Raw genomic sequence first — 144,179 nt, 5'->3', positions numbered from 1 at the left:
AGAGAGTGGGGTCAAAGAGCGGGGTCAGGGAGCGGGGTCACAGAGTGGGGCCAGAGAGTGGGATCAGGGAGCGGGGTCAGGGAGCGGGGTCAGGGAGCGGGGTCAGGGAGCGGGGCCAGGGTGCGGGGTCAGGGAGCGGGGTCAGGGAGCGGGTTCAGAGAACAGATTCAGGGAGTGGGGCCAGAGAGCGGGGGTCAGGGAGCGGGGTCAGGGAGCGGGGCCAGAGAACGGGGGTCAGGGAGCGGGGTCAGGGAGCGGGGCCAGGGTGCGGGGTCAGGGAGCGGGGTCAGGGAGCGGGTTCAGAGAACAGATTCAGGGAGTGGGGCCAGAGAGCGGGGTCAGGGAGCGGGGCCAGAGAACGGGGGTCAGGGAGCGGGGTCAGGGAGCGGGGCCAGAGAGCAGGTTCGGAGAGCGGGGTCAGGGAGCGGGGTCAGGGAGTGGGTTCAGAGAGCGGGGCCAGGGAGTGGGTTCAGGGAGCGGGGTCAGGGAGCGAGGTCGGAGAGCGGGGTCAGGGAGCGGGGTCGGAGAGCGGGGTCAGGGAGCAGGTTCAGAGAACAGATTCAGGGAGTGGGGCCAGAGAGCGGGGGTCAGGGAGCGGGGTCAGGGAGCGGAGCCAGAGAACGGGGGTCAGGGAGCGGGGTCAGGGAGCGGGGTCAGGGAGCGGGGCCAGGGTGCGGGGTCAGGGAGCGGGGTCAGGGAGCGGGTTCAGAGAACAGATTCAGGGAGTGGGGCCAGAGAGCGGGGTCAGGGAGCGGGGCCAGAGAACGGGGGTCAGGGAGCGGGGTCAGGGAGCGGGGCCAGAGAGCAGGTTCGGAGAGCGGGGTCAGGGAGCGGGGTCAGGGAGTGGGTTCAGAGAGCGGGGCCAGGGAGTGGGTTCAGGGAGCGGGGTCAGGGAGCGAGGTCGGAGAGCGGGGTCAGGGAGCGGGGTCGGAGAGCGGGGTCAGGGTGCGGGGTCAGGGAGCGGGGTCAGGGAGCGGGTTCAGAGAACAGATTCAGGGAGCGGGGCCAGAGAGTGGGGTCAGGGAGCGGGGTCAGAGAGCGGGGTCAGGGAGCGGGGTCAGGGAGCGGGGTCAGGGAGTGGGTTCAGAGAGCGGGGTCAGGGAGCGGGGTCAGGGAGCGGGGTCAGGGAGCGGGGTCAGAGAGCGGGGTCAGGGAGCAGGGTCAGGGAGCGGGGTCAGGGAGTGGGTTCAGAGAGCGGGGTCAGGGAGCGGGGTCAGGGAGCGGGGCCAGAGAACGGGGTTAGGGAGCAGGGTCAGGGAGCGGGCTCAGGGTTGGGGTCAGAGAGCAGAGTCGGGATGAGAGGACAGTGTGAGAGGGCGAGGTCAGGGGTCAGAGAGCAGGGTCAGGGAGAGGGGTCAGGTGTGAGAGAGAGAGGTGAGTGTGTGAGTGAGTGTGTGTCTGAGTTAGTGAGTGTGTGAGGGGTTCCAACTACTTTCTCCCCTCATCCCTCTTCCCTACCGTCCCCTCCAGATCTCGCCAGGAGTTGAGGGAGAAGGGTCCACCCAGAATACTGAAGGAACTGAAAGATGTGGTTCTGATTGAGGGCAGTGCAGCCCGGCTGGATTGCAGAGTCAGTGCCTTCCCAGACCCTCTCATTCGCTGGCTCAAAGATGGTCAGGAGCTGAAAGATGGGCCCAAGTATCGCTACACATTCGAGGATCCAGATATTGTCGCGCTGGTGGTTAGGGACGGGACACCTTCTGATCTGGGGAAATACACGGTGAAAATCAGCAATACCTTTGGAGAGGCTTTCGACTCGGCAAAGATCATCATTGAAGGTAAGGAAATTCCTCCATCTTCCTTCGCACTTTCCCAAAGGCTGCCATTACTCACCTCGTCTTTCCAAAGCTTTCCCCTCTTGCTCCTTCAGAGGTCCTGATTCCCCGTCCCACACAGACACTCGCAGACAATGCTCAATCGCTTAATCCTGGGTTTAAAAGTCCATCCCTGAGACTTGGGCCCCCAAACCAGGCTAACATTGCCGGCGCAGTGTTGCAGGAGGGCCGCACTGTCACAGGTGCTGGCTTCCTGATAACCCAAGGTACCTTCTCCCCTCTCTGATGGCCACAGGGGAGCAATCGAGAACCCCCTCCCCCACCCCGCCACGTGTCCTGGACATTAACCACTCATTGTCACATTACTGTTTGTGGGATCTTGCTGTGCACAAATTGGCTGCGACTGAGACTCAACTTCAAAAGCTAGAAAGCACCTTGGGAAGGTTCAAGGAAGCTATAGAAATGCATTTGTTTCCCTGCCTTTTATTTCTCTTACCGACCAGATTAAACCGTGGGACCCCCACCCCTTCTTCACTCACCCTCAAACCGTGGGACCCCTCCCCTCGCTCACTCCCCTCGAACTGTAGGAGCCCTCCCCCCGCTCACCCCCCTCGAACTGTGGGACCCCTTCCCCTGCTCACTCACCCTCCCCTCCCTGGCAGGTCTGTCATATGTGGAGAGACTAAGTCGGTGAGAATTATGTTCACTGGAGTTTGGAAGAGTGAGAGGGGATCTCATAGAAACTTATAAAATTCTAACAGGGTGAGACAGGGTAGATTCAGAAAGAATGTTCCCAATGAGGGGGGGTTATAGTTTGAGGATAAGGGGTAAACCTTTTACAACTGAGGTGAGGAGAAATGTCTTCACCCAGAGGGTGGTGAATGTGTGGAATTCACTCCCACAGAAAGTAGTTGAGGCCAAAACATCTGATTTCAAGAAGGAATTAGATATAGCTCTTGGGGCTGAAGGGATCGAGGGATATGGGATCAGGATATTGAATTCGATGATCAGCCATGATCGAAATGAATGGCGGAGCAGGGCTGGAAGGGCCGAATGGCCTCCTCCTGCTCCTAGTTTCTGAGTGTTGTTGGTGCTGCACCCATCCAGGCGAGTGGGGAGTATTCCATCACACTCCTGACTCGTGCCTTGTAGATGGTGGACAGGCTCTGGGGAGTCAGGAGGTGAGTTACTCGTCGCAGTATTCCCAGCCTCTGACCTATTTATATGACTGGTACAGTTATGTTTCTGGTCAATTGTCATAGAGTCATCGAGGTTTACAGCATGGAAACAGGCCCTTCGGCCCAACTTGCCCATGCCGCCCCTTTTTTAAAAACCACTAAGCTAATCCCAATTGCCTGCATTTTGCCCATATCCCTCTATGCCCATCGTACCCATGTAACTGTCTAAATGCTTTTTAAAAGCCAAAATTGTACCCGCCTCTACTACTACCTCTGGCAGCTTGTTCCAGACACTCACCACCCTCTGTGTGAAACAATTGCCCCTCTGGACACTTTTGTATCTCTCCCCTCTCACCTTAAACCTATGCCCTCTAGTTTTAGACTCCCCTACCTTTGGGAAAAGATATTGACTGTCTAGCTGATCTGTGCCCCTCATTATTTTGTAAACCTCTATAAGATCACCCCTCAGCCTCCTACGCTCCAGAGAAAAAAGTCCCAGTCTATCCAGCCTCTCCTTATAACTCAATCCATCAAGTCCCGGTAGAATCCGCGTAAATCTTTTCTGCGCTCTTCCTAGTTTAATAATATCCTTTCTATAATAGGGTGACCAGAACTGCACACAGTATTCCAAGTGTGGCTCTACCAATGTCTTGTACAATTTCAACAAGACGTCCCAACCCATGGTAACCCCCAGGATGTTGATGAGATTGATGGGTAACTCTTTTATGATGAGCTGAATGGTCATTGGTTCTATAGATCCAGTGATCCAGTAGATCCCCTGAGATTCCTGCATCCATCGTGTGCAAGGGTCTCTAGGTTTGACCTCCCAGCTCTCCAGCGACCTTGTGACCTTTGCACCCGTGGCTCTGACTCTGTTTGTTCTGTTCCAGTTCCGGGGAAGATTCAGAAAGGTCCGGACAGCGTGAAAGTCAAAGCGGGCCAGACGGTCAAACTGGTCGCTCACATCAGCGGGGAGCCCGAACCTGATGTGGGCTGGGCCAAGGACGGCGAGGATGTGGAGGAAGATGACAGGTAAGGTCACCAAAGGCTGGAGCTCAGGGACAGTGAGGGCCCCTGGCGGTGGGGGACAGTGAGGGCCCCTGGGGCTGGGGGACAGTGAGGGCCCCTGGGGTTCAGAGACAGTGAGGGCCCCTGGGTCTGTGGGACAGTGAGGGCCCCTGGGGCTGGGGGACAGTGAGGGCCCCTGGGTCTGGGGGACAGTGAGGGCCCCTGGGGTTCAGAGACAGTGAGGGCCCCTGGGTCTGGGGGACAGTGAGGCCCCCTGGGGCTGGGGGACAGTGAGGGCCCCTGGGGCTGGGGGACAGTGAGGGCCCCGGGGCTGGGGGACAGTGAGGGCCCCTGGGGTTCAGAGACAGTGAGGGGCCCTGGGGCTGGGGGACAGTGAGGGCCCCTGGGGCTGGGGGACAGTGAGGGCCCCTGGGTCTGGGGGACAGTGAGGGCCCCTGGCTCTGGGGGACAGTGAGGGCCCCTGGCACTGGGGGACAGTGCGGGCCCCTGGGGCTGGGGGACAGTGAGGGCCCCTGGGGCTGGGGGACAGTGAGGGCCCCTGGGGCTGGGGGACAGTGAGGGCCCCTGGGGCTGGGGGACAGTGAGGGCCCCTGGGGCTGGGGGACAGTGAGGGCCCCTGGGGCTTGGAGACAGTGAGGGCCCCTGGGGCTGGGGGACAGTGAGGGCCCCTGGGGCTGGGGGACAGTGAGGGCCCCTGGGGCTGGGGGACAGTGAGGGCCCCTGGGGCTGGGGGACAGTGAGGGCCCCTGGGGCTGGGGGACAGTGAGGGCCCCTGGGGCTCGGAGACAGTGAGGCCCCCTGGGGCTCGGAGACAGTGAGGCCCCCTGGGGCTGGGGGACAGTGAGGGCCCCTGGGGCTGGGGGACAGTGAGGGCCCCTGGGGTTCAGAGACAGTGAGGGCCCTTGGGGCTGGGGGACAGTGAGGGCCCCTGGGTTTGGGGGACAGTGAGGGCCCTTGGGGCTCGGAGACAGTGAGGGCCCTTGGGGCTAGGGGACAGTGAGGGCCCCTGGGGTTCAGAGACAGTGAGGGCCCCTGGGTTTGGGGGACAGTGAGGGCCCTTGGGGCTCGGAGACAGTGAGGGCCCCTGGCTCTGGGGGACAGTGAGGGCCCTTGGGGCTGGGGGACAGTGAGGGCCCCTGGGGCTGGGGGACAGTGAGTGCCCCTGGGGCTCGGAGACAGTGAGGCCCCCTGGCTCTGGGGGACAGTGAGGGCCCTTGGGGCTGGGGGACAGTTAGGCCCCCTGGCTCTGGGGGACAGTGAGGCCCCTGGGGCTGGGGGACAGTGAGGGCCCCTGGGGCTCGGAGACAGTGAGGGCCCCTGGGGCTGGGGGACAGTGAGGGCCCCTGGGGCTCGGAGACAGTGAGGGCCCCTGGGGCTGGGGGACAGTGAGGGCCCTTGGGGCTGGGGGACAGTGAGGGCCCCTGGGGCTGGGGGACAGTGAGGGCCCCTGGGGCTGGGGGACAGTGAGGGCCCCTGGGGCTGGGGGACAGTGAGGGCCCCTGGGGCTGGGGGACAGTGAGGGCCCCTGGGGCTGGGGGACAGTGAGGGCCCCTGGGGCTGGGGGACAGTGAGGGCCCCTGGGGCTGGGGGACAGTGAGGGCCCCTGGGTCTGGGGGACAGTGAGGGCCGCTGGGGCTTGGAGAAAGTGAGGCCCCCGGGGGTTCAGAGACAGTGAGGGCCCCTGGGTCTGGGGGACAGTGAGGGCCCCTGGGGTTCAGAGACAGTGAGGGCCCCTGGGTCTGGGGGACAGTGAGGGCCCCTGGGGCTGGGGGACAGTGCGGGCCCCTGGGGCTGGGGGACAGTGAGGGCCCCTGGGGCTCGGAGACAGTGAGGGCCCTTGGGGCTCGGAGACAGTGAGGGCCCCTGGGGCTGGGGGACAGTGAGGGCCCCTGGGGCTAGGGGACAGTGAGGGCCCCTGGGGCTGGGGGACAGTGAGGGCCCCTGGGGCTGGGGGACAGTGAGGGCCCCTGACTCTGTGGGACAGTGAGGGCCCCTGGGTCTGGGGGACAGTGAGGGCCCCTGGGGTTCAGAGACAGTGAGGGCCCCTGGGTCTGGGGGACAGTGAGGCCCCCTGGGGCTGGGGGACAGTGAGGGCCCCTGGGGCTCGGAGACAGTGAGGGCCCCTGGGGCTGGGGGACAGTGAGGGCCCCGGGGGCTAGGGGACAGTGAGGGCCCCTGGGGCTGGGGGACAGTGAGGGCCCCTGGGGCTGGGGGACAGTGAGGGCCCCTGGGGCTCGGAGACAGTGAGGCCCCCTGGCTCTGGGGGACAGTGAGGGCCCTTGGGGCTGGGGGACAGTGAGGCCCCTGGGGCTGGGGGACAGTGAGGGCCCCTGGGGCTGGGGGACAGTGAGGCCCCCTGGGGCTGGGGGACAGTGAGGGCCCCTGGGGCTGGGGGACAGTGAGGCCCCTGGGGCGCGGAGACAGTGAGGCCCCTGGGGCTGGGGGACAGTGAGGGCCTTGGGGCTCGGAGACAGTGAGGCCCCTGGGGCTGGGGGACAGTGAGGGCCTTGGGGCTCGGAGACAGTGAGGGCCCCTGGGGCTGGGGGACAGTGAGGGCCCCTGGGGCTGGGGGACAGTGAGGGCCCCTGGGGCTCGGAGACAGTGAGGGCCCTTGGGGCTCGGAGACAGTGAGGCCCCCTGGCTCTGGGGGACAGTGAGGGCCCTTGGGGCTCGGAGACAGTGAGGGCCCCTGGGGCTGGGGGACAGTGAGGGCCCCTGGGGCTGGGGGACAGTGAGGGCCCTTGGGGCTCGGAGACAGTGAGGCCCCCTGGGGCTGGGGGACAGTGAGGGCCCCTGGGGCTAGGGGACAGTGAGGGCCCCTGGGGCTGGGGGACAGTGAGGGCCCCTGGGGCTGGGGGACAGTGAGGCCCCCTGGGGCTCGGAGACAGTGAGGCCCCCTGGCTCTGGGGGACAGTGAGGGCCCTTGGGGCTGGGGGACAGTGAGGGCCCCTGGGGTTCAGAGACAGTGAGGGCCCTTGGGTCTGGGGGACAGTGAGGCCCCCTGGGGCTGGGGGACAGTGAGGCCCCTGGGGCTGGGGGACAGTGAGGGCCCCTGGGGCTGGGGGACAGTGAGGGCCCCTGGGGCTGGGGGACAGTGAGGCCCCCTGGGGCTGGGGGACAGTGAGGGCCCCTGGGTCTGGGGGACAGTGAGGGCCCCTGGGGCTCGGAGACAGTGAGGCCCCTGGGGCTGGGGGACAGTGAGGGCCCCTGGGGCTGGGGGACAGTGAGGGCCCCTGGGGCTGGGGGACAGTGAGGCCCCCTGGGGCTGGGGGACAGTGAGGGCCCCTGGGGCTGGGGGACAGTGAGGGCCCCTGGGGCTGGGGGACAGTGAGGGCCCCTGGGGCTGGGGGACAGTGAGGCCCCTGGGGCTGGGGGACAGTGAGGGCCCCTGGGGCTGGGGGACAGTGAGGCCCCTGGGGCTGGGGGACAGTGAGGGCCCCTGGGGCTGGGGGACAGTGAGGGCCCCTGGGGCGCGGAGACAGTGAGGGCCCCTGGGGCTGGGGGACAGTGAGGGCCCTTGGGTCTGGGGGACAGTGAGGGCCCCTGGGGCTGGGGGACAGTGAGGGCCCCTGGGTCTGGGGGACAGTGAGGGCCCCTGGGGTTCAGAGACAGTGAGGGCCCCTGGGGCTGGGGGACAGTGAGGGCCCCTGGGGTTCAGAGACAGTGAGGGCCCCTGGGTCTGGGGGACAGTGAGGGCCCCTGGGGCTGGGGGACAGTGCGGGCCCCTGGGGCTGGGGGACAGTGAGGGCCCCTGGGGCTCGGAGACAGTGAGGGCCCCTGGGGCTCGGAGACAGTGAGGCCCCTGGGGCTCGGAGACAGTGAGGCCCCTGGGGCTGGGGGACAGTGAGGGCCCCTGGGGCTGGGGGACAGTGAGGCCCCCTGGGGCTGGGGGACAGTGAGGCCCCTGGGGCGCGGAGACAGTGAGGCCCCTGGGGCTGGGGGACAGTGAGGGCCTTGGGGCTCGGAGACAGTGAGGCCCCTGGGGCTGGGGGACAGTGAGGGCCTTGGGGCTCGGAGACAGTGAGGCCCCTGGGCCTGGGGGACAGTGAGGGCCTTGGGGCTCGGAGACAGTGAGGGCCCCTGGGGCTGGGGGACAGTGAGGCCCCCTGGGGCTGGGGGACAGTGAGGGCCCCTGGGGCTGGGGGACAGTGAGGGCCCCTGGGGCTGGGGGACAGTGAGGGCCCCTGGGGCTGGGGGACAGTGAGGGCCCCTGGGGCTGGGGGACAGTGAGGCCGCCTGGGGCTGGGGGACAGTGAGGGCCCCTGGGGCTGGGGGACAGTGAGGGCCCCTGGGTCTGGGGGACAGTGAGGGCCGCTGGGGCTTGGAGAAAGTGAGGCCCCCGGGGGTTCAGAGACAGTGAGGGCCCCTGGGTCTGGGGGACAGTGAGGGCCCCTGGGGTTCAGAGACAGTGAGCGCCCCTGGGTCTGGGGGACAGTGAGGGCCCCTGGGGCTGGGGGACAGTGCGGGCCCCTGGGGCTGGGGGACAGTGAGGGCCCCTGGGGCTCGGAGACAGTGAGGGCCCTTGGGGCTCGGAGACAGTGAGGGCCCCTGGGGCTGGGGGACAGTGAGGGCCCCTGGGGCTAGGGGACAGTGAGGGCCCCTGGGGCTGGGGGACAGTGAGGGCCCCTGACTCTGTGGGACAGTGAGGGCCCCTGGGTCTGGGGGACAGTGAGGGCCCCTGGGGTTCAGAGACAGTGAGGGCCCCTGGGTCTGGGGGACAGTGAGGCCCCCTGGGGCTGGGGGACAGTGAGGGCCCCTGGGGCTCGGAGACAGTGAGGGCCCCTGGGGCTGGGGGACAGTGAGGGCCCCGGGGGCTAGGGGACAGTGAGGGCCCCTGGGGCTGGGGGACAGTGAGGGCCCCTGGGGCTGGGGGACAGTGAGGGCCCCTGGGGCTCGGAGACAGTGAGGCCCCCTGGCTCTGGGGGACAGTGAGGGCCCTTGGGGCTGGGGGACAGTGAGGCCCCTGGGGCTGGGGGACAGTGAGGGCCCCTGGGGCTGGGGGACAGTGAGGCCCCCTGGGGCTGGGGGACAGTGAGGGCCCCTGGGGCTGGGGGACAGTGAGGCCCCTGGGGCGCGGAGACAGTGAGGCCCCTGGGGCTGGGGGACAGTGAGGGCCTTGGGGCTCGGAGACAGTGAGGCCCCTGGGGCTGGGGGACAGTGAGGGCCTTGGGGCTCGGAGACAGTGAGGGCCCCTGGGGCTGGGGGACAGTGAGGGCCCCTGGGGCTGGGGGACAGTGAGGGCCCCTGGGGCTCGGAGACAGTGAGGGCCCTTGGGGCTCGGAGACAGTGAGGGCCCTTGGGGCTGGGGGACAGTGAGGGCCCCTGGGGCTAGGGGACAGTGAGGGCCCCTGGGGCTGGGGGACAGTGAGGGCCCCTGGGGCTGGGGGACAGTGAGGCCCCCTGGGGCTCGGAGACAGTGAGGCCCCCTGGCTCTGGGGGACAGTGAGGGCCCTTGGGGCTGGGGGACAGTGAGGGCCCCTGGGGTTCAGAGACAGTGAGGGCCCCTGGGTCTGGGGGACAGTGAGGCCCCCTGGGGCTGGGGGACAGTGAGGCCCCTGGGGCTGGGGGACCGTGAGGGCCCCTGGGGCTGGGGGACAGTGAGGGCCCCTGGGGCTGGGGGACAGTGAGGCCCCCTGGGGCTGGGGGACAGTGAGGGCCCCTGGGTCTGGGGGACAGTGAGGGCCCCTGGGGCTCGGAGACAGTGAGGCCCCTGGGGCTGGGGGACAGTGAGGGCCCCTGGGGCTGGGGGACAGTGAGGGCCCCTGGGGCTGGGGGACAGTGAGGCCCCCTGGGGCTGGGGGACAGTGAGGGCCCCTGGGGCTGGGGGACAGTGAGGGCCCCTGGGGCTGGGGGACAGTGAGGGCCCCTGGGGCTGGGGGACAGTGAGGCCCCTGGGGCTGGGGGACAGTGAGGGCCCCTGGGGCTGGGGGACAGTGAGGCCCCTGGGGCTGGGGGACAGTGAGGGCCCCTGGGGCTGGGGGACAGTGAGGGCCCCTGGGGCGCGGAGACAGTGAGGGCCCCTGGGGCTGGGGGACAGTGAGGGCCCTTGGGTCTGGGGGACAGTGAGGGCCCCTGGGGCTGGGGGACAGTGAGGGCCCCTGGGTCTGGGGGACAGTGAGGGCCCCTGGGGTTCAGAGACAGTGAGGGCCCCTGGGGCTGGGGGACAGTGAGGGCCCCTGGGGTTCAGAGACAGTGAGGGCCCCTGGGTCTGGGGGACAGTGAGGGCCCCTGGGGCTGGGGGACAGTGCGGGCCCCTGGGGCTGGGGGACAGTGAGGGCCCCTGGGGCTCGGAGACAGTGAGGGCCCCTGGGGCTCGGAGACAGTGAGGCCCCTGGGGCTCGGAGACAGTGAGGCCCCTGGGGCTGGGGGACAGTGAGGGCCTTGGGGCTCGGAGACAGTGAGGGCCCCTGGGGCTGGGGGACAGTGAGGCCCCCTGGGGCTGGGGGACAGTGAGGGCCCCTGGGGCTGGGGGACAGTGAGGGCCCCTGGGGCTGGGGGACAGTGAGGGCCCCTGGGGCTGGGGGACAGTGAGGGCCCCTGGGGCTGGGGGACAGTGAGGCCGCCTGGGGCTGGGGGACAGTGAGGGCCCCTGGGGCTGGGGGACAGTGAGGGCCCCTGGGGCTGGGGGACAGTGAGGGCCCCTGGCTCTGGGGGACAGTGAGGGCCCCTGGCACTGGGGGACAGTGCGGGCCCCTGGGGCTGGGGGACAGTGAGGGCCCCTGGCTCTGGGGGACAGTGAGGGCCCCTGGGTCTGGGGGACAGTGAGGGCCCCTGGCTCTGGGGGACAGTGAGGGCCCCTGGGTCTGGGGGACAGTGAGGGCCCCTGGCTCTGGGGGACAGTGAGGGCCCCTGGCACTGGGGGACAGTGCGGGCCCCTGGGGCTGGGGGACAGTGAGGGCCCTTGGGGCTGGGGCACAGTGAGGGCCCTTGGGGCTGGGGGACAGTGAGGGCCCTTGGGGCTGGGGGACAGTGAGGGCCCTTGGGGCTGGGGGACAGTGAGGGCCCCTGGGGCTGGGGGACAGTGAGGGCCCCTGGGGCTCGGAGACAGTGAGGGCCCCTGGGATAGGACAGCCTGGTTTCCATAGAAACTCAGACTCACCAATTCAAAAGGGCTGAATTCGATCTTTGATTTCATTCTGGGAAATGGGGCCATCCTTGGCAATCCATCCCTCGCTGATCCTGCGAGGTTGTTTGATTCTGTTATGAAATGTGAGCATCACTCACATCAATTTATTACCCATCCCTAAATGCCCCTTGAACCGAGAGTCTCGCTCGGCCATTTCTGTGGGTATTTTAAGAGCCAACCACATTGCTGTGGCTCTGGAGTCACATGTAGGCCAGGCCAGGTAAGGACGGCAGATTTCCTTCCCTAAAGGACATTAGTGAACCAGATGGGTTTTACAACAATCGGCAATGGTTTCATGGTCACCATTTCTGGATTATTTCATTTATCGTTAAGATTTATTTAATTGAATTCTAATTCCACCAGTTGCCGTGGTGGGATTTGAACCCGTGTCCCCAGAGCGTTAGCTTGGATAGTTTGCTCACTGACATCATCATTATGTCACCATCTTCCCATCATCTCCCAATGGAATCAAGAGATAGGAATTGTGCAGAGAGGAAGTCTTTGCGGAGTCTGCATGTTCTCCCCGTGTCTGCGTGGGTTTCCTCCGGGTGCTCCGGTTTCCTCCCACAGTCCAAAGATGTGCGGGTTAGGGTGCATTGGCTGTGCTAAATTCTCAGTGTACCCGAACCGGCGCCGGAGTGTGGCGACTCGGGGATTTTCACTGTGACTTCATTACAGCGTTAATGTAAGCCTACTTGTGACACTAATAAATATACTTTGGGTGGCACGGTGGCACAGTGGTTGGCACTGCTGCCTCACAGCGCCAGGGACGCGGGGCCAATTCCAGCCTCGGGTCACTGTCTGTGTGGAGTCTGCATGTTCTCCCCGTGTCTGCGTGGGTTTCCTCCGGGTGCTCCGGTTTCCCCCCACACTCCACAGATGTGCAGATTAGGTTGATTGGCTTTGGTAAAATTGACCCTAGTGTCAGGGGAGTTAGCAGGGTAAATATGTGGGGTTACAGGGATAGGGCCTGGGTGGGTTGGTGGTCGGTGCAGACTCGATGGGCCGAATGGCCTCCTTCTGCACTGTAGGGATTCTATGATTCTAGACAGGGTGGGCTGAATGGCCTCTTCCTGTGCTACAAGATTTTGGGATGCGCAGGAGGTCTGTGACAGGGACTGGGAGGAAGAGTGTGAGCTGGATATATTCTGTGCATCTGGAGAAAGTGAGCTTCAGACAGAAACTCAATCCCTCTCTCTCCCGCTCTCTGTTTCAGGTTGTTTTATGATATTGATTCAGCCACCACAACTTTGACAATCAAAAACGTGACAGCCACTGACGCAGGGAAGTACGAAGTCTTCGTGGAGAACAGTCTAGGGATGGATCAGTCATTTGCCAGAGTCGATGTAATCTGATCTCACTCATTCACCATCTCTCTCTCTCTCTCTCTCTCCGTATCTTGCTCTCTCACACTCTCTCTATCCCTCACACACTGTTCCTGTGTTCAGAACCAAAACAGATGCTGAACTGACCCCAATCATTGCCAATCCTAGCAGTCACTGCTCTGTGACCCCGAACAAGACAAACTCCGACAGGTCACTGACCCATTTCAGAGGCTATAGGTGGCGGGTGCTGATAGGATCTTCATTCCTCTCTCTCCGACAGACTTACCTGTGTCAAACCTTTCACTTTGTTTAAAATAAATATTTTAAAACTGTTTCACTGACTTGTTCCTGTGTAATTGTGTGTGTGAGTGTGAGTGTGTGTGTGTGTGTGTGAGTGTGAGTGTGAGTGTGTGTGTGTGAGTGAGTGTGTGAGTGTGTGTGTGTGTTAGTGTGTGAGTGTGTGTGTGTGTGTGTGTGTGTGTGTAAGTGTGTTCATATGAGTGTGTCTGTGTGTTAGTGTGTGTGTGTGTTAGAGTGTGTGTGAGTGTGTGTTAGTGTGTGGGTGTGTGCGCGTGCGAGGGTGTGCGTGGATGTGTGTGGGTGTGTGTGTGTGTGTGTGAGTGAGTGTGTGTGTGTGTGTGGGTGTGTGTGAGTTTGAGTGTGTGTGTGAGTGTGTGTGTGAGGGTGTGTGTGTGTGTGTGAGTGAGTGTGTGTGAGTGTGTGTGAGTGTGTGTGTGTGTGGGTGAGCATGAGTGTATGTGTGTGTGGATGTGAGTGTGTGTGTGTGTATGTGAGTGTGCGTGTGAGTGTATGTGAGTGTTTATGTGTGTGAGTGTGTGTGGGTGTGTGTGTTTGAGTGAGTGTGTGAATGTGTGTGTGTGTGAGTGTGTGTGTGAGAGTGTGTGTGAGTGTGTGTGTGTGTGAGTGTGTGTGTGTGTGAGTGTGTGTGTGTGTGGGAGTGTGTGTGTGTGAGTGTGTGTGTGAGTGTGTGTGTGTGAGTGAGTGTGTGTGTGTGAGTGTGTGTGGGTGTGAGTGTGTGTGTGGGAGTGTGTGTGTGTGAGTGTGTGTGAGTGTGCGTGTGTGTGTGAGTGTGTGTGGGAGTGTGTGTGTGTGAGTGTGTGTGTGAGTGTGCGTGTGAGTGTGTGCGTGTGTGGGAGTGTGTGTGTGAGTGTGTGTGAGTGTGAGTGTGAGCAGCATCTCTTTCTTATATTGGAGATTGGATGAAGTGTAGTGAAGGTTTATGGGATTGGGGACTGTCCTATGAGGAGGGATTGGGCAAACTGGACCGTATTCATAAAACATTCTTTCACAGGATGTGGGTGTGGTTGGCTGGGCCCAGCATTTATTGCCCATCCCTAACTGCCCCTCGCGATGTTGGTGGTGAACTACCTTCCTGAACCGCTGCGGTCCATGTGGTGTAGGTACACCCACAGTGCAGTTAGAGAGGGAGTTCCAGGATTTTGACCCAGCGACAGTGAAGGTACGGCCGATATATTTCCAAGTCAGGATGGTGAGGTGCTTTTTTAAAGTTTATTTATTATTGTCACAAGTAGGCTTACATTAACACTGCAATGAAGTTACTGTGAAAATCGCCCAGTCGCCACACTCCGGTGCCTGTTCGGGTTACACTGAGGGAGAATTTAGCACGGCCAATGCACCCTAACCAGCACGTCTTTCAGACTGTGGGAGGAAACCGGAGCACCCGGAGGAAACCCACGCAGACACGGGGAGAACGTGCAGACTCTTCCCGAACCCGGGTCCCTGGGAGGCAGCAGTGCTACCCACTGTGGCGCCATGCCTTGTTTCTTGAACGTTGCTCGAAGCAGAGACATAGGGGTGATTTTCACTGTTGCGCCCGCTGTGGGAATCGGAGCGGGCGAAGGGCAGACCATGGAAAGGTGTGTTGACCTCGGGCGGGATTTTCTGGTTTTGGGATGAGTGGGGTCGGAAAGCTCCGCTCATCTTGTTTAAACTGTTCATCTAACGTCATCAGGGACAAACACAAGAATACCAAACTTCCAACAACTGCTACTATTTACACTACAAGAGAAAACAGTGCTGATTGGTTAGTGTGTCAGTTCTGATTGGCTGAGATGTTTCAATGGAGACAGCAATGGGGACTCTCAGCCGCCGACACTTTGCTTCAGAGAGGTTGAAACTCACTAACACAAGGAAACAGTGAAATCGAATCAATGCTTCCAGGAGGAAACTAGTTGAGTAACAGAGGGAAAGGGCAATGGAAAGACTTGTTGAAAGGCTGGGACGCAAGAGATAGAATCAGCACATACTCAATGGGCTGAGTGGCCTAGTTTGGCACTGTATATGCCAAATCAGACGTGGGAATCTGACTCAGAAACTCAATTCCTGCTGCCTCTGTGTCATTGGAAACAGAGTGGACACAACATCTGCCTCACTCCCTTCCCGTTTGCAGAATGTTCTGCCCCCTCTCCATGGTTCCCTTTACCCCGGCAGCAGGAGGTTACACACCGTGCGGGGCTCACAGTGACGGTGACAGAAATGCTGCTCTGTCTGCCTGACTATGGAATCTCCTGCGGCAACTGCATTTCTACACTTTGCTGTTGTGTCTTGTGCAGCCCCTTCCCCAGTCACGCTGTGCTCCAGATTACACTCCTCCTCTGCTGCCTCACAGCACCAGGGAGCCGGGTTCAATTCTGGCCTTGGGTCACTGTCTGTGTGGAGTTTGCACATTCTCACAGTGTCTGTGTGGGTTTCCTCCGGCTGCTCCGGTTCCGTTCCACAGTCCAAAGGTGTGCAGGTTGGGCGGCTTAGTAATGCTGAATTGCCCCTTAGTGTTCCAGGATGTATACGTTCGGGGGAATTTCAGAGTAAATACCTGGGGTTACGGGGATAGGGAATGGGTGGGATGCTCTGTCGGAGTGTCGGTGCTGACTCGATGGGCCGAATGGCCTCCTTCTGCACTGCAGGGATTCGAAGGTGACATCACTGCCAGCATTCTCCAATACTGAGTATCAGTTTGAGGGAGGCTCACTCTCTGAACACTCCTGTCCCAACACACCTCCACCCCTCGCTCTCTCCACCTTTCAGACTCTTCTTCAAACCCACCTCATTGGGGAAACTTTCGGCCGAGTCTCCAAATATCGAATTAATTCTCTCAGTGCCATATTTAGTTTAATAATGACCCTTCACCTCTGATCCCCGGGATGCTGAACCCAGTGTGGACCCAGAAATGTGCGGGGAACACATCCCAACCTGAGATATCCATGCGGGATTGCAAGGGAATTTCCCGGGAAGCATAAACCTACATTGGGCAACTCCCGGCCCTGTGAACCATCCGAGACTCCACTTAGATTCCCAATCTCTGGATTATTTCCATTAAATTCCAGGAATAGATACCCCGGAAAAGTTAGAATTAAAGCCACTTCTAACGCCTCAGTAACTGTGGGACTGACACAGTCCAACCCCCCCACTCACCCTCCCAACCAACTGGTGAAACCCAACCCCCTGTGACAATTGCCCCAACTCTACCCCCCTGATCCGCCCTCTGACCCAACACAGAGCCCCGCAACCACCCTGCAAACTCTCACAGAACACCCTCAATACCCACCAAAACCACACAGGACCCCCATAATGCCCTCCCCTCCCCTCCCCCCTTACTGACCCCCACCGTCCAGGTAGACCCCATCCCAGGAATATGGTGAATGCAGGGTCACTACAGAGTTTTAAAAGGGCATCTTGATCAATCTCTGAGGGAACATTGCTGGTTACAGGGATTTTTGGGGTCGGAAAGAGAGAGGACATGTCCCATTTTCTTGGTGCTCTGCCACTTTGGCTAACGGCCAACCCTTGTTGCTCCCTGTGATGCCTTGCCCATGCGGCTTGTTGCCACCTTGTCTCATGGGCCTTTTTCTTATACATCATTCGTGTTAGTGAGTGGTCAGGATGCAGCTGGAGCCTCAGGGAATGGGGAGGACAATCACTCGGAATATTCTCCTCAATTGGACACCTTTCATTCTGTTCCAAGAGGGAGTGTAACTTGAAGATGGGATGTGTGTGTGTGAGCTCTCACTGTCTACTGGACAGGCTGAGCTTGATGGTGCTGAGAGTCTTTCTGTGTGTTTGTCTGTACAGACTGGGGAGTGAGTGTGGGAGCCGCCTGCAATGTGACTCAGAGCTCACTCAGTCAGTAGCTGAGCCTGTGGACAATGTGTTAGCATCGTGTCAATGTGACTGGGTTAGTAATCCAGAGACTGGAATAATGACAGACACACGAGTTAACCACACACTGCACTGGAAGGAGAAATTAAACTCAATTAATGAAATTTAAACTGAAAAGACTAACGTCAGTAATGGTGACCATAAAACCAGAGGTGATTGTTCTAAAAACATCTGGTTCACCAATGTCCTTTAGGGAAGGAAATCTGCCGTCCTCACTTGGTCTGGTCTACAGCGCGCCAATCAGGTAAAGCCAAGTTGGTGACTCACCGCGATCTTCTGATGGGCAATTAGGGATGGGCAATAAATACTGGCCTTGCTCCCGACACCCACACCCCATGATTCAATAAAAATACTCCCCAGTCTGTGTGTGAAAATGAAGAGAACTCTTCTCTTCCCATTGCTGTTTTTGTCTGTGATCCGTGCAGAAATCAGAAAACACACAAAGTTTGTCCAATTTGAAGCCACATTTATTTCCAGATTTAAGGTTTCAGTCATTGAAATAACGACGTTTGAAAGATAATTGTTGGATAGACAGCTCCCCCTCTGCTCCATCCAGCTTCCCCCACAACTGCGATGCCTTGTTCATCACAACACACTGACTCATCCCCACCCCCCCATCCAGACCATGTGATCTCCAGGGAGAGGCGAAAACCCAGAGTGAAAACCCCAGGGCCAATATGGGGAAAAAAAATCTGGGAAATTCCTCTCCGACCCCCTGTGGCAATCGAAACGAGTCCAGGAGATCACATTGGCCCCTGATCAGACAATGCTTCCCAAGACAATTGCTATTCCATTTCTGTTTTACAAAAACCATCTGAACCCTCTGTCTCAGAGACTGGTTCCCAACTATCCGCAGTCTCGCTCTGTACCGGCACCAACAAGACCAACATTCACTGAAGATTGAAACTAGCTGACGGACTGTTCCCATTTCTGTGTTATTCCAACTTGAACAGAAACTCTCCTCAATCCTTTCTCTGAATTGTTAATTTACCACCCTATTTTTCTTGGAGCTATCTGTAATCTCCTTACATATTTGCTCCTCAATTTCCCACCGACTATTTGGGGGCCTATAGTACAACCCTATCAAAGTGATTTCCCCCTTCTTATTTCTCAGTTCTACCCACATAGACTCAGTGGCCGAACCCTCGGATATATCCCCTCTCAGTACGGCCATAATGCTTTCCCTAATCAAAAGTGCAACTCCCCCTCCTCTCTTGTTCTATCTTTCCTGTCGCATCTGTACCCTGGGACATTGAGCTGCCAGTCCTGTCCCTCCCTTAGCCATGTTTCAGTAACTGCTATAATATCCCAGTCCCACGTACCCATCCATGCCCCGAGTTCAGCTGCCTTGCCCATCAGGCCTCTTGCATTGAAATAAAGGCAGTTTAATCTGGACTTCCCTTGCTCTCTGTCTTGCTTTTGCCTGATCTGTCTGGTACTAGGATTACTGACACTGCCTTTTGTACTTAATGTGCTCTCTTTAATTTCTGTGCTGTCCTCAAACTTCTCTTCTGTCTCCCGACTGCATTGGATCCCACCCCCCTGCCAAACTGGTTTAAACCCTCCCGAGTAGCTCTAGCAAACCTCCCCGCCAGGATATTACCTCCCTCCAGTTCAGGTGTAACCCATCCCTCTTGAACAGGTCACTCCTTCCCCAGAAAAGACTCTTTACCTTATCCTGGGAGATATGGTACAAGCTGGTGCTGAGGTTTCACCCAGTGGTGTGGAGTGGATTGGAAACGATGGGTTGGTGAGTGGCTTTAAGCAGCCAATCCCACTCCTCACCATTGGAAAATAAACCAACCGGAGTCTTTCCCCCTCGAGACTTTTCTCTTCAGTCACACGGTGGAACCCTGGCTGAGATTGCTCAGAGCACACAGCATGGACACATTGCTGCTCTCATCCTTGTAAACCTTCTCTGCAGCCTCTCCCGTCCCTCAATATCCTTTTTATAACATCCTGAATAAAGCTGCCTGCAGGATTCTAAGTGTGGGGTCGAACCAAAGATCACTGCTGGTTTGGTGTAACTCCCCTATTTAAATTCCCTGTTGAAATGAAGCTGAGTGATTGGTTCACTTTTTCCCAGGCCGTGCCAAGCTGGGCCACAAATTTTATTGATCGATTGGGGTTTGAAAACATTTATCACATCCTGGGAGACAGAGGGAGTCAATGATTGGTGCATTCCCGAGCATCAACTTATTGCAACCCAAGCAAAGTGCAAGGGTTTTTGCAACCTCCTGTTTGATCAAGGATGGCTCCTTGGATGGGTCACACGGGGACATCACAGAGCAAGTCTGCCCCTCACCCTGTACATCACAGTGAGATCAGACATGGCAATCGGAGAGTGAATTGGGGGCAGGAGGCTGCACAGACTGAGGGAAAGGGAGCTGCACTGACTGACAAACTGGCTGATCTGTCTCAGAGTGAATGTAGTCGGGGAGAAGATCCAAACAGCTTTACTCTGTGATGGGAGTGTGAAGAATCGCATCCCAGATTCCTTTGTTCCTCCCGCCCTGTCCACCCTCCCCAATCCTGCACCTTCCATGTAATAAGTGACCTCCGTGTCCTTCCCAACATCATGTATTTTGTTCAACTTAATTTTACAATTATTGAGGCAAAAAATAAAGAACAAAGAAAATTACAGCACAGGAACAGGCCCTTCGGCCCTCCAATCCTGCACCGACCATGCTGCTCTACTTAACTAAAAGGCCCTAACCTTCCGGGGACCATATCCCTCTGTTCCCATCCTATTCATGTATTTGTCAAGACACACCTTAAAAGTCACTATCGTATCCGCTTCCACTCCCTCCCCCGGCAGTGAGTTCCAGGCACTCACCACCCTCTGTGTAAAAAGCTTGCCTTGTACACCTCCTTTAAACCTTGCCTCTCGCACCTTAAACCGATGCCCCCGAGTAATTGACTCTTCCACCCAGGGAAAAAGCTTCTGACTATCCACTCTGTCCATGCCTCTCATAATCTTGTAGACTTCTATCAGGTCGCCCCTCAACCTCCGTCGTTCCAGTGAGAACAAACCAAGTTTCTCCAACCTCTCCTCATAGCTAATGCCCTTCATACCAGGCAACATCCTGGTAAATCTTACCTGTACCCTCCCCAAAGCCTCCACATCCTTCTGGTAGTGTGGCGACCAGAATTGAACACTATATTCCGACATGACTTGCCAATTTTTAAACTCAATACCCTGGCCGATGAAGGCAAGCATGCCGTATGCCTTCCTGACTATCTTCTCCACCTGCATTGCCACTTTCAGTGACCTGTGTACCTGTGCACCCAGATCCCTTTGCCTATCAATACTCTTAAGGGTTCTGCCATTTACTGTATATTACCCATCTGTATTAGACCTTCCAAAATGCATTACCTCACATTTGTCCAGATTAAACTCCATCTGCCATCTCTCCACCCAAGTGTCCAACCAATCTATATCCTGCTGTATCCTCTGATGGTCCTCATTGCTATCCGCAATTCCACCAATCTCTGTGTCGTCCGCAAACTTACTAATCAAACCAGTTACACTTTCCTCCAAATCATTTATATATATTACAAACAGCAAAGGTCCCAGCACTGATCCCTGAGGAATGCCACTAGTCACAGCCCTCCATTCAGAAATGTACCCTTCCACTACTAATCTCTGTCTTCTTTGACCGAGCCAGTTTTGTATCCACCTTGCCAGCTCACCTCTGATCCCATGCGACTTCACCTTCTGCACCAGTCTGCCATGAGGGACCTTGTCAAAGACCTTACTGAAGTCCTTGTAGTCAACATCCACTGCCCTACCCTCATCAATCATCTTCGTCACTTCCTTGAAAAACTCGATCAAGTTCATGAGACACGACCTCCCCTTCACAAAACCATGTTTCCTCTCACCAAAACTCCACTTATTTCCAAGAGGGACTAAATCCTGTCTCGAAGAATCCTCTCCAGTAATTTCCCTCTCACTGACGTAAGGCTCACCAGCCTGTAATTCCTTGGATTATCCTTGCTACCCTTCTTAAACAAAGAAATAACATTGGCTATTCTCCAATACTCTGGGACCTCCTCTCAGACTCACTGTGGAATACTCTCTGGAATCGGTTGCATTCTTGGACACATGCATCTCCATCAAGGACGGTCACCTCAGCACCTCACTATACCGCAAGCCCACGGATAACCTCACGATGCTCCACTTCTCCAGCTTCCATCCAAAACACGTTAAAGAAGCCATCCCCTATGGAGAAGCCCTCTGTAAACACAGGATCTGCTCAGATGAGGAGGATTGTAACAGACACTTCCAGACGCTGAAAGATGCCCTTATAAGAACAGGATATGGTGCTCGACTCATCAATCGACAGTTCCGACGCGCCACAGTGAAAAACCACACCGACCTCCTCAGAAGACAAACACGGGACACGGTGGACAGAGTACCCTTCGTCGTCCAGTACTTCCCCGGAGCGGAGAAGCTACGACATCTTCTCTGGAGCCTTCAACATGTCATCGATGAAGACAAACATCTCGCCAAGGCCATCCGCACACCCCCACTTCTTGCCTTAAAACAACCGCTCAACCTCAAACAGACCATTGTCCGCAGCAAACTACCCAGCCTTCAGGAGAACAGTGACTACGACACCACACAACCCTGCCACAGCAACCTCTGCAAGACGTGCCGGATCATCGACATGGATGCCATCATCTCACATGAGAACACCATCCACCAGGTACACGGTACATACTTTTGCAACTCGGCCAACGTTGTCTACCTGATACGCTGCAGGAAAGGATGTCCCGAGGCATGGTACATTGGGGAAACCATGCAGACGCTACGACAACGGATGAATGAAAACCGCTCGACAATCACCAGGCAAGACTGTTCTCTTCCTGTTGGGGAACAAAACAGCAGTCATGGGCATTCAGCCTGTGATCTTCGGGTAAGCGTTCTCCAAGGCGGTCTTCACGACACACAACAGCGCAGAACCGCTGAGCAAAAACTGATAGCCAAGTTCCGCACACATGAGGACGGCCTCAACCAGGATCTTGGGTTCATGTCACACTATCTGTAACCCCCACGACTTGCCTGGGCTTACAAAATCTCACTAACTGTCCTGGCTGGAGACAATACACATCTCTTTAACCTGTGCTTAACCCTCTCTCCACTCACATTGTCTGTACCTTTAAGACTTGATTATATGTAAAGACTTGCATTCCAACCATTATCTTGTAAATTGAGTTTGTGTCTATATATGCCCTGTTTGTGAACACAACTCCCACTCACCTGATGAAGGAGCAGTGCTCCGAAAGCTTGTGGCTTGTGCTACCAAATAAACCTGTTGGACTTTAACCTGGTGTTGTGAGACTTCTTACTGTGCTTACCCCAGTCCAACGCCGGCATCTCCACATCATGGCTACCATCGACCCCGCAAACTGCCGGCTCCAAGTGGAGAGGATCTCCAAAACGATCGCGCATATCGACACAGACATCAAGTTTCTACAAAGATGCAAGAAAGTAGACAAGATACCGAAAGGGCTACAGATCACGAACCCACTCAGGTCAACCTGTAACACAGACTACACTGAGAGACTTTGCCGTCGCACCTCTCTCACGCTCCTCAACCACCTCATACACCAGTTCTACAGCAAACGCCGCAGCCTGGAAACCAAGATAGAGTCCATATTCTCAACTTGCGCTCGGGACGCAGACCAGCTGCGAAACACTGCCAAGCCGACGAGACAAAGGAACTACGCCATCTACATGCACACCAAGAACAGGAAACTTGAGAAACTCGGCATCACCACCAGCAGCAACCAAGCCTTCCCCGGTCCCACAGTAGAAAACAGTACCACTGCAGGGAAGTCCATTGTCAACTTGTCGGACTACACACTTCAACCAGATGAAATCGAAGTTCTCAGCCGAGGCCTCAATTTCTGCCCCACCACCAAAATAGACCCCATCAGTCTCGCAGCGGACGCAGAGGAATTCACCAGGCGAATGAGGCTGCGGCAGTTCTTCCACAAACCCCAAGAGGCCAACAGTGAACACAATGAGACAGCCAATAAACCGGAACAGTCGACAGAGAGATCCGCAGTGCAGCAACCAAAGAGGAAAGAGTCGAATTGGACTCCTCCGGAAGGCCTCTGCCCTCGACTCGACATGTATGCCCAAGCCATCAGGAGGTGTGTCAATGCCAGATTCATCAGCCGCACTCAGAAGACAGCCCCGAACGTCACCCAAGCACAACGCAACGCCAACCGCGCTCTCAAGACCAACCGCAATATTGCCACCAACCAGCAGACAAAGCAGGGGCCAGCGTCATACTGAACAGAACGGATTATTGCAAAAAAGTGTACCGACAACTGAACAACGAGGAACACGACAGACAGTTACCCGCAGATCCGACCAAAGAACACAATCGTCAACTCAACACTCTGATCAAGACCTTTGATCCGGACCTTCAGCGCACCCTCCATGCTTTCATCCCACGTACTCTTCGCATTAGAGTTCTCCACTGCCTCCCAAAGAAACACAAGGCCAACACACCCGGCCATCCCATCGTATCGGGCAATGGGACCCTGTGTGAGAATCTCTCCGGCTACGTCGAGGGCATCCTGAAATCCATTGTACAAAGAACCCCCAGCTTTTGTCGCAACACTACGGACTTCCTACAGAAACTCAACACACATGAAGCAGTTGAACCAGGAGCACTCCTCGTCACAATGGATGTCTCGGCACTCTCCACCAGCATCCCCCACAACGATGGCATTGCTGCAACAGCCTCAGTGCTCAGCGCCGACAACTGCCAATCTCCAGATGCAATTTTATAATCATCCGCTTCATCCTGGACCACAATGTCTTCACCTTCAACAACCAGTTCTTCATCCAGACACAAGGAACAGCCATGGGACCAACTTCGCACCTCAATATGCCAACATCTTTAAGCACAGGTTCGAACAAGACCTCTTCACCGCACAGGACCTTCAACCGATGCTATACACTAGATACATCAATGATATTTTCTTCCTTTGGACTCATGGTGAGCAATCACTGAAACAACTATATGGTGATATCAACAAGTTCCATCCCACCATCAGATTCACCATGGACAACTCGCCGGAATCGGTTGCATTCTTGGACACACGCATCTCCATTAAGGATGGTCACCTCAGCACCTCACTGTACCGCAAGCCCACGGATAACCTCACGATGCTCCACTTCTCCAGCTTCCACCCTAAACACGTTAAAGAAGCCATCCCCTACGGACAAGCCCTCCGTATACACAGGATCTGCTCAGATGAGGAGGATCATAACAGACACCTCCAGACGCTGAAAGATGCCCTCATAAGAACAGGATATGGCGCTCGACTCATCGATTGACAGTTCCAACGCGCCACATCGAAAAACTGCACCGACCTCCTCAGAAGACAAACACGGGACACGACGGACAGAGTACCCTTCGTCGTCCAGTACTTCCCCAGAAAGGATAAGCTACGATATCTTCTCTGGAGCCTTCAACGTGTCATCGATGAAGACGAACATCTCGCCAAGGCCATTCCCACACCCCCACTTCTTGCCTTCACGCAACTGCACAACCTCAAACAGACCATTGTCCGCAGCAAACTACCCAGCCTTCAGGAGAACAGTGACCACGACACCACACAACCCTGCCACAGCAACCTCTGCAAGACGTGCCGGATCATCGACACGGATGCCATCATCTCACGTGAGAACACCATCCACCAGGTACACGGTACATACTCTTGAAACTCACCCAAGGTTGTCTACCTGATACACTGCAGGAAAGGATGCAGACGTTATGACAACGGATGAATGAACACCACTCGACAATCACTAGGCAGGAGTCTTCTCTTCCTGTTGGGGAAAACTTCAGCGGACACGGGCATTCAGCCTCTGATCTTCGGGTAAGCGTTCTCCAAGGCAGCCTTCATGACACATGACAACGCAGAGTCGTGAGCAAAAAGTGATAGCCAAGTTCCACACACATGAGGACAGCCTCATCCAGGATCTTGGGTTCATGTCACACTATCTGTAACCTCCACGACTTACCTGGGCTTGCAAAATCTCACTAACTGTCCTGGCTGGAGACAATACACATCTCTTTAACCTGTGCTTAACTTTCTCTCCACTCACATTGGCTGTACCTTTCAGACTTGATTACCTGTAAAGACTCACATTTCAACCATTATCTTGTAAATTGAGTTTGTGTCTTTATATGCCCTGTTTGTGAACAGAACTCCCACTCACCTGATGAAGGAGCAGTGCTCCAAAAGCTTGGGGCTTGTGCTACCAAATAAACCTGTTGGACGTTAACCTGGTGTTGTGAGACTTCTTACTCTGCTTACCCCAGTCCAACACCGGCATCTCCACATCATGGCTACCATCGACACCCCCAAACTGCCGGCTCCAAGTGGAGAGGATCTCCAAGAAGATCACGCATATCGACACAGACATCAAGTTTCTACAAAGATGCATAAAGTAGACAAGATACCGAAAGGCCTACGGATCACGAACCCACTCAGGTCAACCTGTAACACAGATTACGCTGAGAGACTTTGCTGTCGCACCTCTCTCACACTCCTCAACCACCTCATACACCAACTCTACAGCAAACGCCGCATCCTGGAAACCAAGATTGAGTCCATATTCTCAACTTGCGCTCAGGACGCAGACCAGCTGTGAAACACTGCCAAGCCGACGAGACAAAGGAACTACGCCATCTACATGCACACCAAGAACAGGAAACTTGAGAAACTCGGCATCACCACCAGCAGCAACCAAGCCTTCCCCGGTCCCACAGTAGAAAACAGTACCACTGCAGGGAAGTCCATTGTCAACTTGTCGGACTACACACTTCAACCAGATGAAATCGAAGTTCTCAGCCGAGGCCTCAATTTCTGCCCCACCACCAAAATAGACCCCATCAGTCTCGCAGCGGACGCAGAGGAATTCACCAGGCGAATGAGGCTGCGGCAGTTCTTCCACAAACCCCAAGAGGCCAACAGTGAACACAATGAGACAGCCAATAAACCGGAACAGTCGACAGAGAGATCCGCAGTGCAGCAACCAAAGAGGAAAGAGTCGAATTGGACTCCTCCGGAAGGCCTCTGCCCTCGACTCGACATGTATGCCCAAGCCATCAGGAGGTGTGTCAATGCCAGATTCATCAGCCGCACTCAGAAGACAGCCCCGAACGTCACCCAAGCACAACGCAACGCCAACCGCGCTCTCAAGACCAACCGCAATATTGCCACCAACCAGCAGACAAAGCAGGGGCCAGCGTCATACTGAACAGAACGGATTATTGCAAAAAAGTGTACCGACAACTGAACAACGAGGAACACGACAGACAGTTACCCGCAGATCCGACCAAAGAACACAATCGTCAACTCAACACTCTGATCAAGACCTTTGATCCGGACCTTCAGCGCACCCTCCATGCTTTCATCCCACGTACTCTTCGCATTAGAGTTCTCCACTGCCTCCCAAAGAAACACAAGGCCAACACACCCGGCCATCCCATCGTATCGGGCAATGGGACCCTGTGTGAGAATCTCTCCGGCTACGTCGAGGGCATCCTGAAATCCATTGTACAAAGAACCCCCAGCTTTTGTCGCAACACTACGGACTTCCTACAGAAACTCAACACACATGAAGCAGTTGAACCAGGAGCACTCCTCGTCACAATGGATGTCTCGGCACTCTCCACCAGCATCCCCCACAACGATGGCATTGCTGCAACAGCCTCAGTGCTCAGCGCCGACAACTGCCAATCTCCAGATGCAATTTTATAATCATCCGCTTCATCCTGGACCACAATGTCTTCACCTTCAACAACCAGTTCTTCATCCAGACACAAGGAACAGCCATGGGACCAACTTCGCACCTCAATATGCCAACATCTTTAAGCACAGGTTCGAACAAGACCTCTTCACCGCACAGGACCTTCAACCGATGCTATACACTAGATACATCAATGATATTTTCTTCCTTTGGACTCATGGTGAGCAATCACTGAAACAACTATATGGTGATATCAACAAGTTCCATCCCACCATCAGATTCACCATGGACAACTCGCCGGAATCGGTTGCATTCTTGGACACACGCATCTCCATTAAGGATGGTCACCTCAGCACCTCACTGTACCGCAAGCCCACGGATAACCTCACGATGCTCCACTTCTCCAGCTTCCACCCTAAACACGTTAAAGAAGCCATCCCCTACGGACAAGCCCTCCGTATACACAGGATCTGCTCAGATGAGGAGGATCATAACAGACACCTCCAGACGCTGAAAGATGCCCTCATAAGAACAGGATATGGCGCTCGACTCATCGATTGACAGTTCCAACGCGCCACATCGAAAAACTGCACCGACCTCCTCAGAAGACAAACACGGGACACGACGGACAGAGTACCCTTCGTCGTCCAGTACTTCCCCAGAAAGGATAAGCTACGATATCTTCTCTGGAGCCTTCAACGTGTCATCGATGAAGACGAACATCTCGCCAAGGCCATTCCCACACCCCCACTTCTTGCCTTCACGCAACTGCACAACCTCAAACAGACCATTGTCCGCAGCAAACTACCCAGCCTTCAGGAGAACAGTGACCACGACACCACACAACCCTGCCACAGCAACCTCTGCAAGACGTGCCGGATCATCGACACGGATGCCATCATCTCACGTGAGAACACCATCCACCAGGTACACGGTACATACTCTTGAAACTCACCCAAGGTTGTCTACCTGATACACTGCAGGAAAGGATGCAGACGTTATGACAACGGATGAATGAACACCACTCGACAATCACTAGGCAGGAGTCTTCTCTTCCTGTTGGGGAAAACTTCAGCGGACACGGGCATTCAGCCTCTGATCTTCGGGTAAGCGTTCTCCAAGGCAGCCTTCATGACACATGACAACGCAGAGTCGTGAGCAAAAAGTGATAGCCAAGTTCCACACACATGAGGACAGCCTCATCCAGGATCTTGGGTTCATGTCACACTATCTGTAACCTCCACGACTTACCTGGGCTTGCAAAATCTCACTAACTGTCCTGGCTGGAGACAATACACATCTCTTTAACCTGTGCTTAACTTTCTCTCCACTCACATTGGCTGTACCTTTCAGACTTGATTACCTGTAAAGACTCACATTTCAACCATTATCTTGTAAATTGAGTTTGTGTCTTTATATGCCCTGTTTGTGAACAGAACTCCCACTCACCTGATGAAGGAGCAGTGCTCCAAAAGCTTGGGGCTTGTGCTACCAAATAAACCTGTTGGACGTTAACCTGGTGTTGTGAGACTTCTTACTCTGCTTACCCCAGTCCAACGCCGGCATCTCCACATCATGGCTACCATCGACACCCCCAAACTGCCGGCTCCAAGTGGAGAGGATCTCCAAGAAGATCACGCATATCGACACAGACATCAAGTTTCTACAAAGATGCATAAAGTAGACAAGATACCGAAAGGCCTACGGATCACGAACCCACTCAGGTCAACCTGTAACACAGATTACGCTGAGAGACTTTGCTGTCGCACCTCTCTCACACTCCTCAACCACCTCATACACCAACTCTACAGCAAACGCCGCATCCTGGAAACCAAGATTGAGTCCATATTCTCAACTTGCGCTCAGGACGCAGACCAGCTGTGAAACACTGCCAAGCCGACGAGACAAAGGAACTACGCCATCTACATGCACACCAAGAACAGGAAACTTGAGAAACTCGGCATCACCACCAGCAGCAACCAAGCCTCCCCCGGTACCACAGTAGAAAACAGTACCACTGCAGGGAAGTCCATTGTCAACTTGTCCGACTACACACTTCAACCAGATGAAATCGAACTTCTCAGCCGAGGGCTCAATTTCTGCCCCACCAGCAAAATAGACCCCATCAGTCTCGCAGCGGACACAGAGGAATTCATCAGGCGAATGAGGCTGCGGGAGTTCTTCCACAAACCCCAAGAGGCCAACAGTGAACACAATGAGACAGCCAATGAACCGGAACAGCCGACAGAGAGATCCGCAGTGCAGCAACCAAAGAGGAAAGAGTCGAATTGGACTCCTCCAGAAGGCCGCTGCCCTCGACTTGACATGTATGCCCAAGCCGTCAGGAGGTGCGTCAATGCCAGATTCATCAGCCGCACTCACCAGACAGCCCCGAACGTCACCCAAGCACAACGCAACGCCATCCGCGCTCTCAAGACCAACCGCAACATTGTCATCAAACCAGCAGACAAAGGAGGGGCCACTGTCATACTGAACAGAACGGATTACTGCAAAGAAGTGTACCGACAACTGAACAACGAGGAACACTACAGACAGTTACCCGCAGATCCGACCAAAGAACACACCCGTCAACTCAACACTCTGATCAAGACTTTTGATCCCGACCTTCAGAGCACCCTCCGTTCTCTCATCCCATGTACTCCGCACGCTGGAGATCTCTGCTGCTTCCTGAAGATACACAAGGCCAACACACCCGGCCGTCCCATCGTATCGGGCAATGGGACCCTGTGTGAGAATCTCTCCGGCTACGTCGAGGGCATCCTGAAATCCATTGTACAAAGAACCCCCAGCTTTTGTCGCAACACTACGGACTTCCTACAGAAACTCAACGCACATGAAGCAGTTGAACCAGGAGCACTCCTCGTCACAATGGATGTCTCGGCACTCTACGCCAGCATCCCCCACGATGATGGGGTTGCTGAAACTGCCTCAGTACTCAACGCCGACAACTGCCAATCTCCAGATGCAATTTTACAACTCACCCGCTTCATCCTGGACCACAATGTCTTCACCTTCAACAACCAGTTCTTCATCCAGACACACGGAACAGCCATGGGACCAACTTTGCACCTCAATATGCCAACATCGTTAAGCACAGGTTTGAACAAGACCTCTTCACCGCACAGGACCTTCAACCGATGCTATACACTAGATACATCGATGATATTTTCTTCCTTTGGACTCATGGTGAGCAATCACTGAAACAACTATATGGTGATATCAACAAGTTCCATCCCACCATCAGACTCACCATGGACTACTCTCCGGAATTGGTTGCATTCTTGGACACACGCATCTCCATCAAGGACGGTCACCTCAGCACCTCACTGTACCGCAAGCCCACGGATAACCTCACGATGCTCCACTTCTCCAGCTTCCATCCTAAACACGTTAAAGAAGCCATCCCCTACGGACAAGCCCTCCGTATACACAGGATCTGCTCGGATGTGGAGGATCGCAACAGACACCTCCAGACGCTGAAAGATGCCCTCATAAGAACAGGATATGGCGCTCGACTCATCGATTGACAGTTCCGACGCGCCACATCGAAAAACTGCACCGATCTCCTCAGAAGACAAACACGGGACACGACGGACAGAGTACCCTTCGTCGTCCAGTACTTCCCCAGAAAGGATAAGCTACGATATCTCCTCCGGAGCCTTCAACATGTCATCGATGAAGACGAACATCTCGCCAAGGCCATCCCCACACCCCCACTTCTTGCCTTCAAGCAACTGCACAACCTCAAACAGACCATTGTCCGCAGCAAACTACCCAGCCTTCAGGAGAACAGTGACCACGACACCACACAACCCTGCCACAGCAACCTCTGCAAGACGTGCCGGATCATCGACACGGATGCCATCATCTCACGTGAGAACACCATCCACCAGGTACACGGTACATACTCTTGCAACTCGGCCAACATTGTCTACCTGATACACTGCGGAAAGGATGCAGACGTTATGACAACGGATGAATGAACACCACTCGACAATCACTAGGCAGGAGTCTTCTCTTCCTGTTGGGGAAAACTTCAGCGGACACGGGCATTCAGCCTCTGATCTTCGGGTAAGCGTTCTCCAAGGCAGCCTTCATGCCACATGACAACGCAGAGTCGCTGAGCAAAAACTGATAGCCAAGTTCCACACACATGAGGACAGCCTCATCCAGGATCTTGGGTTCATGTCACACTATCTGTTACCTCCACGACTTACCTGGGCTTGCAAAATCTCACTAACTGTCCTGGCTGGAGACAATACACATCTCTTTAACCTGTTAACCTGTGCTTAACTTTCTCTCCACTCACATTGGCTGTACCTTTCAGACTTGATTACCTGTAAAGACTCACATTTCAACCATTATCTTGTAAATTGAGTTTGTGTCTTTATATGCCCTGTTTGTGAACAGAACTCCCACTCACCTGATGAAGGAGCAGTGATCCGAAAGCTTGTGGCTTGTGCTACCAAATAAACCTTTTGGACTTTAATCTGGTGTTGTGAGACTTCTTACTGTGCTTACCCCAGTCCAACGCCGGCATCTCCACATCATGGCTACCATCGACACCGCAAACTGCCGGCTCCAAGTGGAGAGGATCTCCAAGAAGGTCGCGCATATCGACACAGATATCAAGTTTCTACAAAGATGCATAAAGTAGACAAGATACTGAAAGGACTACAGATCACGAACCCACTCAGGTCAACCTGTAACACAGACTACGCTGAGAGACTTTGCCGTCGCACCTCTCTCACACTCCTCAACCACCTCATACACCAGCTCTACAGCAAACGCCGCAGCCTGGAAACCAAGATAGAATCCATATTCTCAACTTGCGCTCAGGACGCAGACCAGCTGCGAAACACTGCCAAGCCGACGAGACAAAGGAACTACGCCATCTACATGCACACCAAGAACTGGAAACTTGAGAAACTCGGCATCACCACCAGCAGCAACCAAGCCTCCCCCGGTCCCACAGTAGAAAACAGTACCACTGCAGGGAGGTCCATTGTCAACTTGTCGGACTGCACACTTCAACCAGATGAAATCGAAGCTCTCAGCCGAGGGCTCAATTTCTGCCCCACCACCAAAATAGACCCCATCAGTCTCGCAGCAGACACAGAGGAATTCATCAGGCGACTGAGGCTGCGGGAGTTCTTCCACAAACCCCAAGAGGCCAACAGTGAACACAATGAGACAGCCAATGAACCGGAACAGCCGATAGAGAGATCCGCAGTGCAGCAACCGAAGAGGAAAGAGTTGAATTGGACTCCTCCGGAAGGCCACTGCCCTCGACTTGACATGTATGCCCAAGCCATCAGGAGGTGCGTCAATGCCAGATTCATCAGCCGCACTCACCAGACAGCCCCGAACATCACCCAAGCGCAACGCAACGCCATCCGCGCTCTCAAGACCAACCGCAACATTGTCATCAAACCAGCAGACAAAGTGGGGGCCACCGTCATGCTGAACAGAATGGATTACTGCAAAGAAGTGGACCAACAACTGAACAACGAGGAACACTACAGACAGTTACCTGCAGATCCGACCAAAGAACACACCCGTCAACTCAACACTCTGATCAAGACCTTTGATCCAGACCTTCAGAACACCCTCCGTGCTCTCATCCCACGTACTCCCCGCGTTGGAGATCTCTACTGCCTCCCAAAGATACACAAGGCAAACACACCCGGCCGTCCCATCGTATCGGGCAATGGGACTCTGTGCGAGAACCTCTCCGGCTATGTCGAGGGCATCCTGAAACCCATTGTACAAAGAACCCTCAGCTTTTGTCGCGACACGACGGACTTCCTACAGAAACTCAGCACACATGGAGCAGTTGAACCAGGAGCACTCCTCGTCACAATGGATGTCTCGGCACTCTACACCAGCATCCCCCACGATAATGGTGTTGCTGAAACTGCCTCAGTACTCAACGCCGACAACTGCCAATCTCCAAATGCAATTTTACAACTCATCCGCTTCATCCTGGACCACAATGTCTTCACCTTCAACAACCAGTTCTTCATGCAGACACAAGGAACAGCCATGGGACCAAATTCGCACCTCCATATGCCAACATCTTTAAGCACAGATTCGAACAAGACCTCTTCACTGCACAGGACCTTCAACCGATGCTATACACTAGATACATCGATGACATTTTCTTCCTTTGGACTCATGGTGAGCAATCACTGAAACAACTATATGATGACATCAACAAGTTCCATCCCACCATCTGATTCACCATGGACTACTCTCCGGAATCGGTTGCATTCTTGGACACACGCATCTCCATCAAGGACGGTCACCTCAGCACCTCACTGTACCGCAAGCCCACGGATAACCTCACGATGCTCCACTTCTCCAGCTTCCACCCTAAACACGTTAAAGAAGCCATCCCCTACGGACAAGCCCTCCGTACACACAGGATCTGCTCGGATGTGGAGGATCATAACAGACACCTCCAGACGCTGAAAGATGCCCTCATAAGAACAGGATATGGTGCTCGACTCATCGATTGACAGTTCCAACGCGCCACATCGAAAAATTGCACCGATCTCCTCAGAAGACAAACACGGGACACGACGGACAGAGTACCCTTCGATAAGCTACAATATCTTCTCTGGAGCCTTCAACATGTCATCGATGAAGACGAACATCTCGCCAAGGCCATCCCCACACCCCCACTTCTTGCCTTCAAGCAACTGCACAACCTCAAACAGACCATTGTCCGCAGCAAACTACCCAGCCTTCGGGAGAACAGTGACCACGACACCACACAACCCTGCCACAGCAACCTCTGCAAGACGTGCCGGATCATCGACACGGATGCCATCATCTCACGTGAGAACACCATCCACCAGGTACACGGTACATACTCTTGCAACTCGCCCAAGGTTGTCTACCTGATACACTGCAGGAAAGGATGCAGACGTTATGACAACGGATGAATGAACACCACTCGACAATCACTAGGCAGGAGTCTTCTCTTCCTGTTGGGGAAAACTTCAGCGGACACGGGCATTCAGCCCCTGATCTTCGGGTAAGCGTTCTCCAAGGCAGCCTTCATGCCACATGACAACGCAGAGTCGCTGAGCAAAAACTGATAGCCAAGTTCCACACACATGAGGACAGCCTCATCCAGGATCTTGGGTTCATGTCACACTATCTGTAACCTCCACGACTTACCTGGGCTTGCAAAATCTCACTAACTGTCCTGGCTGGAGACAATACACATCTCTTTAACCTGTTAACCTGTGCTTAATTTTCTCTCCACTCACATTGGCTGTACCTTTCAGACTTGATTACCTGTAAAGACTCACATTTCAACCATTATCTTGTAAATTGAGTTTGTGTCTTTATATGCCTTGTTTGTGAACAGAACTCCCACTCACCTGATGAAGGAGCAGTGATCCGAAAGCTTGTGGCTTGTGCTACCAAATAAACCTTTTGGACTTTAATCTGGTGTTGTGAGACTTCTTACTGTGCTTACCCCAGTCCAACGCCGGCATCTCCACATCATGGCTACCATCGACACCGCAAACTGCCGGCTCCAAGTGGAGAGGATCTCCAAGAAGGTCGCGCATATCGACACAGATATCAAGTTTCTACAAAGATGCATAAAGTAGACAAGATACTGAAAGGACTACAGATCACGAACCCAATCAGGTCAACCTGTAACACAGACTACACTGAGAGACTTTGCCGTCGCACCTCTCTCACACTCCTCAACCACCTCATACACCAACTCTACAGCAAACGCCGCATCCTGGAAACCAAGATAGAATCCACATTCCCAACTTGCGCTCAGGACGCAGACCAGCTGCGAAACTCTGCCAAGCCGACGAGACAAAGGAACTACGCCATCTACATGCACACCAAGAACTGGAAACTTGAGAAACTCGGCATCACCACCAGCAGCAACCAAGCCTTCCCCGGTCCCACAGTAGAAAACAGTACCACTGCAGGGAGGTCCATTGTCAACTTGTCGGACTACACACTTCAACCAGATGAAATCGAAGTTCTCAGCCGAGGGCTCAATTTCTGCCCCACCACCAAAATAGACCCCATCAGTCTCGCAGCCGACACAGAGGAATTCATCAGGCGACTGACGCTGCGGGAGTTCTTCCACAAACCCCAAGAGGCCAACAGTGAACACAATGAGACAGCCAACGAACCCGAACAGCCGACAGAGAGATCCGCAGTGCAGCAACCGAAGAGGAAAGAGTCAAATTGGACTCCTCCGGAAGGCCGCTGCCCTCAACTCGACATGTATGCCCAAGCCGTCAGGAGGTGCGTCAATGCCAGATTCATCAGCCACACTCACAAGACAGCCCCGAACGTCACCCAAGCACAACGCAACGCCATCCGCGCTCTCAAGACCAACCGCAACATTGTCATCAAACCAGCAGACAGAGGGGCCACCGTCATACTGAACAGAACGGATTACTGCAAAGAAGTGTACCGACAACTGAACAATGAGGAACACTACAGAAAGTTACCCGCAGATCCGACCAAAGAACACACCCGTCAACTCAACAGACTGATCAAGACCTTTGATCCGGACCTTCAGAGCACCCTCCATGCTCTCATCCCACGTACTCCCCGCGTTGGAGATCTCTGCTGCCTCCCGAAGATACACAAGGCCAACACACCCGGCCATCCCATCGTATCGGGCAATGGGACTCTGTGTGAGAATCTCTCCGGCTACGTCGAGGGCATCCTGAAACCCATTGTACAAAGAACCCCCAGCTTTTGTCGCAACACTACGGACTTCCTGCAGAAACTCGGCACACATGGAGCAGTTGAACCAGGAGCACTCCTCGTCACAATGGATGTCTCGGCACTCTACACCAGCATCCCCCATGATGATGGCATTGCTGCAACGGCCTCAGTACTCAACGCTGACAACTGCCAGTCTCCAGATGCAATTTTACAACTCATCCACTTCATCCTGGACCACAATGTCTTCACCTCCAACAACCAGTTCTTCATCCAGACACACGGAACAGCCATGGGGACCAAATTTGCACCTCAATATGCCAACATCTTTATGCACAGGTTTGAATAAGACCTCTTCACCGCACAGGAGCTTCAACCGATGCTATACACTAGATACATCGATGACATTTTCTTCCTTTGGACTCATGGTGAACAATCACTGAAACAACTATATGATGACATCAGACTCACCATGGACTACTCTCCGGAATCGGTTGCATTCTTGGACACACGCATCTCCATCAAGGACAGTCACCTCAGCACCTCACTGTACCGCAAGCCCACGGATAACCTCACGATGCTCCACTTCTCCAGCTTCCACCCTAAACACGTTAAAGAAGCCATCCCCTACGGACAAGCCCTCCGTATATACAGGATCTGCTCAGATGAGGAGGATCATAACAGACACCTCCAGACGCTGAAAGATGCCCTCATAAGAACAGGATATGGCGCTCGACTCATCGATCGACAGTTCCGACGCGCCACAGCGAAAAACCGCACCGACCTCCTCAGAAGACAAACACGGGACACGGTGGACAGAGTACCCTTCGTCGTCCAGTACTTCCCTGGAGCAGAGACTCTATGACATCTTCTCCGGTGCTTACAACATGTCATTGATGAAGACGAACATCTCGCCAAGGCCATCCCCACACCCCCACTTCTTGCCTTCAAACAGTCACACAACCTCAAACAGACCATTGTTCACAGCAAACTACCCAGCCTTCAGGAGAACAGTGACCACGACACCACACAACCCTGCCACAGCAACCTCTGCGAGACGTGCCGGATCATCGACATGGATGCCATCTCACGTGAGAACTCCATCCACCAGGTACACGGTACATATTCTTGGCGGCACGGTAGCACAGTGGTTAGCACTGCTGCTTCACAGCTCCAGGGACCTGGGTTCGATCCCCGGCTTGGGTCACTGTCTGTGTGGAGTTTGCGCATTCTCCCCGTGTCTGCGTGGGTTTCCTCCGGGTGCTCCAGTTTCCTCCCACAGTCCAAAGATGTGTGGGTTAGGTTGATTGGCCATGCTAAAATTGCCCCTTCGTGTCCTGAGATGTGTAGGTTAGAGGGATTAGCGGGTAAATATGTAGGGGTAGGGCCTGGGTGGGATTGTGGTCGGTGCAGGCTCGAAGGGCCGAATGGCCTCCTTCTGCACTGTAGGGTTTCTATGATTTCTATGATTTCTTGCAACTCGGCCAACATTGTCCACCTGATACGCTGCAGGAAAGGATGTCCCGAGGCATGGTACATTGGGGAAACCATGCAGACGCTACGACAACGGATGAATGAACCCCGCTCGACAATCACCAGGCAGGAGTGTTCCCTTCCTGTGGGGGAGCACTTCAGCAGTCATGGGCATTCAGCCTCTGATCTTCGGGTAAGCGTTCTCCAAGGCCGCCTTCACGACACACGACAGCGCAGAGTCGCTGAGCAGAGACTGATAGCCAGGTACCGCACACATGAGGACGGCCTCAACCGGGATCTTGGGTTCATGTCACACTATCTGTAACCCCCACGACTTGCCTGGGCTTGTAAAATCTCACTAACTGTCCTGGCTGGAGACAATACACATCTCTTTAACCTGTGCTTAACGCTCTCTCCACTCACATTGTCTGTACCTTTAAGACTTGATTACCTTTGAAGACTTGCATTCCAACCATTATTTTGTAAATTGAGTTTGTGTCTTTATATGCCCTGTTTGTGAACAGAACTCCCACTCACCTGATGAAGGAGCAGCGCTCCGAAAGCTAGTGGCTTGTGCTGCCAAATAAACCTGTTGGACTTTAACCTAGTGTTGTGAGACTTCTTACTGTGTTTACCCCAGTCCAACGCCGCCATCTCCACATCATACCACCCCTGCCCCAGCAATTTCCTCCCTTGCCTCTCTCAGTATTCTGGGATATATCCCATCAGGCCCTGGGAACTTATCGACCTTAGTGTTTCTCAAGACCTCCAAAACCTCCTCTCTTTTTTTACACAGAGAGTGGTGGGTGCCGGGAACCCGTTGCCGGGGGAGGTAGTGGAAGCGGATACGATAGTGACTTTTAAGGGGCATCTTGACAAATACATGAATAGGATGGGAATAGAGGGATATGGTCCCCGGAAGGGTAGGGGGTTTTAGTTAAGTCGGGCAGCATGGTCGGTGCAGGCTCTGAGGGCCGAAGGGCCTGTTCCTGTGCTGTAATTTTCTTTGTTCTTTTTGATCTTAACGTGACCCAAACTATCTACACGTGCTTGCCTAGACTCATCATCCACCAAATGCTTCTCTGTGGTGAATACTGATGCAAAGTACTCATTTAATACCTCGCCCATTTCCTCTGGCTCCACGCATAGATTCCCTCCCCCGTCCTTGAGTAGACCAACCCTCTCCCTGGCTACCCTCTTGCTCTTTATATCTGTATAAAAAGCCTTGGGATTTTCCTTAATCCTGCTGGCCAAGACTTTTCCTGACCCCTTTATCCTTCCTGAGTCCTTGCTTAAGTTTCTTTCTACTTTCCTTGTGTTCCACACTTGCTTTGTGTGTTCCCAGCCTCTGAACCTTGACAAATGCTTCCTTTTTCTCTTTGACTCGGTTCACAATATCGCTCAAGAACAAAGAACAATACAGCACAGGAACAGGCCCTTCGGCCCTCCAAGCCCGCGCCGCTCCCCGGTCCAGGATTGAATCCTGAATCCAGGATCCCCGCCCAATTTTCCAGCCTATCTACATCCTAATATCCTATCCACCGAGCTGTCCCTCACAGCTACGATGCTTTGTTCATTACAACCTATTAACTCTCCCCCACCCCCCCATTCCAGACCATGTGATCTCCAGGGAGAGGCGAAAACCCAGAGTGAAAACCCCAGGGCCAATATGGGGAAAAAAAATCTGGGAAATTCCTCTCCGACCCCCTGAGGCGATCGAAACAAGTCCAGGAGATCACACTGGCCCAGATCGGAAAATGCTTCCCAACCCTATTCATTTCCACTTCCACGAACACCATATGAATTCCCTGCCCCCGAGACAGGTTCCCAACTATCCGCAGTAAATTCTGGGAAACTAAATTTTGGGAAACTCGTTATCCAAGTTTCCCAAAACCTGCCATTCTTATCCTTCATCCTTACAGGAATGTGCCGGTCCTGAATTCCTATCACCTTACACTTGAAAGCCTCCCACATGCCAGATGTTGACTTGCACTCAAACATCTGCCCCCAATCTACATTCTTCAGTTACTGGACCTGGCCGGGCTCATTCCCCAATAAGAGGTCCAGTACGGCCCCTTCCCTAGTTATACTATCTACAGACTCAAGATTCAAGATTGCAATCTGTAAATGGATTAATTTGAGCTTTCCCACACACCATCCCGGGCTCCAGGAGCAGCTGATTGGAAGATGCAGCTTGTACTGAGCTGCCCTCAGTTTTCAGGATTGAACATTGAGATCTGGACTGTTACTCCAGGAGTCCCTCACTCTGACTCTCACACACACCCATACAAACTGCAACAAACAATCTTTCCACAGCAACACTTTTCCCACCGTCAGCTGCTTGAGGATGTCTCCATTCTTCACTCTCCCATCACCATGGAAAACTCTTCAGATCTTCTCCTCCAGCTCCTTTACTCCGAGACAGATCAGCCAGCCGATTCCAGTCTGTCCATCTCACTCGCCTTCACTCTGTCTGTTCGTGCAGCCTCCTGACTCAAATTTATCCAGTTTACAAACCTATTGTGATGTCTGATCTCACTGTGAGGTACAGGGTGGGGCTCACACTGGCTCTGTGATGTCACCGTGTGAGGCGTCCAGTTAAAGGGGCCTCTCCCTGATCAAACAGGAGGTTGCAAAAACCCTCTGACTTTTCATGGGTTGGAATAAGTTGATGTTGTGGAAAACACTCACCGCTTTCCACACTCTGTCACCCACTGGTTTGACACATCTCTGTCTCTACATCACATTCCCACACTGATTTGTGCCTGTAGTTAGTTTCACCCAGTTTATTGCCCACACTCTGTGTGTTTACAGACATGCTTTGTAATCTCATTGTTTTCCTGATCGAGCTTCCTCGTCCACTCCTATCTGATATGGATTCATTATTTCCCTCGTACTGCCGAGCTCTCTCACTTCATGCTCCTTATTCCATTATTCTATTCCTTATTCTGGTGCCAGCCCCTCTTCCAATTTAGTTGAAACCTTCCCCAGGTTCACTGGCTCACTCCCCGTGTGGACATTGGTTCCAGTCCTGTTGAGGTGTAAGCCGTCCCTTTAGAATAGACACTTCCTGCCCCAGAATGCCCCAAGGTACTGAACCCCTCCCTCCTGCCCCACGCTTCCAGCCACACACTCACCCTCTCAATCCTCCTATTTCTACTCTGGGGAGTGTGTGGAACTGGGAGGAATCCCGAGATTCGAATCTTCAAGCTTCGACTTTTTAACTTCATGCCTAGCCCGTGGGAACCTGACTCGGAAACTCAATTCCTGCTGCCTCTGTGTCATTGGAAACAGAGTGGACACAACATCTGCCTCACTCCCTTCCCGTTTGCAGAATGTTCTGCCCCCTCTCCATGGTGCCCTTTACCCCGGCAGCAGGAGGTTACACACCGTGCGGGGCTCACAGTGACGGTGACAGAAATGCTGCTCTGTCTGCCTGACTATGGAATCTCCTGCGGCAACTGCATTTCTACACTTTGCTGTTGTGTCTTGTGCAGCCGCTTCCCCAGTCACGCCGTGCTCCAGATTACACTCCTGTACTCAACAGAGAAAACGCTGGAAAATCTCAGCGGGTCTGGCAGCATCTGTAAGGAGAGAAAAGAGCTGACGTTTCGAGCCCGGATGACCCTTTGTCAAAGCTAAAAGGCAGAGAAAGTGGGAGATATTTATACTGTAGGGTGAGGGAATGAAAGATGAATCATAGCCACAGAAACCAGGGGAAAGGCTGCTAATGGCAGCCCATAGAGAGAATAGAAGGTGTGAATGGCCAATGAGGGAGAAAAGGTAAGGAAAGGGGGGATAAAATAGGGGGACATGTGGGATGGGAGCGGGATCGTGTGTTAAAATGGCAGCAACGGGAAGGTCAGGGTCCTGATTGCGCACAGACCGAAGGTGCTCAGCAAAGCGATCACCCAGTCTACGCTTGGTCTCTTCAGTAAGGCCTTTGACAAGGTCCCTCATGGCAGACTGGTGCAGAAGGCGAAGTCGCACGGGATCAGAGGTGAACTGGCAAAATGGATACAGAACTGGGTCGGTCATAGAAGACAGAGGGTAGCAGTGGAAGGATGCGTTTCTGAATGGAGGGCAGTGACTAGTGGTGTTCCTCAGGGATCAGTTTTAGAACATTGGTTGTTTATGTTATATGTAAATGATTTGGAAGAAAATGTAACTGGTTTGATTCGTAAGTTTGCGAATGACAAAAGGTGGGTGGAATTGCGGATAGCGATGAGCACTGCCGAAGGATATAGATGGGTTGGAGACTGGGCGGAGAGATGGCAGATGGAGTTTACTGTGGACTGAAGTCGGGAATGGGTTAATGAACTTTGTCACACTTAAGCATTAAGACCCGAACTCTGTGATTTTGTTGAGAACACTGCAGAGTTCATGTTTTTGTCAGAGTTCGGTTTCATGTCTGTACCAGATAAGAGGAACAGCGACTCTTGTTATTCAGAAATGCGATTAACCCAGCTCAAAATAAGCTAAACAGTCTCCATTTTCATGTACCTTTGTTTAACACGATGGAGTTGACATGTGTGCCTTCTGTCTTTGTATAGATTCATAGAACCATAGATTTATATATATATATTCATCATACGTTATTCATCTTATCCTGATATAAAGTATTGTACAAACCTGTATGTAGATTAGTTAACTTGTTTGTGCAAATCCTGTGATGTTGTTTCAAGGATATAAATGACAAACAATCGTGGCCTTGGAGATCGAACAAACTACGCAGAGGAAGATACTGCTGAAACAACAAGAATCTCACCATGAACAATGACAGACATCTTAGAGAATTGCAATGTAATGAGGGCGGAGCCCGGGACATATATAAACTCTGTTCTCACTTGTGTTCAATGAGAAGGCTGGGGGTTCACTGTTAGGAACCTCACTTCTCCCACAATTGTGAAAATAAACCTGCATTTTGATCTACTAATAGTGTCAGAGGTTTTTTACCTACAACATGGACAAATGTGAGGTAATGCATTTTGGAAGGTCTAATACAGATGGGAAATATATAGTAAATGGCAGAACTCTTAAGTGTATTGATAGGCAGAGGGATCTGGGTGTACAGGTACACAGGTCACTGAAAGTGGCAATGCAGGTGGAGAAGGTAGTCAAGAAGGCATACGGCATGCTTGCCTTCATCGGCATTGAGTTTAAAAATTGGCAAGTCATGTTGCAGCTTTATAGAACTTTAGTTAGGCCGCACTTGGAATATAGTGTTCAATTCTGGTCGCCACACTACCAGAAAGATGTGGAGGCTTTGGAAAAGATTTACCAGGATGTTGCCTGGTATGGAGGGTATTAGCTGTGAGGAGAGGTTGGAGAAACTTGGTTTGTTCTCACTGGAGCGATGGAGGTTGAGTTGCAACCTAATAGAAGTCTACAAGATTATGAGGGGCATGGACAGAGTGGATAGTCAGAAGCTTTTTCCCAGGGTGGAAGAGTCAATTACTAGGGGGCACAGGTTTAAGGTGCAAGGGGCAAGGTTTAAAGGAGATGTACGAGACAAGTTTTTTACACAGAGAGTAGTGGGTGCCTGGAACTCGTTGCCAGGGGAGGTAGTGGAAGCGGATACGATAGTGACTTTTAAGGGGCATTTGGACAAATAAGATGGGAATAGAGGGAAATGGTCCCTGGAAGGGTAGGGGGTTTTAGTTCAGTTGGGCAGCATGGTCGGTGCAGGCTTGGAGGGCCGAAGGGCCTGTTCCTGTGCTGTAATTTTCTTTGTTCTTTGTTCATTGTTTAATTGTACATATGAGGAACGGTTGAGGACTCTGGGTCTGTACTCATTGGAGTTTAGAAGGATGACGGGGGGATCTTATTGAAACTTACAGGATACTGCGAGGTCTGGATAGAGTGGACGTGGAGAGGATGTTTCCACTAGTAGGAAAAACTAGAACCAGAGGGTACAACCTCAGGCTAAAGGGACGATCCTTTAAAACAGAGATGAGGAGGAATTTCTTCAGCCAGAGAGTGGTGAATCTGTGGAACTCTTTGCCGCAGAAAGCTGTGGAGGCCGGGTCATTGAGTGTCTTTAAGACAGAGATAAATAGGTTCTTGATTAATAAGGGGATCAGGGGTTATGGGGGAAAAGCAGGAGAATGGGGACGAGAAAAATATCAGCCCTGATTGAATGGCAGAGCAGACTTGATGGGCCGAGTGGCCTAATTCTGCTCCTATGTCTTATGGCCTAGATAATAATGGGAGACTTGAGTTAACACACACTGGGTTAACTTAATCAGCAATAATGCTGTGGAGGAATTATTCCTGGAATGTGTACAAAATGGGCTTCTGAAGCGATATATTAAAGGACTATCTCGGAATAGGATTATTTTAGATTTTGTATTATGATAATGAGACAGTGCTAATTAGTAACATTGCTGTAAAGGAGCCTTTCGGGAATTGTTAGTTTTATGATTGAATTTTACAGTAAGTTTGAAAGGGAAATAATTCACTCTGAAACTCGGGAGTTAATTCTGAGGACAGGAGACTCTGAAGGTCTGAAAGGCAACTTGGATTGGGAAAATACACCAAACAGTATTTGACAGCAGAGAGGCAATGGCGAGTCGTTAAAGAAGCACTACAAAAATATATACATTTCTCGAAGACACAAAAACCTAACTGTGGCTAACAACCAAAGTTAAAGATGAAAGATTGCATCAGTTCACTGGAAGTGGCTTATAATTTGCCAGAAGTGGCAAAGCCAAGGATTTGGAGAGATTTTAAATCCAGCAGAAGACCAAGAAAGTGTTGAATGGAAAGAAGATTATGAACGCAATCTAGCAAGAAACATAAAGGTGGACATGCTTAGGTACGTGAAAAGATTAGTAAATGTGGACTCAGTTCAGGGGGAGACAAGATTGGCACAGTGGTTAACACTGCTGCCTCACAGCGCCAGGGACCCGGGTTCAATTCCCAGCTTGGGTCACTGTCTGTGTGGAGTTTCCACGTTCTCCCCATGTCTGCGTGGGTTTCCTCCGGGTGCTCCGGTTTCCGCTGTAAGGGGAAAATACAAGGGGGGCACACTTTAAAATGGCAGCACAAGAAAGCACACTCTGAAATGGCTGCCTGGCACACACAGGGTTAACTGGGAAAGAAGCCAGAAAAACAGCCACAGGCTCCCGCTGTTCAGAAATAACGTCAAGCCAGAATCCTGACAGACAAACCACTTACAAAGTACAGACAGTGACTCATAGCAAACAAACACCTCAGGAAGCCAAAGTCAAGGGTCGAAACATCTTTAAGATAAGGAAACCCCTAAACAAAGAGCTTAGATTAATGTTAGAGGAAGGCGGGAAATATGAATGCGAGGGAACCGATTAGCACCCGCACAAGACGAAACTAGCCATTGATAGACCCATTCATAAAATGTTAAATGTCTATACCTGTTTGTATTCTTGTAAACATGGGGAAATGTACCCATTCATGAAATGTTAAATACTTGTACTCACTTAAACAATGTGATAATCTTCGAATCACCGGTCTCCCCATTGTGTAAAGGGTATAAAATTGAACCGCTCCCGGCATACAATTGAGAGAAGGTTTGCTACAGACCAAGTACTTTGTCTCCATGGAGCTCCATTTAATAAATCGTATTTTCTGAATCTCGAAGTCTGACTACTGGTGGATTTTTCCCACAACACCGCCCACAGTCCAAACATATGCGGGTTAGGTGTATTGGCCATGCTAAATTGCCCCTTAGTGTCCCGGGATGCATAGGTTAGAGCGACGCTACGACAACGGATGAATGAACACCGCTCGACAACCACCTGTTCTCTTCCTGTTGGGGAACACTTCAGCGGTCACGGGCATTCAACCTCTGATCTCGGGTCAGCGTTCTCCAAGGCTGCCTTCATGACACACGACAGCGCAGAGTCGCTGAGCAGAGACTGATAGCCAAGTTCTGCACACATGAGGACGGCCTCAACCGGGATATTGGGTTCATGTCACACTATCTGTAACCCCCACAACTTGCCTGGATGTGCAAAATCTCACTAGCTGTCCTGTCTAGAGACAATACACATCTCTTTAACCTGTGCTTAACGCTCCCTCCACTCACATTGTCTGTACCTTTAAGACTTGATTAGCTGTAAAGTCTCACATTCCAATCATTATTCATGTAAATTGAGTTTGTGTCTTTGTGTCTTGTTTGTGATCAGAACTCCCACCCACCTGACAAAGGAACAGCCTGTTCCGAAAGCTTGTGTGGCTTTTGCTACCAAATAAACCTGTTGGACTTTAACCTGGTGTTGTTAGACTTCTTACTGTGGAAAATCTAGAACATGGGTTTGCAAGCTCAGAATAAAGTGTTGGCCATTTTGGACTGAGATGAGGAGCGATTTCTTCATTGAGTTGCAAATCTTTGGAATTCTCTACCCCACACAGCGTGGAGTCTGTCATTGAGTACACTGGTCAGAGGTTGATTTTTGAGATTTAAGAAATTGAAGGGCATGGGGTGGACTTGAGATAGATCAGCCACGTATCATCTGCAGATTTGGAGATAATACATTCAGTTCCCTCTTCCAAATCATTAATATATAATGTGAACAATTGGGGTTCTAGCACAGATCCCTGTGGAACCCCACTAGTCACTGACTGCCAATCAGTAAAAGACCCATTTATTTGATTTGATTTGATTTATTATTGTCACATGTATTAACATACAGTTTCTCGCGCACTATACAGACAGAGCATACTGTTCATACAGAAAGAAATGAGAGAGAGCAGAAAGTAATATTACAGTCACAGCTAGGGTGGAGAGAAAGATCAGCTTAGTGCAAGGTAGGTCTATTCAAAAGTCTGACAGCTGCAGGGAAGAAGCTGTTTATGTATGCCAACTCTTTGCTTCCTATCTGCTAACCAGTTTTCTATCCATCTCAAGACATTACCTGTAATCCCACACACTTTAACATGCGGTGTCGGCCGCATTTGGAATACTGCGCCCAGTTCTGGTCGCCACACTACCAGAAGGACGTGGAGGCTTTAGAGAGAGTGCAGAGGAGGTTTACCAGGATGTTGCCTGGTATGGAGGGGCTTAGTTATGAGGAGAGATTGGGTAAACTGGGGTTGTTCTCACTGGAAAGACGGAGGATGAGGGGTGACCTAATAGAGGTGTATAAAATTATGAAAGGCATAGATAGGGTGAACGGTGGGAAGCTTTTTCCCAGATCGGTGGTGACGTTCACGAGGGGTCATAGGTTCAAGGTGAGGGGGGCGGGGGAGGTTTAACACGGATAGCAGAAAGATGTATTTTACACAGAGGGTGGTGGGAGCCTGGAATGCGCTGCCGGGCAAGGTGGTGGAGGCGGACACACTGGGAACATTTAAGACTTATCTAGATAGCCACATGAATGGAGTGGGAATGGAGGGATACAAAAGAATGGTCTAGTTTGGACCAGGGAGTGGCGTGGGCTTGGAGGGCCGAAGGGCCTGTTTCCTGTGCTGTATTGTTCTTAGTTCTTTGTTTGTATTACATATTCGGTCTCACACAGCAGACTACTGTGTAAAGTTTAAAGCGCATGGGATTGCATGTAATGTCCTTCTGTATAAGGCTCCCATTTGAGACCTTGTCAAAGGCTTTGCTGAAATCCATATTAACGACATCAACTGCACTGCTCTCACCTACACACCTGGTCACCTCCTCAAAAAATGCAATCAAATTTGTTAGCCATGCCCTCCCTCTGACAAAGGAACCCTGGAACCATTTCTGTAGAGCCCTTCTGCACTCTCTCCAATGTGTTCACATTCTTCCTGTAGTGTGGCACCCAGAAAGGTACACAATATTCCAGCTGAGGTCTTGTATATGTTCAGCATACTCTTGTACTCTAAGCCCCTATTATTAAAGCCCAGCATGCTGTCGACTTTATTAACTGCTCTCTCCACATGTCCTGCCACCTTTACTGATCTTTACACATATACACGCGTGTCCCTCAGCCCCTGTAGCCCTGTAAGAATGTTACACCTTATTTTATATTGTCTCTCCATGTTCTTCTTATCAAGGTGCATCACCTCGCATTTCTCCACATTGAGCTTCATCTATCGGCCCACTCCACTATCTTGCCTCTGTCCTTTTGAAGTTCTACACTGTCCTCCTCATAGTTTACAATGCTTCCAAGTTTTGTGCCATCACAAACTTTAAATTGTCCCCCGTACAGCAAGATATTGATCATTAATATAGCTGGAGGAGCAAGAGTCCCAATACCCCCTGAGGAACACCAGTGTGATATTGCCAGATAAATGATCTTTGATGTTTTCAGGTCTCTCCTGCTGTCACTGAGAGAGACCAGCCATTGACTGATTGAAGTATATTATGTTTTATGGAGAGAGATTTGAACCATGTTGAACCATGTGGAGTTGTAGACAGTGCGGAGGGAAGTGGCAGGTTACAGAGGGACATAGATAAGCTGCAGAGCTGGGCTGAGAGGTGGCAAATGGAGTTTAATGCGGAAAAGTGTGAGGTGATTCACTTTGGAAGGAGTAACAGGAATACAGAGTACTGGGCTAATGGTAAGATACTTGGTAGTGTGGATGAACAGAGGGATCTGGGTGTCCATGTGCATAGATCCCTGAAAGTTGGCACCCAGGTTGATAGGGTTGTTAAGAAGACGTACGGTGTGTTAGCTTTTATTGGTAGAGGGATTGAGTTTCGGAGCCAGGAGGTCATGTTGCAGCTATACAAAACTCTGGTGCGGCCGCATTTGGAGTATTGCGTGCAGTTCTGGTCGCCGTATTATAGGAAGGATGTGGAAGTGTTGGAAAGGGTGCAAAGGAGATTTACCAGGATGTTGCCTGGTATGGTGGGAAAATCGTATGAGGAAAGGCTGAGGGGCTTGAGGTTGTTTTCGTTAGAGAGAATAAGGTTAAGAGGTGACTTAATAGAGGCATACAAGATAATCAGAGGATTAGATAGGGTGGATAGTGAGAGCCTTTTTCCTCGGATGGTGATGGCGAGCACGAGGGGACATAGCTTTAAATTGAGGGGTGATAGATATAGGACAGATGTTCGAGGTAGGTTTTTTACTCAGAGAGTAGTAAGGGCGTGGAATGCCCTGCCTGCAGCAGTAGTGGACTCGTCACCATTAAGGGCATTCAAATGGTTATTGGATAAACATATGGGGCGGCACGGTAGCACAGTGGTTAGCACTGCTGCTTCACAGCTCCAGGGACCTGGGTTCGATTCCCGGTTGGGTCACTGTCTGTGTGGAGTTTGCACATTCTCCCCGTGTCTGCGTGGGTTTCCTCCGGGTGCTCCGGTTTCCTCCCACAGTCCAAAGATGTGCGGGTTAGGTTGATTGGCCATTCTAAATTGCCCCTTAGAGTCCTGAGATGCGTAGGTTAGAGGGATTAGTGGGTAAATATGTAGGGATATGGGGGTAGGGCCTGGGTGGGATTGTGGTCGGTGCAGACGCGATGGGCCGAATGGCCTCTTTCTGTACTGTAGGGAATCTATGATATGAATGATTTGGAATAGTGTAGATTAGAGGGGCTTTAGATTGGTTTCACTGGTCGGTGCAACATCGAGGGCCGAAGGGCCTGTACTGCGCTGTAATGTTCTATGTTTTGTTTATATATATAAGTAAATGCCGTGGTTCCCCGTGGACGGCAAGAAGAATTCATCAATCAGAATAGAGAGTCTGAGTCTTGATCTTCCAGGCAGCAAGGCTTTATTAGCTAGTACATTTCAATAAAGCCGGGATTCCCAGGCAAATCCAAAAAACCAGTGCTCTCACAGTCCTTTTTATCCACATTTAGCTTCATTCTTATCTTACAGTCAAGGTTTTTTTGTTGCAGACCCCAAGGCCACTTTTCGTTAGCCACCATGATTTACTAGACCTACGTTATCTGCCTTCTTTCTGTTTTTTCACTAATGAATGTGCTATGATATCACTGTGGTTACATCCTGCCTTCTTATCTGAAGTTTATTGTCTAATCAGCCAAGTCTTTTTTCCCGTTGTCTGACTTTCTCACGTTTATTTAAGAAATTACTTTCAGCTTCTATGTTCATTTATGCGAGTATCCATATGTATGCTTAATAAGATATGTGATATATATGAGAACTTCTTAAGTAGTGATTATCTCTTCTATGTTAATTATTATCTCCTACTTGTCCTAATAATTATTCCTTCCAATATATGGTGTCTTAATGATTATTCCTTACATATCCCCTCTTTGAGACATCATTGTCTCACTAAACTATTTCTTGATATATTTTCCCAATATATGTCTTAGTTATGTTTGGTTTCACGAAATGTGGAGGAGCTTAAGTGTAGGATCAATATCCCTTTTTGTTTATTAATAGCCTAATTGCGAACTGCTCCTCCAGATTTCCTTTACCTGATAGTTCATTAAAATACATTTTTGCATTAATACATTTCATACACTTTGTACTAACACATCTCTCCCTCCTTGATTTTGCTTGATCATTTAAGTATTCCCCTCTATGCGTATGGTATCTCGGGTCATATTATCTCCTCTTATTTTCAAACTATTGATAATGGTACATGCTGTCCATTGCCCTGTTAATTACACATCGACATAAGCATCCTGCTAACGCTATCCCTACTATTATAAGCAGCAGTAACATAAATGATTTAAAAATCCAATCAAACATCCCATTTCCTACCCATCCTAACCATCCAGGTGGGTTATAATCATGGAATTCGTGACCTATCTTTTGGAGTTGGTCTGCTTGTGCCTCGATATGCTTTGCAAGGTTAGTTATATTCTCAGATTTATCTGGTATGTAAGTACAGCATTCTTGTTAAATTATGGCACATGTTCCTCCCTGCGAGGCCAATAGATAGTCCAAAGCCAGTCTATTTTGCAGGGCTACTGTGCCGACTGCCATCAGTTCTGCTGATACTTCTGTCAAGGCTTGCCCTGTTTATCGAGCTTCAGCTGCAGTGATATTAGCCAGTTGTTCCAGGGCTGTGGCCATCAGAATTAACTCGTTTGCTGTTCTTCCTGTCCCATGTAATGGAAAGGCCATCATAAAGAACCAGTCAGTCTTACTGATTGTTCGTTTTGCTCGCGAAGGGTAGCTTCGTAGGGAAGGCATGTGGTGCATATAGGGCACTACATATCCCAGATAACAGGAGCCTGTCCAGTTCGCAGGAAGCCAGGGATATGTCTTTGTACCGCATATAAAGTAAGTTCTATTGTAGGCCGTAAAGTTATCAGCCAACGTCATCCAAGGTTGTACAGCTTTTCCTTCCCACACGTTGCTTGATGTGATGTTGCATATTTCAGTCCAGTCTATTTTGAACATACCAGCTGTACTTAAATCTTTCACAGGTGGTTGCCATTCTACAGTTTGCTGACATTTACTTTCTCCAACTCTTGCTCCATCCACATTTTTCTTTAAACAGAAGGATCCTGGTCCATTTGATTTTAGGACCGTCGGTACAGGTGGGAACTGGGAATGGTCGTAGGTTGGTTGGTACCATGTAGCAAACCTGGTCATTCTATACCCAGCTGACTCCCACATTGTCATGTTTCCTCCTTCCCCTGTCTTATTTTGTCTCAATATCCATTCTATAGTTTCTGAAATCTGAAAGGGAGAGACTGGAGTGGTAGGCCTTCTTGGGAATGGCTTGGGACATGAGTGCAGACCCAACATTTGCTTATGTTCAATCTTTCTGCATACATATATGACATATATAGGTAAGTATTTATATGCGATCTGTCTTCTTCCTGTTCATTTTTACTCTTGCCACCCCCCATACTAAGTACTAGTATTATCCCCATCTATCCTACCCCTACTTTTCCCATGCTATCACAAGGAGGGAGAGTACAATTTATCACAGTTTACACAATTCTTTTCCCGCGCTTAGTCGCCGCTACTACTATTTAGTTTATACAGTCTTTCAGCTTCAATTTCAGTGATTTCTCTTGTTTTGTCAGTTCAGTTGATAGCTCAGTTTCCTGGGTCGAATTCGATGAACCATGAACTTGAGCGGTAGAGTTTGTGTCAACAGTCCTTGTTCCTGAGGAAGGAAAATACTGATCACTGGTATACAAATCAAATTTCCATCTTCTTTTAACGCATTGAAACAGATCTTCCCCTCTTTTGCAGTCTTTAGTGCTACATTGCAAAACAAGGAGCGTCAGTCTCAATCAAAGTTATCATGAGTCTATTCGGTGGGGGTAATTCAACTTGACCCCATTCCTGGACTTCTTGTTCGGGGATTTGTTCATTCTCCATTCGCACTACCATTTGTCGCATCATTAGTCTGGTAATAAAAGATCTCAAAGCAGGCAGTAAACAACAAAAGATTAGTCCAATTATGATTATTACAACTACCATTATAACCCCTGCCTTTGCAAACCATGCTCCCCATTGTCCGAATACATTATCAAGCCAATTCCAAATATTATGGCCAATTCTTTTGGGCCCATCATAGCTTGTATTAAGGCTTTTATTTGACTTTCATGCTGTATTGATCCCCCACTACTTTTCATAAAGCCTCTCTGTTTCCAGATTGATCCAAACAGATGACACACTCCATGTGCATAAGCCGAATCTGTATACACTTCTACTGCCTCCCCTTTTGCTAATTCACATGCTCTGGTTAGTGCCTTAAGTTCTGCTAGTTGGGCCGAACAGGGCTGTTCACATTTTTCTGCTTCTACAACTTCAAGTCCTCCTGGTCTTTGTTCAACTATGGCATAGCCTGCGTGGTTTCCTAAGTGATCCCTGTAACATGAGCCATCTACATACAGTGTCCTCTTCTCTTCTGTCACTAGTCCCTCTGCTCTTAAGTCTTCTCTCAGTTTCATAAATGTTTTTGCTTCTCTTAAGCATTCATGTTCTTCTCCTTCATGAGGTAATGGCATGTAATCAGCTGGATTTACTCTGTTGCACTTTATTATCGTGATATCTGGAAATGTGGTTAGCATTCGATAATGATGGATCCTAGCAGGTGTCAGCACAAATTTTCCTTGCTCAATCAATTCAGCTACTTTGTGGTGTACATGTGTGTTTATTAAATATCCCATTGTGATGGTAGCTGCTTTTTCGTAAGCCCACCAAGCAGCTGCCAAACCCTGATAACATGGAGGGTACCCCAGGGCCACATCATCTAACTTGGTGCTATAATAAGCTATTGCTTGTTTCTTTCTTCCTTTACAGCTGTCCTGCATTAACACAGCAGTTGCGAATCCTGTTTCCCTGTTGCTAACAAAAAGGTCAAAGGGTTTATCATACGAAGGCAGCATCAGTGCTGGTGCTTGCACCATCTCTTGTTTCACGTTATCAAATGCTTCTGAGGCCTCCCTGTCCCATATCAAGATCGCTTTTAACTCCTCACATCCGGCCTCTTTCATTATTTTCCTTAACGCTTGTGTTTTTTCTGCATAGTTTTCTATCCATTCTGAACTAAATCCTGTCATTCCTAAGAATGTCATCATCTGTCTCACTGTCTGTGGTTTTGGGATTTTCAATACTGCTTCTATCTGCTGGTGAGCTATTCTTTTTTGTCCAACAGTTATTTCCCTTCCAAGATATTCTACTTTTCTTTGACAGAACTGTAATTTCTTTCTTGACACTTTATGTCCTCCTTTCGCCAGCTTTCCCAGCAGTTTTAAACTCTCTTCCCTACACTGTTCCTTTGTTTCTGTACACAACAAGTCATCCACATATTGTATCAGTGTTCCTTCTAGTTGTATCCCTGCCAAATCTGCTCTCAACACTTGGTTGAATACATGTGGGGAGTGTTTGAATCCTTGTGGCATTCTATTGTATGTGTACTGCTTTCCCTCGTACTTGAAAGCAAATAAGTACTGACTCGCTTGTGCCAAGGGCACACTGAAAAATGCTGAGCATAAGTCTATTACTGTAAACCATCTGCTTTCAGACGGTATGTTAGTCAATAAGGTGTAGGGGTTAGGGACTTCTACTGGCATATTTTCAACTACTTCATTAACTGCTCTCAGGTCGTGTACTAACCTCCACTTTTCCCCATCTGCCTTTTTAACTGGTAATAAGGGTGTGTTACATTTACTTCGGGTTTCTCTTAATATTTCTGCGTCTACTAATCCTTTGATTGTTTCTCTTATGCCTTTTACTGCTTCTGCCTTGATTGGATATTGTGGTTTATAAGGTCCTTGACATCCTGGCTTCAATTTTACTTCGACTGGGGTAGCTGTTTTAACTTTGCCTACATCTGTGTCGTTCTTTGACCACAATTCCTCAGGGAGAGAATCTAAATCTTTTTCTAACTTTGCTCTCCATTCTTGCTCTACTTCTTTATCTTTTAACTCTATTTTTACCTCTTTTGGTCTTCCAGTCATCCTTGCATTAACAGATATTTTCATCATTTGTCCGTCAGTCGACATCCAAATATTCTCATTGTTTGCTTTAATAAATTCCAGTTCCTGTGCCCTAAACGTCATAAGTCCCAAATCCTTTGGTCTGTAATCAGGATTCACCTTTAGCGTAACATGTGGTTCTGTCTCAGGCACTGAGAACCATTTTCTGACCCATTCATTCTTTCTAATTGTGAGGGCTGCTCCCTCTGGTCCGATTAAAATGCTGTCTGAATTTATTTCCTGTTCTTGCCCTGCCTCTTTATTCCACTTCTCCTGTATCTCTGACTGTTGTATTTTATCAAAAATCATTGTGCTATGTAGTTCAGTTTTTGGCCATTCGGCGTCTGGAACCTGTGCCTCTACAAATGTCCCCCAAATTTCCCATACCTGCTTTTTAATTTGTTCTTCTATGTCCCCTAGCCAATATACATTGGCCCACTCTTCTCCCCTTACCCTAATTACATACATGCCCGTCAGATTAATTCCTTGAGTTGTACACTCTAATTTTAACCCTAACCCTAAGATTGCATCCCGGCCTAACAAATTCAGTGGTGTTTTATTGCATACTAACACAGGCACATGAGTGGTTTTGTTTCCACCGGTGATAGGCACCGGCATCGTCATTTGAGTCAATACTGCTTTCCCCGAGAACCCCATAGTTTTTACAAACTGACCTGACAATGGTAGGTGTCCTGCATATTTTTCTTGTATGCACGTACAAGTAGCTCCTGTATCTATCATCATGGGGATCTCAACCCCCCCTATTCTAACATTGATTATAGGTTCTTGATTTGCTGTGTCCGTTATTTGTACATACTGGCCTACCATTTCGGGGTTCTCTGGGCCTCCCTATAGGAAACTCTGGTGATTTACTGGCCCCTGACTCATTGGGCAATCACTGGTTGGCACTTGCATCATTTGCTGACTCATTTGTTGTTGACCTCCTTGTCTATAGCTGTTTTGGGGACAATTCCTTTTTATGTGTCCTTTTTCCCCACATCCCCAGCATACCCCTGGAGGGCCAGGTGGTCCTCCCTGCCTGGGGCCTTGATTATATCCTTGGTTTTGTCCCCTCTGGTTCTGATAGGGTGCTTTTCCCTGTCCCTGTCTTTTTCCGTTCCAATTATTCTGATTTTGAGGTAGATATGTGGTCTGATAATTTGGATTGTATCCCCCTTGGTTCATGGGCATCGGGAAACCAGAGATGTTATAGGTTATAATAGGCTGACATCCCTCTCCCCCCCTCTCTGGTGTTGGGTTGGGGGTTTCTTCAGTAATCACTTCAGTTATTATGGGTGCCATTTTCTTGGGGGTGGGGTCCTCTTTTGACTTTTGTTTAGCTTTTATTTCTTCTAATTGCGCCTGCAGGAGCTTACGCTGTACTTCTTTTAATTGTTTATCTGCATTCTTCTCCTCTTTACGGTGTCTCTCTACTGCGTGGATAACATAGTCCAGAAATTCCCTGTAAGTTTTTGATTCCAGGCCTACTACTTCATCCAATCTGGACTTAGCTGAAGCCGGTAGGCCTTCCAAGATGGCTGCTCGGAACATGGCATTAGTTAGGGGGTCTGTCAGGATGTCTCTTTCTGTGTCCCTTCTCCACCTTTTTAACTGATTTTCAACATATGTTGCAGCATTTTCCTCCTCTCCCAGTGGGTCTCCTTTTAGTGATTTCAGATCTACACGGTTGGGGTACAATCCCCTTAGTGCTCGCCAAATTAGTGGGCGGTATTCATCTATGAGCACTCCATCCACACTTGGATCGAGTGCTGCAGTAGGAATTCCAGCAAGTCTCATGACTTCAGCCATTTGATTCATTCCCAGTACTTTTGTTAGGAGAGCTTTGATATCTCCTAGGGCCATTCTTTTTCCTACCATTCCTGCCTCCAGCTGTCCAATCCACCTCCCAGCCCCATCCATGATATTTGGTAATTCACTAATTAAATTGGGTAGGTCCTGTCCTGCCCACGGAATGTATTGTGTCCTATTTCCTTTTACAACTACGGGGAATGCTTTTGGGTCTTCCCATTCTATTTCTCCAAACTTGGTAGGTGGTCTCCTTCTTCGATTTGACTTTCTTAACTTTCTTAACTTTCTTACCTTTTCTTCGTCCTCCTCACTCAAACTGGTGGAGTCTTTCTCGTCCAATTCTTCACATATAAGTTTCATCGGGGGTACCCATTGTATCCCTGTCTTGCTTCCTTTTCTTCCCTTGCTATATTTACATTTTTCATCCCATTCTTCCTTACCCTCCTCCTCTTCACACCTTGCCTCACTGTCCACTGCCTCCTCACCTTTTTTACTCTGTTCTTCCTCCATTTTTCTATTTGCCCATTTTAACACCCTTACCCGAACCAACTCTTCCTCTAACTCTTGCCTCATACGGTGTATGTTATCCAGTTCTCCTTCCACTTTAGCACCTTCTTCTTCCCTTTTTACCTTTCTTTCCACCTCCTGCTTTGCCCATTGTTCGCGGGTCATGTCCCTTTCTTCATATTCCCCCTCAAAATTCACTGTCCCCTTTATTACTGGATACAGCCCAGCAAAATCTTGGTTTTCCTTATAAGGGGGCGGGGCTATATGTGGGTCTTTCAATTTTTCCTTTTCCTGAATCTGAACTGGCATTTGCATTTTCCATATGCGCTTTTTCTCTTTTCCTTCCTTTTCAAATAATGTTAGTATCTCCAATTCTTTTCTTCTTTTCTGATTTCTCTTTTGTGATTTATCCCTTAGTTTATAGTTCTTTACCAGTCCTTTCTGATCCTCACATCTTTCTGTACACCAGGTGCCTCCCTCTGGCCACTGTGTGTTTAATTTACTTGTTCTTTTGGTCCATTTTTGGGAGATATGGGCTATGTTTCCTTTCAGGGCTGGGTACTTTTCTCCCAGAATTTCCACCGGTGTCTTAATTTGATATGGCATGTTCTGTTTCTTTGCACTGCCTTGCGGCTTAATATTTTCTGATATGTTGGTATTTGGCACTATTGTTATTTTTATGCGATATACTGTTTTCCCTTTTTCTGTCCTTGGACTATCTTCCCACTGCACTTCCCTGACTGACACCTGTATTTCCAACCGAGGTCTCAGTATTTGCTTCCCTGTTCTTCCCTCTCCTGGTGATAATCCTTTTTCTTCTGCTAGTGGATAATATGCCTCCACTTGCTCACTGATTTCTAACAGAGCCTTACTTGGTCTGATTTCTTCTATTAATTCTGTCAATGTTTCTTCTACTGCTTCACTCGTCTAATTTTTGTATATTATTTCGTCCCAATTTACGTATGGCCACTCCTTATTCACTTCCTCCAAATTAACTACTTCAGTTATTCTCCTTAGCAGGGCATTTCTCTCACCCTCATACCACTCCCTAAAACCTCCTCCAACTATTTTTACTAGATCTTCTCTAAAAAAAATGTGTTAACACCACTACTTAAGAAATCTATTACTGCAATATTCCTACGTGATTCATCACTGTCGTGATCCTGCTTTGCACTCCACATTTACCAACAGCTGCTTACACCGCTATTCCAGATCAACCTTTTCAGGCTTCTCCTTGTAGCCCCTTTACTTTATTTCACTACCTATCCCCTCTCTTCTTCCGGCGATCAACGTAGGTCCTTAATTACTATATCAGGTAGGAGACCAATCTCTCCTAGATCTCTCCTTCCTCTCGGCTGACGTCACTCTCTCCGAGGTCCTGGGTAGGTTTGGACTGGCAGGCTTGCCTACACTTACTCTCCTTGGGCAAGTCGTAACCTGGAAGCCCGCTCCAAACCGCTCGACTAACCTAATTGCATCAATTAGCGTTCGGTTTTTGTAGCGTCTCACTTTTTACCCATTCGTGGACAATACAGTACATAAAACTAAAGCGTGCTTTTTACATGCAAAATTTGCCCTTCCGATCAGACTCAGTCTCTCAATATTTTACACAATTTTAACTTTACCAATGCAGGTTATCTTTTGGGCAGGTGAGATCCAGGACCAGTGGAGAACCGGGTGCGCCAGGCCTCGAAAACCCCTTTCTGACAACAAGGATTTACATGCATGCAAGTCTGCTTACCTTGTTGACAGAAGGCCGGCTGGGGACTTCTCGGTTCCGGTCGGACCACCGTCTCCCTCGATCCCTCCGGGGTTGAGTCACCGGACGACCTCAACTCTGCCCTGCTCGCAAGCGCCAAATTTTGCCGTGGTTCCCCGTGGACGGCAAGAAGAATTCATCAATCAGAATAGAGAGTCTGAGTCTTGATCTTCCAGGCAGCAAGGCTTTATTAGCTAGTACATTTCAATAAAGCCGGGATTCCCAGGCAAATCCAAAAAACCAGTGCTCTCACAGTCCTTTTTATCCACATTTAGCTTCATTCTTATCTTACAGTCAAGGTTTTTTTGTTGCAGACCCCAAGGCCACTTTTCGTTAGCCACCATGGTTTACTAGACCTACGTTATCTGCCTTCTTTCTGATTGGTCACTAATGAATGTGCTATGATATCACTGTGGTTACATCCTGCCTTCTTATCTGAAGTTTATTGTCTAATCAGCCAAGTCTTTTTTCCCGTTGTCTGACTTTCTCACGTTTATTTAAGAAATTACTTTCAGCTTCTATGTTCATTTATGCGAGTATCCATATGTATGCTTAATAAGATATGTGATATATATGAGAACTTCTTAAGTAGTGATTATCTCTTCTATGTTAATTATTATCTCCTACTTGTCCTAATAATTATTCCTTCCAATATATGGTGTCTTAGTGATTATTCCTTACATAAACACAGGGAGAGAGATTTGAACCATCTTCTGTTTTAACAAGTTCCATGTGGCTGAGCTGGGCATTGTGCGCATGCGAACCGGCATCGGAAACCCGTGTTCACCCGTGTGGGGGTAGGGCCTGGGTGGGATTGTGGTCGGTGCAGACTCGATGGGCCGAATGGCCTCCTTCTGCACTGTAGGGTTTCTATGTTTCTGTGTTTCACAATGCCGGTTCTGGGCATGCGCAGTAGATCGTGCCGGCCTGACGCAAGCTCAGTCGGTCGTGCCAGCCGGGCGCATACTTCGTCAGTCGTACCGGCCTAGCGCATGCTCAGTGGGTCGTGCCGGTGTGGCGCATGCTCAATGGGTCGTGCCGGTGTAGCGCATGCTCACTGGTCGTACTGGTGTGGCGCATGTTCAGTAGGTCGTGCCGGCGTGGCGCATGTTCAGTCGCTCGTGCCGGTGGGGCGCATGCTCAGTCAGTCCGGGACCATGGGCAAGAAGGAGCGAGGTGAGGCCGGGGTCTCGGTTTGGGAGCGCGGCCCCGTCACCAACCCCCTCAACCGGGGAGACCCGGCGGTAGCTAGCGGCCGGCGGAGCATCCGCCTGATATAACCCCCCTCCCCCGGGCCGGGCCCGGGCCCCCGGGCTGCAGGGGGACATTCCTGTTCAGAGCGGCCAGGTGGCTGAGCCCCCAGGGCAGAGGGATCTGGGTGTCCGAGTGGATGAATCATCCTGTGCCCTGAGGTATGAAGCTGTTCAGAGAGGCTTCACTCCCTGGGGCTTTCACAGTGGGTTAGAGCTGCTGCCTCACAGCGCCAGGGACCCGGGTTCCATTCCCGGCCTCGGGTCACTGTCTGTGCAGAGTCTGCACGTTCTCCCCGTGTCTGCGTGGGTTTCCTCCGGTTTCCTCCCACAGTCTGAAAGCTGTGCTGGTTAAGGTGCATTGGCCGTGCTGAATTCTCCCTCAGTGTCCCTGAACAGGGGCCAGAGTGTGGGGACTCGGAGACGAAACCTACTTGTGACTAATAAACTTTTTAGAAGAATGAGAGGTGATTATATTGAAACATATAAGATCCTGACACGGTGGATATGGGATCGGCATTTCCTCTTGTGGAACTAGGGGACAAAGTGGCGTCAAGAGCGTAACCAGATCATAGAAACCCTACAGTGCAGAAGGAGGCTATTCAGCCCATCGAGCCTGCACCGACAACAATCCCACCCAGGCCCTATCCCCATAACCCCCCATATTTACCCTGCTAATCCCCCCAACATACCCCCTAACACTAAGGAGCAATTTAGCACGGCCAATCAACCTAACCCACACATGTTTGGAGTGTGGGAGGAAACTGGAGCACCCGGAGGAAACCCACGCAGACACGGGGAGAATGTGCAAACTCCACACAGACAGTGACCCGAGGCCGGAATTGAACTCGGGTCGAAGGCGCTGTGAGGCAGCAGTGCGAACCACTGTGCCATCGTGCCGCCCCAATCAAATCAACCATAATCTTATCAAAAGGTGGAGCAGGCGCAAAGGGCCGAATAGCCTATTGCTGCTCCTAACTCCTATGTTCCTTTGTACCTATTTGAACTGCTTTGGGTTCTTGTCTGTTCTTGGGCAGTTCAGAGAGCAATTCAGAGACACGCAGCTCGCTGTGGTAGTGGAGTCATGTACAAACCAGAAGGGGTAGGATTAACAAGTTTCCTTCCCTAAAGGGCATTAGTGAGTTGGATGTTTCCAATATTGACTTTTTACCTTGAACTGAACTCAAATTCTCAAATTGCCATTGTGTAATTTGAATTTCTATTATTTGTGTTAATAGTCCTGGATTACTGGCCCGGGAATTTACATTCTGTGATTGGTCTACAAGGACACCCAGATCCCTCTGGACTTCATACTTCCTCCATTCAAATAATATTCTGTTTTTCCCGCCGGAATGGACAGCCTCACAGTTTCCTTCGTCATTCTGCATCTTTCAGACCACTCACTTCACCATTTTATATCTCTTTACAGACCCTTTATGTCTCCTTCACCTCTTGATTTCTGGCTTATCTTTGTATGTGCAAACCTGGCTGTGACCCTTTCACCCAAGGCACTTATATAGATTGTAAACAGTATGTGCTTTTTATAAAATGCTTTAATCTCTTCAACGTTTTTCTCCTCAGATAAAAAGAAATTCAAGAAGCGTCGTTATGACGATGATGAAGAGGATGAGGATGAGCTTTCTGTGGATGCAGAGTCTCAGGAAGCCGTTCCGTCTGCCGCTGGCAAACAGGTGGAGCAGTCTGTGGTTAAGGAAGATGAGTACGGAGCCAAGGATTACAGGACGCTGATGAATCTGAAGGAGGATCACTCCTCCAGGCCGCTGTGGGTGGTAGGTTAGCAGCAACTACTTGTATTTGGACTGGCTAAATAACAGGGGGACAGAGAGTTGGGATAAATGGGGCATTTTCTGGGTGGCAAACCTTGTAACTCGTGGAGTGCCGCAAGGATCCATGCTGGGGCCTCAACTATTTGCGATCTGCATTAATGAGTTTTGTCGTGTAGCTAAATTTGCTGACGATACAAAGATAGGTTGGAAAGCAAGTTGTGAGCAGGATACAAAGAGTCTGTAAAGGGATATAAACAGGTTAAGTGAGTAGCAAAAACAAATGGCAGTTGGATTATAATGTGGGAAAATATGAGGTTCGCCTTGGCAGCAAGAAAGATAGAAAAGCAGAATATTATTCAAATTCAGATGCAGAATGATGTGGTACAGAGGGACCTTGTCACTGTAGCTGAATCACAAAAAGTCAGCAGGTATAAGTAATTAGAAAGGCAACTAGAATGTTCTCCTTTATTGCAAGGAGGATGGAGTATAGAAATAGGGAAGTCTTGTTACAACTGTACAGGGCATTGGTGAGTTCACACCTCCAGAACTGTGTGCAGTTTTAGTTTCCTTACTTAAGGAGGAACATGCTTATTTTCCAACCTCATAGAATCCCTACAGTGCAGAAGGAGGCCATTTGGCCCATCGAGTCTGTACGGACCACAATCCCACCCAGGGCCTAGTCCCATAACCCCACGCATTTACCCTGCTAATCTCCCTGACACTATGGGACAATTTAACACGGCCAGTCGCACATCTTTGGAGTGTGGGAGGAAACTGGAGCACACCGGGGAGACCCACGTAGACACGGGGAGAACGTGCAAACTCCACACAGTCACCCAAGGCTGGAATTGAACCTGAGTCCCAGGCGCTGTGAGGCAGCAGTGCTAATCATTGTACCACCGTGCCATACTTGCATTGGAGGCAATTCCAAGAAAGTTTGCTGGGCTGATTCCTGAGATAAAAGGGTTTGTCTTCCGAAAATAGTTTGATTAGATTGAGTCTGTATCTGTTGGAGTTGAGAAGAATGAGAGGTGATCTTATTGAAACGTATCAGATTCTGAGTTGGGGGTGGGGGGGATGTGGTGACAGAGTGGATGCTGGGAGGATATTTCCCCTCATGAAGAACAGTGGAGGCTGAATATATTCAAGGCTGAGTTGCATAGATTTTTGATCAATAGGATTATGGGGAACAGACAGGAAAGTGGAATTGAGGTCATGATGAGGTCAGCTATGGTCTTACTGATGGTGGAGCAGGCTCGAGGGCTGAATGGCCTATTGCTGCTAATTCATGTGTTCATTTATATAGCGTTGATTTTAGCACATGATGACTGGATGTGTACCTGTGTTATGTATTTAAAGTAGTTGTATCTCTGCTGGTAGGATGTGACATGACCTGTAGTGACGCAAGTAGAGGGGTTTGTGGTCTTATGGGCCTCTTCCACCTGTAGCGGGCTCCCTCTTTTTAACTCCACTCGTGGGCTTATCTCAGGTTTGGTTCTCCGTTACTCAAACCCCACCAATGCCCGAGTGATTCTCTCTCTCGCCGATGGAACAATGGCCACCTTGCGTCTACTTCACTAGAGTAGCGCTCCCAAGAGAGAGAAAAGGAAACTGCTGCCTATCCACTACCTGGCAGCCTTTCCTGAGTGGGCGGGTTCAAATCGCCCAGAGTACCCTCGGTTCTAGACTCCGGAATTATGGTGCGGGATATTAAAATGTGACCTGACCAGAGATCGCTGATGAGAAAATGAAAGAGCAAGATGGGCTCCAATCGAGTTCAAATCATATATCTTTTATTAAACACCAAAATTAAACCTCATCAACACCAGAAAACAACATATAGGTATCTTATACTCTATAACTATGAGAACCAAAACTAAACGGGCACAACGTCAATTCTAACTTTAAACAGTGTTAGCAATATCTTATACTATGAAAAGGTTCATGCACCCACCATTCCCACAAAAGCCTCCACTGCTATGTTACCCTCCGGAACTTCACGAATTACTAGGAAATACTCAGTTGAGCCGACCTTGACCTTCTGGGCTGGCTGTGTGCTGGAAAACTGCTGTCTGCAACGCGGTTCAGGAGGGTGAGAGAGTCGCCATGCGGGTCCGAAGAGAAAAGAGCAAGAATGGCTGCAAAACCACACTCTTTAAAGTTCAGATTTCAAAAGTCCCGTGAGCTCTGCTCCCATCGGCAATTGCAAGAACAATGGTCCCAGATCGCTCTCAGCTCCAGTGATAGCACAGCCTATTGAAATCACAAATGGCTGAGACTGCCTTGTATGAATGGCCATGATGTGGAGATGCCGGCGTTGGACTGGGGTAAACACAGTAAGAAGTTTAACAACACCAGGTTAAAGTCCAACAGGTTTATTTGGTAGCAAAAGCCACACAAGCTTTCGAGGCTCTGAGCCCCTTCTTCAGGTGAGTGGGAATTCTGTTCACAAACAGAACTTATAAGACACAGACTCAATTTACATGAATAATGGTTGGAATGCGAATACTTACAACTAATCCAGTCTTTAAGAAACAAAACAATGGGAGTGGAGAGAGCATCAAGACAGCGCAGAGTCGCGGAGCAGAAACTGATAGCCAGGTTCCGCACACACAAGGACGGCCTCAACCGGGATATTGGGTTTATGTCACACTATTTCACATAAATATTTCTGCTTTTTTCCTCCTGAGTCTTTATCATGCGATCCTAGAATCAGAATTTATGTCACACTATTTGTAACTCCCACAGTTGCGTGGACCTGCAGAGTTTCACTGGCTGTCTTGTCTGGAGACAATACACATCTTTTTAGCCTGTCTTGATGCTCTCTCCACTCCCATTGTTTTGTTTCTTAAAGACTGGATTAGTTGTAAGTATTCGCATTCCAACCATTATTCATGTAAATTGAGTCTGTGTCTTATAAGTTCTGTTTGTGAACAGAATTCCCACTCACCTGAAGAAGGGGCTCAGAGCCTCGAAAGCTTGTGTGGCTTTTGCTACCAAATAAACCTGTTGGACTTTAACCTGGTGTTGTTAAACTTCTTATTGTATGAATGGCCCATCGATGTTCCTAATCACTTTACAGATTGCTTTCCCATCATGGAGATGGGTTTCTCCTTACTGCTGGATAGCCCCATTATCATATCTATTGTATCTTATCCAGGTACATTGTGGCTGGTATTGATCTTCCAATCTCGATGCAAGTCTGGTCTGGTGATGTCATCTGCTCCCTTTGTGGTTCAGTTAATCTAAGCAGCAGCCCGTCTGGGCTGTGACTGTGAATTCGACTGGAGGCAGGCAGGGCTGAGCCTGCTGGGAGAAAACAGCCAGTTTCTGCCGCCAAACGTGGCCACTTCTATCATTTAAATGGTCAATGTGCGTTTTACAGTCCTTATCTGTGTTGGTGTTGCCCAAAAAACTTACATACCTTGGATGAGCAACATTCCCGAAATGAACGCAAATTATTGCGGATGCTGGAAATCAAAAGAGAAAATGCTGGAAAATCTCAACAGGTCCGCTTTGACAAAGGATCATCGGACTTGGAATGTTTCAGCTCTTTTCTCTCCTCAGACCTGCTGAGATTTTCCAGCAGTTTCTCTTTTGATTCTCGGAATGAAACCTGAATTGTGTTTGACTTTAACCCGAGTGTGGCATCTCGTTACTTTTCCTTTCTGCTGAAATTCCAGTCGATGTTTAACAAAGGAAATTGGCAACGAGAATGGGATATGATCGGATTCGGAAAAAAAATCCACAAGCTGGACACTCAGCGGGGGAATGCTGGAGGAGGCAAAACAGACCATATTGCCAAAGCCTGCTGGACATGGCAAAGTTCCCCTACACCAAAGACTTGTAAGAAACAGAACACACTAAAGTCTGCAAGAAAAATCTATAAGATGGCAGGCGAAGATGAAGACTCCTTGGAAGATAATGTACCAAGACAAGTTAGGAGCTGAAACTCGGCATCTGACAGGACAGGGCGATTCACAATGTTTATGGGTATTCCCAAAACTCAATGGTTAACTAGTCAAAGTAGAATTTGATACTGGGGCTGCAGCATCATTGATATCTGAGACCATCTATAATCAGAAGCTAAAGCATCTGCTGTCGAAACCATCAAATCTTATTCCAGAAGAGGTTGTATCACTAAAAGGATACAACATCAAAAAGGCACAGATTGCTGGGTGAGAACAGAATCTACAAACAGAGCATTTACTCGGGGAGAATGAGTAATTCCCATTTGTTTGCCGACATCAGACTGACGAGATACAAAGTGAAATCACGGAAACTTCACAAGAATTACTTGCATCAGAAATGCAAAGCAGTGATACCTCTGAACAGAGACTAACCACAGAGGCAAATTCAGATCGTGTTTCTGAAGGATCTTCAACACCCGTTGAAACTGACAATGCAATAGTTTCACAGGAAGAATTACCAACCAAAGAAAAACCACACCTCACGTGACAATTCTGCCAGGAGCTATACTACTGTAAATACATAACATCCAAAGAACAAAGAAAATTACAGCACAGGAACAGGCCCTTCGGCCCTCCAAGCCTGCACCGACCACGCTGCCCATCTGAACTAAAACCCCCTACCCTTCCGGGGACCATATCCCTCTATTCCCATCCTATTCATGTATTTGTCAAGACGCCCCTTAAATGTTGCTACCGTATCCGCTTCCACTACCTCCCCCAGCTGGGAGTTCCAGGCACCCACCACCCTCTGTGTAAAACAAAATCTGCCTCGTACATCTCCTTTAAACCTTGCCCCTCGCACCTTAAACCTGTGCCCCCTAGTAATTGACTCTGCCACCCTGGAAAAAAGCTTCTGACTATCCACTCTGTCCATGCCTCTCATAATCTTAGAGACTTCTATCAGGTCACCCTTCAACCTCTGTCATTCCAGTGAGAACAAACCAAGTTTCTCCAACCTCTCCTCACAGCTAATGCCCTCCATACCAGGCAACATTCTGGTAAATTTTTTCTGTACCCTCTCCAAAGCCTCCACATCCTTCTGGTAGTGTGGCGACCAGAATTGAACACTATATTCCAAGTGCGGCCTAACTAAGGTTCTATAAGGCTGCAACATGACTTGCCAATTTTTAAACTCAATGCCCCGGCCGATGAAGGCAAGCATGCCGTATGCCTTCTTGACTACCTTCTCCACCTGCATTGCCACTTTCAATGACCTGTGTACCTGTACACCCAGATCCCTCTGCCTATCAATACTCCGAAGGGTTCTGCCATTTACTGTATATTTCCTATCTGTATTAGACTTTCCAAAATGCATTACCTCACATTCCTCCCCCTTTACTTTTTTACTACCAAACAACAACTTTCCTTAACTTTTGTTAACGACCCCAACCAAACAAAAAGCGGACACTTCAAACTTTATCGGAGAGACAGCGCTCCCTCAGTACTGACCCTCTGACAATGCAGCACTCCCTCAGTACTGACCCTCTGACAGTGCAGCACTCCCTCAGTACTGACCCTCTGACAGTGCAGCACTCCCTCAGTACTGACCCTCTGACAGTGCGGCACTCTCCCAGTACTGACCCTCTGACAGTGCAGCACTCCCTCAGTACTGACCCTCTGACCGTGCGGCACTCCCTCAGTACTGACCTTCTGACAGTGCAGCATTCCCTCAGTACTGACCCTCTGACAGTGCAGCACTCCCTCAGTACTGACCTTCTGACAGTGCAGCACTCCCTCAGTACTGATCCTCTGACAGTGCGGCACTCCCTCAGTACTGACCCTTTGACAGTGCGGCACTCCCTCAGTACTGACCCTATGACAGTGCGGCACTCCCTCAGTACTGACCCTCTGACAGTGCGGCACTCCCTCAGTACTGACCCTCTGACAGTGCGGCACTCCTTCAGAACTGACTCTCTGACAGTGCAGCACTCCCTCAGTACTGACCCTCTGACAGTGCAGCACTCCCTCAGTACTGACCCTCTGACAGTGCGGCACTCCCTCAATACTGACCCTCTGACAGTGCAGCACTCCCTCAATACTGACTCTCTGACAGTGCGGCACTCCCTCAGTACTGATCCTCTGACAGTGCGGCACTCCCTCAGTACTGATCCTCTGACAGTGCGGCACTCCCTCAGTACTGACCCTATGACAGTGCGGCACTCCCTCAGTACTGACCCTCTGACAGTGCGGCACTCCTTCAGAACTGACTCTCTGACAGTGCAGCACTCCCTCAGTCCTGACCCTCTGACAGTGCGGCACTCCCTCAGTACTGACCCTCTGACAGTGCGGCACTCCCTCAGTACTGACCCTCTGACAGTGCGGCACTCTCTCAGTACTGACCCTCTGACAGTGCAGCACTCCCTCAGTACTGACCCTCTGAGAGTGCAGCACTCCCTCAGTACTGACCCTCTGACAGTGCGGCACTCCCTCAATACTGACCCTCTGACAGTGCAGCACTCCCTCAATACTGACCCTCTGACAGTGCGGCACTCCCTCAGTACTGATCCTCTGACAGTGCGGCACTCTCTCAGTACTGACCCTCTGACAGTGCGGCACTACCTCAGTACTGGTCCTCTGACAGTGCGGCACTCTCTCAGTACTGACCCTCTGACAGTGCGGCACTCCCTCAGTACTGACCCTCTGACAGTGCAGCACTCCCTCAGTACTGACCCTCTGGCAGTGCGGCACTCCCTCAATACTGACTCTCTGACAGTGCGGCACTCCCTCAGTACTGACCCTCTGACAGTGCAGCACTCCCTCAATACTGACTCTCTGACAGTGCGGCACTCCCTCAGTACTGACCCTCTGACAGTGCGGCACTCCCTCCGTACTGACCTGACAGTGCAGCACTCCCTCAGTACTGACCCTCTGGCAGTGCAGCACTCCCTCAGTACTGACCCTCTGACAGTGCAGCACTCCCTCAATACTGACCCTCTGACAGTGTGGCACTCCCTCAGTACTGCTCCTCTGACAGTGCAGCACTCCCTCAGTACTGACCCTCTGACAGTGCAGCACTCCCTCAGTACTGACCCTCTGACAGTGCAGCACTCCCTCAGTACTGACCTTCTGACAGTGCGGCACTCCTTCAGAACTGACTCTCTGACAGTGCAGCACTCCCTCAGTACTGACCCTCTGACAGTGCAGCACTCCCTCAGTACTGACCTTCTGACAGTGCGGCACTCCTTCAGAACTGACTCTCTGACAGTGCAGCACTCCCTCAGTACTGACCTTCTGACAGTGCGGCACTCCTTCAGAACTGACTCTCTGACAGTGCAGCACTCCCTCAGTACTGACCCTCTGACAGTGCGGCACTCTCTCAGTACTGACCCTCTGACAGTGCAGCACTCCCTCAGTACTGACCCTCTGACAGTGCAGCACTCCCTCAGTACTGACCCTCTGACAGTGCAGCACTCCCTCAATACTGACTCTCTGACAGTGCGGCACTCCCTCAGTACTGACCCTCTGACAGTGCAGCACTCCCTCAATACTGACCCTCTGACAGTGCGGCACTCCCTCAGTACTGACCCTATGACAGTGCAGCACTCCCTCAGTACTGACCCTCTGACAGTGCAGCACTCCCTCAGTACTGACCCTCTGACAGTGCGGCACTCCCTCAGTACTGACCCTCTGACAGTGCAGCACTCCCTCAGTACTGACCCTCTGACAGCGCAGCACTCCCTCAGTACTGACCCTCTGACAGTGCAGCACTCCCTCAGTACTGACCCTCTAACAGTGCGGCACTCCCTCAGTACTGACGCTCTGACAGTGCGGCACTCCCTCAGTACTGACCCTCTAACAGTGCGGCACTCCCTCAGCACTGCGCTGACTGACAGCTTGGAGTGTGTGCGCAAAATTGGACTTGAACCCACAAAATGTACTAACCATTGAGTCAAGGCTGAGACCTGCGGCCCACCTCCCCACCCTGATTTTCACCCATCCTCCCAGTGTCCGAGCTTGGGTCCAGTCTTTACGTTCCCCTTTATCCCTCCAGAATGTCAGTGATCTGAGCTTGTCCCAGAACCGAGATGTGGCCTGTCCTGAACGGTCAATATTTCCTCAGTTGTTTCAGTGTCATTTGTGGGTCTTTGTGTCGCTAATTCTTCTCTCGAGCATCAAATCTGTGTGTATCAAATTTCTAACGATGAGGAACTTGAGTTAATGTGGAGAGGGTGGAGAGGCTGGGGTAGATCTCCTTATGGCAGAGAGTGAGGAGGAGGTTTCAGTGAGGCTCTCCCAATCCCAATGGGTTTTGATGGAGTAAACAAGGAGGGAAGTCTTTTCCAGTGGCGGGAGTGTCGGGGATAACCAGGGGGACACGGATTGAAGACAATCGGTCAAGGACAGGAGGAGAGATGAGGAACATATTTACGCGGCGAGTTGTTGTGATCTGGAGGGCGCTGCCTGACAGGCAGGTGGAAGCAGATTCAATTTCAAATAGCAATTGGATAAATACTTGAAGGGAAAGTTTAGCTCTGGGGAACGAGCTGGGTTGTGGGGCGGAAGATTGGAGTGGGACTAATTGGATAGCTCCTTCAAAGAGCCAGCAGAGACGCGATGGGCCAAATAGCCTCTTCCTGTGCTTCACTCGCCACAGCTTCAGTCAGTTAGACATTTATTGGCTGTTTTTAATTGTTGGGTTTTTATTTCATGTCTGCAGGCTCCTGATGGACACATTTTCCTTGAAGCCTTTTCCCCGGTTTATAAGTACGCACAGGACTTCCTGGTGGCTGTCGCTGAGCCTGTCTGCAGGCCCACACACACGCACGAGTATAAACTGACCGCGTACTCGCTGTACGCAGCTGTCAGCGTTGGCCTGCAAACTAGCGACATTATCGAGTATCTGCAGAAACTCAGCAAGACTTCAATTCCTGATGGGATTGTACAGTTCATCAAGGTGACTGTCTTTTAATACTCGTTATCGGGTTGTCCACAACACCAGCTAGGCCCGGCACTCACCACTCACTGAGTTGCTCTGAGGGCGTTGAGCCCAGTGTGAATCAGCAGGCAGGTGTGGGCGAGACGGGATAAAGACTGGGAGAAATACATGGAGCATTATGGGTATTTAGGACGGTTTCATAGGAGCAGGGTAGGCCATTCAGCCCTCGAGCCTGCCCTGCCTCTAGATCATGGGCGATGGTCTATCTCATTGACATTTTCCCCGACTATCTCTGCGACGTTTAAAGTTAAAGTTTATTTATTAGTCACAAGTAAGGCTTACATTAACACTGCAATGAAGTTACTGTGAAACTCTCCTAGTCGCCACACTCCGGCACCTGTTCGGGTCAATGCACCCCTAACCAGCACGTCTTTCGGACTGTGGAAGGAAACCAGAGCACCCGGAGGAAACCCATGCAGACACGGGGAGAACGTGCAAACTCCACACAGACAGTGACCCAAGCCGGGAATCGAACCCGGGTCCCTGGTGTTAGAATGTAACCAGTGACAACTTTGTATTGAATGTAATGTGACCGATGGGAACAAGATTAAGGGTCAGCTGACTCAGTAAACCATGGAACCAATTACAGAGTGATGTGATAGTCAGCTGACCAGCTGATTCACTATAAATAAGAAACTATGTAGAATGGTGGGGAGCTTGGAGTGGCCCAGGGTGAGGCCCCAAGTTTGGAGTAATGATGTTTCTTTATTAAACCCTTCCTTTGATTGGAGTAAGTTTTATTGTATTTTCATTCGCTGCATTTTGAAGAGTTCCTTCTGAAGAAACAGCTGGCGCTGTGAGGCAGCAACGTTAACCACTGTGCCGCCCAGGTGGTGGGGTTTGAACTCTCATCTCTGGATTGACAGCCAAGCACTGGATTCACGCGGCTGCGTTATCCTCCCCTTACGGCAGTGTAAACTCTACACATGTGGGAGCTAACACTGGGAACCCTGTAACAATCAGATCCTCAGTCTGGGATTTGTTTCCACCTTATGTTTATATATTCTCTTTAGCAGAGACAAACAGCCCAAAGGCAGGGGCAATTCCCCGGGAACCATCAGCAAACAAGATTGGACAGCAAACTACAGAAACTATCAGGGCAGGTGACCAAAGCCTTGGTCAAAGAGGTCGTGAATAGTGAGAGGTTTAGGGAGAGGATTCCAGGGAGCTGGAGTTACAGCCACTGATGTGGAGTCATCAGAAGCAGATAGTGTATCCGAGGGCCCCTCACTGTGTGTGTGTTCCATGTATGACGGGTACCCAGTGGACGATAGATACTTCGACAGGGAGGGAGTTGTGCAGGAGGCCCTCTCACTGTCTCCGGATCATGTTAGTTTCACCTCCTGGGAGATGGGGAATATAATAAAACTGATGAGCTGAGTGTTAATGCTGTCTTTCTTCCCACAGCTCTGCACTGTTAGTTATGGAAAGGTGAAATTGGTCCTTAAACACAACAGGTAAGGAAACTGATATCTGCATATCATGTCTACAGGGTCAGCGCTGAGGGAGTGCTGCACTGTCAGAGGGTCAGTATTGAGGGAGTGCTGCACTGTCAGAGGGTCAGTACTGAGGGAGTGCCGCACTGTCAGAGGGTCAGTACTGAGGGAGTGCCGCACTGTCAGAGGGTCAGTACTGAGGGAGTGCCGCACTGTCAGAGGGTCAGTACTGAGGGAGTGCCGCACTGTCAGAGGGTCAGTACTGAGGGAGTGCCGCACTGTCAGAGGGTCAGTACTGAGGGAGTGCCGCACTGTCAGAGGGTCAGTACTGAGGGAGTGCCGCACTGTCAGAGGGTCAGTACTGAGGGAGTGCCGCACTGTCAGAGGGTCAGTACTGAGGGAGTGCCGCACTGTCAGAGGGTCAGTGCTGAGGGAGTGCCGCACTGTCAGAGGGTCAGTGCTGAGGGAGTGCCGCACTGTCAGAGGGTCAGTACTGAGGGAGTGCCGCACTGTCAGGGTCAGTACTGAGGGAGTGCCGCACTGTCAGAGGGTCAGTGCTGAGGGAGTGCCGCGCTGTCAGAGGGTCAGTACTGAGGGAGTGCCGCACTGTCAGAGGGTCAGTGTTGAGGGAGTGCTGCACTGTCAGTGGGTCAGTACTGAGGGAGCGCCGCACTGTCAGAGGGTCAGTACTGAGGGAGTGCTGCACTGTCAGAGGGTCAGTACTGAGGGAGTGCCGCACTGTCAGAGGGTCAGTGTTGAGGGAGTGCTGCACTGTCAGTGGGTCAGTACTGAGGGAACACTGATGCTGTATGCAATAATCCAGTTTGAGGATGTTGGCAGCAGGAGATTGGCTTTTACTCTTTGTCTTGGACAGTCTGTGGGTTGAGTGCGAATCTCTTTTGCGGACAGGTACTTTGTGGAGAGCACGCACCCCGATGTGATCCAGAAGCTGCTGCAGGACAAGATCATAAAGGACTGTCGGCTGAGAACAGCAGAAGGTGACGAAACTGAACTCATCATGGGAACCGTGTCCAGTAAATCTGCCATGTTGGTGAGTCATCGTGGACGGATTCCAGATTCTTCATCACTTCATCTAAACACAGAAACAGGAACCAATCACATGGCCCAATCAATCCAGCAGCAAACCTGCTCAGTGCATCTCGCAAACCCACCCAGACCTGGTTAGAGTAAAGCTCCCTCTACACTGCCCCGCCACAAAAGGGCGGCATGGTAGCACAGTGGTTAGCACTGCTGCTTCACAGCTCCAGGGACCTGGGTTCGATTCCCGGCTTGGGTCACTGTCTGTGTGGAGTTTGCACATTCTCCTCGTGTCTGCGTGGGTTTCCTCCGGGTGCTCCGGTTTCCTCCCACAGTCCAACGATGTGCGGGTTAGGTTGATTGGCCAGGTTAAAAATTGCCCCTTAGAGTCCTGAGATGCGTAGGTTAGAGGGATTAGTGGGTAAAATATGTAGGGATATGGGGGTAAGGCCTGGGTGGGATTGTGGTCGGTGCAGACTCGATGGGCCGAATGGCCTCTTTCTGTACTGTAGGGATTCTATGACTTCCAGGACAGGTACAGCACGGGGTTAGATACAGAGTAAAGCTCCCTCTACACTGTCCCCATCAAACACTCCCAGGACAGGTACAGCACGGGGTGAGATACAGAGTAAAGCTCCCTCTACACTGTCCCCATCAAACACTCCCAGGACAGGTACAGCACGGGGTTAGATACAGAGTAAAGCTCCCTCTACACTGTCTCCATCAAACACTCCCAGGACAGGTACAGCACGGGGTTAGATACAGAGTAAAGCTCCCTCTACACTGTCCCCATCAAACACTCCCAGGACAGGTACAGCACGGGGTTAGATACAGAGTAAAGCTCCCTCTACACTGTCCCCATCAAACACTCCCAGGACAGGGACAGCACGGGGTTAGATACAGAGTAAAGCTCTCTCTGCACTGTCCCCATCAAACACTCCCAGGACAGGTACAGCACAGGGTTAGATACAGAGTAAAGCTCCCTTACACTGTCCCCATCAAACACTCCCAGGACAGGTACAGCACGGGGTTAGATACAGAGTAAAGCTCCCTCTACACTCTCCCCATCAAACACTCCCAGGACAGGTACAGCACGGGGTTAGATACAGAGTAAAGCTCCCTCTACACTGTCCCCATCAAACACTCCCAGGACAGGTACAGCACGGGGTTAGATACAGAGTAAAGCTCCCTCTACACTGTCCCCATCAAACACTCCCAGGACAGGGACAGCACGGGGTTAGATACAGAGTAAAGCTCCCTCTACACTGTCCCCATCAAACACTCCCAGGACAGGTACAGCACGGGGTTAGATACAGAGTAAAGCTCCCTCTACCCCAGAATAGTTGCTGATCTTCAAGTCAGGAGTGCTGCCTGGTGGTGTTGGGGAGGGGGGGGGTGGGTCGGGGAGAGGGGTCGGTGGGAGGGGGGGGTGGGTCGGTGGGGGGGGGGAGGGGGGGGTGGGTCGGGGAGAGGGGTCGGTGGGGGAGGGGGGGAGGTCGGGGAGAGGGGTTGGTGGGGGGGGGGGTGGGTCGGGGAGAGGGGTCGGTGGGGGGGGAGAGGGGGGGGGGGGTCGGGGAGAGGGGTCGGGGGGGGGGAGAGGGGTGGCGGGGGGGGGTGTTGAATATCACATTAACTGGAGTGTGCCCTATTGGAGGTTGAGTTGGCAGCTGTCGGTGTTTCTGTGGGTTCTGCGGACAGTTTGGGATTTGGTCACAGCACCGTCAGAATCAATGTTCCTCGTTGCAGATGGCTAAGCCCGTGCAGAACAACGGAGCCGCTTCGACATCACAGAGTGTGGAGCCCACTCCCACCCCCAGTAAAGCAGACGTTCCAGCCGACCTGTTTGATTTTTACGAGCAGATGGACAAGGAGGAGGAGGAGGAGGAGGAGCAGCAAACCGTGTCCTTCGAAGTCAGACAGGTGACGCATAATCTGCAACTTCTTTCAGTGAATCAATCCAATTGGGACTGAGGAGAGCCTTCCTTACACAGGGAGGGAAGAGTGTGTGCAGCTTGCTGCCCTGTCACAGAGGAACAGTATCAGTGCTGTCCAGGAGAAGCTTGATCAACACAAGGAACAAAGGAGTGGAAGCTTATACTGGGATGGAGTAAATTATTTGATTTAATTTATTGTTGTCACATGTATTAATATACAGTGAAAAGTATTGTTTCTTGTGCACTATATAGACAAAGCATACCGTTCATAGTGAAGGAAAATCTCCCTGTGTCTGCGTGGGTTTCCTCCGGGTGCTCCGGTTTCCTCCCACAGTCCAAAGATGTGCGGGCTAGGTTGATTCGCCATTCTAAATTGCTCCTTAGTGTCCCGGGATGCATAGGTTAGAGGGATTAGTGGGTAAATATGTAGGGATATGGGGGTAGGGCCTGGGTGGGATTGTGGTCGGTGCAGACTCGATGGGCCGAATGGCCTCTTTCTGCACTGGAGAATTCTATGAAACGAGAGGGTGCAGAATGTAGTGTTACAGTCATAGCTAGGGTGTAGAGAAAGATCAACTTAATGCAAGGTATGTCCATTCAAAAGTCTGACAGCAGCAGGGAAGAAGCTGTTCTTGAATCGGTTGGTACGTGACCTCAGACTTTTGTATCTTTTTCTCGCAGGAAGAAGGTGGAACAGAGAATGTCCGGGGTGTGTGGGGTCCTTAATTATGCCGGCTGCTTTTCCCAAGGCAGCGGGAAGTGTAGACAGAGTTGATGGATGGGAGGCTGGTTTATGTGATGGACTGGGCTACATTCACGACCTTTTGTAGTTCCTTGCGGTCTTGGACAGAGCAGGAGCCAGACCAAGCTGTGATACAACCAGAAAGAATGCTTTCTATGGTGCATCTGTAAAAGTTGGTGAGAGTTGTAGCGGACGTGCCAAATTTCCTTAGTCTTCTGACAAAGTAGAGGCGTTGGAAGCTTGTATAGGGAATAAACTCCAGAACAGACTGGTTGGGCTGAATGGTCTCTTTCTATACTATAATATTCTATGTAACTGATAACTAATGAAGTGCAGAGACAGGCAGTCAGGCTATATTTGTGCTGAGTTGCTGCTCTGTAACAGTGCGGCACTTGGGCTGATGCAGTGGTTACGACAAGAGAGACTTTCAGTGTCTGGATTTGACACTTCCTGCCTGCGATCACCAGGATAGATTCCTGTGTCGTATTTATCAAACTCCCCGTCTATCTGAAAGTGTCAGTCTGCAGTGACATCCTCCCGTTTCTCCGTCCACCTGCAGACTGTAGATCGGAAACGTGTGGGAAAAGCTGCAGTTTCTGTGTATCTGGAGGAATCCGTTTCTAAACTCTGATTCCCGCAGGAAATGATTGAGGAGCTGCAGAAACGCTGCATTCACCTCGAGTACCCACTGCTGGCAGAGTACGATTTCCGGAATGATACCGTCAACCCGGACGTTAACATCGACCTGAAGCCCACAGCCGTCCTCCGACCCTATCAGGAAAAGAGCCTGCGGAAGATGTTTGGGAATGGCCGTGCCAGATCCGGAGTTATTGTGCTTCCCTGCGGTAAATATTTTACTCTGCTCAGACTCCCACATCCTGCTTGTCTCAGACTGGGAAGATTACATCCGTGTGTTTTACCCAGCAGCCCTGCTCCAGAATCCGGGAAGCCTGGTTTTCCCCGCGATGGATCTGTGGGATTTCATCTTTTCAGAATATAAATTCATTCACCTCCCAAACATAGATTAGAACTGACACACACAGCTTCAATAAAATAACCCGAAAGACAGCACTTGCAACAGTGCGGCACTCCCTCAGCACTGACCCTCTGACAGTGCGGCACTCCCTCAGCACTGACCCTCTGACAGTGCGGCACTCCCTCAGCACTGACCCTCTGACAGTGCAGCACTCCCTCAGTACTGACCCTCTGACAGTGCGGCACTCCCTCAGTACTGACCCTCTGACAGTGCGGCACTCCCTCAGTACTGACCCTCTGACAGTGCGGCACTCCCCCAGTACTGACCCTCTGACAGTGCGGCACTCCCTCAGTACTGACCCTCTGACAGTGCGCCACTCCCTCAGTACTGACCCTCTGACAGTGCGCCACTCCCTCAGTACTGACCCTCTGACAGTGCGGCACTCCCTCAGTACTGACCCTCTGACAGTGCGGCACTCCCTCAGCACTGACCCTCTGACAGTGTGGCACTCCCTCAGCACTGACCCTCTGACAGTGCGGCACTCCCTCAGTACTGACCCTCTGACAGTGCGGCACTCCCTCAGTACTGACCCTCTGACAGTGCGGCACTCCCTCAGTAACCGCATTGTGGTCAGACTGGATTATCCCCCGAAGCCCTAGCAATGAGCACCGTTAGTGAGGAGACGTTTCTTCACCCAAAGAGTGGCGAGTCTGTGGAATTCATTACCACAGGAAGTAGTTGATGGCAAAACATTGAATGTATTCAAGAGGCGGCTGGATATAGCACTTGGGGCGAATGGGATCAACGGTTATGGGGAGAAAGCAGGATTAGGCTACTGAGTTGGATGATCAGCCATGATGGTGATGAATGGGGGAGCAGGCTCGAAGGGCCGAATGGCCTCCTCCTGCTCCTATCTTCTATGTTTCTATGTTAAGGTGTTTTGCCTGGGGTCCTGGCCAGTGTTTAACCCTCAACTGACATCACCTCAAGTAGATTGCATTTGTGTGTCAGGTGCTGTGTGTGAGGCTGAAGTGAAGCATCGATCCCTGGGTGGGATGTTTGGACTGATTTGACCCTTTCCTGTGTCGAGGACACTTGCTGAGTATTTCGTTGTCTGTAAGGGGCTCTGAGCTGTCGCACAGTGACGGACGGTGCTGCATAAAGCTGCTGTTTCTCTTTTTGATCTTTATTAACCATTCCATTGGATGTAAAGATGTGGCTGGTACCCCTTGTCCTCCCCAGGTGCCGGGAAGTCCCTGGTGGGTGTAACGGCAGCTTGCACAGTGCGGAAGCGATGCCTGGTCCTCTGTACCTCGGCCGTGTCTGTGGAGCAGTGGAAGTCACAGTTCAAAATGTGGTCGACCATTGATGACAGTCAGATCTGCCGCTTCACCTCAGACGCCAAGGACAAGCCGATTGGCTGCTCGATCGCCATTAGCACGTATTCAATGTTGGGGCACACGACGAAGCGATCGTGGGAGGCGGAGCGGGTGATGGAGTGGATGAAGAGTCAGGAGTGGGGCTTGATGCTGCTCGATGAGGTGCACACTATTCCAGGTACCGAGTGCAGCCCGGCACAGGTGTGTGTGTGTGTGTGTGTGTGTGTGTGTGTGTGTGTGTGTGAGTGTGTGCGCTCAGTCAGAATTACACAGTAACCCAGATCATCAGGTTTCAAACCTTTCAGTATAGAGGGAGCTTTACTCTGTATCTAACCCCGTGCTGTACCTGTCCTGGGAGTGTTTGATGGGGACAGTGTAGAGGGAGCTTTACTCTGTATCTAACCCCGTGCTGTACCTGTCCTGGGAGTGTTTGATGGGGACAGTGTAGAGGGAGCTGCACTCTGTATCTAACCCCGTGCTGTACCTGTCCTGGGAGTGTTTGATGGGGACAGTGTAGCGGGAGCTTTACTCTGTATCTAACCCCGTGCTGTACCTGTCCTGGGAGTGTTTGATGCGGACAGTATAGAGGGAGCTTTACTCTGTATCTAACCCCGTGCTGTACCTGTCCTGGGAGTGTTTGATGGGGACAGTGTAGAGGGAGCTTCACTCTGTATCTAACACCGTGCTGTACCTGTCCTGGGAGTGTTTGATGGGGGACAGTGTAGAGGGAGCTTTACTCTGTATCTAACCCCGTGCTGTACCTGTCCTGGGAGTGTTTGATGGGGGACAGTGTAGAGGGAGCTTTACTCTGTATCTAACCCCGTGCTGTACCTGTCCTGGGAGTGTTTGATGGGGACAGTGTAGAGGGAGCTTTACTCTGTATTTAACCCCGTGCTGTACCTGTCCTGGGGAGTGTTTGATGGGGACAGTGTAGAGGGAGTTTTACTCTGTATCTAACCCCGTGCTGTACCTGTCCTGGGGGTGTTTGATGGGGGGCAGTGTAGAGGGAGCTTTACTCTGTATCTAACCCCGTGCTGTACCTGTCCTGGGGAGTGTTTGATGGGGACAGTGTAGAGGGAGCTTTACTCTGTATCTAACCCCGTGCTGTACCTGTCCTGGGGGTGTTTGATGGGGGGCAGTGTAGAGGGAGCTTTACTCTGTATCTAACCCCGTGCTGTACCTGTCCTGGGGAGTGTTTGATGGGGACAGTGTAGAGGGAGCTTTACTCTGTATCTAACCCCGTGCTGTACCTGTCCTGGGAGTGTTTGATGGGGACAGTGTAGAGGGAGCTTTACTCTGTATCTAACCCCATGCTGTACCTGTCCTGGGAGTGTTTGATGGGGACAGTATAGAGGGAGCTTTACTCTGTATCTAACCCCGTGCTGTACCTGTCCTGGGAGTGTTTGATGGGGACGGTGTAGAGGGAGCTTTACTCTGTATCTAACCCCGTGCTGTACCTGTCCTGGGAGTGTTTGATGGGGGACAGTGTAGAGGGAGCTTTACTCTGTATCTAACCCCGTGCTGTACCTATCCTGGGAGTGTTTGATGGGGGACAGTGTAGAGGGAGCTTTACTCTGTATCTAACCTCGTGCTGTACCTGTCCTGGGAGTGTTTGATGGGGACAGTGTAGAGGGAGCTTTACTCTGTATCTAACCCCGTGCTGTACCTGTCCTGGGGAGTGTTTGATGGGGACAGTGTAGAGGGAGCTTTACTCTGTATCTAACCCCGTGCTGTACCTGTCCTGGGAGTGTTTGATGGGGACAGTATAGAGGGAGCTTTACTCTGTATCTAACCCCGTGCTGTACCTATCCTGGGAGTGTTTGATGGGGGACAGTGTAGAGGGAGCTTTACTCTGTATCTAACCTCGTGCTGTACCTGTCCTGGGAGTGTTTGATGGGGACAGTGTAGAGGGAGCTTTACTCTGTATCTAACCCCGTGCTGTACCTGTCCTGGGAGTGTTTGATGGGGACAGTGTAGAGGGAGCTTTACTCTGTATCTAACCTGTGCTGTACCTGTCCTGGGAGTGTTTGATGGGGACAGTGTCGAGGGAGCTTTCTGTCGGTATGTAACCCGTACAGTGCTCAATTTGCACAATGTTGGTTTTGAACAGTGGGTGCCTGGAACTATTGAATGGCATCAAGGTTGGTAAGTCGCCGGGACCGGATGGGATGTACCCCAGGTTACTGTGGGAGGCGAGGGAGGAGATTGCGGAGCCTTTGGCGATGATCTTTGCATCGTCGATGGAGACGGGAGAGGTTCCGGAGGATTGGAGGATTGCAGATGTGGTCCCTATATTCAAGAAAGGGAACAGGGACAGCCCGGGAAATTACCGACCGGTGAGTCTAACCTCAGTGGTTGGTAAGTTGATGGAGAGGATCCTGAGAGACAGGATTTATGATCATCTAGAGAAGTTTAGTATGATCAAAAGTAATCAGCACGGCTTTGTCAAGGGCAGGTCGTGCCTTACGAGCCTGGTTGAGTTCTTTGAAAATGTGACCAAACACATTGACGAAGGAAGAGCGGTGGATGTGGTCTATATGGACTTCAGCAAGGCGTTCGATAAGGTCCCCCATGCAAGACTTCTTGAGAAACTGAGAGGGCATGGGATCCAAGGGGCTGTTGCCTTGTGGATCCAGAACTGGCTTGCCTGCAGAAGGCAGAGAGTGGCTGTGGAGGGGTCTTTCTCTGCATGGAGGTCAGTGACCAGTGGAGTGCCCCAGGGATCTGTTCTGGGACCCTTGCTGTTTGTCATTTTCATAAATGACCTGGATGAGGAAGTGGAGGGATGGGTTGGTAAGTTTGCTGACGACACCAAGGTAGGTGGTGTTGTGGATAGTTTGGAGGGATGTCAGAAGTTGCAGCGAGACATAGATAGAATGCAAGACTGGGCGGAGAAGTGGCAGATGGACTTCAACCCGGATAAGTGTGTGGTGATCCATTTTGGCAGATCCAATGGGATGAAGCAGCAGTATAATATGAAGGGTACCATTCTTAGCAGTGTAGAGGATCAGAAGGACCTTGGGGTCCGGGTCCATAGGACTCTTAAATCGGCCTCGCAGGTGGAGGATGCGGTCAAGAAGGCGTACGGCGTACTGGCCTTCATTAATCGAGGGATTGAGTTTAGGAGTCGGGAGATAATGCTGCAGCTTTTTAGGACCCTGGTTAGACCCCACTTGGAGTACTGCGCGCAGTTCTGGTCACCTCATTACAGGAAAGATGTTGAAGCCATTGAAAGGGTGCAGAGGAGATTTACAAGGATGTTGCCTGGATTGGGGGGCATGCCTTATGAGGATAGGTTGAGGGAGCTTGGTCTCTTCTCCCTGGAGAGACGAAGGATGAGAGGTGACCTGATAGAGGTTTACAAGATGTTGAGAGGTCTGGATAGGGTAGACTCTCAGAGGCTATTTCCAAGGGCTGAAATGGTTGCTACGAGAAGACACAGGTTTAAGGTGCTGGGGGGTAGGTACAGAGGAGATGTCAGGGGTAAGTTTTTCACTCAGAGGGTGGTGGGTGAGTGGAATCGGCTGACGTCGGTGGTGGTGGAGGCAAACTCGTTGGGGTCTTTTAAGAGACTTCTGGATGAGTACATGGGATTTAATGGGATTGAGGGCTATAGATAGGACTAGAGGCGGGGATGTGATCGGCGCAACTTGTGGGCCGAAGGGCCTGTTTGTGCTGTGGCTTTCTATGTTCTATGTTCTATGAAGCTTTAATCACAGGCTGAGTGTATGTGTAGTCATTTGCTGCGTTAATGCTGATGATCTTCATTCTCCTTGCCTTTCAGCAAGAATGTTCCGGCGTGTTCTGACCATTGTCCAGGCTCACTGTAAGCTGGGGCTAACGGCCACCCTGGTCCGAGAAGATGACAAAATTGTCGACCTGAATTTCCTCATTGGGCCAAAGCTCTTTGAAGCCAATTGGATGGAGCTTCAGAACTGCGGCTACATTGCCAAGGTGCAGTGTGCTGAGGTGAGTCAGTCACACACACAGCAAACAGGAATCCCTGCTGCTACATTGCAGCTGGTCCTACACAGTGACCGCTCGCTATCTGGGCACTTACCAGGAGATATTGTCGGTAATTGTCCAGCAAGCTGTGAACAGGCTTGTTTGGGTGTTCCTTCAGCCGAGAACAGGTTTGTTATTGGGAGGATAATGCTTCTGGACTGAACCCAGGGAGCAGGATTTATATTAACAGTGAGTTACTCAGCTGCTGTGTTTTCATTCATCCTCAGGATGTGGGCACCACTGGCAAGGCTGGCATTTATTACCCACCCTCGGGTTGCCCTGAGAACCCGGTGCTGCCCAGTATCCTCTCTGCACTGCTGCAGAAGTTGGTTTGATATTGGAGTGTCGTGTGGAGGACACCTGATGGCAGTTCGGAGTCAGCCTGTTGGTGAGGGACTGGAGTCACACACAGGCCTAGCAGGGCAGGCTGAGGCTGGCAGCTTTCCTCCCTCCCTGTGTGTTCACCCTCTCGGTTCAGTACACAAGTGACTGGTTGGTCAGTGCGATGTGAGACACTGTGAACTTGTGCCTCGGCCAGAGTCAGGACCTTCAGAGTGTGGGGCTGAGGGAAGCGTTACAGAGAGTCAGTGGGAAATAAATGGCAGCAGTGCCCGAGGCACCATCCGTTGATTGAGACGTTGAACGTCTCAACAGGGGTGGGTAGAGGACTCTGAGATCTTGGCAGTAATAATGAGAAGCAAGTTCTCCCGGGTTCCTGGGCCAACGTTTCCCCTCAAACAAAATGCGATGGACACCAGCCAGGGTCTTTGTGCCATTGGCTAAACGACAGATTGTTGATTCTGAAGCCAGCTGGCGATGTGTTGAGTTTGCCAGCAATGGTTCAGTGAATGCCACACTCGCCTCAGCTCCGAGTTCAATTCCCACTCCAGGGAGTTGAGCATAAAATCCAGGCTGATGTTCCAGTGTCGCGCTGAGGGAGTGCTGCACTGCCTTTCAGGTGTGACGTTAAACCCATGCCCTGACTGCCCTCGAGGGTACGAAGAACAAAGAAAATTACAGCACAGGAACAGGCCCTTCGGCCCTCCAAGCCTGCACCGACCATGCTGCCCGACTTAACTAAAACCCCCTACCCTTCCGGGGACCGTATCCCTCTATTCCCATCCTATTCATGTATTTGTCCAGATGCCCCTTAAAACTCACTATCATATCTGCTTCCACTTTGAGCACCCCGGCAGCGAGTTCCAGGCACCCACCACCCTCTGTGTAAAAAAAACTTGCCTCGTACATCTCCTTTAAACCTTGCCCCTCGCACCTTAAACCTGTGCCCCCGAGTAATTGACTCTTCCACCCTGGGAAATAGCTTCTATCAAAGATCCCGTGGCTGCTGTTTAAAACGGGTGGGGAAATTCTCTCTGGTGCTCTGCTCAATATTAATTCCTGCTTCGAGTTTCTAAGTCCCACTTTCTTTCCGCTGGGTGTGTTGTGTAGGTCTGGTGTCCGATGTCCCCCGAGTTTTACAGAGAGTACGTCGCGATTAAGACGAAGAAGAGAATGCTACTTTACGTCATGAACCCCAACAAGTTCCGAGCTTGTCAGTTCTTGATCCGCTTCCATGAGAGGAGAAACGACAAGATCATTGTGTTTGCGGACAATGTGTTTGCTCTCAAGGAGTACGCAATCAAACTAAACAAGTAAGTCACGGCTGAATGAACTTCTGGGACCACCTTAGGAGATCGGGGTCAGAGTGAAACCTAAACTCATTTAGATGTAGCGAGCTGGAAAGTCAGTGGCATTTACAGAGCTGCTCGGTGGGGGTGTGGGTGGAAGTGGGGGTGGGGGTGGAGGTGGGGGTGTGGGTGGAGGTGGGGGTGTTGCAGGATGAGGGTGGGGGTGTTGTGGACATGTGGCTGTTGTGGGGTTTGGGTGTTGCGGATGGGGGTGGGTGGGAGTGTTGCGGATGGGGGGATGGGTGGGAGTGGGGGTGTTGCGGATGTGGGGATGGGTGGGAGTGTGGGTGTTGCGGATGGGGGGGTGGGTGGGAGTGGGGGTGTTGCGGATGGGGGGTGGGTGGGGGTGTTGCGGATGGGGGTGGGTGGGAGTGGGGGTGTTGCGGATGTGGGGTGGGTGGGAGTGGGGGTGTTGCGGATGTGGGGTGGGTGGGAGTGGGGGCCTTGCGGATGGGGGGTGGGGTGTATTGTGGGATGGGGGCATCGTCCCCCAGCAGATTGTGTCTGCTGCTGTATCGGCTCTTCAGACTTTCCCGTGCTTGCCTGCCAGATGTAAACATTGTGTTTGCATCCTCCAGCATTCCCGGTGCTCTTTCCCCGGTTTTATTACTCTGTCTGTCTTGGTTTGCTTTGGGAAGGAGCTTCCCGAAGATCTGTAACTTTGCCGGAAGCTGCTTGATCAATGTTTCAGTGTAAACTGCTCACCGTCTCGGCCAGTCGCTGATTCCTGGATTGAGCACAGTTTTCTCACTCCATTGGTGAGATTAATCTGTCCTCGCAATCCCTCGATCCCCATCCTGCTGTCCTACTGGCTAGTTGTAAATACCCCGACTCTCCCTCACTGTCTGATCCCCTCCCAGCTGCTGCTGTTGAGTAAGGCAGTGCTCTGGGAGACCCAGAGAGAGTAAGAAGTCTCACAACACAGACTTCTTGCTGTGTTTACCCCAGTCCAACGCCGGCATCTCCACATCGGGACCCAGAGAGAAGCAGCCAGCTTCCTGCCACAGTGACTGAGTCCAGTTAGCCTCTGGTGTGGACAAATAGAAGCTTCATTTGGTGAAAGCAATGATCAAGAGTTCAAAATTCAAGATCTCCCCATTCCTGAAGGTCGAGTAACATTGGATAATAATAAACTTCAGTAAAAATATAAACCTAGCGCTGACCGCTATCTGTCCAGAGTTTGAGGTGGGCTGGCCTGTCAGGCCATACAGTCAGTGAATATCTTCACCAATCACTATTCCAATTTGAATGAGATATTAGTAAATATAAGCCAGGTTTCTAACAGATTCACCACTGGCTTCTGCCAGGGTTGAGAGTTCGTTCCCCCGTGGTAAGTTATGAAATAGAATTCAGTCGCTCTGGTTATTATGGGCTGGCAGTACTTTGGGTTTTAGTTGGGTTGAGATTTTCGAATAACTCGTGTCACTCATTTGTTGAATTTCAGGCCTTACATTTATGGGCCAACATCGCAAGGTGAGAGGATGCAGATCCTGCAGAACTTCACTCACAATCCAAAAATAAACACCATCTTTATCTCAAAGGTAAGCAGGAAAGGAGCTGCATTTTAGTGGAGGGGGGAGGGGGGGGTGCGGTTTCTGTATGGGGGTTTCTGTGTGTGTGTGTGGGGTTGTGTATGTGGGGGGTGTTGCGTCTGTGTTGTGGGGTTGTGTGTGTGTATGTATGTATTTTGGGGGGGGGGGTGGTGTTGTATCTTTGTTGCGGGTTTTGTGTGTGTGTGTGTGGTATCTGTGTTGTGGGTTTTGTGTGTGTGTGTGTGTATGTATGTAGGGGGAGGTGTATCTTTGTTGCGGGTTTTGTGTGTGTGTGGGGTTGTGTATGTGGGGGGTGGTGTACCTGTGTTGTGGGGTTGTGTGTGTGTGTGTGTGTATGTATGTGGGGGGAGGTGTATCTTTGTTGCGAGTTTTGTGTGTGTATGTATGTATGTGGGGGGTGGTGTATCTGTGTTGTGGGGTTGTGTGTGTGTGTGTGTATGTATGTGGGGGGAGGTGTATCTGTGTTGCGGGTTTTGTGTGTGTGTGTGTCTGTGCTGTTCTCTCTATTGGCAGCACGCTGATTGTGAAGTGCCACTTACATACTGATCTCTGGTAGGTGGGCGACACCTCGTTTGATCTGCCTGAAGCCAATGTGTTGATCCAGATATCATCACACGGAGGATCCAGGCGCCAAGAGGCTCAGAGACTGGGCAGAGTGCTGCGAGCAAAGAAAGGTGAGCGAGGACACCTCTCCGCTTTCTTGTTGCAATCGTTCAGGGGACGGGCGTCTTCTTTATTTGTTTACCAGATGTGGGCGTCGCTGGCTGGCCAGCATTTATTGCCCAATCCTAACAGCCCATGTATGTGCTGCCCTTGTCCTTCTACATGGTGGGTTTGGAAGGTGCTGCCAAAGGGAGTCTTGGCAAGTTGTCCATTTTGGCTGCCGTTGTGAGGAGTGAATATTTAAGATGGTGAATAGGGTGTTGATTGAGCGGACTGGATGGTGTTGAGCTTCTTGAGTGTTGTTGGAGCTGCACTCATCCAGGCAAGTGGGGAGTATTCCATCACACTCCTGTCCTGTGCCTTGTAGATGGTGGACAGGCTTTGGGGAGTCAGGAGGTGAGTTACTTGCCGCAATATTCCCAGCCTCTGACCTGCTCTGGGAGCCACGGGGTTTATATGACTGGGTCCAGTTCAGTTTCTGCTCAATGGCAACACCCAGGATGTTGACAGTGGGGGGTTGGTGATGCTATTGAGTGTTAAGAGGTGATGGTTAGGGTGTCTCTTGTTGGAGATGGCCATTGCCTGTGCTTCTGTGGCGTGGATGATACTTGCCACTTGTCAGCCCAAGCCTGGATATTGTCCATACAGACATATGAATTTGGAGCAGGAGTAGGCCACTCGGCCCCTTGAGTCTGTGTCACCATTCAACAACATCATGGCTGATCAGATTGTGAACTCAATTCCACCCCCCCCACCTCTGATAAACTCCAGGTTTTGCTGCATTTGGACATGGGCTGTTTCAACATCTGAGTCATTGTGAATGATACTGAACATTGTGCAATCACCAGTGAACATCCCCACTTCTGACCTTATGGTGGAGGGAAGGTCATTGATGAAGCAGCTGAAGATGGTTGGGTCGAGGACACTGACCCTGAGGGACTCCTGCAGTGATGTCCTGGAGCTGAGATATATCATAGAATCCCTACAGTACAGAAAGAAGCCATTCGGCCCATCGAGTCTGCACCGACCACAATCCCACCCAGGCCCTACCCCCATATCACTACATATTTTACCCGCTAATCCCTCTAACCTACGCATCCCAGGACACTAAGGGGCAATTTTAGCATGGTCAATCCACCTAACCCGCACATCTTTGGACTGTGGGAGGAAACCGGAGCACCCGGAGGAAACCCACGCAGACACGGGGGGAATGTGCAAACTCCACACAGACAGTGACCCAAGCCGGGAATCGAACCCAGGTCCCTGGAGCTGTGAAGCAGCAGTGCTAACCACTGTGCTACCGTGCCGTCACATCCTGAACATTGCTGCATAAACCAGACCCCTGAACTAAGTCTGCCCCACTGATTGTAAACCTTTTTTTAAATTGTGAAAACGAGGAGGATTTCAAAAGCATAGGATTCCCGTTTCACCTTTAGAACTTTAAAAACAAAAGCTAATTATTAAAAAGAAAACAAGCGCACACGATAAAAGTTATGCAGTTAAAACTGTCTTACAGAACAACCCCCCCCCCCCAAAATCATACTTGGTCAAAAGTACAAAATTAAACAACCTTTGTGGCAACGGCCCCATTCACCAAGTCAGGGGATTGGTCAAATTGATAAACGTACACCTCACAAATTCACTCCTTCCACTTTGATATGTAAATCCTCAAATCTTTTCTCACTTCACTGATTAAAACCTTTGATCCCACAGAGTTCCTACCTCTCGCAAACTCTCCAGGTGTCTGATTCAGTCTCTTTCTAGTGGTGCTAAACTTTAATTGATAAGCTTCAGGGACAAGCTCAGTAGCGTTTGGTTTTGCAGATTGTCCTGATCGGCTGGTACCCACATTCATGGCGGTAGCTGACAGAATACTCTAACCTTACGGTCCACGCAGCTTTTATCATCGCTGTCATTCAGATGAGGTGAAATATCTTTCAACTCCATCCTCTATAAGTTGAAGCACGAAATGAAGTTAAATCAAAATGCCCAGAGGAATCACTCACCAGCTGAGTCACTAGCTCTTCTTTCCTCCTCTGTTCTAAACTCTGCTCTTGACAGTTCTTACTGTTTGGTTTCTTTCTCTCTCTGGAACTCTCTATTTCTTAACACTTTTCCCACTTGCTAACTCCTCTTGGGTGGCACAGCGGTTAGCACTGCTACCTCACAGCGGCACAGTAGCACAGTGGTTAGCACTGCTGCTTCACAGCGCCAGGGATCCGGGTTCAATTCCCGGCTTGGGTCACTGTCTGTGTGGAGTCTGCACGTTCTCCCCGTGTCTGCGTGGGTTTCCTCCGGGTGCTCCGGTTTCCTCCCACAGTCCAAAGATGTGCGGGTTAGGTTGATTGGCCAGGCTAAAATTGCCCCTTAGTGTCCTGAGATGCGCAGATTAGAGGGATTAGCGAGTAAAATATGTAGGGATATGGGAGTAGGGCCTGGGCGGGATTGTGGTCGGTGCAGACTCGATGGGCCGAATGGCCTCTTTCTGTACTGTAGGGTTTCTATGATTCTATGAGCGCCAGGGACCCGGGTTCGATTCCCGGCTTGGGTCACTGTCTGTGTGGAGTCTGCACGTTCTCCCCGTGTCTGCGTGGGTTTCCTCCGGGTGCTCCGGTTTCCTCCCACAGTCCGAAAGATGTGTGGTTTAGGTTGATTGGCCCCGGTAAATTGACCCTAGTGTTCGAGGGATTAACACAGGGTAAATATGTGGGGTTAGAGGTGTTGGGCCTGGGTGGGATTGTGGTCGGTGCAGACTCGATGGGCTGAATGGCCTCCTTCAATGGGATTCTATGACTCTCTGAATTCAAGCTTTTGTTTTTCTATTTCTAAAAATCTTCTCTTTCTCATTTCTTTCTAACTCGGGTTTGTTCATTTTTCTCTTTTTCCTTTAGTTGGAAGTTTTCTTTATTCCATTTCTTTTTCACATTTGAGCTTTCTGCCTTTAACTCGAGCTGCTTTATCTGAATTCTTACTGGCTCCAACTGTGACACATGGTGTCTCCTCTGGTGTGAAATTCTGGGTGAGAACTTTGACCAGATCAGCATTATAAAATTCTGCTTTTATTTCTACCTGCGCTTGATCTGCTAACTCGCTCAGCAGATCCTTCGTCAAAGATTTCAAATACTCCACAGTTACATCTTCCAATCCCAGAAATGTCTTAGTGACTGCTAAAGCCATTCTGCAGTTCGACTGTTTTAATATTCTCCGACACAAAACTCCTGAGTTCAGTGTCCGCCTCATACTCGTATCCTTAATATTCATAAATTCCAATTTAGTCACGGAATTTTTATCCTGCAGGAGTCCCCAGAATTTGCTACAACCACAGCTGATGATATTGCCGAGTAAACCAGAACTTCTCACCTCCCTTCCCCCACCCCGCCCGAAGTCTGTCCATGAAAACATGTAGGAAGAGCTACTGACCCCCAAAGCATAGAACTCCAGTAGCACCTTTAGAATGTTAAAATTAATTTATTATAATTTATTGAAAAAAAACTTAACCATACAACAAAGTTAAAGTAGAGTTTATTTATTAATCACAAATAGGCTTATATTAACATTGCAATGAAGTTATTGTGAAATTCCCCTAGTAGCCACAGTCCGGCACCTGTTCGGGTCAATGCACCCGAACCAGCACGTCTTTCAGACTGTGGGAGGAAACTGGAGCACCCGGAGGAAACCCGCGCAGACACGGGGAGAATGTGCAAACTCCACACAGACAGCGACCCAAGCCGGGAATCGAACCCAGGTCCCTGGCGCTGTGAAGCAGCAGTGCTAACCACTGTGTTACCGTGTCGCCCCAAAATACATTATAGTTACACAGTTAAAGTGTAGAACAACTCCTAAAAAAACATACTTAGTCAGAAGTACAAAATGAGACTACCTTTTTGGCTGCAATCCTCTTATAGATCCTTAACCATAAAAATCCAGTCATCTTACACAAATCAAGGAGTTGCTGTCATTTTAATAAAGATACACCTCAGGATTTCCCACACATTTCCCGTCTGATGTGGAATTCCAAAAGGAGTTCAGTAACAAGCTGCTTCTTAAACAAAGACTCTTCCGGCTTAACACCGAGTGGCTGCCTCCAATTCAAACCTTTCAGTTTCTCACTCACAAAGGAGCTGCTCTTCAGAGCTTCCTCCCACAGCCCCACCAGTTAAACACCCCTCCTTAAATATCCCTTTCATCGCAGGTTCCAATGTCCTCAATCCCTCTTTGAACTCAACTTCTCCAAATATAAAAACCTTTCATGTTTTCTATTTTTCTTCTATTTTTGAGTTAATAAAATTGAATTTATCTTCCCTGGTTTACCCATGGAACCCGTGTAAGTTGCAAATGGTCCTCGTCACCTCTGAACTGCCTTTCAGCAGCTGAAAAAGCAAATTCCCCACTTATCTCTCGATGCAAATTTCACATCCAACCTCTTATATCCAAAATCCACCATGGCCTCTCATTACAAATGCACAAACCTAACACCTTTAATCTCTTAGACCTCACAGACAAAGTGTCTGTAGTAACCTACCCCCCTGTTCAATTAATCCTTGTCTCATCCACGTCGTTTTCTTCAACGACACAGAAAACAGAATCACAAAAATATAACAATACACATCTCTCATCACAGATAATCACAACCATTTTCCTTTGTGTTTGGCGTGACTCCAACCAGCGGAGAGTTTGCTCCCAATCCCCATTGACTTCAGCTTTTCTCGGGCTCCCTGATCTCTCACTCGATCCAATGCTTTCTTGATGTGAAGGAGGGTGATTCTCACCTCACTGATGGCCCAGGAACTGCTCCGGGAGTGATGGCCACTGCAGAAACAGTTGCCAGACTATTGTCAGGGAGAATGGTCTTTGTATCCAGTAACTTCAGCTGTTTCTTGATGTCAGAATTAAAGAAAAAGATTGCTTTCCTAAATTACAAAGCCAGTTTGCAGAGTGGACGGGATGAGCCCTTCATCCATCTCCTTTCTGCTCCGAAAACCAGTTCAAGTTGAATCCAATCCTCACCAGAGAGACAAACAAGACCCACGTGGATAAGAAAAAGCATCGCACCTGATCTTGGGCTCGATCGCAGCCATCGGGTTGGCTGAAGATGAGTGTCTGTGTTGCTGGGTGCCTCAGAGAGGCCGAGATGGATTCAGTACTTCTCACTGAAGGTGATTGCAGATACACCCCGTCTTGTCTTTCTCACCGATGTGCAGAATCACCCATCACTGAAGATGGGGATTTTTGTGGAGCCGCCTCCTGTTGGGTATTTGATCGACCACAACCACTCATAACTGGATGTGGCATGTCTGTCGGTGCATCTGGCAGTGAGCTGGGGTATGTCTGTCTGCTTGTGTGTGTGTCTGTCTGCCTGTGTGTGTGTCTGTCTGCCTGTGTCTGTGTCTGTCTGCCTGTGTGTGTGTCTGTCTGCCTGTGTGTGTGTCTGTCTGCCTGTGTGTGTGTCTGTCTGCCTGTGTGTGTGTCTGTCTGCCTGTGTGTGTGTCTGTCTGCCTGTGTGTGCGTCTGTCTGCCTGTGTGTGCGTCTGTCTGCCTGTGTGTGCGTCTGTCTGCCTGTGTGTGCGTCTGCCTGCCTGTGTGTGCGTCTGCCTGCCTGTGTGTGCGTCTGTCTGCCTGTGTGTGCGTCTGTCTGCCTGTGTGTGCATCTGTCTGCCTGCCTGCATCCACCTGTCTGTCTGTCTGTGTGTGACTGCCTGCGTGTGTCTGCCTGCGTGTGTGTGTGTGTGTGTCTGCCTGTGTGTGTGTCTGTCTGTATCCACCTACCTGTGTGTGTGTGCGTGCGTGTGTGTGACTGCCTGCCTGTGTGTGACTGCCTGCCTGTCTGCCTGTGTGTGTGTGGCTGCCTGTCTGCCTGTGTGTGGCTGGCTGCCTGTCTGCCTGTGTGTGGCTGGCTGCGCGTGTGTCTGTCTGTATCCACCTGTCTGTCTGCCTGTGTGTGTATCTGTCTGTATCTACCTGTCTGCCCGCCTGCCCACCTGCCCATGTGTGTGAAAATGTGTGTGTGCCAGTGCACACGTGTCAGTGCGTGTGGCGTGTGGTTGCTCTCTCAGCCCCACTAGTTTTACTCTATAAAAGCTGCACTCGGATCACCTGCTGTTGTGTTTAACATTTGCAAGTAAATGCGAGTTGGAATTGATTTTAAATTAGCTGCGAGTCTTGTTGCTCTGGGCGCTGCTTTAGAAAATACCAGCGCTGTGGAACCATTCTGCCTTTTGCTGTTGTGCTGTGTGTGATTCTGATCGAGTTCTGTCCTGGGTTTTGTGTCTCCTAGGGATGGTTGCTGAGGAGTACAACGCATTCTTCTATTCCTTGGTGTCTCAGGATACACAGGAGATGGCCTATTCTGCAAAGAGGCAGCGTTTCCTGGTGGACCAGGGCTACAGCTTTAAGGTGAGTGGAAAATGGAGCTGAGTTTCCCTCGAGGTCGCTTTTAGGGTTATAATTGAGGGTAGCATCATGGTGAAGGTCACATGTCATAGGTCACGGGTGTGAAGGGTTGTCTCTGTTCTCTGAAGCCTCTGGTGAGTGATCTGCCGGATTGTTGGCCCAGACAAAGGAAGATGTGAAGATATGAGGGGCAGCGTGTAATGGAAACATGGTTTATAATGAACATATTCCTTTATGTACATACTGGAGTGGCACAGTGGTTAGCACTGCTGCCTCACAGCGCCAGGGACCTGGGTTTGATTCCCGGCTTTGGGTCACTGTCTGTGTGGAGTCTGCACATTCTCCCCATGTCTGCGTGGGTTTCCTCCGGGTGCTCCGGTTTCCTCCCACACTCCAAAGGTGTGCAGGTTAGGTGTTAAATTGTCCCCGAGTGTCCGAAGATGTGTAGGTCAGGGGGATTAGCGGGGTAAGAATGTGGGGTTATAGGGATAGGGCCTGGGAAAGAAGTTCTGTCAGAAAGTTGGTGCAGACTCAATGGGCCGAATGGCCTCCTGTACTGTAGGAATTCTATGATTCCTTAAGGCGCCTGATCCCCGTCTCTGAGTGTGTTGTGTGACTCTCTCCCTCGCTCTCTCTCGGCAGGTGATTACGAAGTTGGCAGGAATGGGCGAGGAGGATTTGGCCTTTGCTACGAAAGATGAGCAGCAGCTGCTGTTGCAGAAGGTTCTAGCAGCCTCGGACCTGGATGCGGAAGAGGAGGTTGTGCTCGGAGAGTTTGGGTCAAAGTCGGGGCAGGTAAGAAGCTGCAGTGCGATTGTTTAACCTGCAGAATAGCAACAGGAAGCGCTGGGAATCTGCGCCGAGAGTGAGTGTGTTGGAGGTTAGTGTGTGATCAGGAATCTGACCCTCCCAAAGTGGACCCGAGACTGCGTTTGCCAAGAGGGCGGTGAGGATAAATGGAGGGTGACAGAAAATTCCACAGCCCAATCTGATTGGACCAGCACATGTTGAAAATCAGTGTGATACAGAAGTGGAACAAATTCTGACAGTGCGGCACTCCCTCAGTACTGACCCTCTGACAGTGCGGCACTCCCTCAGTACTGACCCTCTGACAGTGCGGCACTCCCTCAGTACTGACCCTCTGACAGTGCGGCACTCCCTCAGTACTGACCCTCTGACAGTGCAGCACTCCCTCAGTACTGACCCTCTGACAGTGCGGCACTCCCCCAGTACTGACCCTCTGACAGTGCGGCACTCCCCCAGTACTGACCCTCTGACAGTGTGGCACTCCCTCAGCACTGACCCTCTGACAGTGCGGCACTCCCTCAGCACTGACCCTCTGACAGTGTGGCACTCCCTCAGTACTGACCCTCTGACAGTGCGGCACTCCCTCAGTACTGACCCTCTGACAGTGCAGCACTCCCTCAGTACTGACCCTCTGACAGTGCGGCACTCCCTCAGCACTGACCCTCTGACAGTGCAGCACTCCCTCAGTACTGACCCTCTGACAGTGCAGCACTCCCTCAGTACTGACCCTCTGACAGTGCGGCACTCCCTCAGTACAGACCCTCTGACAGTGCGGCACTCCCTCAGTACTGACCCTCTGACAGTGCGGCACTCCCTCAGTACTGACCCTCTGGCAGTGTGGCACTCCCTCAATACTGACCCTCTGGGAGTGCGGCACTCCCTCAGTACTGACCCTCTGACAGTGCGGCACTCCCTCAGTACTGACCCTCTGACAGTGCGGCACTCCCTCAGTACTGACCCTCTGACAGTGCAGCACTCCATCAGCACTGACCCTCTGACAGTGCGGCACTCCCTCAGTACTGACCCTCTGAGAGTGCAGCACTCCCTCAGTACTGACCCTCTGACAGTGCGGCACTCCCTCAGTACTGATCCTCTGACAGTGCGGCACTCCCTCAGTACAGTAATTGTCAGACTGGGTTTTGTGCTCAAGTCTCTGGAGTGTGATTTATATCCAGAACCCTCTCTCTGACTGACATTACCTCATGATGGGGAAGCGGGGGGGCCATTCGATCCTTCCTTGCCCACAGTTTATTCTGAGCCCAGTTTCCTGGTACTGGGGTTCCTGGATGTAAGCTTCCTTCCTGTTTTCTAGATCTCGCGTCGTTTTGGTACAATGAGCTCTATGTCGGGGGCGGATGACACCGTTTATCTGGAGTACCATCGCAGCAAGAGTTTCGGCAAAAATATCCACCCGCTGTTCAAACGCTTCCGAAAATGAGGCAGTGATAACGGTGAGAGGCTGAGACAATACCGGCAACACCGAGACTGCGCAGAGCTCCACGTTGGCAAGCCAGATGTGCTGAGGGATTTATTTGGTGTATTTATTACGATGGCTCTCAGTTGGAGTGTTGTTGGAATAAAGAAATATTTTTTTTGTAAATGTTGGTGATTTTCTTGCTCCCTGTCTCCTGCTCCTTTCTGGGGAATGTTCGCCACGGGGCTGGATTCGATCTCTCCCAGTTCACCACCATCTGGATGTTGCTGCACTCTCACAGGACACAGATTAAAGTCATTTGCAAAAGGAGCAAATGTGATGTGAGAAAAAGCTTTTCCACCCAGCGAGCGGAGGGTCTGGGACGCTCTGTCTGGGAGTGTGGGGGAGGCAGGTTCAATCGAGGCATTTATAAATAGAAACCATGTGCAGGGGTTCGGAGAAGGGGCAGGGGGGTGGCACTGAGGCACGATGCTCGTTTGGAGAGTCAGTGCTGACACGATGGGCCAAATGGCCTCCTGCATCAGACCGATTCCGTCACTATAGCATTGTAAGAAACAGTGCAGTGTTAATATTATGGTAAGGTGCATACAGACCGGGCAGTGTAGAGGGAGCTTTACTCTGTATCTAACCCCGTGTTGTACCTGTCCTGGGAGTGTTTGATGGGGGACAGTGTAGAGGGAGCTTTACTCTGTATCTAACCCCGTGCTGTACGTGTCCTGAGACTGTTTGATGGGGCCAGTGTAGAGGGAGCTTTACTCTCTATCTAATCCCGTGTTGTACCTGTCCTGGGAGTGTTTGATGGGGACAGTGTAGATGGAGCTTTACTCTGTATCTAACCCCGTGCTGTTCCTGTCCTGGGAGTGTTTGATGGGGGACAGTGTAGAGGGAGCTTTACTCTGTATCTAACCCCATGCTGTACCTGTCCTGGGAGTGTTTGATGGGGACAGTGTAGAGGGAGCTTTACTCTGTATCTAACCCCATGCTGTACCTGTCCTGGGAGTGTTTGATGGGGACAGTGTAGAGGGAGCTTTACTCTGTATCTAACCCCGTGCTGTACCTGTCCTGGGAGTGTTTGATGGGGACAGTGTAGAGGGAGCTTTACTCTGTATCTAACCCCGTGCTGTACCTGTTGTTGGAGTGTTTGATGGGGACAGTGTAGAGGGAGCTTTACTCTGTGTCTAACCCCGTGCTGTACCTGTCCTGGGAGTGTTTGATGGGGACAGTGATGAGGGAGCTTTACTCTGTATCTAACCCCGTGCTGTACCTGTCCTGGGAGTGTTTGATGGGGACAGTGTAGAGGGAGCTTTACTCTGTATCTAACCCCGTGCTGTACGTGTCCTGAGACTGATGGGGCCAGTGTAGAGGGAGCTTTACTCTGTATCTAACCCTATGCTGTACCTGTCCTGGGAGTGTTTGATGGGGGACAGTGTAGAGGGAGCTTTACTCTGTATCTAACCCCGTGCTGTACGTGTCCTGAGACTGTTTGATGGGGCCAGTGTAGAGGGAGCTTTACTCTGTATCTAATCCCGTGTTGTACCTGTCCTGGGAGTGTTTGATGGAGACAGTGTAGAGGGAGCTTTACTCTGTATCTAACCCCGTGCTGTTCCTGTCCTGGGAGTGTTTGATGGGGGACAGTGTAGAGGGAGCTTTACTCTGTATCTAACCCCATGCTGTACCTGTCCTGGGAGTGTTTGATGGGGACAGTGTAGAGGGAGCTTTACTCTGTATCTAACCCCGTGCTGTACCTGTCCTGGGAGTGTTTGATGGGGACAGTGTAGAGGGAGCTTTACTCTGTATCTAACCCCGTGCTGTACCTGTTGTTGGAGTGTTTGATGGGGACAGTGTAGAGGGAGCTTTACTCTGTATCTAACCCTGTGCTGTACCTGTCCTGGGAGTGTTTGATGGGGACAGTGTGGAGGGAGCTTTACTCTGTATCTAACCCCGTGCTGTACCTGTCCTGGGAGTGTTTGATGGGGACAGCGATGGGGAGCAGTTTGAGTGGGATGGTCCTTCATCCTATAAAGTCGAGGCTGCCATTCAGCCCCTCTAACCTGCTGTCATTCAGTGGGATTTTGGTGATCGTTAATTTTGTCCACCCACCCGTGCCTCACTTCACAAAAATCCCCTGGTCTCAGATTTTAAAAAATGAATTGTGTTTGCACCTCCGAGCGGTCCAGATTTAAACAATGTCTTGATAAAATGTAGTTTATAAATTCTCTGCTGAGTGGCCTGGATCTAATTGGAACATTATGTCCGTGGCCTCCATTCCACACCCACCAGTGGATAATGTTTCTAACCCGCCTGGTTTAAAATCCAACATACCCTCAATCAATTCCACGCAGGGAAATGAAGCCAATTTTATATCATTACAAACTCACAGGGCTGGAAATACTCAACAGGTCTGGCAGCATCTGTGGAGAGAGAGTTAACGTTTCGAGTTGAATGCGACTCTTCTCCAGAATGCAGTTTATTTGGTGTCCGCAGAGTAACAGCTGCTGAATGTGTGAGAAACTCCCAAGACCTTTGTACAGCGTGACGCCCAGATGTGGAGATGTGACTCCAGCTGTGAACCAACCAGGCCTTTGAGAAATATTACTAAACTTCACTTATATTCTCACGCTTTCGTTTTATCCAAGAACCCGGTGTAGTTTGGATGGATGTAATTAAAATTCCAAGTTTAAGGCTGCTTTTACCTCTGTTGAAGAATCAGTTATTCAGTGTGATGAATTCTTTCATTTTATTTTTTTTGATATTTGTTGGGTTAGAATTTCTATAAAAACTGTCACAACAGATCAATATAAACGGTAAGTAAATAATTAACAATCCTGGACAATGGCGTCATGTCCTGTCGGTGATTCCCGAAATGCTCATAATTTTGAGGGAAGTTTTCCGGAGAGAAAAGCAGCCAGAATTTCTGAGTTCCTGCTTTCGGGAGAAGGCGGCCAGCGGTCGTGATCTAAGAGTTTAAAACAATTGGCGGTCAGAGAATCTCTCTGTGAACGTGGGAACTGTGATCTATAATGTGTCGCTGTGATTCTAACACTGACAAGTGTTGGAGGCTGATGACATACTTTATTGCTGCCGTTTAAAGTTCAAATATCTATTTAAAAAAACAACAACACAGTGGTTAGCACTGCTGCCTCACAGCGCCAGGGACCCGGGTTCGATTCCCGGCTTGGGTCACTGTCTGTGTGGAGTTTGCACATTCTCCCCGTGTCTGCGTGGGTTTCCTCCCACACTCCAAACACGCGCAGGTTAGGTGGATTGGCCATGCTAAATTGCCCCTTAGTGTCCCAAGAATGCGGAGATGCCGGCATTGGACTGGGGTGGGCACAGTAAGAAGTCTCACAACACCAGGTTAAAGACCAACAGGTACTGCCAAATAAACCTGCTGGACTTTAACCCGGTGTTGTGAGACTTCTTACTGTCCCAAGATGTCCGGGTTAAGGACATCCATGGGGTGAATACAGGAGGTTACGTGGATAAGATGGTGTGCGGGCTGGGTAAGGTACTCTGTCAGAGTCAGTATGGACTCGCTGGGCCAAATGGCCTCTTCCTGCACTGCAGGGATTCTGTGACACCTTCCCCAACATCCTGACACTGCACAGTGCTTTCCAGCCAGTGAGAGAGTGGCAGAATGCAGTTACTATTGAAACACAGGGACAGGGGCTGCCAGTGTTAGTAACACAGCAGGTCGTCACTCGGAGCAATGATTGGATAATCTCTCTGAGGACAAGTGTTAGTCGAGGACCTGGAGACACGTCCACTGCTTTTATCTGAATATTGACAGTGGAATCTTTTCTGTTCACCCGACAGGGCGGCCGGGGTCTCTGTTTATTCCCAACGACAGGGCAGCCCCCCCGACAGTGCAGCACCCCCGACAGTGCAGCACCCCCGACAGTGCAGCCCCCCCGACAGTGCAGCACCCCCGACAGAGCAGCCCCCCCGACAGTGCAGCACCCCCCACAGAGCAGCACCCCCGACAGAGCAGCTCCCCCGACAGAGCAGCACCCCCGACAGAGCAGCACCCCCGACAGAGCAGCTCCCCTGACAGTGCAGCACCCCCGACAGAGCAGCACCCCCCACAGAGCAGCACCCCCGACAGAGCAGCTCCCCTGACAGTGCAGCACCCCCGACAGAGCAGCACCCCCCACAGAGCAGCACCCCCGACAGTGCAGCACCCCCGACAGAGTAGCACCCCCCACAGAGCAGCACCTCCGACAGTGCAGCACCCCCGACAGTGCAGCCCCCCGACAGTGCAGCACCTCCGACAGTGCAGCACCCCCCACAGAGCAGCACCCCCGACAGTGCAGCACCCCCGACAGTGCAGCACCCCCGACAGAGCAGCACCCCCGACAGTGCAGCACCCCCGACAGAGCAGCACCCCCGACAGTGCAGCACCCCCGACAGTGCAGCTCCCCTGACAGTGCAGCCCCCCCGACAGAGCAGCACCCCCGACAGTGCAGCACCCCCGACAGAGCAGCACCCACGACAGGGCAGCACCCCCGACAGTGCAGCACCCCCGACAGTGCAGCACCCCCGACAGTGCAGCCCCCCCGACAGGGCAGCACCCCCCACAGAGCAGCACCCCCGACAGGGCAGCACCCTCGATGGTGCAGCCCCCCCGACAGAGCAGCCCCCCCGACAGTGCAGCACCCCCGACAGTGCAGCACCCACGACAGTGCAGCTCCCCCGACAGTGCAGCACCCCCCACAGTGCAGCACCCCCGACAGTGCAGCTCCCCCCACAGTGCAGCACCCACGACAGTGCAGCCCCCCCGACAGTGCAGCACCCCCCACAGTGCAGCACCCCCCACAGTGCAGCACCCCCCACAGTGCAGCACCCCCGACAGTGCAGCTCCCCCCACAGTGCAGCACCCACGACAGTGCAGCCCCCCCGACAGTGCAGCACCCCCCACAGTGCAGCTCCCCCCACAGTGCAGCACCCCCGACAGTGCAGCCCCCCCGACAGGGCAGCACCCCCGACAGGGCAGCACCCCCGACAGGGCAGCACCCCCGACAGTGCAGCCCCCCCGACAGTGCAGCCCCCCCGACAGTGCAGCCCCCCCGACAGTGCAGCACCCCCGACAGTGCAGCCCCCCCGACAGGGCAGCACCCTCGATGGTGCAGCACCTCTGACAGTGCAGCCCCCCCGACAGGGCAGCACCCCCGACAGTGCAGCCCCCCCGACAGGGCAGCACCCTCGATGGTGCAGCACCTCTGACAGTGCAGCCCCCCCGACAGGGCAGCACCCCCGACAGTGCAGCCCCCCCGACAGGGCAGCACCCCCGACAGGGCAGCACCCCCGACAGTGCAGCCCCCCCGACAGGGCAGCCCCCCCGACAGTGCAGCACCCTCGATGGTGCGGCACCTCTGACAGTGCCGCAGTCCCTCAGTTCAGCACTGGAAGGGTCAGTTTGGATGATGGGTTGAAATCTCTGGAGTGAGACCCACACCTGGCTGGCACAGGCCCACCAGATCAAGCCTGGCACTTGGATCTTAAATGTTAACTCCAGTTCACCGCCAGTCACCACACCCAGACTCCTAAAACTGGCTCCGAACCTGAAGCACTGACCCACTGAGGTGAGGCTGGTCTCTGTGGACACAGAGGATTTGCGGATCGCTGGAAATCAGGATCAGGCTGGGCTGTGATGCCCACTGTAGTCGAATAGCCTGCCATTGTTCACTGTTCGAGGTGAAGGAAGGGCACCGTAGTTACAGGGTCTGCCAATGCTGTCCCATTCTGGGTGCTGGGAGGGAGGGGTGGGGAATGTGGTGACAATTTGAACATTGAGATGCTGTTGTCCTTACCGGGAATCTCCCACGGACTCTGGTACAGACTCTGACCAGCGTCGACCTTCACCGTCTCCCCACTGATGAACGAGGCTCCCGGTGAAAGCAGGAAACAAACAACAGCGGCAACCTGGGGGTGGGAACAGAAAACATTGCGGGAAGTTTGGGAATATCTGGAGGCAGAGAATGGGAGTGTCTGTAAAATGTAGCAGTCGGAATATTGGGTGTCAGTGGATAAGAGTCACAATAATCGTCCGTTAGAAAGTCTGGAAAATCCTGTACCTGCTGATAGGACAAAGTGTTTCAAATGGGAATGAGTTGTTAGAAACAGACTTTTCCTGGGATGTGGTTGCCGCTGGCGAGGCCAAAATTATTACTGCCCCATCCCTAATTGCCCTGAAGGTGGTGATGAGCTGCCTCCTTGAACCGCTGCAGTCCAGAAGTCAGGGGCTGTAGAGAGAAGATTAAATGTTTGACGGTATATAAATATATCACCCCTTGACGTCCAGTCACCATTACCGATTCCCTCTCCATCAACATCCTGTGGGTTACCATTGACCAGAAACTGAACTAGACAAGCCATAACCCTTGCTGTTTGTCATTTTCATAAATGACCTGGATGAGGAAGTGGAGGGATGGGTTGGTAAGTTTGCTGACGACACCAAGGTAGGTGGTGTTGTGGATAGTTTGGAGGGATGTCAGAAGTTGCAGCGAGACATAGATAGAATGCAAGACTGGGCGGAGAAGTGGCAGATGGACTTCAACCCGGATAAGTGTGTGGTGATCCATTTTGGCAGATCCAATGGGATGAAGCAGCAGTATAATATGAAGGGTACCATTCTTAGCAGTGTAGAGGATCAGAAGGACCTTGGGGTCCGGGTCCATAGGACTCTTAAATCGGCCTCGCAGGTGGAGGATGCGGTCAAGAAGGCGTACGGCGTACTGGCCTTCATTAATCGAGGGATTGAGTTTAGGAGTCGGGAGATAATGCTGCAGCTTTATAGGACCCTGGTTAGACCCCACTTGGAGTACTGCGCGCAGTTCTGGTCACCTCATTACAGGAAAGATGTTGAAGCCATTGAAAGGGTGCAGAGGAGATTTACAAGGATGTTGCCTGGATTGGGGGGCATGCCTTATGAGGATAGGTTGAGGGAGCTTGGTCTCTTCTCCCTGGAGAGACGAAGGATGAGAGGTGACCTGATAGAGGTTTACAAGATGTTGAGAGGTCTGGATAGGGTAGACTCTCAGAGGCTATTTCCAAGGGCTGAAATGGTTGCTACGAGAGGACACAGGTTTAAGGTGCTGGGGGTAGGTACAGAGGAGATGTCAGGGGTAAGTTTTTCACTCAGAGGGTGGTGGGTGAGTGGAATCGGCTGACGTCGGTGGTGGTGGAGGCAAACTCGTTGGGGTCTTTTAAGAGACTTCTGGATGAGTACATGGGATTTAATGGGATTGAGGGCTATAGATAGGCCTAGAGGTGGGGATGTGATCGGCGCAACTTGTGGGCCGAAGGGCCTGTTTGTGCTGTGGCTTTCTATGTTCTATGTTCTATATTCGCCCCTTTGTGTCAAGTTTATTCGTCAGTGTCACAAGTCGCCTTACATTAACACTGCAATGAAGTTACTGAGAAAATCCCCTCGTCACCACATTCCGAGGCCTGTTCGGGTACACTGAGGGAGAATTTAGCACAGCCAATGCACCTAACCAGCACGTCTTTGACTGTGTGAGGAAACCGGAGCACCCAGTTTCCTCTCACACCGGAAACCCACGCAGACACGGGGAGAACGTGCAAACTCCGCACAGACTGGGGGAGAGCTGACTGGTGGTGATTTAACCTGAGCGTCACCACACCTCAGATTAGAGGTAAGGTTGAGAAGGTGGGGACTTCATTGATAACCTCAGCTGGTACGGGAATTGAACCCACGCTCTTGGCGTCGCTCTGGAGTGTCCAGTCAACAATACTGTGGCTGCCAGAGCAGGCCAGAGGCTGGGAATACTGCGGCGAGTAACTCACCTCCTGACTCCCCAAAGCCTGTCCACCAGCTACAAGGCGCAGGTCAGGAGTGTGATGGAATACTCCCCACTTGCCTGGATGAGGGCAGCTCCAACAACACTCAAGAAGTTCGACTCCATCCAGGACAAAGCAGCCAACTTGATCGCTATCCCTTTCACAAACATTCACTCCCTCCACCACCGACACAGTAACAGCCGTGTGTACCATCTACAAGATGCACGGCAGGAACTCCCAAGGTTCCTTAGGCAGCACCGTCCAAACCCACAGCCACTACTATCTAGAAGGACAAGAGCAGCAGATACCTGGGAACACCCCCACCTGGAGGTTCCCCTCCAAGTCACTCACCGTCCTGACTTAGAAATATATCACCGTTCCTTCACTGTCGCTGGGTCAAAATCCAGGAACTCCCTCCATAACAGCACTGTGGATGTACCTACACCACAGGGACTGCAGCGGTTCAGGAAGGCAGCTCACCACCACCTTCTCAAGGGACGATTAGGGATGGGTAATAAACGCTGGCTCAGCCAGCGACGCCCACATCCTGTAAATTGATTTAAAAAGACTTCACACACAGAGAGTTGTGAGTCAGAGATTCACCCAGGCTTTGTGCTGAGGCAGAAACTGGGGAGAAAGGTGAAGGAACAAGGACTGAAGGGATATGGAAATGGGGAGAAATGCAATTGGAACAATCTGCTTGTGTGGAGGACAGGGCCAGCACGGACAGGTGGGCAGAATGGCCTTGTAACTGTGTGTACTGGGTCAGTGCAATCCAAGACATAAGAACTAGGAGCAGGAGTAGGCCACCTGGCCCCTCGAGCCTGCTCCGCCATTCAATAAGATCATGGCTGATCTTTTTGTGGACTCAGCTCCACTTACCTGCCCGCTCCTCATAACCCTTAATTCCTTTACTGCTCAAAAATGTATCTATCCTTGCCTTAAAAACATTCAATGAGGTAGCCTCAACTGCTTCACTGGGCAGGGAATTCCACACATTCACAATCCTTTGGGTGAAGAAGTTCCTCCTCAACTCAGTCCTAAATCTGCTCCCCCTTATTTTGAGGCCATGCCCCCTAGTTCTAGTTTCACCCGCCAGTGGAAACAACTTCCCTGCTTCTATCTTATCTATTCCCTTCATAATCTTATATGTTTCTATAAGATCTCCCCTCATTTTTCTGAACTCCAATGAGTATACCCCAGTCTACTCAGTCTCTCCTCATAAGCCAACCCTCTCAACTCTGGAATCAACCTAGTGAATCTCCTCTGCACCCCCCCCCCCCCAGTGCCAGTATATCCTTTCTCAAGTAAGGAGACCAAAACTGTACACAGTACTCCAGGTGTGGCCTCACCGGCACCTTATACAGCTGCAACATAACCTCGCTGTTTTTAAACTCCATCCCTCTCGCAATGAAGGACAAAATTTGCCTTCTTAATTACCTGCTGCACCTGCAAACCAACTCCTTGAGATTCCTGCACAAGGACACCCAGGTCCCTCTGCACAGCAGCATGCTGCAATTTTTACCATTTAAATAACAGTCCATTTTGCTGTTATTCCCACCAAAATGGATGAGCTCACATTTACCAACATTGTAGTCCAAGCCTTAGGATCTCACCTCCTCTGGGATTCCGGGTCTCTTGGCTGGGATTTTCGGAATATAACCTTTGAACATCGCAGGTCCCACCTCCTTGTAATTGGCAACTGCAGTTTCAGAGAAAATGACTCCCTGATAAACAGAGAGAAATCGGAGTTAATGAGAGAGTCACGGGAACGTCCCCCGAGCTTTCAGGAAAACATGGAAGAAAACCCCCTTTTATCGAACTGGCTACAGAGGAACGAGAGAGTGAACGAGAGCGCAACGTCAGTGAAAAGCAGAGTGAAACTGTCCGGGGAGTGGGAGACAGAGTCAGAGACTGAGAGCGAGGGAGCCAGACACAACAGTCTGTGTCGCCGCCTCGCCCTGTGTTAATTACCCATCCCTCAGCGCCCTCGGACTGAGTGTCTCTCACTCGGCCGTTTCAGTTGAGTCTCAACCACATTGCTGTGGCTTGGAGTCACATGTAGGCCAGACCGGGTAAGGACGGCAGATTTCCTTCCCTAAATGAAATTAATGAACCAGATGGGTTTTTCCGACAATCGATGATGGTTTCATGGTCACCGTTACTGAGACGAGCTTTATATTCCAGATTTATTCATTGGATTTAAATTCCACCAGCTGCCCGTGGGGGGGATGAGAGCAGTCACCTGAGCCGCTGGGTTACTACATCCAAAAACAATACCACTGCCCCCCGCCCGTCTGCCCCCCGCCCGTCTGCCCCCTGCCCGTCTGCCCCCGCCCGTCTGCCCCTCACCCGTCTGCCCCTGCCCGTCTGCCCTCCGTCCGTCTGCCCCCCGCCCATCTGCCCGCTGCCCATCTGCCCCCCACCCATCTGCCCTGCCCGTCTGCCCCCCGCCCGTCTGCCCCCACCCGTCTGCCCCCCGCCCGTCTGCCCTCCGCCCGTCTGCCCCCCGCCCATCTGCCCCGCCCGTCCGCCTCTGCCCGTCTGCCCCCGCCCATCTGCCCACTGCCCGTCTGCCCCACCTGTCTGCCCCACCCATTTGCCCCCACCCGTCTGCCCCCCCGCCCATCTGCCCCCCCACCCGTCTGCCCCACACCCGTCTGCCCCCCACCCGTCTGCCCCAAACAGATTTATACTTGGTGTGTATTGTGAGACTGGCCCTGATACCTGGGGGAGACGGGGACCCCCCCACCCCCCACACACAGATATAAACAGATCCTTAGCCAAGCTTCCACAGAACATAAACACACTGTGCACACAGATACACCTACAGGAGCGACAGCATTGACACGAACTCCACTGGACGCCCACTCAATGGCCAGACTCTTGGTCAGATTGTCCACAGCTGCTCGCGCTGCTCCTGTGTGCCTTTAAATAAACAACAGGAAACGTGAGGGTTAAATATCAGCACCGCCTGAGATTCAGGCTGATCGCAATCCAGTTCATGGAGGGTACCTCACTCGCATTTCACACACCATCTCCAGGTACTGCACAGCCGAAAGGGCAAAACACTCCAATACAAAGACACGCCACCGAGATACACCGTCCCAAACACAGCACTGAGTTACACCGTCCCCAACACAGCACTGAGATACACCGTCCCAAACACAGCTCTGAGATACACCTTCCCAAACACAGCACTGAGATACACCATCCCAAACACAGCACTGAGATACACCGTCCCAAATACGGCACTGAGATACACTGTCCCAAACACAGCACTGAGATACACCGTCCCAAACACAGCACTGAGATACACTGTCCCAAACACAGCACTGTGATACATCGTCCCAAACACAGCACTGAAATACACCATCCCAAACAAGGCACTGAGATACACCATCCCAAACACAGCACTGAGATACACCATCCCAAACACAGCACTGAGATACACCATTTGAAACACAGCACTGAGATACACCATCCCAAACACCGCACTGAGATACACTGTCCCAAACACAGCACTGTGATACATTGTCCCAAACACAGCACTGAGATACACCATCCCAAACATGGCACTGAGATACACCATCCCAAACACAGCACTGAGATACACCATCCCAAACACAGCACTGAGATACACCGTCCCAAACACAGCACTGAGATACACCGTCCCAAACAGAGCACTGAGATACACCATCCCAAACACAGCACTGAGATACACCGTCCCAAACACAGCACTGAGATACACCATCCCAAACACAGCACTGAGATACACCATCCCAAATACTGCACTGAGATACACTGTCCCAAACACAGCACTGAGATACACTGTCCCAAACACAGCACTGTGATACATCATCCCAAACACAGCACTGAGATACACCATCCCAAACAAGGCACTGAGATACACCGTCCCAAACACAGCACTGAGATACACCATCCCAAACACAGCACTGAGATACACCATCCCAAACAAGGCACTGAGATACACCATCCCAAACACAGCACTGAGATACACCATTTGAAACACAGCACTGAGATACACCGTCCCAAACACAGCACTGAGATACACCATCCCAAACACAGCACTGAGATACACCATCCCAAACACCGCACTGAGATACACAGTCCCAAACACAGCACTGAGATACACCGTCCCAAACACAGCACTGAGATACACCATCCCAAACACAGCACTGAGATACACCATCCCAAACACAGCACTGAGATACACCGTCCCAACACAGCACTGAGATACACCATCCCAAACACAGCACTGAGATACACCGTTCCAAACACAGCACTGAGATACACCATCCCAAACACAACACTGAGATACACCATCCCAAACACAGCATTGAAATACACTGTCCCAAATACAGCACTGAGGTACACTGTCCCAAATACAGCACTGAGATACACCGTCCCAAACACAGCACTGAGATACACCGTCCCAAACACAGCACTGAGATACACTGTCCAAAACACAGCACTGAGATACACCGTCCCAAACACAGCACTGAGATACACCATCCCAAACACAGCACTGAGATACACTGTCCAAAACACAGCACTGAGATACACCGTCCCAAACACAGCACTGAGATACACCATCCCAAACACAGCACTGAGATACACCGTCCCAAACACAGCACTGAGATACACCATCCCAAACACAGCACTGAGATACACCATCCCAAACACAGCACTGAAATACACCATCCCAAACACAGCACTGAGATACACCGTCCCAAACACAGCACTGAGATACACCGTCCCAAACACAGCACTGAGATACACCGTCCCAAACACAGCACTGAGATACACCGTCTCAACACAGCACTGAGATACACCGTCCCAAACACAGCACTGAGATACACCGTCACAAACACAGCACTGAGATACACTGTCCCAACACAGCACTGAGATTCACCGCCCCAAACACAGCACTGAGATACACCATCCCAAACACAGCACTGAGATACACCGTCACAAACACAGCACTGAGATACACTGTCCCAACACAGCACTGAGATACACCGTCCCAACACAGCACTGAGATACACCATCCCAAACACAGCACTGAGATACACCATCCCAAACACAGCACTGAGATACACCGTCCCAAATTGACACAAGGCTCTGAGGTATACCTGATTTCTCCCTAATCCATTCATTGGCTGCTCCACATCCCTGGAACTGATCACAGAGACACTTACGACATTCCTGGGAATCCTTTCCACATGTCTGCCACAATGTTGACAATGGCGCCGCCATTCTCCTTCATCCAAGCGGAATACACTGGAACACACAGAGATCTCGCTCAGAGACTGGAGAAGATCCCGGGAACTCTGTTCATCCCGACTCCCAGTCCGGATCCGATCCCCAATAAACCCAACAAATACATTTCAACCCAACTGGGAGTCTGGGACTCAGCGAACCCCGTTCCTGCACCCAACCCACTCCCCACTCCTCCCCCAGCACCCCCCCCAACCCCAACCCACTCCCCACTCCCCCCCCCACCCCCCGCACCTCTCCAACACTCAACCCACTCCCCACTCCTCCCCCAGCACCCCCCCCAACCCCAACCCACTCCCTACTCCCCCCCCGCACCTCTCCCACACCCAACCCACTCCCCACTACCCCCCTCCCCCCCGCCCCTCCCCCCCCCCACCTCTCCCACACCCTCTCCATCTCCTACTCCCAAACACAGCCACTGGAATACACCCTCACACTCCCACACCCGTAAACCCACCTACCACCCCCTCCTTATCCACACCCGATATTATTCTATTCACAATCCTCTCCCTTACACTCCATCCTCCCCTCCACTCATCCACTCCTAAACCCTCCACCGCGTTCCCTCATCCACAGCTGCCTCTCCCACACACCCTCCGACGCACCTCCACAAACCCCTCACCCCCACACTGGGCAATTTATCTCCTGATAACCTTCTGTCTCCTTGACTTCCGCACCACAGCATGTGCTCGCACCTCCCCCCCCCCTCCCAAATCCCCCCTCCCTCCTCCCAAATCCCCCTCCCCCCCCTCCCAAATCCCCCCCCCCCCCTCCCCAAATCCCCCTCCCCCCCACTCCCAAAATCCCCCCTCCCCCCCACCCCCCCCCTCCCCCCCCCTCCCCCCCCCCCCCCCCTCTCCAAATCCCCCCCCACTCCCAAATCCCCCTCCCCCCACTCCCAAATCCCCCTCCCCCCACTCCCAAATCCCCCTCCCCCCCACTCCCAAATCCCCTTCCCCCCCACTCCCAAATCCCCCCCCCCCCCACCCAAACACCCCCCCCCACACACACACACACCACACACCCCACACCACTCTCACACACCCACACACTCCACACACACACCTCACACTCACCTCACACACACACTCACACACACACACACACACTCTCACACACACACACACACACTCACACACACACACACTCTCTCTCACACACACACACACTCACACACACTCACTCTCTCACACACACACGCACCCTCACACTCACTCACACACACTCTCACACTCTCACACACACACTCTCACACTCACTCACACACACACACTCTCACACACACCCTCACACTCACACACACACACTCACACACTCACACACACTCACTCTCTCACACTCACACACACCCTCACACTCACTCACACACACTCACACACACCCTCACACTCACTCACACACACTCTCACACACTCTCACACACACCCTCACACTCACTCACACACACACTCACACACACACACACTCACTCTCTCACACACACACACACACTCACACACACTCACTCTCTCACACACACACGCACCCTCACACTCACTCACACACACTCTCACACTCACACACACACTCTCACACTCACTCACACACACACACTCTCACACACACCCTCACACTCACACACACACACTCACACACACTCTCACACTCACTCACACACACTCTCACACACACCCTCACACTCACACACACACACTCACACACACACACACACACTCTCACACTCACTCACACACACTCTCACACACACCCTCACACTCACACACTCACACACACACACTCACACTCACACTCTCACACACACACTCACACTCTCACACACACACTCACACTCACACACACACACTCACACACACTCACACACACACTCTCACACTCACTCACACACTCTCACACACACCCTCACACTCACACACTCACACACACACACACACTCACACTCTCACACACACACTCACACTCACACTCGGTCCCCACCTCCCCTCAGTTTTATGTTCCTCCTCCTGGGGTCCTGATGCTTCTACCTTCTCTGGAACAGTAGAATGTTCCGGTCAGGTTGGTCTCGATCACCGCGTGCCAACCTTTGGCTGAGATGTTTTCGGCAGGACTGGGAAACTGGCCCCCTCCGTTGTTCACCAGGTAGTCAATGTGGCCGTGTAACTGTAAGGCCACCTTCATCAAATTCCTCACCTGAACAGAGGAAGTCACAGGGAGGACAAGGATTATCATCGACTGACCGTAACAAGCTGGGTACAAAACTGGCTGAGTAATAGGAAGCAGGGAGTGATGGTCAATGGGTACTTTTCAGGTTGGAGAAATGTTTGCAGTGGAAGTCCCCAGGGGTTGGTATTGGGATCCTTGCTTTTCCAGTTTTGTATTAATGATCAATATCTCGTTGTGCGGGGGACAATTTCAAAGTTTACGATGACAAAAAACTTGGAAGCATTGTAAACTATGAGAACTTCAAAAATAAGAAGTCTCACAACACCAGGTTAAAGTCCAATTTATTTGGAATCACTAGCTTTCGGAGCGCTGCTCCTTCGTCAGGTGAGTGGAGGTTGGCTGTGTTTGTGAACTAACCTCCACTCACCTGATGAAGGAGCAGCGCTCCGAAACCTCGTGATTCCAAATAAACCTGTTGGACTTTACCCTGGTGTTGTGAAACTTCTTACTGTGTTCACCCCAGTCCAACACCGACAACTTCACATCATAAACTTCAAAAGGACAGGGACAAGTTGGTGGAGTGGGCCAATAGGTGGCAGATGAAATTTAATGTGGAGAAATGTGAGGTGATGTACCTTGGTCGGGAGAATATAAAATAAGGTGTAAAATTCTTACGGGTGTGCAGGAGCAGAGGGACACGCGTGTATATGTGCATAGATCAGTGAAGGTGGCGGGACATGTGGAGAGAGCAGTTAATTTTTTTTCTTCATTCCTGGGACATGGGCATCGCTGGTTGGACAGCATTTATTGCCCATCCCTAGTTGCCCTTGTTCAGAGGGCAGTTGAGAGTCAACCACATTGCTATGGCTCTGGAGTCACATGTAGGCCAGACCGGGTAAGGACGGCAGATTTCCTTCCCTAAAGGACATTAGTGAATCAGATGGGTTTTCCCGACAATGGTTTCATCGTCATCAGTATCATAGAAACATAGAATCATAGAAACCCTACAGTATAGAAAGAGGCCATTCGGCCCATCGAGTCTGCACCGACCACAATCCCACCCAGGCCCTACCCCCATATCCCTACATATTTTACCCGCTAATCTACGCATCCCAGGACACTAAGGGGAAAATTTAGCATGGCCAATCAACCTAACCCGCACATCTTTGGACTGTGGGAGGAAACCGGAGCACCCGGAAGAAACCCACGCAGACACGAGGAGAATGTGCAAACTCCACACAGACAGTGACCCAAGCTGGGAATCGAACCCAGGTCCCTGGAGCTGTGAAGCAGCAGTGCTAACCACTGTGCTACCGTGCCGCCCAATAGATTCTTAATTCCAGATATTTTTTATTGAATTCAAATTCCACCATCTGGCGTGGCGGGATTCGAACCCAGGTCTTCAGAACATTAGCTGAGTTTCTGGATTAAAAGTCTAGCGATAATCCCACTGGACCATCGCCTCTCCAATAAAGTCTACAGTATCCTGGGCTTTATTATTGGGAAATAGAGTACTAGAGAATGCTGAACTTATGCAAGAGACTAATTAGACCTCAGCGAGAGTATTGTGTACAGTTCTGGGCAACACACGAAAGGAAAGATGTGAATGCAATGGAAAGGGTGCAGAAGAGGTTTACAAGATTGGTTCCAGGCATGAGAAACTTCAGTGATGAGGATAGGTTGGAGAGAAGAAGGCTAAGAGGAGATTTACTAGAGGTGTTCAAAATCGCGAGGGAGCTGGACAGATTAAATAGGGAGAAACCTTTCCCACTCAAAAAAGGATCAAGAACGAGAGGGCACAGATTTAAAGTGATTTGCAAAAGAATGAAATGTCATACGAGAAAGATGTATTTCACACAGCGAGTGGATTGGGTCTGGAATGCACTGTTTGAAAGTGTGGTGGACACATATTTTAGAGGGTCATTTGAATAGAAACTGTGCGGGGTTTAAAGTTTATTTATTAGTGTCACAAGTAAGGCTTACATTAACACTGCAATGAAGCTACTGTGAAAATCTCGTAGTCGCCACACTCCGGTGCCTGTTCGGGTACACTGAGGGAGAATTTAGCACGGCCAATCCACCTAACCAGCACGTCTTTCGGACTGTGGGAGGAAACTGGAGCACCCGGAGGAAACCCACGCAGACACGGGGAGAACGTGCAGACTCCACACAGACAGTGACCCGAGGCTGGAATCGAACCTGGGCCCCTGGCGCTGTGAGGCAGCAGTACTAACCACTGTGCCACCCCCAGGGTACAGGGGAATGGCACTAAATCATGATGCTCGTTTGGTGAGCCAGTGCAGACATGATGGGCCAAATGGCCTCCAGGATTTATAGACTCGATCGTTATGAAGTGACATCTCTCCACAGACAGTGCCAGACCTGTTGAGTTTTTCCAGCATTTTGTGTTTTCAGTTTATATTTCCAGCATCCTCAATATTTTGTTTCTATTAACCTGGTGTTGTGAGATTTCTTACTGTGTTCACCCCAGCCCAACGCCAGCATCTCCACATCATAAACTTCAAAAGGACAGAGACAAGTTGGTGGAGTGGGCCGATAGGTGGCAGATGAAATTTAATGTGGAGAAATGTGAGGTGATGTACCTTGATCGGGAGAATATAAAATAAGGTGTAAAATTCTTACGGGTGTGCAGGAGCAGAGGGACACGCGTGTATATGTGCATAGATCAGTGAAGGTGGAGGGACATGTGGAGAGAGCAGTTAATTTTTTTTTCTTCATACCCTTAATAAAACACTGGTTAGACCCCAGCTGAATTATTGTGTCCATTTCTGTACACCACCCTTTGTCAAAGCCTTGAGAAGGTGCGGAGGAAATTTACTGGAATGTTCCCAGGGATGAGGGACTTCAGTTCATGTGGAGAGACTGGAGAAACCGGGATTGTTCTCCCCGGAGCAGGGAAGGTTAAGGGTTGATTTAATCGAGGCTTTCAAATTCAGGATCGAGTTTGGATCGAATAAGGAGAAACTCTTCCCAGGAGGGTCAGTAACCCGAGGGACACAGGGTGAAGACAACAGAATTAGAGAGGGGAGATGAGGAGGATTTTGTTTTGATGGAGCGAGTTGTTGTGATTGGGAAGGTGCTGCCTGGCCGGGCGGTGGAAGCAGATTCAACAGGAACTGTCAAGAAGTTATTGGATAGAACGTTGAAAATGAAGTAATTGCAGGGCTCTGGGGAAAGGAAAAAGTGGGAGTGGGACTTGAGACAGCACTAATAACAATTACAGTGGGGCACAAGTTCAAGATAAGGAGGGAAAGGTTCAGTGAAGATGTGCGGGGGAAGATTTTTACACAGAGAGTGGTGGGGCCTGGAATGCACTGCCAAGTGAGGTGGTCGAGGCAGATACATTAGCGACATTTAAGACGTATCGATGGACACATGAACAGACGGGGATATAAGCAGTTGGTCTTGATAGGACAAGCTGATCGGAGCAGGCTTGGAGGGCCAAAGGGCCTGTTCCTTTGCTGTACTGTTCTTTGTTCTTTACTGTGCCTTTACGAAATGTATTTTAATCATGTTTCCCTACAGGATGTTTTGTCGGCACCATGTTGTCTGTAACTGGTGCCCTTTATTGTTACTGAAGCAGTATAATGGATAAGATGTTGATTTTAATCTGAACTAATGCAGTGTTCTGTGGTTTTAATGTTCCCTTGGGATTTCTGAGTAGAGCTTGATTGGCGGTGATTGACATGCTATGTCATGTGACTGAGGGACAGCCATTTTGCACTGAGCATTCTACTTTAAGTTTTGTTTTCAGAAGCTGCTTGAGGTTAAGAGAAAGAGCACTGTTTTTTCCCTATCTCTGGAATTGGAGTTTTTGCTGTTTAAGTGTTGCTGTGTTGGAAGCTGCCGGTGACTGGGTTTACCTCTCTGAGGTTTTCCTCTTTGGAGGATATATTGTTCTCTATAAACAACTGCTGGCTTCACTGTCCAGAAGTGTTAAAAAAGCTGGAAATCCAGCATCACATGAGCATACTTGCTTTTGTGCTAAGCTGAAGAAGGGTGTACATCTGTGGGATATTGCTTTACATTAGAACAAGAGATAGCTAGCTGTTAGGAGTTATACTGTGTCATGTTTAACTCTTGTAATTGGTAAAAGTTAGGCTAATTCTTTTTGTTTTATTCTGTGTTCTTAAATAAACTTTGTTTGACAAAAGCTTCCTAGCGGGTCACTTGAATCGTACCTGGAGTGAAACACCTTGTGTTCACCCTAAAATCAAATGTAAAACTTAGGGTCCAGGCTAACTTCACAACACACCTTGGAGTAATTGGCCTGGGTCTTAACAGACTAATTGGATAGCTTTTTCAAAGAGCCAGTACCAACATGATGGATTGAATGGTCTCCTTTAGTGCTGTACAATTCCAAGTACAGACGGATGCTCCCATTACTGGGTGGAAGCTACTCCCCAGAGAGACCGCACCGAGAATTGAGGATGTAAAGACACATGAAATACCTCATCCTCCTTGCGAATGTTACATTGAACTGGGGTGATCTTTGCAGAACTGGAAGGAGGAACTGACGCTGAGAGTCGCTGTGCTGCTTCCCTCAGCCTCTCTATTTTCCGAGATGCAATCACAACGTTACATTCTGAGGAGATTAAACCAGGAGCAAATTTACACACTGAGCAAAAGGGGAAAATAGCTGAAAATCAGCGATTCTTACAGTCATTCCATTAGAAATAGAAAAACAAATTCACATCAATCATTTCCTTGCAAATTCAACAGGAAACGGACACAATAAAGATTCAAAGCAGACACTGTCATTTCCAGTACACAGGGTCAACAATTATTCCGTTAGTCAAAACTCACTCTGTAACTGTACAGAGTCACTGTTTATTCAGGGTAAGGATCACTCACTGAAACTACAGAGTCACTGTTTATTCAGCAGGGTAAGGATCACTCACTGTGTAACTGTACAGAGTCACTGTTTATTCAGGGTACAAAGAACAAAGAACAATACAGCACAGGAACAGGCCCTCCAAGCCTGCACCGATCATGTGTTCCTAACTAGACCATCCGTTTGTATCCCTCTATTCCCAGTCTGTTCATGTGGCTATCTACATAAGTCTTAAATGATCCTAGCGTGTCTGCCTCAACCACCTTGCTTGGGAGTGCATTCCAGGCCCCCACCACCCTCTGTGTAAAATACGTCCCCCGCATATCTGTATTGAACCTTGCCCCCCTTACCTTGAACTTGTGACCCCTTGTGTTTGTCATTTCTGACCTGGGATAAAGCTTCACCCTATCTATGCCCTTCATAATTTTATAAACTTCTATGAGGTTGCCCCTCAACCTCCAGGGAGAACAACCCTAGTCTACTCAATCGCTCCTCATAGCTAATACCCTCCATACCAGGCAACATCCTGGTAAACCTTCTCTGTACTCTCTCCAAAGCCTCCACGTCCTTCTGGTAGTGTGGCGACCAGAATTGGACGCAGTATTCCAAATGTGGCCCAACCAACGTTCTATATAATTGCAACATCATATGCCAACTTTTATACTCTATCCCCGTCCAATAAAGGCAAGCATGCCATATGCCTTCTTCACCACCTTTTCCACCTGTGCTGCCACCTTTAAGGATCTGTGGACTTGCACACCCAGATCCCTCTGTCTATACTCCTGATGGTTCTGCCATTTATTGTATAGCTCCCCCCTGCATTAGATCTACTGAAATGCATCACTTCACATTTATCTGGATTAAATTCCATCTGCCATTTCTCCGCCCAATTTTCCAGCCTATCTATATCTTGCTGTATTCTCTGACAATGTTCATCACTATCCGCAACTCCAGCAATCTTTGTGTCATCCGCAAACTTACTAGTCAGACCAGCTACATCTTCTTCCAAATCATTTATATATATCACAAACAGCAGAGGTCCCAGTACAGAGCCCTGCGGAACACCACTAGTCACAGACCTCCAATCAGAAAAAGACCCCTCCACTGCTACCCTCTGTCTTCCATGGCCAAGCCAGTTCTGTACCCATCTCGCTAGTTCACCTTTGATCCCATGAGATTTAACCTTTTGCACCAGCCTGCCAAGAGGGACCTTGTCAAATGCTTTACTAAAATCCATGTCGACGACATCCACGGCCCTTCCCTTGTCAATCATTTTTGTCACCTCCTCAAAAAACTCAACCAAATTTGTGAGGCATGACCTCCCTCGTACAAAACCATGTTGTCTATCGCTAATGAGACTATTCAGTTCTAAATGTGTATAGATCCTATCTCTAAGAATCTTCTCCAACAATTTCCCTACCATGGATGTCAAGCTCACTGGCCTATAATTACCCGGGTTATCCTTGCTACCCTTCTTAAATAACGGGACCACATTTGTTTTCCTCCAATCCTCTGGGAACTCACCTGTGTCCAATGAAGAAACAAAGATTTCTGTTAGAGGCCCAGCAATTTCATCTCTTGTCTCTCTCAGTAATCTAGGACAGATGCCATCTGGCCCTGGGGATTTGTCTACCTTAATGCTTCCTAAAACACCTAACACTTCCTCCCTTGTAATTGCGATTTGTTCTAATGGGTCTACACATCCCTCTGAGACACTACCAATCAACGTGTCCCTCTCCTTTGTGAATACTAATGCAAAGTATTCATTTAGGATCTCACCTACTTCCTTGGGTTCTAAGCATAATTCCCCTCCTTTGTTCTTGAGAGGTCCGACTCTTTCTCTGACAACCCTCTTGTTCCTAACGTATGTATAAAATGCCTTGGGATTCTCCTTAATCCTGTCTGCCAAGGACATTTCGTGACCCCTTTTTGCCCTTCTAACTGCCTGTTTGAGTTCTTTTCTACTTTCTCTGTGTTCCTCCAGTGCTTCATCTGCTTTTAGCTGCCTGGACCTTATGTATGCCTCTTTTTTCTTTTTGATTAGACCCACAATTTCTCTGGTTATCCACAGCTCTCGAATCCTACCTTTCCTGTCCTTCCTTTTTACAGGCACATGCCTGTCCTGCACTCCTATCAACTGCTCCTTAAAAGACTCCCACATGCCAGATGTGGATTTACCCTCAAACAGCCTCTCCCAATCAACAGCCACCAAATCCTGCCTAATCCGGCTGTAGTTAGCCTTCCCCCAATTCAGCACCTTACCCATAGGACAACACTCATCCTTTTCCATGACTATCCGAAAGTTTACAGAATTGTGGTCACTGTTCGCCACATGTTCCCCCACTAAAACTTTGATGACCTGACCAAGCTCATTCCGCAGTACTAGGTCCACTCACTGTGTAACTGTACAGAATCACTGTTTATTCAGCAGGGTAAGGATCGCTCACTGTAACTGTACAGAGTCATGATGTGGAGATGCCGGCATTGGACTGGGGTAAACACAGTAACAAGTTTAACAACACCAGGTTAAAGTCCAACAGGTTTATTTGGTAGCAAATACCATAAGCTTTCGGATCACTACTCCTTCGTCAGATGGAGTGGAAATCTGCCTGCGCGATCTTCTTGGCGATCCTCTCCACTTGGAGCCGGCAGTTTGCGGTGTCGATGATAGTCATGATGCAAACAGGGCACAGAGACACAAACTCAATTTACAGAATAATGATTGGAATGCAGTCTTTACAGATAGTCAAGTCTTAAAGGTACAAACAATGTGAGTGGAGAGAGCATTAAGCACAGGTTAAAGAGATGTGTATTAGAACCATAGAACTGTCACGGGCATTCAGCCTCTGATCTTCGCGTAAGCATTCTCCAAGGCGGCCTTCACGACACACGACAACGCAGAGTCGCTGAGCAGAAACTGATAGCCAAGTTCCGCACACATGAGGACGGCCTCAACCAGGATCTTGGGTTCATGTCACACTATCTGTAACACCCACAGCTTGTCTGGACTTGCAGAATCTCACTGGCTGTCCTGGCTGGAGACAATACACATCTCTTTAACCTGTACTTAATGCTCCCTCCATTCACATTGTCTGTACCTTTAAGACTTAATTATCTGTAAAGACTGCATTCCAATCATTATGCTGTAAATTGAGTTTGTGTCTCTCTCCACTCCACTTGACGAAGGGACAGCACTCCGAAAGCTAGTGGCATTTGCTACCAAATAAAGCTGTTGAACTTTAACCTGGTGTTGTTAAACTTCTTACTAACTGTACAGAGTCACTGTTTATTCAGGGTAAGGGTCACTCACTGTGTAACTGTACAGAGTCACTGTTTATTCAGCAGGGTAAGGATCACTCACTGTGTAACTGTACAGAGTCACTGTTTATTCAGCAGGGTAAGGATCACTCACTGTGTAACTGTACAGAGTCACTGTTTATTCAGCAGGGTAAGGATCACTCACTGTGTAACTGTACAGAGTCACTGTTTATTCAGGGTAAGGATCACTCACTGTGTAACTGTACAGAGTCACTGTTTATTCAGCAGGGTTAGGATCACTCACTGTGTAACTGTACAGAGTCACTGTTTATTCAGGGTAAGGATCACTCACTGTGTAACTGTACAGAGTCACTGTTTATTCAGCAGGGTTAGGATCACTCACTGTGTAACTGTACAGAGTCACTGTTTATTCAGGGTAAGGGTCACTCAGTAACAGGAGGACCTGTTGATTGTTGCTAACTCTGGGATCTCTCTAATCGCGGATTTTCTGATGATTTTGTTGCCTCTAATCTGTTGCATGAATATTTAAAGCGAACCTAATGCCAGCAGCTCGGCGGCCACGGCCGCGCCGATCCCGGTGCCTCCGCCCGTCACCAGCGCTACTCGGTCCCGGAACAAAGCTGCTCGGAACACACTGCGCGCAGCCATCTTGGACAGGTCACATGACCGGGCGGGATTGCTACAGCGGGGTCAAAGGTCACTGCTGTGGGATTCCCCCTGTCTGTTTCAGAATATCTGATATTGGTGATTCCTCCCGTTGCCAGTACTCCATCCTTTTACAATATGTGTGTTTAAGCAGGGTTTTTGTAGGCACATTAACTGATGTTAAAGATTTAAATATTTACCCTTTCCACTTTGTCCTGATGGTAATTTTCCTAATTATTTTATTCAGGTTTATTTGGAGCCATTGAGGTTGAATTCAGTGTTCCTGCCCCATGCCTCACCCCGGTTATTTTTGCCAGGGATAAGGATAGACCTTGACAATACCGTCAAGCTTCATTTCATCCACACGTTTTGAAGTGGTCAGTCATTAATACCCAGCAGGAAGAAAAGCTAGGATCACAGCACCAATCCCTGGAGAGTCCCACTATAAACGTTACTCCAGTCCCTAAAAAAACACCTTCTAATTGCTTGGTGCTCTTTTTGAATTTGTCAGTGTGATTTTTGTTGTTTCGATGAGTTGCTGCAGTTTGTTCCTGATGGGGCTTCTGTAATATATTCAATCCTATCCGTCTATTCCTTCTTCCAGTGACAGTTATCCTTATTCTTTCACCTCATTATCATAGAAATCATAGAAACCCTACAGTACAGAAAGAGGCCCTTCGGCCCATCGAGTCTGCACCGACCACAATCCCACCCAGGCCCGACCCCCCTATATATTTACCCACTAATCCCTCTAACCTACACATCTCAGGACACTAAGGGCAATTTTTTAGCATGGCCAGTCAACCTGACCCGCACATCTTTGGACTGTGGGAGGAAACCGGAGCACCCGGAGGAAACCCACGCAGACACGAGGAGAATGTGCAAACTCCACACAGACAGCGACCCAAGCCGGGAATCGAACCCAGGTCCCTGGAGCTGTGAAGCAGCAGTGCTAACCACAGTGCTACCGTGCCGCCCCGCAATGTGTGAACATGTGCCCATGGCAATGCCTTCACAGTAAGAAGTCTCACAACACCAGGCCAAAGTCCAACAGGCCCACCTGGCAGCACGAGCTTTCGGAGTCTCAGGCTCCCAAACAAACCTGCTGGACCCCAACCTGGTGCTGTGAGACCCCCCACCGTGCCCACCCCAGTCCAACGCTGTCATCTCCACATCACACCTTCACCAATCAGAGTCAACCTGCCTGGTTAAATTCAGGTTTGGCAGTTAACTGTTCCCTGATGCATTCTCTATGGCAACAGCTCTTCCAATCAGAGTCTACTTGCCAACCAATCAGCACTCTCTTCTCGTGCAGTATAAATTGTTGGTGCTCTGGCAATTCGGACCTCGTTAGTTGCACTGGGGGAAGAAAGGGTGAAGCAGAGACAGGAGATGAAATATCCAAAAGCACACGAGAGCCAATCCCATTCAATACAGGCTGCCACTGGTTTCCCCGAGTATCGTAATCTTTGTTTTATGACTCATTTTTACATTGCTATCATCTTGCTCTGCCTTTTGTTGCAGGCATGTTCCTTTGGCCTGTTCAATTCTTTCTTGCTTGGACCTCTGGTATTTATAACTCCATGAGCAACAATGTGCAAGAATGACTATAATGTGAGATTAATTATGTTACATGAAATTACCATGGTTGATAAGATACGTTAAAGGAAATCTGTATCATGTTATTTTTAAAACATGGCTAGTAGCCACACATTCAGGCTATTACACCAAAAGGCATCACTAAGCTCTACATCATACGATTTAAGTATATTTGGATTCAAAAAGACACTGTTTCAATAGAATATTCACTGACTTCAAGGATATCTCAATGTGCTCCAAGGCCAATGACGGAGGGTGAACTGTAGTCACGTTTGTAACGCAACATTATACAACTTCAACCTACATTATATGAAAACAAATTACTGCGGATGCTGGAATCTGAAACAAAAGAGAAAATGCTGGAAAATCTCAGCAGGTCTGGCAGCATCTGTAAGGGGAGAAAAGAGCTGACGAGCTTTGACAAAGGGTCATCTGGACTCGAAACATCAGCTCTTTTCTCTCCTCACAGATGCTGCCAGACCCGCTAAGATTTTCCAGCATTTTCTCTTTTGGTTTCAATTTACATTATAGGATTCCACACTGTTTTATTCAGTTTCTGTTTTATTCAGAATCTGTTTTATTCAGACAACTCCCACCTGTCTAAACTTCCCCAGCTTTGATTTTATTGAATGATGGAGCAGGCTCAAAGGGCTGAGTGCCCAATGCTGCTGCTAATTTGTATGTTCGTATTCTCAACCACGGGGTGAGGTCGGAGAATCCCAGCCACGGGGTGAGGTCGGAGAATCCCAGCCACGGGGTGAGGTCGGAGAATCCCAGCCACGGGGTGAGGTCGGAGAATCCCAGCCACGGGGTGAGGTCGGAGAATCCGGCCCATTGTATTTTTCTTGTTAGTAACAAGCTTCACAATACGTCCACAGTTTGGTGAGGTGTATTTCCATTTCCTGAATCCATGCTGACTCTGCTTTGACAAGTGTTCACGCAACAGATTTATTGACGTTGTTAAAATAAATGTTTGTACAACTGATAAACCTACTGGTCTATTGTTTCAAACTTTATTTCTTAGCCTTAACTTAGACAAGATGGTAATGTTAGCTACTTTCCTATCCTGTAAAATGTTGCCCAAATTTAATAAACACTAAGAAAGTTGAAGATTGAAAAACATACAGAATGCTTGCAGGTCATCAGACTGATGGTTCCCTGCTGCTTGTGGTCCTTAGTAATGTGGATGTGAGGGATACAGTTTGATGCCCAGTGTTGCTAGGGCACAAATGATGGAATATATGGCCATACTGGCAGCTGTGATCTCTGGCTTCTGACTGCTGAGGTTACGCTGACTTTGTCTCACTAGGGGCAGAAACTTTGGCACTTTAATTTTTAATTCTGGAGTTGACTTTTACAGTAAGTGTAAAATACAAGAAACTGTCTTAAAAATGGAGTGCATTTCTCACAAACAGAAAAAATTAAAACTTAAAGTCATTACCATTAAATAAAAATGAATTTCTCAGACAATTAGCACTTAGCGTGCCTGATATCATATTTGGTGGTCATTAACTTATTTATTCAAGTAATCTAACAGTGAAACATGTGAATTTCTGGTGTAATTAGAATTAGAGCAATTTTTTTACAATGTAATTGTGAACCTATGGAAGGCACTCGGATCTGCTTGCCATTCCATTTTCGACCGTTAATCTTGATCAAGGGCGCACAAGTCTTCATTCTCCTGCAGGAAACAGAATTGGAATAAATGAATTATAAGTAATTGTGACCAATTTTATGAAAGTATATTCCCTCCGAGGAGCCCAGCCTACCCCGGGAACTGAAGGTGAGCTTCACATGATTTCTTTTACCCAAATAAATCTTAGTCATTCATAGATTGCACTGCCGTTTACAATTCTGTAATTTACCAAAGACTCAGTTATAAAAAGGTACAATTCTCAACTATAGTCAGTTTTTTCAGTTTTCTCTGAGTAAATATATGTGCAACACGTGTCCTCAGCTCAAACCCAAGGCCAGGATTTTCTAACCAATCACCAAACTCCAACTGATGTAGAACATTGTTACTTTTATCTATTTTAGGTCTTGAATCTTAATGTCACATACTCAATGGCTTCCAGTCAATCAGTAAATCAGTTTAAAAACCTCAATAAATTTCTCCTTCACAAGAACAACTTGTATTTATATCACCTTATTGTCATAGAAAATCCCACAGTGTTTCACTGTGCTGTTCTAATGTAAAGTCTGATACTGAGACACAAACTCGGACAGATGACCAAAAACTTGGTCGAAGAAATAAGCTTTAAGGATTATCCTATTGAGGAGGTTATAGTGAGATCTGGGGAGCAACTTACAGAGATTCAGGCGCAGTCAGCTGACTGTACAGCTACAGGTGGAGTGATTGGCATTGCCGATTCTCAAGAAGCCAGAATTAGTTAGCTCGGTGCAGGAACCTCAGAGGGCTGTGGGGTTGGAGCAGATTGCAGAAATAAAGAGGGGTGAAGTTATGGAAGGATTTGAAAAGAAGGATGGGAATTTTAAAATGAGAGGTTGCTTAACTGGGAGCCAGTGTTTTGGATGATCTCACGTTTAAATACGGTAGAAAGTGGGAGGCTGGCTGGGGTGCACGGGAAGAAACAAGTCTAAAGATTCTGCTGGATCACATTGTGGATTTCTGAGTATCCTTCTATAAGCTCCTTAATAATGGATTCTAGCACTTTCCCTATGGCAGATGTTCAGGTTAACTGGCCTCTAGGACTTCCTGAATAGATTCTAACAATTTCCCAACAACTGACAGGCCTGGAGTTCCTGTTTTCCATCTCCCTCCTTTCTTGAAAAGTAGAGTAACATTTGCCAACTTCCAAGCTGGTAGGACTGTTCCCGAGTTCAATGGGTTGCAGAAATTCACAGCCAGCGCATCCACTAATCCTGCAGCTATCTCCGAGGGTGTAGGCTCATCAAACCAGGGCGTTTGTCGCATTTTAGTCCCTTAAGTTTTTACAGTTCCTTTTCTCTGTCAATCTTCATTTCCCGAATTGCCTCTCTCTTTTAACCCTTAATTTACAGTCTATTTCTGGAATAGAAGCTTGTTTTCTACTGTGAAGACAGACACAGGGTGGGATTTTCCACGTAGAGCGCTGCGTCTTTCGCGGTAACGGAGGAGGCCTGCCATTGGGCGGCAGAGACGGCCTGCCATTGGCTGGCGACGGGATCTCCTGGTCTCGCTGTGGTCAAGGGGGTTGAATGCACCCCTCACCATTGGGAAACCCATGGCGGGGGTGTGCTGTCAGCGGGACTGGAAGGTCCCACTGGTGTGAACGGCTGGAAAATTCCAACCAGAAAATATTTGCTCAATGCCTCTGCCATTTCCTCATTCCCCATGATAATTTATTCTGTCTTTGACACTAATGGACCAATGTTAACTTGAGCTACTCTCATCTTCTTTCTCTGTTTAGAAAAGCTCTTACAATTTATTCTTTACTCTCATCATTGTTTTTTTCCCTCATCAAATTTTTGGCAGCCCTTTGCTGGTTTCTAAAACATTCCAAGTCCTCGAACGTGCTGCTGTTTTTTGCAATATTGTAAGCCCCTTATTTAATCTAATACTATCCTTAACTTCCTGAATGAGGCACTGATGGGTCTTTCTTGCTGAGTTTTTGTTCTTGAATAGAAAGTATTCTTGTTGAATATTTTGAATTGTTTCTTTAAATGTTTCCCACTGTTGATTTACCTCCATTCCTTTCAGTCTATTTACCCAATCAATCTTAGCCAGTTCTCCCCCGCCACCTTCATACCAGAACACAATCTCTGGGATTTCTTATCATGGCTGCAATCTACCCTGTGCCCTATCACTACCGCAATCCTGTCCCCCCTCAGCACCTGAATGGCATTCTGCACCATGATGCAACAGTTAGTTTGATTATCTACCCTGAAGTCCTTGTTCTCATCCACCCAGGTAGCAATTATCTTGTATCTGTTGGTCAAAGTCAAGGGTTGAGGCTCCTCCATTACCACATGCTGGGTCCCTATGTCTGACTAACCTGCAGTCACACCTTCTTGCCCTCGCTAGTCCTACCTTGTTTAGGATGTGAATGTGCTCTGGTATAAAGGTAACTCTCCACTTTACTGTTGCCCCACAATGTCTGAAACTCAGACTGCAGTTCAGCAACTCTATGGGCCTGATTTTACCATTTTCATTCTAAGTGCTGAATCTGGGCGTAATTCAAATCCGACTTGGAAATCTGCTTTCCGGCGCCCCCATACGCACTCAGCCTGACAAAAACATCGCGGGTCCGCATTGCGCTGTGGGCGGGGCTTAGCGTGCCCGAAACAATCGGAGCACTGAACTGCGCATGCGCAATTAGAAAAAAATAATCTGAAAAAGCGCGCCTGTGTCAGATTGCTCCCGAGCCGCAAAAAGCAGATCAAGCGGCCCGGGAGCGAAAAGCAGGAGCACTGGCCCTCACCGACATCACTGACCCCCTTATTCCACCCCCCCGCCCTACTACCCAGGCCGATTGCGCCCCCCCCCCCCCCCCCCCATCACCCTCCACCCCCCCCCTCCCCCACCGATCGCCCGCATAGTGGCAGTGGACCCCTTGCCTCCCCCGTCCTCCCCCCCCCACCAGAGATACATCTTACCTGCCTCCCTCCTCCCCCCCCAGAGAATGATCTGGCCTCACTCCTCCTCTCCCCCCTCCCCCCAGAGGTACATCTGACCCGCCTCCTCCTCCCTCCCCACCCCTTCACCAGAGAATGATCTGGCCCGCCTCCCTTACCCCCACCCCCCGCAACCAGACAACGATCGGCCCTCTCCCCCACCCCCCCCCCCACCAGACAACGATCGCCCCCCCCCCCCAACAGACAATGATCGGGCCTCCCTCCTCCCCCCCCCCCCCCCCTCAACAAAGAATGATCAGACCTGCCCCCCCCACCCCCCTCACCCCCCACGGATCTGAGTCAGAGAACCGTTGGAAGCTCTGAATTCGTCTCTTCAGCAGCTGGAGCGCCCGATTCAGACTTTTATTCAGCAGGTCCATTACGGCGCGGTTCCGGATTGGCAAACGCGGTGGTAAAGGGGGAAATGCTGATAAAGTTGGGTGGGCAGTTCATTAATTCAATTGAAATACATGCAAATACATTTAAATCGCCGTTAGAAACATAGAAATACTACAGCACAAACAGGCCCTTCGGCCCCACAAGTTGTGCCGAACACATCCCTACCTTCTAGACCTACCTATAACCCTCCATCCTATTAAGCTCCATGTACTCATCCAGGAGTCTCTTAAAAGACCCTATTGAGTTCGCCTCCACCACCACTGACGGCAGCCGATTCCACTCGCCCACCACCCTCTGTGTGAAAAATCGGATCGTGTCCATTCCTGGGTCTCAATAAATTGGCCATCTGCGCGGACATGGGCAGATTGGGTTAATGGCCTCACATCCGACTTTACCGCGCCCGTTTTCGGGCGCGACGCAATGGTAAAATCGGGCCCTTTGAGTCAGTCACTGTGTAATTTTAATTTCTTACCTCGGATTCTTTGTCTTCATCAGATGAAGACATTATGCATGTCTCAGTTGTGTCTCTAGGCTCAGCTTCTGAAAGGCAACAATTATTCATTCTGTTATTCATTTAATAAAATTTACTGGAAATGCTTATCTGATATTTGGATTTGGAATTCAGACAGTAATCTTTAACATGAATTGTTCTATCTGTTTTATACATTAGTACCTCGCTGCTAGTGCAGCTTTGATATTATGTTTGTGATCATTGTGTCTTTACTGGTACAGCAAAGTCTCCTGTCCACTGCATGATTACTGGTATCTGTTACAGGCTCCAGGTCAACAGGTTTGATAAAATGAGGAACACTGTGAACAAGTTACAAAGGACCCGAGGACAGGGTAGTATTTGCATAATGGGGCCCTTTAATTGCCTAACCAAGGAGTGGTCTGATGGGAAAGCTACCAAGTCTCAAAGGATGCAAACCAAAAATATTTATTGATGCTATAATGACAGTATCCGTACTCAGTACGCTCGGTTAATGCTAATTGATGTGATTTAATCTTTCGCAGTGATTTTGGGACAATATCTAACCTGGAACAAGAACAAAGTACAGCACAGGGACAGGGCCTTTGGCCCTCCAGGCCTGCGCCGCTCACATTTACCTATCTAAACCAATCGCTTACATCCCTCTATTGCCCGTTTGTTCATATGCCTATTAAGATAAGTCTTAAATGTAACTAATGTAACTGCCTCAACCACCTCACTTGGCAGTGCATTCCAGGCCCCCACCACCCTCTGCATAAAAAATCTTCCCCCACACATCTCCCTGATCCTTTCCCCCCTTATCCTGAACTTCTGCCCCCTTGTAATTGTCATTTCTGCCCTGGGAAAAAGCTTCCAACTGTTCACCCTATCTACACCTCTCAGGTTGCCCCCTCAGCCTCCGTCTTTCCAGGGAGAACAATCCCATGTAAACAACAGTAGGTATAGTACGCCAGACTTTAGCTGTCCAGCTAATTTAGTATTGGTTTCAGATTTCAGAAAGCTTCAATTTACAAACCATCCTGGCTACTTCCAGTTATGTGTGGTCAATGCATTACAGGAGCTGATGTTGTGAATTATGCTTTCTTATTTAATACGTACCTTTATCAGTGATAGAGGGCTGAGAGGTATAGTCCCTGGAAAGCAATAACATTCAGTTAATTTTAAAGTTGATCACATTTACTACAACGTCAGGTTAATGACTTTTGAGTTAGTTTTTTCTCATTCTTCACATTATTATCTTTCATGATGGGTACCTCTAGCAACCCCCCACGGAATCACAACAGTAATTTTACCTTTAAAAATACTTTTCCAAACTGAAGGCATTTCATTCTGTAAGTCACCTCCACTGACCACCTTTGTTTGTTGACCACAGGAGGGAGTTTAACAAATGGGTTGTTAAAAACACCAGACCGGAATTTACTTTGTCTTTTTCGAAGACTTAGGACAATAACCTTTCCAAAAATTGCTCAATACGTAACAAAAACGTTAAAAAAAGAACAATTTAAAGAAATAAAAACATACACAAGCACAACAGAGGAATATTTTTGTGACTGATTAATTTCAGCTGTAAGCACCAAATGCACTTGTAGCACATTTGTGTGTGTGCTATTTTAGCCAAGCATTATATTCAATGGGAAAATTATCCCAATAATATATTACAATGTTGGTTACTGGGAATTTCTTACCGACTGTCACTGTCGAATTCCTCATCTTCATCTGAGCCTCCAAGGTTAGATGAGCAGTTCCACAGTTCAGTTAAGTAAGTTATGTTGATGTGAATTTAAAAATGAATAATTCGCCTCCTTAGCCTCCAAGGATTTCCATCATCTAAGGCACAAGCCACAACATCCGAACACCTCAGCACCATCAAGACAAAGTAGCCAACTTGATTGGCACCCCATCCACTACTTTAAACATTCATTCCCCACACTATTGATATAATGTGTACCATCTATAATATGCACTTCAGTAACTCACTGAGACTTCTTTGTCATTACCTTCCAACCTGTGATCACTACCACCTAAATGGACAAGGACAGCAGACATGTGAACATCACCACCTTCAAGTTCCCCTTCAAGTCACGCACCATTCTGACTATATCGCTCTTCCTTCACTGTTGTTGGGTTAAAATTCAGAACTCCCTCTATAGCAGCACTGTAGGCAAACCCACAGTGGCCTGTAGTGCTTCAAGAAGGCAGCTCACCAAAACTTTCTCAGGGATGGACAAAAATGTTGGTCTTGCAAGTGATGCTCACATCCCAAGGACAAATAAAAATGTAATTATAAAGCAAAGAGAGTGAACTATACCGTAATCTCTCTAATCCAGAAATCTACTGTTTGGAATCGCCAATTGTCCAGGAATTGTTTGATCAAACCCTAACAGCTCCTGGCATCATTTTCGGACAGTACTTTGGGAACAGAAACATGGAAGATGCAGGCCGGGTTTTCCAATTCTTCCCGCCAGTGGGATCTTCTGGTCTGGTAGCAAGGCCAGCAAAACAAATGACCATTGACAAACTGCCACTGAGCATCCTGCCTCAGTTGCTGGAAACTCGCCACAGGGGAGGTAGGGAGGCAAAACACCCCAGCCATAGTAATTAGATACGTAAAACAGTTTTTATTACTGTTTTATCATAAGAGCAGAAGAAATAGGAACAGACCAGACCCATTGCAAGTCTTGTGGCCCGCTACACCTGGCCAGATCAAGTTCTGGTCCAGAGAGGGCAAGAGCCTGATGAGAACTAATTTGAATACATCTGGATACAATTAGCGGGCTGGAAGCCTGATTCAACGGATGCTCGCATTCCCCCCCCCAAGCAGGAACAGCCGTGGGTGCCAGTTAGTCCTGGTGCTGATGATTGGGGACCTGGCACTGTGGACTCTGAGTGGGGACAAGGCAGTAAGTATTGCCTCCAACTGTGCCCATGGGCTACTTTGCCACTGCCAGAGCCCCAGATGCTCTGAAACAGTTTTGAAATGCTTTGATGGACAGGAGCATTCAATTTCATTAGGGAGAGACCCCTTTCCAGCATAAATCAGCCCCAGCAGCTCTGAAGAGCCAATGAATATTTTTAGAAAGCACATCTGCGTTTTAGGGTCAGAGACTTGAAAAAAATGCAATGCAAAAAAATGGGGCCAGACAGAATAGGGGTGGTGAAAAGAGGAAGCACTTCAAGCTTAATGGAATGTGAACTGATTGTATCAGTAATTAATCGTTTGATCTGCCCTTTTTGATTCGATTTATTATTGTCACATGTATTAGTATACAGTGAAAAGTATTGTTTCTTGCGCGCTATACAGACAAGGCATACCATTCATAGAGAAGGAAACGAGAAAGTGCAGAATGTAGTGTTGCAGTCATAGCTAGGGTGTAGAGACTGTTATGGTTCAGGTTAGAACCTCCAAAGTGTTTTATGAAGCCCGCCTGAATCATAAGTTTTGCACCTTGAATTTGGCGAGTCCTTCAGGTGTGATTCAAAGGACCCAGTAGGGAGCTTTCATCAAACAAAGCATATTTAAGAATATAGTTAACATGTATAGTAAGAAAGTCAGCAAGAACCTTTACCAATTACAAACAAGAAACAAAACAACCACTATAATGTATAACTCTTAATGAATGTCTCTAATGTGTTCCAGTTAAAACAAAGATCCAATAAACGATTAAAACAGATTTATCACTGTACAGGCTAAAGCTCGCTTAATACTGGAATCTAGTTCCGTGGGTTGAATGCTGATTTCAAATGATCTTGAAAACTCAGAGCAGGCTGCAGTCATATCAGTTCCCCAAAACACCAAAGCACAGATTCTTTACTGCAGCATGGCAACAAGCCCTTCTTTCAGCTAACTAGTAAAATTTTCAAAGCAAAGCCGAGAGAGAAAGAGACTTCTTTTCCAGCTTGCTTCTAAGACTGCCTCTAACACTGGAGCCAAAACGAAACTGAAAACAATCCCTGTCACCTGACCTGCCCACAGTTTTCTCCTCCCAATAATGACATCACATAAAGTTGTGATCATGAGCCCATTGAAGCTGTGAGCTGCAGAAAAAAAAAATTCCTACAAGTACACTGACATCACAAGAAAGATCAACTGAATGCGAGGTAGGTCCATTCAAAAGTCTGACAGCAGCAGGGAAGAAGCTGTTTTTGAGTCAGTTGGTTTGTGACCTCAGAATTTTGTATCTTTTTCCCGACAGAAGGTGGAACAGAGACACATCCCAGGGTGCGTGGGGTCCTTGATTATGCTGGCTGCTTTTCTGAGGCAGCGGTAAGTACAGACAGTGTCAATGGATGGGAGGCAGGTTTGAGTGATGGACTGGGCTTCATTCATGATCCTTTGTAGTTGCTTGCGGTCTTGGAGCAGCCCTGGAGCTGTCAGTCAGAAAAGCTTTTAGCAGATAATGGATCATCAGTTCCTTGTGTAAACAAACCCTAGCTAATCCCCTCTTTGATCTGCTGAAGAGGGGGGAAGTGGAAGCAGAAAGTATCTAAAGCACATCCATTAACAGTACTATGATCTACAGGGCTACTGCCAAGGCTGAAAAATGAATCTCTTTCAGCCAGCAGACATCTGATGGGCTGAATGGCTGCCTACTCTATGTTTCCGATAAATCTATAGCCAATTTCCGCACTTGATGCATTGAGACTCTCAGAAGGACCATTCATAATAGTTCAATAAGACATCCAAATAATTCTGTCATTGATATATGGGATGAGGATGCAGAATCTTGTCCATTTGAACATTGGCTTATTTGGTGTTTCACAAGCCTGACTTTTGTTGTAGCTCTCTTGGATTGAAATTGACCGTAGAATTCTGACAATACCACACTCAACAAACATACCAGATCCTACATGTGAAAACTGTGAACGAGAGACTTCCTGCATGATTTTGCTGTCTCCTCATCAAAATTCTTAAGAACTGTTCATAATATTTCAATGTAATTCATCAGCACTCTGAGACATGATAAGGTGCTGTGCCAGGGTGGTTTTCTCATCATTTTCAGCATCTACAAGGGAGATGTGGGCAGCTGGTCACCAGGAGATATGCAAGGGCTGGTATCCGGGTCGCTCTCCCTCCCTGTGTGGGGGGAGTGTTTGCCTTCCAATGATTAGATGAGATTGGAAACTCATGAGGCGTTATATTTGCTAATTTATATCTCTGCTTTACTGTGTACAAACTCAAAACCCTAGTGTGCTGTGCCACCCTGATGCTCCTGCACTAGGTACAATTTCAGAAACACATCTCATTCTATTATCATGGGTTTGTGTGAAAGACAGAACCATTGAGATGCAGTTGGGTAGCACGGTGGCACCTAGCACTGCTGCCTCACAGCGCCAGGGACCTGGGTTCGATTCCCAGCTTCGGTCACTGTCTGTGCAGAGTTTGCACCTTCTCCCCGTGTCTGCATGGGTTTCCTCCGGGTACTCCGGTTTCTTCCCACAGTCTGAAAGACGTGCTGGTTAGGGTGCAGTGACCCGAACAGGCGCCGGAGTGTGGTGACTAGGGGAATTTCACAGTAACTTCATTGCAGTGTTAATGTGAGCCTTATTTATGACTAATAAATAAACTTTAACTTTATGGTGAAAAACTACAGGTTTGATGCAGTTTATATCCCACATTTTAAATGGACATTGCGTGGGACATCTAATTAGTCTTGTAATGAACTAAATTTTTGGGCAGTGGTTCAGTTCCAGGCTGCAATCGTTTTTTCTAGGTTCTTGCTGCAGTAGAGACTGTCAGAGGTAATTCCTCAGATATAACTCCAAAGGATTGGTCTCGTAAAAGATCTAGGATGAAATGCTTCCTGCATTAATGTGAGATTGGGTTATTCTTCCTTCAGTTATTCTGAGAGAAGGAAAAGCAGGAAGCCTTCTTGAACGTCAACTGAACAGCTGACTGCCGATTCAGGAACCTCGCCCTCCTGGTGCGTTTGGCCCACTGTGATTCACGCTGGAGTATTTTCTTCAGTTTTAAAGTGGTTGAATCCCACCTCAGTAACACTGTCGGCACCAGCGGGAAACACACTGATGTTTCAGCTGGCGGCAGCACCTAGAAATCATTCGGGAGAATTGTGGCCCTAATGTGGGAAATGCAAACGTTCCACTAATGCAAAGCATTTTTTCTCTGATTAATGGGACAACTCAGACAGACCTAACACCCAATTTTATCACTGATGGGAAACAAGATTTTGAAGGATTTAAAACAGCAGCTTCAAAAATAATTTTCACAGCAACCTTCCATTTACTTACCTCAAGAATATTTATGCAGTCTACATGAGGCCACACCTCCGAGTTCATAGAAAGCAGATAGCAGAGTCTAAGTTATGATGGCATTATCATCACTGCCTTATTTAAAGTCGGATACTGCTGCTGATGGATGGAAGTAATTCTGGACAAATGAGGTAGATGTGAAAATAAACAGGAACCTGGTGTAGCAGACCCCAACCAAAAATCAGAGAGTGTGAAGATCTGAGCCCTGAACATCTGACAGAAATTTTTAAAAATTCTGTAACAGGGTGTCACTGGCTAGGCCACCATTTATTGCCCATCCCTAATTGCCCTTGAGAAGGTGGTGGTGAGCTGCCTTCTTGAATCGCTGCAGTCCATGTGATATAGAGGCATCCACAGTGCTATTAGGGATTTTAGGGTTTTGACCCAGCAACAGTGCAGGAGTGGCTATATAGTTCCAAGTCAGGATGTTGTGTGGCTTGGAGAACTTGCAGGTGGTGGTGTTTTGTTGGTAAGGGTTGTGGGTTTGGAAGGTGCTGTCGAAAGGAGCCTTGCTGCAGTGCATCCATGTAGGTTGCTACCACAGTGCTGAAGGTGGTGTATGGTGTCAATCAAGTGCGCTGCTTGTGTCCTAGATAGCGTTTTTAAAATTAGTTCATGGGATTGGGCATCACTAGTTGCCCATCCCTGAGGGCAATTAAAAGTCAACCACATTGCTGTGGATCTGGTGTCACATGTAGGCCAGATAAGGACAACAGACATCTTTCCCTAATGGACATTAGTGAATTGTGACAATTGACAATGGTTTCATGGCCATCATTAAACATTTTTAATTACAGTTTTTTTTTTAACTGAATTCAAATTTCACCACTGCCTCCCCAGTATCCAGCTACTTGAGCATTGTTCGAGCTGCCCTCATCCAGCCAAGTAGAGTGAATCCCATCAAACACTCCTGACTTGTGCTTGTAGATGGTGGACAGACTTTGGAGTCAGCAGGTGAGTTACTCACTGCACAATTTCCAACCTCTGACTTGCTCCTGTCCCTACAGTATTTATATGGCTGACTCAGTTCAATTTCTGGTCAAAGATAATCCCCCAGTTGTTGACTGTGGGGGATTCAGTGATGGTAATGCAATTGAATGTCATGGGGAGATGGTTGAGTTCTCTCTTGTTGGAGATGTTCATTGTGTGGTTCTACTGGACTCTTCTATGCAGAAATACAAAAGATAAAACCTGAACATTATCCATCTGAGCACTGAGTTTATGTGAAATGAATGCCCCCTCAATTCGAAGAGCAGCCAGCACAGCTCATGCATATTGATCATTGAAAGAAACTCAGGGAAAACACAAGACTAGGTTTAAAAGCACATTCTTCAAACATTGGCAGGAAGTGGCGGCACTGTTGTACGAAACATTATCTCCACAGACAACATATAATGATGGTTACACTGAAGTTCTTGGATGGTGTAAATGGGATCGGTTGGTAATTAATGGTCAGTTTGACATGGTGGGCCGAAGGTTCTGTTTCTGTGCCGCATGACTCTATTCTATCAGCCTTTAGATTCAGACATTTCATTCTGATGTTTCATTGATTCTTCTGCTCCCCTTCCCATTATCTACGCAGTTTATTGCTGTTTGTTCCTTTGTATCCTTCAATCGCTCATTCTGCCCTGCAGCCAACTAGCCCTTAACTTGGCCCTTCCATTGTTGTTTTGTTCCCACCCTATGCACATGTATGCTGGTTCCACTAGTCTGTCAATTAAACTAGAGAAAGGAATTGAAACAAGTGGCATCTAAAATTGAACATAAATTTCTGTAAATATTACCAGCTTTAAAATAATTTGAGATTTGGATGTCATTGGCAAAGCCAATGTTTATTTCCTATTGCTAATTACTCTCAAAAAGCGGTGGGCATTCTTCTAAAACTGATGCAGTCTGCATGGTGGAATGTTCTAGATAATTATATCTGTCAGGATGGAACTCGAAGGTTATGGTTTTCCTGTGCAGTGTTGTCTTTAACTTTCCAAGCACTGGAGGTCGCAGGTTTGGGAATTGCTGTCAAATAATCCTCGGCAAGTTGGAACTGTTTCCTGTAGCTACTACAAATTGCTGCCAAAGTGCTTTGTTCTTGGAGGGTGCAGATAGCTAAACTTGTGGACAAGGTGCTGAACAAGTGGCCTGTTTTATTCTGGATAGTACTGAGCTTGTGTGTTTGTTGGAGTTGCATGCATCCAGGCAACTACACTACTAATTTACACCTTCTAGAACTGCATCACTTGGTGCAGAATATCCAGTCTTTGACCCACTCCAGTTGCCTCAGTATTTATACGTCTGCTCCAGTTAAGTTTCTTTCTAGGCAATGATGGCCCCCAGTATGTTGTTTTTTAAAAATTCATTCATGAGACATGGGCGTCGCTGGCTGGGCCAGCATTTATTGCCCATCCCTCGTTGCCCGAGGGCAGTTGAGAGTCAACCACATTGCTATGGCTCTGGAGTCACATGTAGGCCTGACCAGGTAAGGATGACAGGTTTCCTTTCCTAAAGGACATTAGTGAACCAGATGGGGTTTTCCGACAATCGACAATGGTTTCATGGACATCAGTGGATATTTTTATTGAATTCAAGTTCCACCATCTGCCGTGACGGATGGATTGTTTCATTCGCTGAGGAATTGTGAATGGAGCTGAACATTGTACAATCATCATTGTATCATTTCTGTTCTTACAATGGAGAGGAGGCCATTGATGAAACAGCTGAAGGTAGTTGGAGCTAGGTCGCTGCCCTGAGGAGCTCTTGCAGTGATGTCCTGAAATAGAGATAATTGGCAAGCAACAACTACCCACATCTTCCTTTGTGCCAGCTACTTTAAGGGTTTCCATCCAAACCCCACTGGATTCAGGGTTTCTTGATGCCCACACTCTGTCTTGTGCTGTCTTCATCTTAAAAGCTGTCACTCTCACCTTGTCAGTCGCTGATTGAGGGAGAACTAGAACATTTAAATAGAATGTGGCTGAGGCAATACACTGGGGAGTCCTTGAACATCTGTAACTACAAGATATTCCAAGTACATCTGTTTAACACCACAGAAACAATTTCCTCTCATTTTTTCATAAGAAAACAATTATTTTAAAAAGCCACAGATGAAGTCCAGCTGATGTCTTTAGCAGATCTAGGAAATGTCAATACTAACCTTGCTTTCTTTTCCACTTGACCCAGTAAGTTTTTGTAAGCAGCAATCTCTTGCTCAAGCTGTGTCTTTACATTTAATAGCTCCTGATATTCACTTGCATGGCGTACAATCCTTTTTTCCAGTACTTTACTGCATTCTTTCTGTCTGTATATGTCCTTGTCCTTTTCTAGCAATGAGTTCTTCATTAATTCATCCTTTTGAGAAATAGTAATTTCAAATACACCAATTATGGATATGTTAAATACATTATTACCATCTAACCAAATACAGTGACAAAAACTGTGACATTAGTTTCACTAAACAGGTTTGTTAACCGAGTATCGATGATGAGAACCCAGTAGTTAGGTGTCAGCTGATTATAGCATCTGGGCAAAAGGTTATGGGGAAAATTCAGATTCAATTCATCAGGGCAGGCACTGCTGGTGGTTTGGCTTGCATGATTTACTCCAATGAGATAAACAAATGAATTTCTTCCCCTTGGATCAATTTGTGCTGGAACTCCAGTCTAGTGCTGCTGAAATGGTGCATTATCAGAGCTGTTACTTTGGAGGTATCAAAACATCTCTCTATTTCCATCTATCCCTCCCCATCTATCCTGTGATTTCTCAGTGCCCTGAACAACAGTCACCACACAAAAGATCTGCAGAACGTCACAGGAGAAGCAAAAAGGTTGAACAGAGTGCAGCTGAGACAGTGCACTGGGGAGAATCAGACCATTAAAATAGAGCATAGCAGAGGCTGAGAACTGTAGAACTGGCACATTTAAACAGAACACGCCAGAGGGAGGAGCTACAGAGCCTAACTTAAATTTAGAGAAAAATCTGTGGAAGTGAAGACAGTGCCGAGCCTGAGGAATTTGAGTAAGCATAAACCATTTTAATTAAGTAAATAAATAATTGTCCCTATCCATGTTTTTGTTAGCTCTAAACTTGCCTGTTCTAACACATTCCTGGCTGATAGAAACATAGAAAATAGGAGTAGGAGGAGGCCATTCGGCCCTTTGAGCCTGCTCCACCATTCATTATGATCATGGCTGATCATCCAACTCAACAGCTTGACCCACCTTCCTCCCATATCCTTTGATCCCCTTCGCCCCAAGTGGTTTGGTTTGCAGGTGCAGCAGGTAGTTAAGGCGGCAAATGGAATTTTGTCCTTCATTGCTAACGGGATGGAGTTTAAACACAGCTAGGTTATGTTGCAGCTGTATAAGGTGCTGGTGAGGCCACACCTGGAGTACTGTGTACAGTTTTGGTCTCCTTATTTGAGAAAGGATATACTGGCACTGGAGGGGGTGCAGAGGAGATTCACTAGGTTGATTCCGGAGTTGAGAGGGTTGGTTTATGAGGAGAGACTGAATAGACTGGGGCTATACTCATTGGAATTCCGAAGAATGAGGGGATATCTTATAGAAACATAGGATTATGAAGGGAATAGATAAGATAGAAGCAGGGAAGTTGTTTCCACTGGCGGGTGAAACTAGAACTAGGGGGCATGGCCTCAAAATAGGGGGGAGCAGATTTAGGACTGAGTTGAGGAGGAACTTCTTCACACAAAGAATTGTGAATCTGTGGAATTCCCTGCTCAGTAAAGCAGTTGAGGCTACCTCATTGAATGTTTTTAAGGCAAGGATAGATAAATTTTTGAACAGTAAAGGAATTAAGGGTTATGGTGAGTGGGCGGGTAAGTGGAGCTGAGTCCACAAAAAGATCAGCCATGATCTTATTGAATGGCGCAGCAGGCTCGAGGGCCAGATGGCCTACTCCTGCTCCTAGTTCATATGTTCTTATGGATAGTCAGAAGCTTTTTCCCAGGGTGGAAGAGTCAATTACTAGGGGGCATAAGTTCAAGGTGCGAGGGGCAAGGTTTAAAGGAGATGCACGAGGCAAGTTTTTTACACAGAGGGTGGTGGGTGCCTACAACTCGCTGCTGGGGGAGGTAGTGGAAGTGGATTTGATAGTGACTTTTAAGGGGTGTCTGGACAAATACATGAATAGGATGGGAATAGAGGGATATGGTTCCCAGAAGGATAGAGGTTTTAGTTCAGTCGGGAAGCATGGTTGGCACAGGCTTGGAGGACCGAAGGGCCTGTTTCTGTGCTGTTATTTTCTTTGTTCTTTGTGATGGTCTGGAATGCGCTGCCTGGGAGGGTGGTGGAGGCGGGATGCCTCACATCCTTTAAAATGTACCTGGATGAGTACTTGACACACCATTACATTCAAGGCTATGGGCCAAGTGCTGGCAACTGGGATTAGGCCGGTCAGGGCCTTTCATGTGTCTGTGCAGACTTGATGGGCTGAAGGGCCTCTTCAGCAATGTAGTATTCTGTAATTAGCATCAAATGTGGAAGAGATGCAGTCTGTGATTGGAGGAGCAGCGAATGGGGGTGAGTTTGCTGGAGGGAGGGAGGTTTTCTTTCGGGGGAACCAGACAGCTGGTTCCCGGGGTGGGGGAGAACCAGAGTGCCATGGCCTGGGGAAGGACCAGAGTGCTGATGCCCCAAGGCAGATAAGAGTGTGGGGCCCAGGAGCAGTTAAAATGCCAGGGCCCAGGGACATACAAGAGTGCCGGAGGCCTGTGGCAAATGAGAGTGCTGGGGCCTGGCGGGCCTGGGGGACGGGGTGAACCAGAGCGTCAGAGCTCAGGAGACCAGTGTGCCGGAGGAGAGATGAGGTCTGAGCTGCAGCGGGGATTTTGGGGAAGAGACTGGCTCACACGTAGGAGAGACTGAGTGGGTGAATGTGGGTTAGAGTGTGTGTGTGCGCGCGTGTGTGAGCTAGACAGTGAGTGTGTGTACACACACAGATGTGACAGAGTGAGTGTGTATGCATATGGGTGTGAAAGGGTGAGCGTGTGTCTGCCTTCCAGCCTCAGGTTTCTTACCACCCATACACAAACACTTACATACATTTTGGTAAACAATGTACAAAAGATGAGGAGGAGAGAGAATCCAAAAGGTCACCAGAGTGACAATGTGATCCATCAATAAACTATGGGTAAAATCTTTTGTGAACCCAGACATTCCATGAGTGGGGGAGGGTTGGCATGCAGCAGTAACCTCAACCAAACAAAATCAATACATCACAGAAATTCCACCTGATAAGACACTTACTTTCAATTTGAGCTCATTCGCCTCTTTACGATAGCAGTCTAGTTCCTTCTTTGCATTTTGCAGTGCTATATTGTTTGCTTCCTCAAACTGTGAATGCAACAAGAGTAAATTATTGCACTGTATATGAAAACATATTATTCATTCTTTGTAATAAAAGAGTATCTGGATTTTCACAAGCACTTCAACAGAAATATAGGTTTACTTACCATACAGTCAGCAGGTTATCTAACTGAATGAGAAAAATCAGAACCATTCAATATATTCCATAGCAATTTACACTCATGATCAAATAAATCCTTTGTTGGATACTAGAGCATCGGCTATCAGCCTGTTTATTTCTCCAAGCGGTGTTGGGTTTTAGGCAGTATAGTTCATTAGGTTTGATTCTAGGTAGGGAGCTGGAATTACAATTTCAGGGGTCTTTAGTTGAACAGGCATACAGGTGAGCAAGTTCCCATATAAAGGTCAGAGATTTCAGAAAAGATGGCAACTCTGACAGCTTCAAAGGCAGCTTAGATTCTTTGTTGCTGAATAAGGAGGTATATAACAAGACTTATTCTCTCCTTCTCTAGCCTGAGAGACAGAGAGACTCCAGGAAGAGAAATGTAGCCTGTAACAGGGTAAGCCACAATTTTAATTCAGCTAAATTGAAAATTTGTGATTATCTAGCACAGGATACTGTGATCTCAATTCCACTTATCTGTCTGCCCCCCGTAACTTTTATGATGTGGAGATGCTAGCGTTGGACTGGGGTAAACACAGTAAGAAGTTTAACAGCACCTGGTGTTGTTAAACTTCTTCCCATAACTTTTGACAGACATCACTGTCTACCAAAGGCCTGCCGAACAAGGCCTTGAATAAATTCAATGACCCAGTCTCCACTACTCTCCAGAGAGGAAAATTTCACATCCTAATGACCCTCTGAAAGAAAACAATTCTCATCATCTCAGTCTTAAAAGGGAAAGAGGTCTCTTATTCTTAAACAATTTCCTTAATTCTCACTTCTCCCAGTGGAAACATCCTCGTGGTATCCACCTTAAGTCCCTTCAAGATCTTATGGGTGGAATTTTCTGGCCATTCCCGCCAGCGGAATCTTCCAGTCCTGCCGAAGGTGATCCCCGCGGCAGATTCCCTGGTGGTGGGTGGGCGAGCCATGCAAAACACCACAGACATCGGTGGGACCGGAAGATCCAGCCAGTGGCCAATGGCTTACACCAGAAAACACGCTGCGGGGATTTAATCACTTCTCATTCATCTAAACTCCAATAGACATAAGCATGGAGTAAGTCCTTCATTCCAGGAATGGGTCAAGTGAACCTTCTCTGAACTGTTTCTAAAGCAAGGGGCGGCACAGTAGCACAGTGGTTAGCACTGTTGCTTCACAGCGCCAGGGACTCGGGTTCGATGCCCGGCTTGGGTCACTGTCTGTGTGAAGTTTGCACGTTCTCCCCGAGTCTGCATGGGTTTCCTCCGGGTGCTCTGGTTTCCTCCCACATTCTGAAAGACGTGCTGGTTAGGGTGCATTGACCTGAACAGGCGCCAGACTGTGGCAACTAGGGGAATTTAACAGTAACTTCATTGCAGTGTTAATGTAAGCCTTACTTGTGACTAATAAATAAACTTTAACATTATTTTTCTTTCAAATAACGAGACCAAAACTGTACACAGTATTCCAGGTGTGGTTTCTACAAGACCCTTTACAACTACTGTAAAATGTCCCAATTTTATATTTCATTCCTCTTGTAATAAACTCCAACTTTTCAATTTCCTTTTAATCACTTGCTGTACCTGGAGATTTAAAAGGGATTTGAGGAAAAACCTTTTCCTCAGAGGGTGGTGGGAATCTGGAACGCACTGCCTGAAAGGGTGGTAGATGTGGGAACCCTCAAGATTTAAGAAGCATTTAGATGAGTATTTGAAACGCTGTAGCACACAAGGATACGACCATGTGCTGGAAAATGGGATTAGGATAGGTGCTTGATGGCCAGCGGAGACACGATAGACCAAAGGGCCTCTTTCTGTGCTGTAAAATTCTGTCAGAACACCCAGATCCCTCAGTACCACTGAGTTCTGTAATCTCTGTCCATTTAAATAGTACACTGCTTTTCTATTCTCCTGCCAAAGTGGGTAAGTTCACATTTTCACACATACATCAAATTCTCACTCCATGTGTCAAACTTCTGCTCACTCATTTAACCTGTTGATATCTCTTTGCTGATTCTCTGCCACCTCTTGACAACTTACTCTTCTACTTACTTGGTGTCATCGGCAAATTTACCTATCATGCATTTGCTCCCTTCTACTGTGAAGACAGACAGAATGCCTCTGCCATTCCTTCATTGCCCATGATAAGTTCTCCCATCTCTGTTGCTTTAGCTACACTCTTACTTTTAATATGTGCTTATAAAAGCTGTTACAAGTTAAGGCCATCCAGTGGCCCTCCCACCACAGACTTCATGGAGGATGGAAGCAGGAAGACAGCGGGTCTCCACCTGCCAGACTCATGCTCCCATCCATCAAACTCTCTGTGGCACGAGCTTGTGTCCTCTGACGCTATATGTGTTGAATGTATGGGGTCCTGTTATGTAGGGAATTCCAGGATTCTGACACAAAGAACATTAATAGTGTGATTCCCACTGACTTCAGCCCTAGCCTGGATGTCGTCAAAATGTTGCAACATGTGGGCAAAGACTATTGTGCGTGTGACGACTGTCTTTGCCCACATCTTGCAGCATTTTGATGATATTCAGGCTGGAGCTGAAGGCAGTGGGAATCACACAATTAGTGTTCTTTCATTGTCATTGTGTCAAAATCCTGGTGAATTGCAAATTGAACATTGCAAAATCATCAACCAGTTATCCACTTAAATCTTGTGACGGACGGATGGTCATTAATGGAAGAAATTGTGCTTTGGCTCAGCAGGTTAAGGAAAAACTAAAAGCTTTAAAGTAATTCAACCAAGAGAGAGCAAGAAGTAATGTGTGGATAAGACATTAGAATGGAAGCACAGGTTAGGTTGTGAGGCCTGAATAATCTCCGTGTTCTTTATCCCATCACACAGGGTTAAGGTTACAAATTGAATGAATTGGAGGTATGACATGATAATCATTACTGTAACCATTCTCGGTTATCATTACTGAGACATGGGCTGGAACTTTACCATCACACCCGCCATGGGAATCGGAGCGGGCACAGGGGGAACTGTGGAAAGGTCTGTTGGCCTTGGGCAGAATCTTATGGTTTTGGGATGAGCGAGGCTGTAAAATTCCACCAAAAGGGGTTGAATTTTCACTTCAGAAACAGGAAACAGGAGGTGGGTGTATTTCTGGGTCAGAAACCTGTCTCTTGTGGGAAACTCTTAAAAGTTCAGATTTTCTCAAGGGTGAATTAATTTATAGGGAGACGGGTCTCCTGTCCACACAGCCAATGTGGGGCAGGAATGGAGGCGAGTCAGATCAAAGCCTATCCTGGGGGAGAGATTTACGGTTTGTGTGAAAGCTTTCCACTGCAACAGAGGGAAATGAGTAGGAAAGCTGGACACCTGGAATCTAAGACAAATGTTCATATCATCAATGCCAACCTGGATCTAATGCTTGAGTCTGTGAGGGAGAGAAAGGAGTCCCTTTAAACCAGAGGATGGCAGTAAGAGAGTAGTACCTTGTTGTGTTGTGCAGCAATGAACTTCACTCTCCCATGCCATCTTGCTCTGCCTTTTCATCTTTTACCTACTCATCTTCTACCGATGAGCTGTCGTGTTCCAGAGATTCCTCTTTCTCAAGGTCCACACTTCTCTGGAGGGCAGTAGACTACCGCAATGACCAAGATCCTTGCAGGAAGGTATTGGAAACCACCACCTAACCGGTCCAGGCACTGCAATCACATTTTCAGAAGCTTGATGGTCTGGTCACTGGTTGCCCTGCCAATCAGGTGGCATTGATTGTGTAAATTCTTTCTGGGCACCTGTAGTGGTGCTAATAGCCACCTCTGCCAAGGATTTCCCTGTTCTCCAGGATCCATTCAAGCACCTGGAGGATTGGAGTGAAGATGTGAGGCAAAATGGACTAGCGGAGGGTGAAGGAGCCATGGCAGTTGCCAAGACATAGTGAGTGCACACAGAAGAAAGGTTTGTAATCACAGACCAACTGGATGTTGAGGGAGTGATGCTATTCCTGCAGGCGGATCTCACTGGCCAGTCACTGGGTGTCTCAGTGACACATGGGTGCAGTTGATGACACTCTGAACCTGGAGAAATCCAGTGATGGAGACCACTTGTCTTTGTGAGGTTGTACATTGTTAAATGATTGTGTTGTCCAGCTTTGGCAAAGGAAGCATAGTGACCAGGGAGATGCAGTTGTGTAAAACCAATTTTAAGATGTCACTTAGTCCCACAGCTGATCCTTGGAAACAAAGCAGCTCAAATGCACAGTTACTTTGATGGCCATTTGCAGAGCAGAGAGACCAGTACAGTGAAGGCAGGACTTTAGTGACAAGGGCATATGTCTATGAGAAGAGATTGCAGCACTGGTCCTTCAGTCATCTCCAAGTAGCTCTATTTTTGGCAGTCGATCCTTTGTTGATAGATTGGCTCATGTTGTCTTCCTGTTCTTCTTTCCTCACCTGTGGCTCCCTCAAAGCCAGTTGCCCCTCATTACTACTGAGCCCAAAATTTGACAGAAATGCCCCGAATGCCCTCTGGGTAGCTGGTCACCTAATTGTCCTTGGCAGCCTTGCACCCCGTGGTTCTGACCCTATGATGTCGGGGCGGGGGGGGCGGGGGAAGTGAGGGATGCAAACCGCATTCAAAGCCCAGGACCTGCTGAGATTTTCCAGCATTTCTGTTTTCGTTACAGATGCCAGCATCCGCAGTAATTTGCCTTTATCAATCGGATGGAGTGTGTAAAATGTGTGTAAAATTGCATGTTTCTGCAGAAGCTTGGACTCGTTGTGGGGGGTCTAGAAACGAAGGAGACCAAAAAGGTTTGGGATTCAGATACACGGATCATTAAAGTGTCATGAACGGGTATAGAAAATAGTCAAAACAGAACAGAATGTTGTCCCTTATATTTAGAGCCCAGGTAATATCTTGAGATGGATAGAAAGCTGGTAAGCAGATAGGAAGCAAAGAGTTGGCATAAATGGGTCTTTTTCTGACTGGCAATCAGTGACTAGTGGGGTACCTTAGGAATTTGTGCTAGGACCCCAACTGTTTACATTAAGAGGGTGCTAAATGTATTATCTCCAAATTTTCAGATGATACAAAGTTGAGTGAGATGGTGAGCTGTGAGGAGGATGCAGAGATGCTTCAGCGTGATTAGGACAGGCTGAGTGTGTGGACATATGCATGGCAGATGCAGTATAATGTGGATAAATGTGAGGTTATCCACTTTGGTTGCAAAAATAGGAAGATAGATTATTAGTAGAATGGGTGTAAATTGAGCGAGGTGGATACTCAGCGAGACTTTGGTGTCCTCGTGCATCAGTCGCTGAAAGTAGGTGCGCAGGTACAGCAGGCAGTAAAGGCGGCAACAGGTATATTGGTCTTCATAGCGAGAGGATTTGAGTATAGGGATAGAGATGTTTTACTGCAATTGTAAAGGGCATTGGTGAGGCCACATCTGGAGTATTTTGTGCAGTTTTGGTGTCCTTATCTGAGGAAGGATGTCCTTGCTGTAGAGGGAGTGCAACGAAGGTTTACCAGGCTGATTCCTGGGATGGCAGATCTGTCATATGAGGAGAGACTAAGTCGGTTAGGATTATATTCACTGGAGTTTAGAAGAGTGAGAGGGGATCTCATAGAAACTTATAAAATTCTAACAGGGTTAGACAGGGTAGATTCAGAAAGAATGTTCCCGGTGGTGGGGGACATTGAATTTGACGATCAGCTGTGATCATAATGAATGGCTTACTCCTGCTTCTAGTTTCTATGTTTCTATTACTAGAATACAAGAGGATAGAAATCAGGCTTCAGCTATAAAAACCTTTGGTTGAACCACACCTGGAGTTCTATGAGAAGTATTGGGCAACAGATCTTAGGAAGGATATGCCTTGGAGGATAGGCGATTTAGATTTACCAGAATAATACCTGGATCCCAAGGTTAAATTATGAGTTTACACAAAGTAGGATTGTATTCCCTGCAATTTAGAAGACCAAGGGATGCTCAGTGTTTTCAAGATATTGATGGAGTAGATAGAGAAACTATTTTCAATGGTTGGGAGTCGAGAAGTTGGGAATTCTCTTCTGCAATTTTATAACTAAGATTTGATAGTTGTGAACCAAAGAAAGGTATGTGGACTTAGGTTGCAAATTAAGCATGATCTCACTAAATAGCAGAACAGGCTTGAAAGTTAAATGGTCTACTCCATGGGCAGAATTTTGACAGGCAGTGGGGATTACCATTCTGCCATCCAAAGATTTGGGAGGGCTGCCTTTTTCCACCCCTGTAAAATTGTGAACAGATCGGGAAGACAGTAGAAGGATCCTCCAGAAAATTTTATGGAACCCCCGCTGCAAACCAACTGGCAGGGGACTGTAAAATTCTGCCAATGCTTTCAAATGGCAGAAGGCTAATTATATTGAATTATATTTTCCAAACCTACCTTTTGCTTATATTTGTCCATATCCTCTTTATTCCTTTTAGCGAGCTGTTCATATTCAACATGAATCTCTTTCAGAACCTGTTCTAGCTCTGCTTTATTTGTATCTCCTTGTTCCAGATTCTGTATGTGCTCTACCTTCTTCTGCCAGTAAATGCGCTCCTGTAAGTCAAAACGTCTGTAAAATCAAGGACCATAAAAGGCCACTTGGTTCATTATATCTCATCTCATTGAGTTATTGTATATGAAGCAGTTTGAGAGTTTTGAGATACAAAGAGACTTATTTTAAAGCTTAATTTACCCAGTCTAATATCTAGGTACATTTTGAACCTTCTTCTCATAAATCATTCGAACTTCATAGCATCTTTTAGTTAAAAAGCTTCTTAATAATATTTGTTTTAAATTAATCTTTTATTAATTTAATTGCTGCCATCTGGTCCTTATGGCCTGATTTACCTTAACATCATGTTCTGAGTTCTTCATATCTATATCGTTTTGACACTTCATAGATTAAATTCAGTGACATGCAGTTTGCATCTATTGGAAGATTATAGATGTACTGCTGTGATTTTCCAAACTGCTTTGATGGCAAACAGTCTCACAATTTACACTTAAGTATTCTCATTTCATCCTTCTTTAACCTTGCTTCTCTAGACTTAATAATCTCTAAACTTTTCTCATAGTTTATTTCATTAGGGAAAGCAAGGGATGTGGAGTAAAGATAGGTGAATGGAACTGAAGCAAAGGATCACAGAATTGTTACAGCACAGAAGGAGGCCAAAGAACAAAGAAAATTACAGCACAGGCCCTCCAAGCCTGCACCGACCATGCTGCCCGACTTAACTAAACCCCCCTACCCTTCCGGGGACCATATCCCTCTATTCCCATCCTATTCATGTACTTGATAAGAC

General features: G+C 49.6%; 4 protein-coding genes across 4 annotated transcripts in view; 2 read left to right on the top strand and 2 right to left on the bottom strand.

Annotated features, from left to right (window-relative positions):
• The window catches only part of LOC144503990 (SPEG neighbor protein-like), a 12,683-nt gene extending 220 nt beyond the window's left edge, over positions 1-12,463 (top strand). The window contains exons 2-4 of the mRNA XM_078229139.1: positions 1,471-1,778; positions 3,844-3,985; positions 12,325-12,463. Coding sequence (XP_078085265.1) covers positions 1,471-1,778; positions 3,844-3,985; positions 12,325-12,463 — 589 coding nt within the window. The remainder of the gene's footprint in view (positions 1-1,470; positions 1,779-3,843; positions 3,986-12,324) is intronic.
• Positions 12,464-58,154: 45,691 nt separating this feature from the next.
• On the top strand, positions 58,155-93,234 carry ercc3 (excision repair cross-complementation group 3). Its single transcript, XM_078227809.1, has 15 exons — positions 58,155-58,194; positions 59,850-60,058; positions 68,684-68,920; positions 70,370-70,419; positions 71,308-71,449; positions 73,183-73,356; positions 74,753-74,957; positions 76,331-76,645; positions 80,252-80,436; positions 81,922-82,124; positions 83,605-83,701; positions 84,270-84,387; positions 90,651-90,769; positions 91,409-91,561; positions 92,886-93,234. The coding sequence occupies exons 1-15, from the start codon at positions 58,155-58,157 to the stop codon at positions 93,009-93,011; spliced, it is 2,373 nt and encodes a 790-aa protein (XP_078083935.1). The 3' UTR covers positions 93,012-93,234.
• A 2,489-nt stretch (positions 93,235-95,723) lies between these two features.
• Positions 95,724-117,061, bottom strand: pecr (peroxisomal trans-2-enoyl-CoA reductase). The gene is made up of 8 exons (XM_078227824.1): positions 116,940-117,061; positions 112,742-112,875; positions 108,131-108,296; positions 106,031-106,112; positions 103,640-103,736; positions 102,425-102,535; positions 98,819-98,930; positions 95,724-95,964 (listed from the first exon to the last, which is right to left on the bottom strand). Exons 1-8 carry the CDS (start codon positions 117,049-117,051, stop codon positions 95,876-95,878), a joined length of 903 nt encoding a protein of 300 aa, XP_078083950.1. The 5' UTR covers positions 117,052-117,061; the 3' UTR covers positions 95,724-95,875.
• Positions 117,062-120,146: 3,085 nt separating this feature from the next.
• Positions 120,147-143,735, bottom strand: LOC144504108 (uncharacterized). Its single transcript, XM_078229285.1, has 8 exons — positions 143,725-143,735; positions 143,272-143,446; positions 140,415-140,465; positions 136,675-136,761; positions 133,566-133,759; positions 125,249-125,283; positions 124,133-124,200; positions 120,147-120,328 (listed from the first exon to the last, which is right to left on the bottom strand). Exons 1-8 carry the CDS (start codon positions 143,733-143,735, stop codon positions 120,293-120,295), a joined length of 657 nt encoding a protein of 218 aa, XP_078085411.1. The 3' UTR covers positions 120,147-120,292.
• Between the last annotated feature and the right edge of the window lie 444 nt (positions 143,736-144,179).

The sequence above is a fragment of the Mustelus asterias genome, chromosome 14 (assembly GCF_964213995.1).
Source record: "Mustelus asterias chromosome 14, sMusAst1.hap1.1, whole genome shotgun sequence".
In the NCBI taxonomy this organism is placed as follows: Eukaryota; Metazoa; Chordata; class Chondrichthyes; order Carcharhiniformes; family Triakidae; genus Mustelus; species Mustelus asterias.
This window is presented reverse-complemented; position numbering and strand designations above follow the sequence as displayed.

Coding starts and splice junctions, on each gene's coding strand:
- pecr (XM_078227824.1), bottom strand. CDS start 117,051: ATGGCTGCGCGCAGTGTGTTCCGAGCAGCTTTGTTCCGGGACCGAGTA. Junction 112,876..116,939: donor CGCCGAGCTGCTGGCATTAG/GTTCGCTTTAAA, acceptor TAATCTCCTCAG/AATGTAACGTTGTGATTGCA. Junction 103,737..106,030: donor AAAGGATTCCCAGGAATGTC/GTAAGTGTCTCT, acceptor GTTTATTTAAAG/GCACACAGGAGCAGCGCGAG.
- ercc3 (XM_078227809.1), top strand. CDS start 58,155: ATGCTCAGTCAGTCCGGGACCATGGGCAAGAAGGAGCGAG. Junction 58,195..59,849: donor CATGGGCAAGAAGGAGCGAG/GTGAGGCCGGGG, acceptor TTTTCTCCTCAG/ATAAAAAGAAATTCAAGAAG. Junction 76,646..80,251: donor TGAGGTGCACACTATTCCAG/GTACCGAGTGCA, acceptor CTTGCCTTTCAG/CAAGAATGTTCCGGCGTGTT.
- LOC144504108 (XM_078229285.1), bottom strand. Junction 140,466..143,271: donor TGGACAAATATAAGCAAAAG/GTAGGTTTGGAA, acceptor ACTGCCCTCCAG/AGAAGTGTGGACCTTGAGAA. Junction 124,201..125,248: donor GCCCTCTATCACTGATAAAG/GTACGTATTAAA, acceptor GTTGCCTTTCAG/AAGCTGAGCCTAGAGACACA.